Source organism: Macaca fascicularis, chromosome 2, assembly GCF_037993035.2.
Source record: "Macaca fascicularis isolate 582-1 chromosome 2, T2T-MFA8v1.1".
NCBI lineage: Eukaryota > Metazoa > Chordata > Mammalia > Primates > Cercopithecidae > Macaca > Macaca fascicularis.
In genome coordinates, this window is record NC_088376.1 from 57,993,150 (window position 1) to 58,137,328 (window position 144,179).

The 144,179-nt window shown below is 38.0% G+C and overlaps 1 protein-coding gene across 14 annotated transcripts; it reads left to right on the forward strand.

The window, feature by feature from the left end:
- The first annotated feature begins 14,400 nt into the window (after positions 1 to 14,400).
- MME (membrane metalloendopeptidase) lies at positions 14,401 to 119,523 on the forward strand. 14 transcript variants are annotated; one of them, XM_065540095.2, is made up of 25 exons: positions 28,782 to 28,996; positions 29,514 to 29,611; positions 30,654 to 30,700; positions 32,774 to 32,943; positions 33,672 to 33,707; positions 63,828 to 63,989; positions 65,320 to 65,400; positions 65,499 to 65,594; positions 65,707 to 65,825; positions 67,578 to 67,643; positions 76,133 to 76,267; positions 78,224 to 78,325; positions 80,043 to 80,179; positions 80,289 to 80,382; positions 81,504 to 81,632; positions 82,423 to 82,521; positions 85,188 to 85,268; positions 86,597 to 86,700; positions 95,727 to 95,785; positions 102,239 to 102,358; positions 103,840 to 103,973; positions 104,079 to 104,144; positions 107,762 to 107,857; positions 108,192 to 108,268; positions 116,188 to 119,523. In XM_065540095.2, exons 4-25 carry the CDS (start codon positions 32,784 to 32,786, stop codon positions 116,285 to 116,287), a joined length of 2,253 nt encoding a protein of 750 aa, XP_065396167.1. In that variant the 5' UTR covers positions 28,782 to 28,996; positions 29,514 to 29,611; positions 30,654 to 30,700; positions 32,774 to 32,783; the 3' UTR covers positions 116,288 to 119,523. The 14 variants fall into 14 exon arrangements, with proteins under 14 accessions (XP_005546222.1, XP_005546220.1, XP_045242681.1 ...); XM_005546161.5 differs by having other exon boundaries at positions 28,782 to 28,983; XM_065540096.2 differs by having other exon boundaries at positions 28,782 to 28,922.
- Positions 119,524 to 144,179: the final 24,656 nt, after the last annotated feature.

The following is a 144,179-nucleotide window of genomic DNA, read 5'->3' on the forward strand; positions in this document are numbered from 1 at the left end:
TTTTCCCCATTGTCTTGGTGATTAACATTCAGCTCCTTATTACTTATGCAAATTACTGCAGCAGGCTTAAATTTCTCCCCAGAAAATGGGTTTTCCTTTTCTGTTTTATCATCAGGCTGCAAATTTTCCAAACTTTTATGCTCTGCCTTCTGTTGAATACTTTGCTGCTTAGAAATTTCTTCCACCAGGTACTCTAAATCATCTCTCTCAAGTTCAAAGTTCCACAGATCTCTAGGGCAGGAGTGAAATGCCACTAATCTCTTTGCATAGAAAGAGTGACCTTTACTCCAGTTCCCAACAAGTTCATCATTGCCATCTGAGACCACCTCAGCCTAGATTTTGCTGTTGATATTACTATCAGCATTTTGGTTAAAGCCATTCAACAAGTCACTGGGAATTTCCAAACTTTCCCACATTTTCCTGTCTTCCTCTGAGCCCACCAAACAGTTCCAATCTCTGCCCATTACCCACTTCCAAAGTCACTTCTGCATTTTTGGGTATCTTCACAGCAGCACCCGTTCTCTGTGATACCAATTTACTGTTTTAGTCTGTTTTCATGCTGCTTTAAAGACATACTCAAGACTGGGTAATTTATAAAGAAAAAAGGTTTAATTGACACAGTTCTGCATGTCTAGGGAGGCCTCAGAAAACTTACAATCATGACAGAAGATGAAACAGGCACGTCTTACATGGTGGCAGGCGAGATAAGTGAGTATGGAGTGAAGGAGAAGCCCCTTATAAAACCATCAGATTGCTTGAGTACTTATTCACTATGAGAACAACATGAAGATAACTGCCCCAGTTATTCAATTACCTCCCATAGAGTCCTTCCCATGACATGTGGGGATTATGGAAATTACAATTCAAGATGAGATTTGGGTGGGAGCACAGTAAAACCATATCACACTACCAGCCTGGACTGAAAGGGGCACAGATAAGACAAAATAAAGGAAGGCCACCAGATTTGGGATTCTAGCAAGAAATGGGCTGATAGAGCTATTCAGTCGCAAATATTTGCTCATCTTTAAGAGAAAGGAAGAATTACTCTGAGGGCAGAACCACAGATACAAATATAAAGGCCAGAGACAGCAGGGTGACTACCATGGGCCCAGAAAACAGAGGATCAAGTCTCAGAGGATCATTTTCAGGCCTTGAGCTGAATGCAGTTTGTCCTGCCAATTTTTACACTTGCTTGAAACCAATAACCCTTTTATAACTTCCAATTTCTCCCTATGGAAATGAAAATGTTTATCCTATGCCTATCCCAGTGGTCCACAGATGGAGAGGATTGCTAAGAATTGCCAGCAATCACCAGAAGCTGTTCTCCAAAACTGTGAGAGAATAAATTTATGTTGTTGTGTTACCCAGTTTGTGGTAATTTGTTTCAGCAGCCCTAGTACACTAGTACAGTGTAGAATTTACTTTTATTTCTTTGCATTAATTTTCTTATATGATGGATTTCAACTATTGGATTTTTAGGACTATGTGTCCTTCTTTAATCATTTTTATTTTAGTGCTTTTTATGTAGGCTTTATGCCGTTCCTTTTTGCCTTAATTATTTTTCATTTGTTCTATTAAGACCTTCTGTTTGCTCCTAGATAATTTTGGAATATTCTTCCTTTCATGTTACTGAGAGGAATTTTTTAGTCTTCACAGCTTCAATATGAGTATTTTTATATTTCTGATTTAGCATGAAGAGGAAGAGTGAAGTCAGGCTATGGACAATCACAGATAGATTACCTTGCCTGCACACTCTCACATATAATTTTGTTAAAAGCTCACTGTATGAGAAAAATGGCTAGACTGGGTACAGTGGCTCACACCTGCAATCTCAGCACTTTGGGAGGCGGAGGCTGGCGGATCACCGAGGTCAGGAGTTCGAGACCAGCCTGGTCATCATGGCGAAACCCTGTCTCTACAAAAAGTACGAAAATTAGCTGGGCGTAGTGGCTCATCCCTGTAGTCCCAGCTACTCAGAAGGCTAAGGCTGGAGAATCGCTTGAACCCAGGAGGCAGAGGTTGCAGTGAGCCAAGATCATACCATTGCACTCTAGCCTGGGCAACAAGAGTGAAACTCCGTCTCAAAAACAAAAACGAAAGCAAACAAACAAAACAAAACAAAAGGCTAAAGACTTCAGTGAGTACCTCACAAGAGCATATCCAAATGACTGATCAACATATGACTAAAAAACACTGAGTTTCCAGGGTTCTAGAACAATACTAAATGTCATTGATTGTTGGCATAAATTAGTTAACCACCTTGAAAAATTGTTTGGAGCATCTATCTATATGTATGGTAATATATCGTGTGTATGCTCTATGAAGCAGCAATTAAACTTCTAGATGAATACTCAACAGAGGTGTATTTATGTGTTTACAAAAAGACATGTAAAATATGTTCATAGCATTTCCAAACTGAAAGCTGATCAAAGAACTCAACTGTAAAATGAAAAAAAAAAAAAAAAAAAACAAAAACAAACATTGTATGCTCACGCAATGGAATACATACAGTAATAAGAATGGACAAACTAAAACTACACACAGCAATATATTAAATCTCACAAACATAATATTGAGCAAAAAAGAGATTTTAAAAATCTATTGTATTGTCCGGGTGTGGTGGCTCATGCCTGTAATCCCAGCACTTTGGGAGGCCAAGGCAGACAGATCACTTGAGGTCAGGAGTTCAAGACCAGCTTGGCCCAACATGGTGAAACCCCGTCTCTACAAAAATATAAAAATCAGCTAGGCATGATGGCGTGTGCCTGTTATCTCAGCTACTCAGGAGGCTGAGGCAGGAGAATGGCTTGAACCTGGGAGGTGGAGATTGCAGTGAGCCGAGATTGTGCCATTGTACTCTAGCCTGGGTGACAGAGCAAGACTCCATCTCAAAAAAAAAAAAAAAAAAAAAATATATATATATATATATATATATAAAATTCCTCCATTTACATAAATTTCAAAAACAGGCAGAACTAATCTGTGAAATTAAAAGTTAGGATAATGGTTATTCTTGGGAGAGGTGGATAATGACTAGAAAGGAGCCCAAAGAGGTCCCTGAGGCACTAGCCGTGTTCTGTTTCCTGATGTGATTGCTAGTTATGCAGGTGTTTAAACTTTGTGAATATTAATTGAGACGTATACTTATGACTTATTCATTTTTCTAATTGTATGCTATGACTCAACATTATAGGGTTGAATTATAGGGTTTTTGTATTATTTTAAGTTCAGTGCCTTTAATTTACTCCTTCAGGTTAGGCTATTGTTTGTTTGTTTGTTTTTACTTTAACTGCTCTTAGGATGTAGCTCGTTAATTCGCTTACCATCACTCACCAACTGCCACTATCAACCCCATCCCACCCAGTTTTTCTTCTCTGTTTTTAACTACAAATTGTTGGTTCATAGAAAGGGAATTTGAATTCCACCTGCAGCACTCCAAATGCCTCTTCCCTCAGATAATGTTGTTTTATTTCCTCTTCTAGCATCCTTTATACTAGATCTCTGATCAGTTCTAAAGATCAATTGACTTAGATGATTGTCATAATTTTTCAGACTTCTTTACTCAGCTTGCCCCGCCGTAGTGAGCGCTGGTAGATTTGCCAGCCTCTGGTGCATTGGTAGGGAGTGAGTTACAAAATACTCTCAAAGTGTTTGATGTGTTTTCCCCAAGCTGACCAGATATTTCTGGCATTCGTTTTTTTTCGTTCGTTTGTTTGTTTGTTTGTTTGTTTGTTTTCAAATTGTGGTGACTTTAAGAGGGAGGAGAAGAGAGAAGTAAAGGGAATGGAGATCAATGACATTTTTTAGGATCTAATTCATCTCCTCTCCCCATACTGTTTACAGGATGAGTGGAGGAGGAAATCTTCACTATGCCTGTCATATTTTGCTTCTCTTTTCCTGTCTTGCTTATATATCTATATATTTGATTCTTGCTGCCATACTAAATTATTTTTTTGTACATCTTATAGTTGTTGTTTTAAGCTTATTATTTATTTTTGAAGAGAAAGGTCTATGATACAACTTTTTTCCATTATCTTTCCCCAGAAAGCACAGGACAAGTTTCTCTAAGAGCTATTATATATTCTAAGGTATACCAGTGGAGAGTCTATACAAAAACAAACAAACAGCAACAAAAATCGAAACAAAAAAACCCTTGTTTAAACCTCTATAAATAATGATAATAAATGCATACAGTAAGTCAAAAATTTTAATGAACACTCACACGATATTTGACCCAAGGTGTTATATAGTAGAATTCGATCAGTTTGGATCCAGAAGTAAGATGAACATCTCCCTCTCCTCAAAAGACAATTAAGCACTGCGTATTTTCTCCTTGAAGGTAATGACAGTATCTTATCTACTATTCCCTGCCCTAACCTCTACCACTAAGACTGTGGACAAAGTCCAGTTCTAAATAAATATTTGTGACTGAAGAACTTAATGGATGAATAAGAATGTTGTCTTAACAAATAAAATATAAACATAGCATGTTAATGTTAGAAAAAAGAGAAAAACAGAAAACGTGTCTTTACCATTCCTTTACACTTTTTAAAGCAATTTGCTAGCATTGTGCCAAAGAATCAATACGCATTTAACTTAATAATTTAGAAAAAGAAAAACCTAAGGAAAAAATATTAAAAATGCAGCATTGGAATTGAATGTATAATAAAGAAATAAATAAGTTGAGAAAACCATAAACTGACTCTCAAGTTAACAAATAAATAGATTTTAAGCCTCACCAGGAAAGGATTGAAAACTAAAGCTCCACATAGATATATTTGAAAAAGCCTAATAGTTTGCCAATAGTAAATGTAATTTCGTAGTAAAACACCCATTTCCAAAACTACTTCATGAAGGATAAGAATCTGTGAACTTGTCGAAGTATTCTCTCACCCAAGGCACAGGTTCCAAATGATTTCATAACTGAGTTATTTTAAATTCTCAAGGAATAAAAAATTCTTCTTCCTCTTAACTATTTCCAGGTTATAGAAAAAGAAGGATCAGCCAGATGTGGTGGCTCATGCCTGTAATCCCAGCACTGTGGGAGGCCAAGGTGAGAGAGGTCAGGAGTTTGAGACCAGGCTGGCCAACACGGCAAAACCATGTCTTGGTGGTGTATGCCTGTAATCCCAGCTACTCAAGAGGCTGAGGCTGGAGAATCACTTGAAGCCGGCGGGCAGAGGTTTCAGTCAGTGAGCCAAGATCACACCACTGCACTCCAGCTTGGGCTACAAAGCAAAATTCTGTCTCAAAAAAAAAAAAAAAAAAAAAAAAAAAGGATCACTTTTAAGTGCACTTTATAAGGTTAGCATATTGATATCAAAACCTGCCCATAATGACATCAATGATATTTATAAAGAGCTTTCTGTATACCAAGAACATTGTAAGTGTTCTAGAAATATAAATCTATTTATTCCACAAAATACTTACAAGACTGAGCATTTCTCTCATCTTACAGATGAGAAAACTTAGAGAAGTTAAATAACTTCTCCAGGATTCCACAATTAGTAAACAGTGGGACAGAGATGGAAACTAGGTAACTTGCATCGAGGAGATAAGCTATTAGCCACTATTTTGTATGTTTCCCATAGAAAATGGAAACTATAGGCCTATTTCATTTATGAAGGATGATGCCACCATCTGAGATAATTTACTAGAAAGTTTATTTCAAAAGTATGTTAAATGAAAAAAAAGAAAACACATCTAAATCATGATGAAAGTAGGGTTTATTCAAGAAAATTAAAAATAGATTAGTATCATTAGAACTATATAACTCTTAAATTCCCTTTTGAATTTTATGTGGTCTAATTAATCAAAAGATACACACACACACACACGTATGGAACAGAAATTATCATTACTCATAAACAACATAATAAACACACAAATAAAATGAAAAAGAAATTAAACAATATGATAATTTGGTACATGGGTTGCTAAGTAGATTTTGTTGGGCAGGCAACTAAACCCAGAGTCTCAAAGTAGGAGTTGTTAATCAGTTGACTACTCTTTTGAACAATAATAATAAGGGTAGAAGGTGGCCACAAATACTTTACTTGCCACTTAAAATTACTTTGGCCTACTAAGTCATAGATTACTGACTCTAGGAATAGATCTTCATACCTGCCCTTTGGGAGACTGGGAACAAGAATAACATGCTGAGAGGTTGCAGCAAAATTATGATTTCACACCTGTGAGACAGCCACTTTGATCTGCAAATGTCCTCCCTTTGGGCTTGCTGAAAGCTGAAACCCCATTATTAAAGATCCTTCTTACTGGCTGGAAGTTTTCATACTGTGTTAAATGAAATACTTATGGTTAAGATGGTTTACTAACTTTCAAAAGGCATTTCTATCTTAGGACAGGTAATTAAGGGTAAATATATTGGTTTCTCTGGTCCTTAGTTTACTAATTTGTAAAATGCAGCAGTTTGAACAAGATAATTCACATTTTCTTCCAACTCTAACACTTCATGATCCTAGAGTCCTCACAGTCTTCCCTGTAAGTAGGTGCTTACTGTTGAGATGGAGCAGAAGTTCTGAGGCCCTGATGATATCAAGAAGGAGCAAAATGGTGAGAGTGGGGAGGTGTAAGGGCAAGATTCAGGGAGGGTGTCTCACTTTAGGCCGCAATAACAGAATACCATTTCTCACCACAAAGAATTGCCACAATAATTATTTTGTGGCTTCAACAACAAATATTTATTTCTCACAGTTCTGAAGGGTGGAAGTCTGTAATCATAGTGCCAGCATGGTCAGGTTCTGGTGAGGGCCCTTTTTTCCTAGTTATGTTCTCACCTGGATTTTCTTGGTGAGTACCTGCAGAAAGACAAACAGAAAGAGAGCACTTTTGCTCTATTCGCTTTCTCTTCTTATAAGGACACAATCCCATCATGGAGACTCCACCCTCATAACCTCACTTAATTACTTTCGTAAGACCTCACCTCCTAACAATATCCCTTTGGAGTTTTGGTTTCACTGTATTAGTTTTGGGTGGATGCAAACATCAGAGAGCTAAAGACAAATTCTAAATCTTACAGAACTTTGAAGTATATACATTATCAAATGATCATTTGCATGTAACACTTTTAAAAGTGTATCAAGTTAAAAGCAGCTGTATAAATTAAAAATATCAAGCATTCTTTACTCAGCTTTATTCTGGGACAGGAAGTCACAGAGAGGAAAGCTAAGACTTTAACAACCACATTAAAAACTTGTATTTGTTACTGATGTATATAAATAAAATTAATTTTTATAGTGACTTTGTATATCTCAACCTTACTAGATTTACTTATTAATTCTAACAATTTATCTGTATGTAGGTTCTTTTTTTTTTTTTTTTTTTGAGACAGAGTCTTGCTCTGTTGCCCAGGCTGGAGTGAAGTGGCACAATCTTGGCTCACTGCAACCTCTGCCTCATGGGTTCAGGCGAGTCTTGTGACTCAGCCCCCTGAGTAGCTGGGATTATAGGCATCTGCCACACTCCCATTTAACTCTTGTATTTTCAGTAGATAAAGGGTTTTGCCATGTTGGCCAGGCTGGTTTCGAACTCCTGGCTTCAAGTGATCTGTCCACCTCAGCCTCCCAAAGTGCTCGGATTACAGGCATGAGCCACCATGCCAGGCCAGTCATCTACTCTGTATGTTCTTTTACATTTTCTGGGTACATATCATATTATTTGCAAATAACAGCAGTTTTATTTTCTTCTTTCCAAACCCTTTAACATTTTGATTTCTATGTATTGCCTTACCACTCTAGCTAGAATTTCCTATTCAAAGTTGAATAGGAAGGGTACTAAATAGCATCCTTGCCTCATCCTTGCCATTGTAATTCTATTGTTTTATATATTTAATATTAATTTATATGTACCTATCTATTTACCTTTGCACTGTTCTTTCTGAAATTTCACCTGCATTCTTTTTTATCTGCAAGAACACCCTTTAATATTTCTCTTGGTTTGGATCTGTTGGTAACAAATGCTATTTAGTTTATGTTTATCCTTCACAAACATATTTTTTCAAAATTTTGAAGGCTATCTTTTTATTGTCTTTGGACATCATTTTTCCTGTTGGAAATTCAGCTACCAGCCTTATTTTTAGTTCTATGAGTTCAAGATTGTTCTTCCTTCATTACCAGCAAGAGGCAAATGTAATGCTCTGTGTTGAAATATAATATCAAACTAAACTTAGAATTATTTCACATTATTTTACATACAATTTCTAGCATTCAATCAAAACTAACAAGGCATATGAGAATAAGAAAGAACAGAAACAAAACTTTGGGGAAACAATAGGCAATAGAAGCAGGCAAGTATCCAGAAATAATGATATTATTGGAATACATTTTAAAATAATTATGCTTATTATGTTCTGAGACATAAAAGGCAAGCTTGAAAATATTGACACATTGGCCGGGCGCGGTGGCTCAAGCCTGTAATCCCAGTACTTTGGGAGGCCGAGGCGGGTGGATCACGAAGTCAGGAGATCGAGACCATCCTGGCTAACATGGTGAAACCCCGTCTCTACTAAAAATACAAAATAACTAGCCGGGCGTGGTGACGGGCGCCTGTAGTCCCAGCTACTCGGAGGCTGAGGCAGGAGAATGGCGTAAACCCGGGAGGCGGAGCTTGCAGTGAGCCGAGATCGCGCCACTGCACTCCAGCCTGGGTGACACAGCGAGACTCCGTCTCAAAAAAAAAAAAAAAAAAACAAACAAAAAAAGAAAATATTGACACACAATGGAAACTTTAAAAAGGAAAGAACTGGCTGGGTATGGTGTTTTACACCTGTTATCCGAGGCCCACGGATCACAAGGTGAGGAGTTAGAGACCAGCCTGGCCAACATGGTGAAACCCTGTCTCTACTAAAAAAACAAAAATTAGCTGGGAGTGGTGGCACATGCCTGTAATCCCAGATACTCTGAAGGCTGGGGCAGGAGAATCACTTGAACCCAGGAGGCGGAGGTTGCAGTGAGCCACGATCATGCCACTGCACTCCAGCCTGGAACAGAGTGAGACTCTGTCTCAAAAAAAAAAAGAAAGGAAAGAACTAAATCAAAACTAAATATATAATTAATGACTTTATTAATTATATAAATATATGTTATATAAATATATGTTATATATTTATGTTATAGAAATATATAATATAGTTTATATAATATATAATATTATATATTATATAGTTTGTAATGTATGGTATTATTTATATATTATATATCATATGTAATGATATATAATATATATTGTTATATATGATATATAATATATATCATATGTAATTATATATGATATATGATATATGATATATGTCATATGTAATGATATATAATACATATTATGATTATATATTATATATAATATATAATTATTATATAATAATATGCTAATATATAATTATATATAATATGAATGATAATAATATACCTTATATAATTATACAATATGTATATAATCATATATCATATATCATATCATATATCATATCAATCATATCAATTGTATTATATAATCATATAATCAATTATATTATGTATAATATTAGCTATATAATTATATATTATATATTAAGCACTATTTATACTTTATGATATATAATAAATTATATGTAACATTATATATTATTTATATATTATATATTTTGAATATATAATTATATTGAAATTATGTGCTAAAAAATATAAAATTATTCCAAGCCTAGTATGATCTTCCTCCACAGAGGATTTACGTTAGCTTTTTGCTAGTGATGAAAGGCTAATAATCTCGGATTTCCTTAGTTCAATTTTAGGGATATGTACATTTAAGCTGGAATTCCATTTCTAGAAAAGACACGTTGCTTTCACTATACCCTATTCCTTAAGGCATGACCCTTTGGGGTTTTAAGAAAAAGCAATGAGGGACTTACAAGTCCTTTTCCTATTGGAAGGACCTAGGCTTCATTTTTTTCCCTTCTAGTACTGTAAAGCTGTCAAAAGCACTGCTCCTTTTCCAGCTCTCACAAGTCTCTTCAGGAATTGACAGATGACCGTAGAGAAAAAGTGCTCCAAATGGAGGTCTCACCACTTAAGTTTCCTTTTTCTCATGGATCTTGACCTCAGGGTTCATCACTATTTTATCATATCCTTTCTTTTTTAAAAAAATCATATCATATCATATCATTTTTTTTAATCATGTCATATCTTTTATTTATTTTTTTTTTTGCACAGTGGAGTTTTGTCATGAGTTGTGTAGCCCGCTATTACTCTTAAACACTTCTCTTTAATTCAAACTCCTTAGGTCTCGTGGTAATATATATTTTTTAAGTTTTCTCTACAATGATGTGGCTAGATAAAAGTTACTGACAAAGTGATCACAGAAATACCTTATAACTTTTAGCTTAAAAGAAGTCAAAAAAATTTTAAATTATATTTCTATTTCCCAAAGTGTCTTAGTCCATTTTTTGCTGCTATAACAGAATACCACAGACTGAATAATTTATGAGAAAGAGAAATTTACTTTCTCACATTTCTGGAGGCTGGGAAGTCCAAGCTCAGTGTGCTGGCACCTGAGGACCTTCTTGCTGCATCAGAACATGTTGGAGGGGCAAAGATAGAGTGAGAGAGAGAGAGAGAGAGAGGCTGAACTCATCTTTTTATAAGGAACCTACTCCCATGATAACATTAATCCACTCATAAGGGCAGAGCCCACATGGCCTAATCACCTTTCAAAGGTCCCACTTCTTAACATCAGCACACAAGCCTTCCCCACTTAAACTTTGTTAAACTTTGGGAGACATATTCACACCATAGCATCAAGGTATAGATTGTGTAGAAATATTTATTTTTCAGGCATGATAAAATGATTTTTTGTTTATCATATGACTAATTTTCTTATGCTAACTGATTTTAGAAAATTTTTTACCATATCATTGTCTTATAAAGGATGCAATTGTTGACTGGCAAAGGCAACTAAAGCATAAAATAATCTTTAAGAGAAAGTTATTCAGAATCACATTTTATCATATGAAGATCTGCTTCCTGTCAGATGGTTAGAATCTAAGAGTTAAAAGTAAAGTCTTTAGCAACAAAAATGCCTGTATTTGAATTCTAGACTTGTCACTTGTTGGGGCAAATTAATCTCTCCCACCCTTAGTTTCCTCATGTGTAAAATGGAAATAGCAGTAGTATATACTTAATCAGAGATATTTTGGGAAACATTGCTTAGGAATGATTTATTTAGCACAATGCTTGGTATGTAGTAAATATGTTATAAAGAGTATTCTTTATTAGCCATTATACTAGACTGCAATTTCTCAATCTTGGCTCTATTATTGACATTTTGGACTGGACAACTCTTTTCTAGTTGGAGGCAGGGGGTGTCCTGTATATAATATGTCCAAAAGCACCCTGGCTTCTATTCATTAGCTGCCAGTAGCATCCCCTCAATGTGACAATCAAAAATGTCTACAGACATTGCAAAATTTTCCTCTTGAGAACCTCTGTGCCAGACCATTATATATATATAGAATAGTCATCATACTCAAATGGAAAGAATGTTAAATTTGGAATTAAAATACCTCAGTTAATTTTCTAGATATTCCCTTTATTAGTTCTATGAAATTCAGAAAATTCTTTGATAATTCTTCATCTCAGTTTCCCCACTATGCATCTATACCTATATACAGACACATCTCATTTTTTACACTTTGCTTTATTGCACTTCAAGATAGGGCATTTTTTACAAATTGAAAGTTTTTGGCAATCTTGTGTCAGGCAAGTCTATCAGCATCATTTTTCCAACAGCATGTGTTTACTCCATGTCTCTGTGTTAGCAATTTTAGCAATAAAGAATTTCTTAATTAAGATATGTACTTTTTTTTTAGAAATAATGCTGTTGCTCATTTAATAGACCACAGTATAGTATAAACATACTTTTATATACACTAAGAAACCAAAAAAACTGTGTGACTCATTTTATTATAATATTCACTTTATTGCTATGGTCTGAAACTGAGCCTCCAATATCTCTGAGGTATACCTGAATGCATATATAAGCACATATGTTACATAAATGTGAGTGTGTGTGTATATATATATATAGTATATGTAGGTGGTAGTTTTTCTTACACTGAAAAAGATCACAACTAAATAAACAGTAAATAAAAGCTCTATAAACTTTCTCAAAATTTCATTGGCCTGGTAAAGAAAAAAATAAACATTGTCTGTCAACAGATGGCCAATAACCCACACTCCAATTTTGAGTCCTACAGAAACAGAAAATTGGCCATCACATAACCTTTTACAGTTGAATTTTACTAGGAAGTTAGATCCTTGAGTCAGTGGGTAGACAAAAACCATGTAGAGCCAAAATAACCCTTGAAAACTCATTAGGAAGGTGCTAAATTGGAAAGTTGTAACATACCTCTCAGTAATTAAAAATATATATCTAGTGTTCTGTCCCATATTTGAATAGATAGCTGTTTCTTTCAATGAGCACCAGATGAAGGGTTTGGCTCATCCCTAGGGAACAATTTTTTGTTTTTGTTTTAAAAATATATTTAGGGCCGGGAGCAGTGGCCCATGCCTGTAATCCCAGCACTTTGGGAGGCCGAGGCGGGTGGAACACCTGCGGTCAGGAGTTCAAGACCAGCCTGGCCAACACGGCAAAACCTTGTCTCTACTAAAAATGCAAAAATTAGCCAGGCATGGTGGTGGGCACCTGTAATCCCAGCTACTCAGGAGGCTGAGATAGGAGAATCGCTTGAATCCGGGAGGTGGAGTTTGCAGTGAGCTGAGATCATGCTAATACACTTCAGTCTGGGCAACAGAGTGAGACTCTGTCTCAAAAAAATTATACATATATAATATAATATATATATATATATATATATGCACTGTTCTAACCCTCTGATTTGCAAAATATTCAATAATGAAGGCACAAGAGAGGACAGCCATGCAGTCACAAAGGCAGAGATTGGGTGATTCATTAAGTGAGGCTAAGGAAAAAAGGTTTATGTCTCATTTCTCTTGTTGATTCTGAGACATATACGAAATGTGTGAAATAATGAGGAATATAACACACTGTTTGTGTATATGTTATTTATTGAACTGCACATATCATTTCTTATTTAGGTAACTCATTATGTTGATGAGACTCTTCTGAATACTCTTTCACTCCTTCATGCCTGTGAACATGCTGTTACCTTCACTTGGAAAACTTTCCCTTCGGTCTACTTAATGAGCTCCTAGATATGTTATTAATTTTCCAGGGATGCTGCAACAAAGTGCAACTGGTGCTTAAAACAAGAAAAATATATTGCCTTACCATTCCAGAGACTAGAAGTCTGAAATTAAGGTGCTGGCAGAACTGTGCTCTCTCTAAGACTTTCTAAGGGAGAAACCTTCCTTGACTCTTCTGGCTTCCGGTGTTTGTCATCAACCTTTGGCGTCGCTTGACTTGTAAGTGCATCACTCAATCTTTGCTTCTGTTATCACATGGCCATATTCTCCCTGACAGAAATAGTGTCTCTGTTTCTGTGTGTCTTCTCTTCATCTTACAAGGATACCAGTCATACTGCATAGGGGCCAACTTACTCCAGTATGACCTTTTCTTAGATAATTCCATCTGTGACAATCCTGTTTCCAAATTAGATCACATGATTCCAAGAAGGACACGAATTTTGCAAGGACACTATTCAACCCAATAAAGTATCCTTTGGCAGTTTCCTCAAAGACAGTCTCATTTCTGAAGTGTGTGTGTCTGTGTGTGTGTGTGTATGTGTGTGTGTTTTCTTTTAACCTACCACTTTGGACATTCTTTCATCAAGACACATATAGTTGTAGCTACTGTTTCTCTCTCTTCCTCTCTCCCTTACTAGACTAAGACTTAAGAAAAGGCAGCATTCTATTTATCTCTATGTCTTAAGGACCTACCAGAATGGCTAGCATATGTATGTACTTAGTAAACATTTATGAAATAAAATGAATAAATTTCCCTTCCCTGAAGTCCTAAAGACCCTACAGATATGAAGACAAATGGGGACACCTCCCCCAGCAAACCAGCTATAGAAAAGTGGAACAGGATATAGTCACACTCAGCCTTCAACAAATAGCAGCTTATAGTTATCTTTAACTTTTCTTGAAATCTATATGAATAAAGTGAAATTTTGTCTCTTTATCTGCTAGTACATAGCAACAAAAACAGTTGCATAATAGATTCTTAGCAAGCACAAAGGTTAAGTTTTGGATTGCTTAACTTAAAACATGAGTTAGATGACTTACACTCATGTGGAGCCCTGGGAGGTGCCTGAAATAGACAGGCGGTCAGTCACCCTCCAGAGCAGGCCCAGCTGAGGTAAAGCGAGAGGGTGGTGACTAATTAGGAGAAGCATTTCATACATAATATGACACTGTGGTCATAAAAGACAGTGCTTTCAAATACGGGCTCAAGTTGTTGAGATATACACTGATGTTCCAGATTGTTGTAGCTTCTGTGCAGTGGAGCTGCTTCTCACATAGTCAGTTCCATGAACTGCTTTTCAGGGTAAGTAGGACAGGGATTTAATTATTTAAGAAATTCAGGAGTGTTTCGCTATTCACTTAACAGAGCAAAGGGCTGTTAGACTAGGACAATATTCTAGATGTCGTCTAGTCCAATTTTCATTTTATATAGAAGTGAAGCTAAGGTTTACGGTTAAATAAATATTCTACAGTCCAAAAATTAATTTTTAAAGAGCACTTAATGACAGAAAATTAGCATGTTATAGTACTATTTTTTTAAGTATGTAACATTATGACAATCTAATTTTAAAAATGTGTATGAGCTTAGAAAAAGATTGAAAGAATATACAGTAAAAGGAAATAATCATACATGTGAATATGCATGATTATTGTCCTCTTTTTTTTTTTTTTTTTTGAAGTTTCCTGTTTTCCATAAATAAGTAATGAGTTGCTCTAGTTGATTCCAGGGCTGGTTTCCTAAACTTGTTTGCTCACTCTCTCCTTGCCTGCTCATTGCCATCTCCTCAACCCAATGGTGAAGGCACCTCCTAGTAAACCCTAGTTTTCCATGGAGTAAGTATAGTTTGAAAATAATTGGGCTAAACATTAAATAATTTTTCCCCAAATTGAGTCATTTGTATATTACGGTAACAACTTTTGATGAATCTGAATATCAATAGAATATTACTTATCTAATATGTTTTCTATCAATTAACTCATTTCCTTTAACTAAAATACATGGTGTAATGACCTTTTATTCGCTATCACTGGCTGACTGATTGAAGATCTATGTCACTTACTAAAAAAGTAAATACAATGAAAAAATGCAAACAAAAAATCCTAGCTTAGTACTCTCAACTGCTGAAGACTTGAGACTAAGGACTGCTCTCTGTTGAGAAAAGTGATCAACTATTATCACAGAGATGTTACACAAACATAATTTCCAAGTTGAGACTTTTTTCTTTACATAAGAAAATGAATCTAAAGAGAAGTCAAAATAGAATACCATTCTTACAGTGAGATTTATCCTTATATAATAACTCTGTATACCCCTACAACCATCTCACCTACTACCATTAGAACTCATAGCATGTTTTAGAACTCACTTATTTAGAGACTATAGAGGAACCATGAGTAATAAGGCAGAATATTTAGGCTGGATTCATATAATGCATTTTCTGGATGTAGATAATGTTGAAGAAAGCTATGCTTTCCTTGTGCTTGCAAATGATTCTCCCAGAGACTTTATTTGTAGTTATTATTCCAACAATTATTTGGAAGAAAACATGGGCAATTTGAAAAAAAAAAAAAAAAACCTCTCATTCAAAGATAAAATAGAGAGACTTTTGTATGTTTTAAAAATTTATATAACAGAGTTAGCTTTTGCAATTTATTTTCCTTTTTTTTTTTTTTTTTTTTTTTTGAGACTGATTCTTACTCTGTCTGGAGTGCAATGGTATGATCTTGGCTCACTGCAACCTCCTCCTCCTAGGTTCAAGCAATTCTCCTGCCTCAGCCTCCCGAGTAGCTGGAATTACAGGTGCGTGCCACCATGTCTGGCTAATTTTTGTATTTTTAGTTGAGACGGGGTTTCACCGTGTTGGTCAGGCTGGTCTTGAACTCCTGACCTCGTGATCTGCCCACCTCGGCCTCCCAAAGTGTTGAGATAACAGGTGGTCTTGAACTCCTGACTTCATGATCTGCCCACCTCGGCCTCCCAAAGTGCTGGGATTACAGGCGTGAGCCACAGCGCCTGGCCCTTATTTTCCTTTTAAAATACTTTTCAAACACTCACCAAACAAGATATATGGATAACAAATAGATGAAAAGATACTTGACATCATTAGTCATTAAGGAAATGCAAATTAAAACCACGATACACTATCATACACCAATTATAATGGCTAAAACTAAAAAGATTGACTGTACCAAGTGTTAACAAGAATGTGGGGCAAATGGAATGCTTATACAGTACTGGTGTGAAAAATGCTACAACCGCTTTGGAAAATAGTTTGGCAGTCTGTTAAACAGTTAAACTTTACTGTCATATGATTCAGCTATTGCACTCCTAGATATTTACCTAGGAAAAGTGAAAGCATATGTTCCTATAAAGATTTAAAAATGAATTTACGTAGCAACTTTATTTGTAATGGCCCCAAGCTATAAATTATACAAATTTCTATCAACAAGTGAATTGATAAACTAAGGTATATCCATTCAATGGAATACTATTCAATAATAAAAAAGAATGAACTACTGCTACTACATGAATGAATATCAGCATAATTATGCTGAATGTAAAAAGGCAAAAAATAGTATATACTGTGTAATTACATCTATATAAAATTCTAGAAAATGCAAACTAGTATACAAATGGTATACTAACAGAGAGGCAATCAATGGTTGCCTGAGAATAAGAGATAGGTAGGGAAGGACAGCAGAGAGAGATTACCAAGGCACAAAAGTTACTTTTGGAAGGTGATGGATAAATTTATTATCTCAATGGGATGACTCTTTCGTAGGCGTATGCATAATAAATGTCACATTTTATTAAATTATACACTTAAATATGTGCAGTTTATTGTTATGTCAATTATGCATTAATAACTGTTGAAGCCAAAATAATTCCTCCCAAAACTTGAATATTTTAGGCTGGTCTGACACGGTGTCACTGGTGTTACGGTATCAGCCACTTTTTTTTTTTTGTTTCTATACTTTTAACTACATTTCCCATTCTAACAGGCTTAGCACATGTAAAGTAGCACAAGTTTTATTAAATTAGGCTTAGCCGGCATAAAATCTGAAAATACAGAATTTTGCAGTTTCTGAACATCTGAGTGAGTAAAATATTCTGAGTTTCTATTTAATTGACCAGGAAATAACGTGAACAATGAATTGAGATAAAGAAAAGATGAAATAGTGTCTTTCTAAGGATAATGTTCAAAATGTGAGTATAATAATCCAGGAAAAATAAGAGAATAGAATTTCTGCTGGCTAATGTTGGCTTTGGAAATAAAATGTAGGGAAAAGGATTCAGGAGATCCTGTGGAGATCAAAACGCTGACATTTGTAAATTCATTGTTTGTTGGGGAGTAATAAAGGACTCATCAAAGGCCACTGGGATGTGTCAAGCCTAGATGAACTGGAACAAGGCTGAGCCTGTAAAGTATATAAGTTCATGAGAGCATGGGTTTGTGAAGTATTCTACAAATGAAAGGAAAAGTGGGGAATACGTTGGACTAATTGTTGTAGGTTTGGGAGCTGTCTGCCATGAGATCAGAGTTGAAATAATGATATGCATAAAAACAGTCAAGCAAGAATTCCTAGAAAGAGAGAGATGAAAGGACAAGAAAAGATGCTTTATTTAGTAGGCAGATGGAGGACAAAGAGGAGGGAGAGACCTGCACAATGTTGTAGAAGCTAGAAGAACTGAAAGTTCAAGAAATAGATGTATTAAAGATTAAGAAATGTCATCAGGCTAGAAATAATGGAGAAAATTAAAGATGCTTTCAGTGAGAAGGATGAAAGAAATGATCAGCTTGGGGCAACTCAGAGTTAAGAGAGGTTTGTTAAGGCCCAGAATGACTGAGCTCACAAGTGAATGACTTCGAGGGAAGATGAACGTACCAGTAATTGAACAGCACTAACCTGGCCCTTTTTCTCTGAGACAACTTCAAATATTATTATTCATATCATTCCTTGCTATAATATGAAATTGGGCCTTAGCAATTTATTGGTGATATTACAGGAAGAGAAACATTGTACTTTATGGAGAATCCTCCTTACTGTTATTAATACCTATTTAAATAGTGACTGGATAAATTAATATCACTCTGAATTCCTTAGCAGGAAGAAACTCACTGGGTTTCAAATGGGTAAAAAGCAATACCATTAAATTAATGAACTAGGAATAGGCTCCATTACCTTCAGCTATTTTAATACCCTAGTACTCAACAAGAATGTGACTCCCTCACCCTTGTCCCTGTGATGTCGGTTGACGTCAGCAGAAGGACCTTATTGAGAACTACCCCCCTACCCAGCTCCAGAAGCAACAGGAAATGGGCATAACCACAGGGAACAGGAAGAGATTGTTTTCCCTTTGGAATGGAACTGCTGCCTCTACCAATAACCACTAGATAAGGCAGGTGGACAAGGCAAACAGACAACAACTCTCCTGTAAGAATACAGTTAGTGTGATAGAGACAAAAGCAAAACAATCACATTGTTTAATGTTTTTGGAGCTATTTTTCAATTATATACAACATTGTACTAGTCAAATGGGCCCTCTTAATGCTTTTATTTCTTTAATTTTTCTGGCCTAGTTTTAAAATTTGCAGTGCATTAATATGCATTGAATACGCTTTTGTGAAATAACATCCTAAATCATTATAATTGAAAAGATTTCTTACACTAAAAGCATCTTGTAACAAGGAGCAGTTCGTTTCTTTAGGACTTGGCATTGAGATATTTTAAACATTGTAATGAAAGCATACAACAGAAGCCACTATGTACATACATCTGCATAAACAGATCAGGATGAGTTTTTAAAAGTGTTCTTTTTGCTTGGACTTAAAGGATCTAGGTAAATGCAATAATCTGAATTGGTAAGAATCCTTGTGGTAGGAATGACCAGCTGATAAAAAAGATTAAGAATAATGGGGTTCAAGATAAACTTTATCTTTGCAAAAGGATTGGTGTGGTATAAAGCATAAATAAATAAAGCACGGAACATAAAAGTCTAACATTTAGATATTTCTGTTTCACCTGGCACTTTTCCTGGAAGCATTATGGATTCAAGAGAAGTTGGGAATTGATTACATTTGGAATATGATTATTTCAAGTTAAGACACAAACTTTCCCACTCAGGAGTTGCTTAGAAGACGCATTTCTTCTTCTTGCTTGTCCTAGTTTTGATTATTTGGAATCAGCACCTCTGCCAAACATCAGAGTCAGAAAGAACCAGAGATTTAAAGGTTAATCATGCCAAAATTGGACAGCTGTCCCCCTGAGAAAAATCTGGGGTGTTTGGGTTTATTCCTGTGGCTGCTGCTGTGTAGTATTCAATACCCTGCTCTCGCCCCCAGAGTCAGGGCCACAGCTGTCCACAGGAAATGCATCAGAGAGGTCTAATGTGAATGAATCATATGCACATGTTCTTGGTATGTGGTGATAGGTAAACCAAAGGCTCAAAATCAGCCCTCCCTCCAGGTCAGAATTGGTTCCAGGTTTGTGAATGCAAAGTGTCCACACAAGTTGTGCTGTGAAACTACCCTACTTTCCCCTTTCTCTATGTATTGCCAGTAAAGGAATTTTAGTGTGTTGCTGGGATGAAACACATAATCATCTTGGAGACATGAGGGGATGAGCATATCTCTGTAACCGAGCTTAGTCACATCATACGTGTGGCATGTGCAGCATGTCTGGGAGGGACTTTCATGCCCCACTGCATCAGCACATGGAACAGTTTAGAGAGGGAATAGGCCCAATTCCATGTTTGGAAATTTAATTTTCAGTCACTCAGCTATAGTCATTTGAAAAACTGCTTAGTGAGTGACTGTTTTCAAATAATCGTTTGGTAATCATAGGGTATTTTTTCTTGAATGAAATTTGAAGGTATAATATTTCTGAGTCGTATTTGTCCCACCATCACAATTAATTATTGCATTTGGCATGTAACAAATATTTAGATGTTTTACCAAATTGTCAGGAGCAGCAAATATCCCACTGTATGACAGTAATGCTACAATTTCAACATGATGTCCATCATCCTAGCCACAACTCACCACCACCACTATCAGATGTTCCCTATCTCAGTGAAGTGGCAGATCTATCCAGTTGCCTGATACTATAGTAGTCATTCTGGATTCTTTCTTCTTTACCTTCAATATGAAAAAGTCGCTAAGTCCTATGGATTTACCTCAAAAATCTATCCAATTGCCTTAGATCACTTATTTATTTTTAAAACATCTCTCATAAGAATCACTGTCCAAGCCCTTTAACAGATCTCCTTGCCTCCATCCTTTCCCATCCTCTCATTCCCATCAATGCAACATAGGCATTATAACGGACACTCCGACCTTATTGCTCCATTGCACAAAATTCCACCACGCCAAAAAGAGTAAACACTTTTCTATCACATGCAAATCTACTGTAAATGCTTGTTTGCATTTTTCTTACCCACTAAACTGTGGATTCCCTGATTACATAATCATTACATCTTCTGTTTTCTTTGTATCTGTTAATAGTCTACACAGAGTTTTCTTGCTTTTTCATTCAACATTATTTTTCTCATTTGTTTAGCTGCAACTGGTTATTTTGTATTCTGTGTAGTTTAGCTGCAGTTGGTTTGTTTGTTTGGTTGGTTGGTTTGTTGGTTTGTTTAGGGCAGTTGGTTATTTTGTATTCTGTGTAGTATTCTATTTTATGAATGTATTACCATTATCTATCCATTCTCTTATCAATGGACTTTTGTATTGTTTCTACTTTTTTGAAAATTATTATAGACCACACTGCTACAGAATCTTACACATATCTTCAGGTTTTTTTCTGAGACTGTGCACCTAAAGGTAAATTTGTTGGGCTGTAAGTCATGTGTTTCTTTAACAATTCTTGATAATATAAATGTTTTCTAAAATGGTTTACTGAAAGTTTACCAAAGTTTAGTTTTTTAAAAACTATGTTGGCCTATCAAAACTTTTATTAGCCTATAAAATGTAATGTTTAGAGTTATCGTTTCCATGGAAATCAATAGGATCTCTCCCAGAAAAAGTTCATTTTCATGATTTTTAACAAGAATCATGGCCGGGTGCGGTGGCTCAAGCCTGTAATCCCAGCACTTTGGGAGGCCGAGACGGGCGGATCACTAGGTCAGGAGATCGAGACCATCCTGGCGAACACGGTGAAACCCCGTCTCTACTAAAAAATACAAAAAATCAGCCGGGCGAGGCGGCGGGCGCCTGTAGTCCCAGCTACTCGGGAGGCTGAGGCAGGAGAGTGGCGTAAACCCGGGGGGCGGAGCTTGCAGTGAGCTGAGCTCCGGCCACTGCACTCTAGCCCGGGCAACAGAGCCAGACTCCGTCTCAAAAAAAAAAAAAAAAAAAAGAATCATTTGTATTGTTGTGTTTCCTACAAATTGCTAAACTAATCCATTTTCATCACTATCTATTTCCAACAAGGACAACTTTTTCCAAGTTGTGGAATAGCTTGGTCAATGAAAAGTCAACCAAAGGTGCATATCCCAATAGAATCACATAATCTCTGGAGGATCCACTGACCAGGAATCTGCAAACTACAACCAGTCAGCCAAATCCAACAGTGGTCAGTGGCCCCTTTCAGAGCCTAAAAGCTAAAAATAATGTTACATTTTTAAGAACAAACAGACATTAAAATGAAGAATAAATAGAAATGACCACAGCACAGGAGATGCACAGTCTCATGAATTAATAAGTAAATGCCAGCTAGAACTCCAAATAAAACCAAGTCTTATTCACCTGACTTCTTATATACCACTAATAAGAATATCAATTTAGACACTAGTCAGTGCATAAAGTCTACTAAGCCTTGTACCTCACATTAGTTTGCTGTAAATAGAATATTTTAAACAACAGTAGTGGATAATAATAACACACAATGGCAATAATTTTAGAAAAGAGTATGAATTTGTACAATCTGCCAAAAGAGGGAAAAAAAAAAAAAAAACAGTGTCCTTGTAAAGAGCAAAACCAATTATTCGCTGTCTTTTCAGTAGGATTCTGAGCATTGGCTAGCACAAAGGCAGTGAAACTTGCTCTGTATCAAGCCAGATAATAAATATTTTAGGCTCTAAGGATGATTTAGGTCTCTGTTGCATATTCTTTTCTTCCCTTTTTTTTTTACAACCCCTCATTTAGGATATATCTATATATTTATATCAATGCCTGTTTATCTGTCTACCTATAGGACTGTAGATGGGTCTTCTAAGGTTATGTTTTCTCATTTGTTTCTCTTGTAAAAATGCAATTAATTTTTTAATATTCATCTTATATCCAGCAATCATATTACTCTCTTATAAATATGAGTAAAATTTTATAGATTACTTTGATTTTCCAGTATTGATAATCGCACTACATAATTTACCATTATTTAATTAGTTCTGTCTTCTTTTCTATTCACTTCCCTTCATCTCTCCTTCCTTTTCTTCTCTCTCTCTCTCTTTTTCCAACTACACCATCCAGGCCTTCTAACCCAATACTTACTATTGAACTCATATTTAATTTTAATATTGAAAGTAAAAGAAAGCTATCTTTGGTCATTTTTATGTACTACTGCATTCAGTTCACTTTCTTAGGATTTGTTATTTTCTTTTTCTAACTTTCCAAGTTATATGCTCACCTCATTAAATTTTAGCTTTTTCCCTCTAAAATAAAATTATTTAAGGCTACAGATTTTCTGCTATTGATAGATACCTCGATTGACATATATTGTTAAGAAATATTTTTATTGCATTCAGTTATAGGTCTCTTCACTTCAATCATGATTTGCTCTTGCTCTTTATGTGTGTGTGTGTTTTCTTTCTTTCTCTTTCCTTCCTTCCTTCCTTCCTTCCTTCCTTCCTTCCTTCCTTCCTTCCTTCCTTCCTTCCTTCCTCCTTCCCTCCCTCCTTTCTTTCTTTTTTTTTTTTTTTTCCAGAGTCGTACTCTGTGACCCAGGCTGGAGTGCAGTGGTGTGATCTCGGCTCACTGCAATCTCTGCTTCCCTCGTTCAAGTGATTCTCCTGCCTCAGCCTCCCGAGTAGCTAGGATTACAGGCACGTGCCACCACACCCATCAAATTTTTGTATTTTTAGTAGAGGGGGTGGTTTCTCCATGTTGGCCAGGCTGGTCTCAAACTCCTGACCTCAGGTGATCCTCCCGCCTCGGCTTCCCAAAGTGCTGGGAATACAGGCATGAGCTACCACGCCTGGCCAATTTATGCGTTATTTTAAGGTGTTTGTGTGCATTGTTTAACAATTTCTAGATGTATATGTGGTTTTATTTTTATTTAATCATGTTAAGGTCCAAAAATGTCTTATGAAAAGTCTTCAAGATTCACTGAAGCTTATTTAATAGTTTGGCATATAATCAATGTTTATAAATATTTCATAGGTGCTTAAAAAATGTATAGTCTCCAATTCTTAAGTGAAATATTCTATATATTTCTATTGGATTATCTTTTAATATTGTTATCCAGATCTTCTATATCCTTACTGATTTGTGCACTTGATTTATCAAATATTGAGAAAAGTGTATTAAAATCACCCAGTAACATTGGTGATTTTACCCTTTTAATTCTTATATTATTTTTGTAATATATACTTAAAATTTATGCTACTAAATGTAATCAAGCTTAGAATTTTATCATCCTGCTGAATTGATTGCTCTCTTTTTTTGGTAAAATTTTAGTTTTATTACAATCTTGCTATACCAGCAATCCTTCAGTTATATTTGTTTGATGTATTTTTTACATTATTTTACTTTCAACTATTCTATAGCCTTATGTTTTAGATGTGTCTCTTTCAAACAGAAGCAGCTGGATTTTGTTCATTTGTTTGTTTTATGCCAATCTGTCTTCTAACTGGAGAATTTGGTTCAATTATATTCATTGCAATTAATATATTTTGATTTATTTCTAGCATTTTATGTTATACTTCCTATATTTTCTTCTCTAATGCTTTTTCTTTTTCTGTCCTCCTTTAGATTGACTTATGTTTACTTTTGTTTTTTCTTTCTGCAAAACTTGACCTCATGCACTATATTTTTATCTTTTTAGTGGTTATATTAGTACTTTTTACATACATAATTAACCTAATGAAGTCTAAAGTATACAATTAATCAATATCATTATCCTTCTTTCCAACAATGTAAGTAAGGACTTCATTTTATTTATTTAGCCAGTGTCTCACTATGTTGCTCAGGCTGGTCTCAAACTTGGGCTCAAGTGCTTTTCCTGCCTCAGCCTCCTGAGTAGCTAGGACTACAGGTGCACATCATCAGGCTTGATTGAGTAAAGACTTTCGAGTGCTTTAATTGTAATTAAACTCTCCCAACTTACACACCCCTGTTGTCTGGTTTTTTAGTTGATCTTTTTTATCACCATTTTTTAATTTTTGTTAATGTTTGCTTAGATTTATTTATGTTGTTACTATATTCTTTGCTTATCATTCTTTCTCGCATATCAGATCTTCCATAAACTATTACTTTGCTTCATAAATTCATTCTCAAGAAGTTCTTTTGGTTAGAGTCAGTTGTGGTAAGTTTTTCAGTTTTTATTTCGAACAGTCTAGCTGGGACTGCTTTACCATAAATCTTTAACTTGGAAATACTCAGGCTACACAATTAGTATAAATTCTAGCCCTGCATCCATCTGAAGTCTAGCTGAATCATGAATTCTTACAGAAAATTTTTGTTGTAAGTTTACCAGCCTGAATCAGGACTGAAAAAAGCAAATATATTTATGTTTCTTGTGGGAGAGTAGGGGTGAGGAGTGGGAGTTGGGGCTGAGTTTCATTTTTTGTTAGCCCACCTTTTCACTTTACTCTGAACTAGGCTTTGTATGAAGTCCCTCGGCACTTGCAAGTTCTGTTAAAGTGAAAGCTCTCGGTCACTTAAGTCCAGTGAGGCCTCCTGAAATGGATAGATACTACCAGGACATCCATATCCTTCTTGATTTTTTTGTCTGTGTTACAGGAAAGACATCTTGATCCCCCAAAAGAGGGTTCCTGGACCTCTTGCAAGAAAGAATTCAGGATGAATCCGCAAAGTGAAATCAAGTTTATTAGGAAAGTAAAGGAATAAAGAATGGCTACTCTATAGGCAGAGCAGCAGCATAGGCCACTTGACTGAGTATACTTACAGTTATTTCTTCATTGTGTGCCAAACAAGAGGTAGATTATTCATGAGTTTTCAGGGAAAGGGGCAGAGATTTCCTGGAACTGAGGATCCCCTCCCCTTTTTAGACTATGTAGGTTAACTTCTGGATGTTGCTATGGCATATGTAAATGGTCATGGCACTGGTGGTAGTGTCTTTTAGCATGGTAATACATTATAATTCACAAATAATGAGCAGTAAGGACCACCAGTGGTCACTTTCGTGGCCATCTTGGTTTTGGTGGGTTTTGACTGACTTCTTTACAGTATCCTGTTTTATCAGCACCGTCTTTATGACCTATATCTTGTGCCAACCAACCTTCTATCTCATCCTATGACTAAGAATGTCTCACCTCCTGGGAGTTCAGTCCAGCAGGTCTCAGCCTTATTTTACCTAGCCCCTATTCAAGATGAAGTTGCTCTGGTCCAAATGCCTCTGACAGCTCCCTTTGTTTTTGGCTTCTAAGGTTTTCCTTTACTTGCCTCCTGGCTCAATGGTGCGTATAAAAAGGCACTATTGCATTTTGAAAGGACTTAAAAAAACTTCATCAAGCATTTGTGTCACACTGGTGGTTTTTAAGGATCTATTCTGCATATTGCTAGAACCAATGCATTCCATTCTTAATAACTTATGTGTGGTCACCAGGAGGACTACTTTTCCTCCATTCCTGTAAGTAGCCAAACCGAGTGATCTTGGACCAACTCAGTAAGCCTCAGTTTTCTAAATTTACTTACTGTAAATACTTGAAGACTCTTTATTAGATCCCTTAAAAATTTTATCTCAAACTTGCATAAACTTCTGGGAGGAGATTTAGCATTCTTGATTTAAAAACAAACAAACAACAACAAAAATAAAAACCCCTAAGTTTCTAATGAACTTGAATGAAATCAAGATATTGTAAGGCAGGTGTGGGTAGTACAAGCCTGTAATCCAAGCTACTCAAGAGGCTGAGGCTGAAGGATTGCTTGAGCCCAGAGTTAGAGACTAGCCTGGGCAACACAGTAAGACTCTCATCTAAAAACAAAACAAAACAAAACAGAAAGAAAAGAGAAAAAGAAAAAAAGATTTGTTCTGGGAAAACAGTTAACAATCCATACTGTGGACTATCAGCTGAAAGTCAGAGTCTAAAAATAACTTTAAGTAGGCATTTTTTTTTCTTTTGTCATACATTCTAAGTAAATCCTCTCCCCTCCCCCCCGCCCTTTTTTTTTTTCCTTTAAAATGTCCTCACCGCCAGGCATGGTAGCTAACACCCGTAATTCCAGCACTTTGGGAGACCGAGGTGTGCGGATCACTTGAGGCCAGGAGTTCGAGACCAGCCTGGCCAACATGGAGAAACCCCGAAACTAAAAGTACACACACACACACACACACACACACAAAATAAGCTGGGTGTGGTGGTGCGTGCCTGTATTTCCAGCTGCTCAGGAGGCTGAGGCAGGTGAATCGCTTGAACCCAGGAGGCAGAGGTTGCAGTGGGTCCAGATCACACCACTGCACTCCAGCCTGGGCGACAGCGCCAGACTCTGTAGGAAAATAAGTAAATGAATAAATTCCCGTTGAGATGCTTTCCAGGGCGCTAGTCAAGCTCCATATGCTTATTTGTGGGAGTGAAAACACCAATATTTCAGGATTGTTGTGAGGTCTAAGTAGTGTCTGTAAGATGCACAGAGAAAGCGTAAATAGTCGTGAATAGCACTTGTTAGGTCTACACACTCCATTTTTCTCTATATTAATAAAATTATTTAAAGATTGGCTAGCTTTTTGGGGAAATGTATCTCCATTGTATTCCACTTATTAGCATGAACTACCTTTTCTCCTTGCTTTTCAGCTTTCTCTCCTATGAAAAAGATGGAAAATGTTTTAGTACAAGAGGACCCTCTCAAGCAGTAAATCATTTTGATATTAAAAACAGATAATTGCAAACCCAGTTTTACTTCAGTATGAGTTCCGCAGGGGAGTGTGAGTGTGTGTGTGTGTGTGTGTGTGTGTGTGTGTGTCTGTAATTACATGTGATTCAAAAGAGGAAAGGGATCAGTATTAAAGGTACTTGTATACTAGAAGCAAAAAAAAAAAAAAAAAAAGGAAGTTTAGTTCCTCTGAGCTCCTTGTTAATTATAGCTGCTAAAGGTAGCTTTTACAAAGAAACTGCCTTTGTGCCAAAAGTATTTATTTCCTTGTTTGTATTTATCTCTTTGAGGAGGAATCGCTGTGTCTTGAGTGAAAGGGGTGCTCTGCTTGCCTGCATTAAACTGATGAGGGTCCAGGCGCATGATGGATGATTTCAGTAGGTAGAGCAGACACATTTTAGTTTCTTTCTCTCTTTCTCACTCCCCACACTCAACCTCCGATGTACACACGTTACAAGATTCCCTGGAGTCAGGAGGTGGGAGCGGAGAGATTCAGTACAGATCTTGACATCAGAGTACTCTGACCAAGAAAAAGAAAGAAAGAGGGAAGCGAGGTGGAGAAAGCAGGAGCAAGGAAAGAAAGAAGGAAAAGCGGAGGGACAGTAAGAAAAAAGAAAACGAAGGAGGGAGGGAGGGAGGAAATTTAAGTGAAGAAGGAAGGAAGCTTGGATTCAGGGAGGAAAGGGAGCGAGAAAGAGAGCGAAAGAAGAGCGTGAGAAGAGCCAAGCATTACAGTCTCCGGTCCACAGGAGAGAGATGGAGCCCTCATCCGCACTAGAGAATCCCAAAGAGCCAGTGTATTGTTTTCTTGAAAGCCCCGAAGCTAAGCAACTCCGAAAATGTTTAGCAAAGCCCTTTTGGGAATGGTGAGATGAGGGGTGGGGAGGATAGGACATTCTCATTGCCACCGCCCGCCCCCCACCCCCCGTCTCCCCTGCCCCCTCACATGAAGTGACTGGATTTGGGAGACCTAGCGGAAACCTTCAGGTCACCCAGGGAACTGCTCCTCTCGCTGGTCCTGCAGCGGCTAGGCGGGGGGGCGGGTGGCGGGGGGCGGGGGGGCCGTGAGAGCGCCGAGACGCGCGGGGCGCGGAGATGTGCAAGTGGCGAAGCTTGACCGAGCGCAGACTGGAGCAGCCGCCTAACTCCTGGCGCGGGATCTACTGAGAGGTCACGGTGAGTCTCTGCGGGTGCGGGTAGGAGGGATGCCCAGGTGCCTCGACGCCCCCCGGCCCGGGAGGAGGCGGGTCCGGAACCTCCCCCTAGTCCGGCCTCACCCCGGAGCCCGCGCGCCTTGGGCGGATGCACCGACTGAGCGGCGCTCGGCTGGGCTCCCAGCCCGCCACTGCCACCCGGCCCCGCGCGCTCATTGGTCGGGATGTGTCGGCTCAGCAGCCTCCAACTTCTCCCGAATCCCACTGGTGAGTCCCAGGAGAGCGAGCTGAGGGAGAAAGGTCCAAAGGGCGCGAGCGCCCAGGGCGCTGGGAGCCCGTGGGACGGGCACGGGGAGGGCAGAGCCAGCCCAGAGGAGCTGCTGCCGGGAGGTGCGCTGAGCAGGGTCCGCAGCGAAGGTCCGGCGCGATCCGAGCGCCCAGGACCCTGCGGCGGTGGAGGAGGCGTGCCCTGGGAAGGAGCCGCTACTGGGACCTGAAGAGTGAGGGGAGGGAGAGGGGCCCGGAGGTTGACCTGGAGGAGGGCTCTGGAAGTCACGTCAGGTTGGCTCTTCAGGTTCATTTCCATAGTTCCCTGCGGCCTCTGCCTCGGGGAGTTATGTTTGGTTACCGAGATCCGCGCTACCAGATTGCACCGGGGCTGATTTGGGGGCTGGGAATTTGCCATTCTGCTGTACAGACACTGATTTTTTTTTTTTTTTAAAGCAAGGTTTGTTTTCATTATGGTTTCTGTCGGATTTTCTCATTTGTAACTCACTTTTCTATTTTTACTTTTCTTAACCGGAAGATCTTTTCATTATCCCACCTCTTCATCTTGCTTTTAACCTGATTTCCTATTATATAATTTATGCTTAAATCTCACAAGGGTTGGTCGGTGCGGGGTTGGGGTGTCCTTTTGTAGATGAAAGTTTAAGACTTCTTACTTAACTGGTTTCAATCTATTTGTATTGTTTCAAAATAAGGGTAATTGCAACCAAATATCCCTCTTTAGCCTCTTGATCAAGTCGATTCCTCCCCCATATATGATTCGAATTACAATTTTATTAAACTGAAAACTAGTACCTGACTTGCAGCGTCAGCATTGGAAACTGCTTATCGGCAAATCGACTGTATGAAGGCGTGTAACTTCATTCCCTGCCATTTTTGTGGGTTCCAGCACTTTAAAAAATTGGTAATTTCTTGGACTTAACGCTGTGTCTTTGGTTGTAGAGCAGCACTAACCAGGAGAGTAACATGGTTGGCACTTTGTGTCCAGAACTCCGTATTTCAGGCTGGGAAACACCTAATTAATGTCTGGGAAACAAGAAGATGATTTATCCTGAGTACCTCTGTCCTCAGCTTCTGCAGACACAGTCTAAATATGCACACTGTTTCTCCTTCTTCCTGTGCCTCAGTTTCCATAATACAAACTGTAATTGCAAAGCACAGCTTCAGGAACCTGCAGATATAAGTTAATGTTATAATGTGCTATGAAGATGAAAATTGCTTAGCTAAGTCTAAGTCTGTAAGTCTATGAGATTTCCTTTTTAACAAATCAGTTATTCAGGTTTCCTGCTTTGACTATCTGATATAGTTATGCTTATGCTCAACTGGTATAAGAATTGCTGCTTTACATTGCTTTGAAATTCAGCTTACACTTAAAATAGTAATTTATTCTCTTGGTAATGTCGAGCTGAAGTTTGCAGGTTCTTGTTATCTTAAACTTTTTATTTAACACATCTTCAGTTGAAGTGAAATATTTCAAGAATACAGGTATGCTTTTGCATACCCTGCTTTATATGGGACTACAAGCATCAACTTTGTTGTTGTTTTTTTTTTAATTCTTTTGTTCACTTGTCCCCCTTACTCTTCTCTTAAATGGGATTGGGTGCGGTTAAGTTGGATATTCAGGTATCTGGGAGTTAGTCATATGTTCCACAGTGAGATTCCAGATACTGTCCCCTGATTTCTTAAAGAAAAATAGTGAACCTTCCAGAATTAACTGGAAATGAATGACAAAGTTAATTAGGAGATTAAACTTGCATCATTTCTGCCTGCGCTCAATGCTTTTGGAAAAACGCTACTAAGACCAAAAGACTTCCTTTAAGAATTTACAGAGCATTTACAAGAGGGGGAGATGGAGGAACACCTTGTAGATTATTCAAAGATCATATTGTTTTGATGCAGCTTCTCTCACTGTCTTCATTTCTCTGTAACTGTTTCTGCAAACTTAGGTGCTGAACCATTAAGAGCCCAGCTGCTTCAGTACGCAGTCTTAAAGGTAAGGAGAAGCCAAGGGAAAGTAACTTACAGAAACAAATGCTTATCCACTAGCTTTACTACACCACAAGGCATGGAGTTGCCACAGAGCACCTGTAATTTAGCCCTGAGGCTGCCCTGGTTCACCTCTTCACTTTACAGGGACACAGACTGCCATTTCTAAGGAAGAACTAAAAACACAAACAACAAAAAACGTCATTTTGTACCAATAAAACATTTCTCTACATTGCCTTCTGAAATATACAGGGGGAACAATATTCAGGAAAGGGAAATACTTTAGCAAATGTGCTTAATATTCAGATGTTCTTTAGGACAGTCATGAAACATGGGGAGACTGGGAGACTTATTATTGTTTACCTCTCTGTAAGGTGTCCAAAGTATTATTAAATTTGTTCCCATCTTTTCTTTGCCCAACCAATACACTATTAAAATAGGACTACAATCAATGCAATTCCATATCATAACCCCAGGGGTGGTGAGACTAAGCCAGCATGCCTTACATAACCATTAAGTAAGACATTTTAACATTCAGATACATTACATTCCCCTTTTATTGAGCAGACACAGTTTTCATTGTCTAATAAAATATTTTTATTTGATAGTCTGTCCTTGCTTATAGCCTCATGTAATCAAGGGGACAGCATGCTTAAGACTTTGTATCCAGAACCTTAAGGTCTAGTTGTGGTTCGCTTATGAATAATTCACTGGGAAGGGTAATTTCTAGTTTTCTGCTGGGTCTCCCCACCACACTTCAAATGTGAAATATGTTTCTTCTTTCTCCTATGCGTCAGTTTCCACAAAACACACCCTTAGAGAATTGTGCATATTCAACAAAGATCTTTAACTATAAGAGCATTTCTGAGCCGTCCCTGCATCCAGGGACCAAATTCTCAGAGCAGTTTGTATTGAGCTATAAACAGCTAATCTGTCAGTTTAAGATGTTCTTTTATACAGTCATGAAGCAAAATGGAAATTGTGTGTTCTAATCCTTGGAGACGGACTGATAAACTGTCACTAGGCCCCTGATAAAGTTTAATATTTAGGCTTATACCCCCTTAATTTTCCCCCTAAATTTCTACAATAAGATCTAAATTAGCTTTTACTGCATGATAACACAGCTTTATTTTGAACAATGACCGAGTGTGTTCTTTCCAAAGAATATTGACTAGTTGTGTAGTCTTAAACACGTTGTCTGACTTCTCTGTGCCCCAGTTTCCCAATTCTTTATTCTCTTCTGTGGCAGTGTCCACTTTATGGTTTAAAGTTGTTAACACTTCTCCAGTTGAGGTGAAAGATTTTAAGAATACAGGTATGTTTTTGCATACCCTGCTTTACACAGGACTACAAGTATCAACTTGGTAACTTTTTGTATTATTTTGTTTACTTGTCCCCTTTACTCCCCTCTTAAATGGGATTGGGTGTGGTTAAGCTGGATATTCAGGTATCTTTTGGTACAGTGAGTGTCCATTTTCAGAATGTTGTCTAACCAGTTAATAGATACCAGTATCAGTAGTAGTAGTAATTTTGAACTGTAAAAATAAAAGTTGTCTTTATGACTAAAATAAACTACCTCATGTGTTCATTCCTTTTGGTGTTTATCTATATTAATATTTCAAATTATTGCTTAGTCAAAACCTCAAGGTATTAGTCATTGGTTTTTGAGCTTATAAAGGAAGCCACTGGAGCAAGATATAAAATTAACTTTGATGTTAGTCCAGAGTTCAAAAGGGTAAGTTTAAAACTTTCTTAATGGTGGTATAGCAATTATATGCTTATAAACTGCTGAATTAATCCTACTTGAGTATTTAACCAAGTCTTACTGTCTAATTTTGCTGAGATTTTCAGTGATACATCAAAACAAAACAAAACAACAGCAACAAAAAACAAAAAGTTGTGACTGAGACCTGTCAAATTCATTTGACTCTATAATCTTTGCATTCAGCAACAAAATTTTGACTTCTCAACAGCAAAAACATATTTCTATTTTAAAATGACTGAACCTTTTACTTTTATCCAGTCACATTACGCATTTGGACATTTTCTTTTTTATCATTAGCATTTTCATTTTTTGCAGATTTTAGGTGATGGGCAGATCAGAAAGTCAGATGGATATAACTGATATCAACACTCCAAAGCCAAAGAAGAAACAGCGATGGACTCCGCTAGAGATCAGCCTCTCGGTCCTTGTCCTGCTCCTCACCATCATAGCTGTGACAATGATCGCGCTCTATGCAACCTACGATGGTGAGTTACTCCCACACCTGTGCATCCATAAATGCAAAAGAGAAGGAAATCTTCCTCCATGCTTTTACTGTCTATCTAACAAATGTGTTAGGGATAGAGGCACTTAAAGACTGACAAAGAGATTCATTTAAAAAATGTAACATCCGTATGTCAAAACAATTAACTTTGAAGTACAGTGCCTTTTATGTTTGAGCTAAGTTATTAATTGCAAGTATATTTAGTGTGCTCATGCTTACTTATGAGGAATCTCAAATATGGTTTTATTTGATTAAAATATACACAATTTTATGGCCAGCTTTAGTAATAGTCATTAGTCAGTTTTTGTTGTGTCATTGAAATTCTAAAGGGCTTCACAGGAATTTAACAAATTTAATTTGAGTCTTGGAAGTTTTTCAAAACTAGGATTAAAAAAGATTGATTTTTAATGGTTAAAAAAATGATTACCAAGCAAAAACAACTGATTATTTCAATGTAATAGGCCTAGAGCTTAGTTGGTAGAGAAGATATAATAACACATTTTTCTTCATAATCAAAATTTTAAATTTAGATTTTACCTATTTTATTTTCTTATATTTTTTCTAACCACTGGCAATGATATATAATGCTCAGTTTTTAGTTCTTGCTTTAAGAAATTGCTTATTTAATCGACAGTTTTTAAAAGAACAAAAGAAAAACAAATTTAAAAATGTGCGTTGCCAGTATTTATGCATATTCTCTCCTTTTTCTAGATGGTATTTGCAAGTCATCAGATTGCATAAAATCAGGTAAGAAATGGTTTTTACATGTAATAGTTACACAACTGATGTATAATATTGAAAATTAAATGCTAATCTTAGTTTGCTTTGTTTACACTTTTATTCATTATAGATCAATTATTTGTGTGTCTGGCTCTATAATCAAGGGAAATAAAATTATATTTAAGTAATAGATTAATTAACTTGTCTACTGTGAAAAATATGTTACTATTGGCAGCCCTGGGCTGTATATAGCAGGGCAATAGAAAACTATTTCTCTATTTGTATGGAGCTTGCCATGCAGTTGAAGAAAGAAAATGAGCACATATGAAATGGTAAGCATTGTATCATTGTGTTAAATTTCTCAATGCACCTCACTAGGTGGGTGAGAAGAAGGGAGTGAGATGTAGCATGTAAATCTAGATGGAGAAGTTAAAATTTGGGAAGAAACTTCTTTTTTTTTTAGACAGGGTCTCACTCTGTCGCCCAGGCTGGAGTGCAGTGATGTGATCTCAGCTCACTGCAACCTCTGCCTGCCAGGTTCAAGGGATTCTCCTGCTTCAGCCTCCCGAGTAGCTGGGACTACAGGTGCCCACCACCACGCCTGGCTAATTTTTGTATTTTTAGTAGAGACGGGGTTTCACCATATTGGTCAGGCTGGTCTCGAACTCCTGACCTCAGGTGATCTGCCTGCCTCGGCCTCCCAAAATGCTGGGATTACAGGCATGAGCCACTGCAGCCAGCCTTAAATTTGGGAAGAACCTTGAAGTAGGGCTGGAATTTAGATGTGGCAGTGCAGAAGAGGGAATTCCAAACACAACAGAAATAAACTATGTTATTGAGAAGTAGTAAAAATGTACGCTTGATAGAAGGGCACATTGTGGAGAACCTTGAAAATCCATGTTTAGCCTTCATATTGTAATACAGGAGAAACAGATATTTTTGAACAGAGGAGTGACCAGGCCAAAGGTGAACGATGATTCCGGGAATGTGAGGTTGGATGGATTGAGTGAAAAGGAGGGCAGGCAGGTGGGGGCTGCGTCTGTACTCCAAGTGTAAGCTAAAGAGGTTGGCCTGTGGTGAGATAAGAGTGCTATTGAGATAATACAGAGGGAGAATTGGGTGACTTAATAGAACTGACTTGCTAAATAAAATGAATGAGTTGAGAATGATGCCAAGTTTTAAAACCCAAGGGACTGAAGAGAATGGTGGCAGCCCACACAGAAAGAGAGAAGTTATGAGGTGGATGTGGATGTGTTTGGTCTAAGCCATGGGTAACAGCCCCATGAGAATAGACAGCAGGAAGGTAGAGGTGAGGTTCAAGAATTTGGAATATGAATTTGGGATCTGTCAGTTTAAGAGTGATAGTGGAAGCCTTGGGAGTATTTGAGTTCTCAATAGAAGAGAAGAGGTTCAAGGGCTAAACTTAAGACAATATCAGTGATTAGAAGAGAAGAAAAATAAGTCAGAGCAGAAAACAGAGAAGTGTATGGAGCTATATAAATCCCAGCAATTAGAGTGTGGTGAAAATGAAAGTATTTCTTCTTTCATCAAGAAGAAGGAAGGTGGTAGCTGAGGGCAGCACCCTGGGATATGAACATGATGTTTGTGGCCTTTAACAAGAGATTCTAAACCTCCTTTCTAACATCTAAGTGTCTTATAAGAGATAAATAAACTGCCCCAAATAATTTGAACCATTTTCTGCTGGATTTTTTTAAAATTTTATTTATGTATGTTTGTATGTATGTATGTATGTATGTATGTATGTATGTATGTATTTTTTGAGGTAGGGTCTTGCTCTGTCACCCAGGCTGGAGTGTAGTGGTGTGATCACAGCTCACTGTAACTTTGATCTCCTGGGCTCAAGGCATCCTCCCACCTGAGCCTCCTGAGTAGCCGGGACTATAGGCACCTGCCACCATTCCTGGCTACGTTTTTTTTTGTTTTTTTTTTTTTTAAGTTTTTTTGTAGAGACAGGGTCTCTCTATGTTGCCCAGGCTTGGTTTTGAACTCCTGAGATCAAGCAATCCTCCTACTTGTCTTCCCAAAGTGCTGGGATTACAGGCATGAGCCACTGCACCCAGCCTTGGATATTCTTTACATGATTTTTTGTTATTCACTGAATTTTGCAAAAGAATGACGGGAAAATATCTGGCAATTCTAGGTTATAGTCTAATGTCCTGAATCTATGCTCTTTGCTTTTTTTTTTTTTTTTTTGTATTGTTTTTTGATGTTTTTATTTGCTCTGGGTCACAAGTGCAATGGTCAGACGCCCTGAGATGTGATGTGGGGAGTGTGAGGGAAAGTTGATTTAGATGTTAGCCATTTGCTCCTCAACATGGTACGTTTTTCTCAAAAATAAAGTTTCTTTATTCCCCAGGGAAATGACTGCACAGGTACTTTGGCTGGGGGATCTCCGTGGCCATGTGCGAAAGTCAGCATGTGTCCAAGTTGTCAAAGTTAACATTTACTTCCTCCCCGGATCCTCCTATGCTTCCTCTCTCTACCAGCTACCCTATTACATGCTCAGGCTGTCCTGTTTTGGGAAACTTCCACTTACATATTGACTACTGAGGATTAATTCGTCTGTCTGCAATACACTTGACATGTCTGTCTCTTTGGTATCTTAATCTATAGCTCTCTTCTCTCACTATTTTTCTTTTTTCTCTTCTTTTCCTTGAATTTTATTTTCGAAGAAACTGGATTTTTTGACTAGGTAGGCATGTTTTTATAAACGACAACTGATTTTGCCTCAGAGATCTAGGCAGGTTTTTCTTCCCAAGGAGCAATGTGACATTCAGAATCTGGAATCTTAAATGTGACTTAATGTTTAGAGATATGGTTTTTAAATAGTGTTTGGCAAGTCTCAACTCACTAAAATGTATTTAACCTGTATCCTTTAATTGCAGCTTAGAAATCAAACCAAATATATAATACCTTGCAGAATGTATTTTGGCAGAGAAATGTAAACAATAGAAATAACTTCAGTGGGAAACAAGGTTGCTGTATAGCTGTGTATTTTTCTTCATTCTGCTCTGTTGGTTCACAAGCCATTAGAATACTTGTTCACACTGGTAGTTACTGTTCTTCCTAGGACAATGAATAAGATGACACACACCCTCATGGATACACTCTTCATACTCAAACACACACACACACACACACACACACACACACACACACACAGAGTCTTCTGCTGGTTAGGAAATCTTTTCTGCCACAGAAAAATACAACTATTTCTTTTAGAAGTCGTTGCAAATTAGGAAAACCCTAGAGGAAATCTTGGACAAAAGCAAGTATTGAAGAAGAATGACAAGAGTAGAATAGGCCGGGCGCGGTGGCTCAAGCCTGTAATCCCAGCACTTTGGGAGGCCGAGATGGGCAGATCACGAGGTCAGGAGATGGAGACCATCCTGGCTAACACAATGAAACCCCGTCTCTACTAAAAATACAAAAAAAGTTAGCCGGGCGTGGTGGCGGCGCCTGTAGTCCCAGCTACTCGGGAGGCTGAGGCAGGAGAATGGCGGGAACCCGGGAGGCGGAGCTTGCAGTGAGCCGAGATCGCGCCACTGCACTCCAGCCTGGGCGACAGAGCAAGACTCCGCCTCAAAACAAAAACAAAAACAAAAAAAGAGTAGAATAGATGGAAAGAAAAAGAAATAAGAAAAGAGAAGGCTGGGCACGATGGCTCACGCCTGTAATCCCAGCACTTTGGGAGGCTGAGGCGGGCAGATCACCTGAGGTTGGGAGTTCAAGACCAGCCTGACCAACATGGAGAAATCCCATCTCTACTAAAAATACAAAATTAGCCGGCTGTGGTGGTACATGCCTGTAACCAAAGCTATTCAGGAGGCTGAGGCAGGAGAATCACTTGAACCCGGGAGACAGAGGTTGCAGTGAGCCAAGATAGCACCATTGCACCATAGCCTGGGCAACAAGAGTGAAACTCCATTTGAAAAAAAAAAAAAAAAAGAAAGAAATATGAAAAGAGAGATGTTGAAAAAAATATAAAATATCTTACCAGCAAGTCTATAGGTCACTTTAAGAGAGTAGGGGGTTCAAACCTGAGCTCAGAAATTCTTGAGAATGGGAAAACGAAGTATTGACACTCAGGGTGCTTACATTATGTGAAAGATGGCCCCAACTTGAACCTTTCTCCCAGTGGAAAGGAATGTCACAGCAAATGGACTTTTCTCTTTGATCCTTTGAAGTCAAGGAATAGAAGTCAAGCCGTACCAAGACAGAAGTAAAATATTGCAGAAGGCTGATTCAAATCTGTTTGGTGTTACGTATTATAAATCTGAGCATCTAGGATTTAAATATTTATGATGTACATAAAATGATGTTTATGTATACTTTAAATTAACTTCCCTATATGTGTAATGCTTCAGTATAAAAGATTACACCAGACCTAAAGTAAAACAAATACCATTTAAGAAATAACATCTTAAGGCGGAGATCAAAATACTTCAAAGTATTATTCATCACTTATTTACCCTATAAGGTTGTCAAAAACTTAGAGTTATAGAACTTGTATGTGATTTTGCAGACTTTTCCATACAAATCTAAATCCTGAAACTGACTTCCATTGTATTGTAACCTTCCTAACTCAGCTTTCAAGGAATCTTATGCTTTAAATCAGGGTTTCTCAACTCACTATTGATATTTTTGTGCTGGAATTATTCTTTGTTGTGGGTGTTATTCTGTGTATTATAGGATATTTAGCAGCATCCCTGGCCTCTACCAACTAGATGTCCAGTAGCAGTCCTCTCCTAGTTGTGACAACCAAAAAATGTCTCTAGCCATTACTAAATGTTCCCTGCAGGCAGCACAGTCACTTGTGACTGGGTATCCCTGGTTTAAATGGTCTCAAGATGTTATCAATGCTTCCCTCTTAATGGTAGGCAGGATAATGGCCTTTCAAAAATATTCACATCCAATGTCAAACTTAATCACATAGTAGCCTCATTCCTACACTAAAAGGCTGCTACAGGGCCAGCAGCCCCCATGAGTTAGTCATCAGTCCTTCCTGTATTTACCTAATTGTGCTGTTTTTCTTCATGGAGGTTTCAAGGTGTTAATAGGCAAGAAGGCAGAGATGCTTTGTTGCAGCCAGGAAAGGCCAACTGTTGCCAAGATACATCACCTAGGGCATCACCATGATGTGGCCCTTGCAGACATTTGCAAGTTTCATTTCAGTTCAAAGGTCATAGCTCAAAGCACACAAATCTGATCATTAAATCAGCATGTGCGTACAGTAGTCTCCCCCTTATCTGTGGTTTCACTTTCCATGGTTTCAGTTACCCAAGGTCAACTACTGTCCAATATATTAAATAGAAAATTCCAGAAACAGACAACTCATATGTCTTAAATCACGCACCATTCTGAGTAGTGTGATGAAAGTCATGAAGGAGCCTTCTCCATTATTATCATATCAACTGTTGCAAGATGATAGTGTTTGTGTTCAAGTAACCCTATTTTACTTAATGACCCCAAACCATAAGAATAGTGATGCTGGAATAGTGTCATAATTGTTCTATTTTTTATTAATTATTGCTATTAATCTCTATGTCTAATTTATAAATTCAACTATATCATAGGTATGTATATAGAAAAAAATATACCATATATAGGGTTCAGTACTGGTTCAGTCCAGTGTCAGGCATCCACTGAGGTCTTGGGGATCCTCAGAGGATAAGAGGGGGACTGCTGTGCATTATCTCACCATACTGAAAATATCTTTCAAGTAACAGAATGCCACCTCTCCTTGTATTAATAATTAAATAATCATCAAAAATTTTCTTGATACGTGCAGAATTAAAATAAAAGGAGTGGACAGTTCTGAGAGGTGTTTCATCCAGGTCTTCATGTTCCACAAGCCTGTCTGTCAAGGCTGCCATCGACAAATGTGCAGTGTACAACCTGCATGACTACACAGGTGGAGGTGGTCCCACTCTCTCTAGTAAACTGTATCGATCACATCTTAACTTGGCTACTCTGGTCTCTGGATAATTTAGGACCACGCTTCTAACATATGCTTTTGCGGACCCCTCAAATCTCTGTTGTCTTTTTTTTTTTTCTTTTGGAGTCTTGCTTTGTCGTCCAGGCTGGAGTGCAGTGGTGCAATCTTGGCTTGCTGCAACCTTTGCCTCCCGGGTTCAAGCAATTCTCCTCCCTCTGGGATTACAGGCGCGTGCCACCATGCCCGGATTTTTGATTTTTTAGTAGAGATGGGGTTTCACCATGTTGGCCAGGCTGGTCTTGAACTCCTGACCTCAAGTGATCCACCCGCCTTGGCCTCCCAAAGTGCTGGAATTACAGGCATGTTGTCATGTAAGGCAATATATTCAGAGGCTCTGGAAATTGGATGATTTAATGATCAGATTTGTGTGCTTTGAGCTATGACCTTTGAACTGAAATGAAACTTGCAAATGTCTGCAAGGGCCACATCATGGTGATGCCCTAGGTGATGTATCTTGGCAACAGCTGGCCTTTCCTGGCTGCAACAAAGCATCTCTGCCTTCTTGCCTATTAACACCTTGAAACCTCCATGAAGAAAAACAGCACAATTAGGTAAATACAGGAAGGACTGATGGCTAACTCATGGGGGCTGCTGGCCCTGTAGCAGCCTTTTAGTGTAGGAAATGAGGCTACTATGTGATTAAGTTTGAAAAAAATCCTTCGTGGAATAAGAAAGCAGCAGACATCTTAGTATGAAGACCACTGAAGCACACCTTTGTTAATTTAAATGTGGCATGTGACAATTTGTTTTGGGTGGCCTCCCTGGCACAATTCTCGTGAAAATGGTATAGGGATATTACCTTACATTTATCCAGTCAAAATTAGCATCTTTCAATCAAATCCTTTCCAAGAAAGGGAATCAATTATATGATAAATATACAAATGTATAACATGTGTTTTTTACTCTCCAGGGAAATTTTAAGGAAGTAGTACATCATCATTTTTTAATGAATGGTCAAGAAATTGAAAACATACATTAGTTGAATTAAGCAGTTGAAGGGAAAGAAAATTAGCAATGCCTGGTAAGCTAGGTGGTACTCCAAAGATTTATTTTATAGCTACGGAAATTATCTACCTGTAAAGGGGGTGAATACAAACTAGCTTAGGTTGGGGTGAGAACCCTGGTTTGACATTTAACATTTTAGAATAAGAGACATAGAAAGATTCCTCTGTAGTTGAAGGATCCTGCTTTGTCCTACTCATAAGCAAATCCCTGGGGTAGCAAGGTGCTTTCTGGTAAACCTTTGATATAATATGAAGCTCAAGTTGATAAAATAGATTAATTGAAGTAAATTGAAAAATACAGAATTTTAAAAACCGTAAGAAGAATGTTGCACAAGCTTTTGAATCCTGTAAATTTTCATTCTTTAAGACCATTCAGAAAAGGAGATTTTGTCGGGGGCCGGTAGTGACTTGTTTTGATCCTATTTCTGAACTGACTGAAAACTAGAATACATTCTTTCTGTTCAAAACATCTTAGAAGGGCCACATATTAGTCAGCCCTTCTCCAGAGAACAGAACCAATGGTCTATATATATAAAGTCTCAAAATCCAAAGGCCCAAGAACCTGGAGTTCTGATGTCTGAGAACAGGAGAAGGTGGATGTCCCAGTTCCAGAAAAAAACAGAGAATTTCCTCTCCCACTGCCTTTTGTTTTATCTAGGCCTTCAGCAGATTGGATGATGCTCAGCCACAATGGCGGTTGAGTGTGGATCTTCTCTACTCCGTCCACTGATTCAGATGCCACTCTCTTCCATAAACACCTTCACGGATGCACCCAGAAATAATGCTTTAGAAATAATGCTTTATCAGCTATCTGGGTATCTCTTAACCTGGTCAAGCTGACACCTAAAATTAACCACCACAGGCTACAATGAAAAAGATAGTTCCAACTGTGAATGAGGATGTGGAGAAACTGAACCATCACTCATTAATGGTGGGAATGTAAATTTTAGTACACCTGGATCAACATGTTAGAAACATTTTGGAAAACAGTTCGACAGTTTTTACAAAATGTTGAATATATACTTTCCAGACAACCCAGCAATTCTAGTCCTAGGTACTACTTAAAGTAAATGAAAACACGTATCATCACAAGGACTTCTTTGTGATTGTTCCTTACAGCATTATTTATAAAAGCCAAAATATGGAAACATTCCAAATGTGTATAAACAGGTGAATAAACAAAATGCCATATAGCTATGAATTATGATACCACACAGCAATAAAAAGGAGCAAACTACTGTTATGTGCAATGGTATAGATGAACATCAAAAACATGATGCTAAGTGAAATAAGCCAGACACAAACTGCATATTGTAAAATTCAATTTATATGAAATTTCTAGAAGAGGCAATTATAGGGGCAGAAGACAAATATTGATTGCCTGAGGCTGGAGATGAAGCAGGCATTGGCTGCAAATGGGCATAAGGGGACTTCTTGGGGTAATGGAAGTGTTCTAAAATTGGACTGTGACAGATTCTCAGCCTTTTGGCTAAAGATGAAGTGTAAATTGGATTGTGGTGATGGTTGCACAACTATATAAATTTACCGAAAATTAATCAGGTGAACTTTATGGTATACCAATTAATAACACAAAGCTGTTAAAAAAAAAAAAAAGCTGCCAGGCGCGGTGGCTCACGCCTGTAATCCCAGCACTTTGGGAGGCCGAGGCAGGCGGATCACAAGGTCAGGAGATCGAGACCACGGTGAAACCCCGTCTTTACTAAAAATACAAAAAATTAGCCAGGCGCGGTGGCGTGTGCCTACAGTCCCAGCTACTCGGGAGGCTGAGGCAGGAGAATGGCGGGAACCTGGGAGGTGGAGCTTGCAGTGAGCCGAGATCACGCCACTGCACTCCAGCCAGGGGGACAGAGCGAGACTCCGCCTCAAAAAAAAAAAAAAAAAAAAAAAGCAAACAAAAATTTACCTTCATTCTTTCCCCTATCTCGCCAATGTCCATTTTTACATAGTTATCTCATGTTTTGATCTTATGCTTGCTATTGTATGTTGAGTCCATTGAGCTCCATTTTTGCAGTTTAAATGATTATATGTAGTTTTCAATGTCTACTAAATCTTCCCTAAATAAACTCAAGCTTTTTAGTTTAAGTGAACCTCTATTATTTGATTATATTAGCATTATATTGATGAAAAGTCTCTGGAAATAGTAAATCAATTGGGAAGTTAAAAATTATTTCAGGATTAGGAGTTGGAAGCCCTGTTTTTACCCCCTGGGGTTTCATTTACAGAGGAAGTCAAAGACATATATGTCCAGGTGTACCAGCCATCTGGATCAAAGCCAGACCACTTGGTCTACCACAGAGCAGTTAGCAGTTCCTGCTTCTGGAAAAATGTGTTAGTTTTTCACACGGGTGCTGTGAGATGTTTCCCTTTCACCTTAACTGATAGAAAGCCAAGAACCAAGACAGGCGCGGTGGCTTATATCTATAATCCCAGCACTTTGGGAGGCTGAGGCAGGTGACACACGAGGTCAAGAGTTCACGACCAGCCTGGCCAAGATGGTGAAACCCTGTCTCTACTAAAAATACGAAAATTAGTTGGGCGTGGTGGCAGGCGCCTGTAATTCCAGCTACTCGGGAGGCTGAGGCACAAGAATTGCTTGAACCCGGGGGGCGGAGTTTTCAGTGAGCTGAAATCTTGCCACTGCATTCCAGCCTGGGTGACAGAGTGAGACTCTGTCTCAAAAAAAAAGAAAGTCAAGAGCCAAATTTGAATTTAACTTGAAATATAGGACTTCTTTGTATAAACTTGCTTCATCAGCTTTATTCCTGTTCCTCTTTTCTTTCTCATACAATGTATATTAGTTTATTTTATGGATCCCTCTAAAGCCACTTTGAATTATTTTAGGAAGAATGTAGGTTAATAATTAGATGAATAGAATATAAATTCCAGCAACAGATATGTGCAGGAGAAGGGCTGTTAAATTATAAACTTTATTTCAAAGAGATGCAAGTGCTATGAGTAACTGAGGTACAATTTTTAGAAGCTTACTGCTTCTTTTTCCACTAAGCCAACTTTTAGCATGGGAGATCTGGGATGTAAGTTTTGGCCCCATCCTGTGTTATTGGTATGTGATCCTAATTAAGTCAGTTCAGCTTTCTGCATTTCATTTTCGTTATCTGCAAAATTGGAATTAAAAGTGTCTCCTTTTACAGGGAAACAGCAAAGACTAACGACAGCCTATTTCATGTTACACGTCCTTCAGGGAGATACACCATAGGTATAATGCACAGATATGATTCATATAACATCTTAGTTCATGAAAATTACAAATACACTATTTAAAATTTTTTTATTGAGAATCAAATAAAAATCAAATCAAAAGCCAGTATATTTTTAAAAAGGAAGTCGTAGCCAGAGAGAGTGAGAAAGAAAGAGAGAATGCGGTACATTTTACATATTCTCAAATAAAAATGTGTCATCCTTTATTAACATTTTCTTTGATTGCTGTGCTCTGTCTTAGCATGGGGGTGACAGTTCAGGCTTTGAATCAATTAGAGTGAGCACGATCAGAAACGAACACTTGAATCTGTGTTTCCTGTAAAGAAAAACGTACCAACAGGGACACCTTAGTTTGCAAACCTAGCTAATCTGCACTCACCCTTGCCATTACCCCTTTTCTCACCTCTGATTAATCCCTAAAAGTAAATAAGTCAGAGGCCTGCATCAGGAGAATGATTAGATCCTTGGTATTCAATGCGTGGTCCGTGGACCAACAACAGCAGCAGCTGCTGAGAATGTGCAAAAATGCAGAGTCTCAGGCCCCGCCTCAGACCTACTGAATGTGCAGCTGCACTTTCAGTAGCCTCTTCAGGTGATCTGTTTGCACAATAAAGTTGAGAAGCACTGAAGAATCGTGATTTTCATATATGGCTGCTTATTACAATGATTTGGGAAGCTTTTGAAACGTACCCATACTACTAAACTTTCTATTCTTCCTGGGCACACAAAATTTCCATTTCTTCAGTGGAGTAGTTTCTGTTATGTGTTAGGAGGAAAAGCAATTTAAGTAAATGAATAGATGTTAAGGGATATAGGAATTGCCTGGATATTTGCATTTTTTAAAAGAAGGTACATATTGACCAACTGATTGCTTTAACAGGTTCAATTTCAGACTGTGTGCTCAGTGAAGACTTTAAGTTAGAGAGGAGAGACATCGAGCCTGATTTTCTGCTAATCATAGACAAGCTGAACCTGGAATGCCTTCCTAAATTTCCCCAGTGTGATGCAGGCATGATATTTCTGTAGAGACAGTAGAACAACTTTTTCCTCTTCCATTCATTTATTCATTTATCTATTCATTAGTTAATTAATTGTATTTTTTAAATTTTATTTTTCATTGTTTTTTAGAGGCAAGGTCTCCTTGTGTTGCCCAGGCTGACCTCAAGCTCCTGGGCTCGAGCAATCCACACGCCTCAGCCTCCCCAAGCAGCTGGGACTACAGGCACATGCCACCATACCTGGCATCCATTTTTTTTTCCCCACAAAAGCATTAATCAAGCACTTTCTAAATATTCAACACTAGACATTGGAAATATGAACTAAAATACCCCCTGCCCTCAGGAAAATGATAATCTGGTCAGTGTGACAGACATAAACAAAATTACCATATTGTTTGATAAGTGCTATGATGGTGATAAGAAGATTTGTGTGCTACAGGTGCTCTGAGAGAGGAGCACTTAACCAGAGTGGGTCTGGGAGTGGGCAGCTAAAGTGATAGCAATGAGGCCAGGAAAGCAGTCCCACATCACCCACTAAGTTCTGAAGAGCTAGATTGCTCAACCAATGGGAGCAGGGGAGAGCATGTGCATAGGCTGTATGCAAGATGGAGGCAAGAGCTCAGGGAGTTTAGGACCTACTAGTGGTTCATGATGGCTGGGATGTAGAAGCTAGCAAGACATGATACTAGAGAAGTAACCAGGGCCCAGGTCACAAAGGGTCTTATATGCCATGATAAATGGGTTACATTATCTCCTGACGTTTATAGAAAATGAATAAAATTAAAATGCCACAGAGGGCATCTACGGGATTTTAAATAGGGGTGTGGCATTGTCAAGCAAGATTGGCTGCTATCTATCTCACGCCGGGTAAAGTGGAGGCAAAGATTTACCCAAACAAGGGAATAACATTTCAGTGGCCCTGGTGTGTGAGAGAGCTTGGCAAGATTGAGAAACTGAAAGAATATCTGTAAGGCTGTCATAGAGGGTGTGTATGAAGATATGAGAGTGAAGGCAAGAAGAAGTGTTCACTGTTGGCAAAAGAAATAAGCAGGAGTTGAATTTTGTAGTCTGTGTTAAAGTGAATGCACTTCCTTCTAGTAGCCCTGGGAAGTCACAGAAGGAAGGGTTTTAAATGATGCATGACTTTGTCAGAATTATTGAGAAAGATCACTGACTAAAAATAAAGAATGGCTCTGGGCAGGAAATTGGGCTACTGCACTTATTTGGATGAGTATTATGGTTGCCTGGATTTGAATGGCAACAGTTTTTGTTGTTGTCGCTTGCTGTTGTTTGTTTGTTTCGAGACAGGGTCTCACTTTGTCAGCCAGGCTGGAGTTCAGTGGCTCAATCACAGCTCACTGCAGCCTCAGCTTCCCCAGACTCAGGTGATCCTCCCACCTCAGCCTCCTGAGTAGCTAGGATTATAGGCACGCACCACCATACCCCGTAAGTATTGTAATTTTCTGTAGACATGGGGTTTCACCATGTTGCCCAGGCTGAGAAATGGATAGATTTGAGAAGTATTTACTGGGAAGTAGAATTCATAAGGCACAGTGTTTCTGTAAGTAGGTGAGGTTGTGAAGGGGAAGTGAGGAAAAGGTAACTCAAGTTTCTGGCTTGGTAAATCGGGTGATAAGTCAGCCATTCACCAAGCTAGGGAACACTGAAGCAGAGCTTATTGGGTAATAGACTGGGACCAATGCAGTGAAGAGTTCACTTTGAGATAGTTTAAACTTGAGATACTGTACATATTCGATGTGGTAGAGTTCAGGGAAAATAGTGTTGGAAATAAAGATTCAGGGGTTATCAGCATGTGGATGATACAGTTGAGATTTCCTAGGGAGGAAATGGAGAAGAGAACCCATAATTGCATCACATAAAGCAACATTTAAAAATGAGAAGAGGAAGAAACTCCAAAAGAAACTGAGAAGAAGTAATCAGAGAGGTAGAAGGAAAATCAGCAAAGTGTAAAATCACCAAAGCAAATGGAAGAGCAGATGTCAAAAATCAGAGAGTGATCATTGGAATTAAGCACAGCTGAGAGGTTGAGTAGGCTAAATGTTGAAACATAGAGGAAGACATTGAAGATTCAGGTGACGATCAGGTGGAAAATAGATGGATTTTGTCCATGGGGAAGTAAAAGAGGATGTATATCCAGAGAAAAGAATATAGGATAATTCTGAGATAAAGGATGGCCTCCTCCTTCCCCTTTTGTTTAATACTAGGGAGAAAGAAACCAAGATGGCTGAAATGCAAATATGTTTGGAGGCTGGGAGGGACAGGAAGTTGAATGGGTCATGATCCAGTTGTCTCTGTGAAGTAACAAGCAAAAATCTCCCCCTGGGAGTGAGCTGATAGAGAAAGTAAGGAGAGTATGAAGACTGGAAAGGCTCCATGTGAGGAGTGGGCCATGCACACAGAATTGAGGACTCTGTTGAAGTGGAAGGCTATAACATGAAATGGCATTAAACCAGGCAGTTGTGGGGTTTCTCCAGCATCACCGATAATAGCTTCAACAGATATTGTCAGCACTGTTTTAGATGCTGAGGATACCTAGCACCTAAACACAGAGTGAACAACACAATGTCCCTGCTCACAGGAGCTTACAGTAGTAAAGGAGACAGTAAATAAACACACACAGGCATATAAAAACATTATTAGACTAGAATTGGAAGGGAAAAGGAAGGCAGCTGGATCAATTCAGGGTAGGCTCATTTGCAGAGGACAAGGGAATGAAATACTTTGGTGAGATGATGTTTTCAGGGATTGCACCACAGGATGTACTGGATAGAAGATATAAAACAAAGGTAAAGTAAAAACAGAGAGCTGGCCGGGTGCGGTGGCTCACGCCTGTAATCCCAGCACTTTGGGAAGCCAAGGCGGGCGGATCACCAGGTCAGGAGATCAAGACTATCCTGGCTAACATGGTGAAACCCTGTCTCCTAAAAATACAAAAAAATTAGCTGGGTGTGGTGGCACCCGCTTGTAGTCCCAGCTACTCGGGAGGCTGAGGCAGGAGAATCGCTTGAACCCAGGAGGCGGAGGTTGCAATGAGCCAAGATCGCGCCACTGCACTCCAACCTGGGTGGCAGAGTGAGACTCCACCTCAAAAAAAAAAAAAAAAAAGCACAAAGGAACAAGAAAAAATGGATGGGGTGAGAGTTCTCAGTGAAGTTGAAGAGCAGGTGTAGAGGGAATAAAGAAATGAAAAAAAAAAACAAACAAAAAGCACTTCTAAGAATCAGATGATTCTTATTGGAGATGGGGGTTACTCCTGATGAATGTTTCAGAGGTACAATTGTTCTGGGTGATGAGAGCATTAAGTTGTCGTCATGAAAATGTGTGGACCAATGTGAAGTGAAAGTGAAAGTTAGGAGAGTTCAGATGGTCAAGAAATTCTTAAGCTAGAGTGTAGCAGAGGTTGTCCACAGGGTCTCTGATGTTACATATCAAGATGGTAGAACTTATGTGGAAGGACAGACTGCACAAGGTGCCACAGTCTTAAACAAGCAGAGATGAATGCCTCTGGAGTCAGTAGAAGACAGAGATAAAGTAGGTGAGGCTGGGATGATCTGCTGGAAGAAGCCTAAATAAGCAGAGTGGAGAGTAAGGATTTGGCTATCGCACAAAGTTACAGAAAACTAGTTTTGCTTTTCCATGTTGGGACAAGGTGGAGGGATATGCCACCTGATGAGATTAGTTCATATGGGTTAGTATTTTCAGTACATGTGTTGTCATATGTAACTATCACTCAAAAGGGTGAGCAGCAACTAAGAAGAAGAGGTGCTGGAGGGCCACCTGTCTGGCATATAGTGTGGGATTCCATTTGACAGAATTACAAATGAATTCATTTTTACTCGTTTTTATCTTTTCACTATCCTAGATAAAAACTCAAAATGAATCCATGAGTTCTTATCTTAAAACAATATGTTTTGTTTAAACATTTCTCAGCGGTGTAATCTTCTTTTAATCTTCCATTTCTTCAATCCAGAGGAGTTCAACTACAGTGCCTTCACTGTGAAGCTAATGAAAAGGGAGTTGGTCCACTGCATAGACTAGACTAGATGATGGTGAAGTTAAACTGAAGTCACTGAGCAGGTACCCAATAGCCAGCAGTGGATTTGTTTCTCTGCGCTTGATGCTTAAGTAAAAACGAGCAAGCCAAGTATAAAATGGTGGATGTGGCCCAGGCCATATAGTCTAAGGAAGTTTGTTTTGTTAATCAAGGCTTCCCTGAACTTCAAAGAAATTCTTATTTAAGTAACTCCAAATCATTAAAGACTTCTAATAAGATATATTTGAGGATCCGGTAGTTACTTAAAAATACTCCCAGAAAAGAAAGCTTTTGTTACATTCTTTGGCTTAATTTACTGGAGTAATGAAATTAGCTGAATGAAATTAGGATGTTTCTGATACTTCTGCCAGTTTGACACTAAATGAATTATTTTCAAAACACATGTATGTAGGAATTAATGATATTACTAACTTAGAGGCCAAGAAGCAAAATAGTAATAACTGTGTTTGTGACAGAGAAATAATTTTAATAATGTTTGAATGAATCAAATATACAAATAGTACTGTGATACAATATACACACAATCATTAACTCAACTATGCATTACTCAAAGCACTGTAGATAATAGTCTAGCAAGGATCTGACAATATGTTGAGAAGAAATGATGCAAAGGAAATCTTGAAAGTTGCCTTAAAGAAACTCATATCATGCAAATATGGATCTTCTAATAGCTACTATAAAATAGTAGAACTGAGTGCTGTGGCACACACCTGTAGTCCAACTACTCAGGAGGCTGAGGCAGCAGGATCACTGGAGCCCAGGAGTTGGAGATTAGCCTGGGCAACGTAGCAAGACCCCATCTCCAATCAATCAATCAATCAATCAATCAGTCAGTCAAGAAGTTAGTAGCAATGGGTGCTATGAAACTTTTTGATGTAGCTTGGATATTTGTCCTCACCCAAATCTCATGCTGAAATAATCCTCAGTGTTGGAGGTGGAGCCTGTGGGAGGTATTTATTATGGGGGCAGATCCCTAATGACTTGGTGCTGTCTTTGCAATAGTGAATGAGTTTTCATGAGATCTGGTTGCTTATAAGTGTGTGGCACCCTCCACCCACTCTCTTCCTCCCATTCTTGCCATGTGAGATGCCTGCTCCTCCTTCACCTTCTCTCATAGGTAAAAGCTCCCCTGAGGCTTCCCAGAAAGGAGATGCTGGTGTTATGCTTCCTGTACAGCCTGTAGAGCCATGAGCCAATTAAACCTCTTTCCTTTATAAATTACTCAGTCTCCATCATTTCTTTTATAGCATTGCAAGAACAGCCTAATACACTTTGCATGGTGCATATCAACCATGGTAATAAAGTGAAAACAAAGAAGTGGGAAGCTTTGAAAAGTTGACAAATTGGTTGAGCTCCATATGGAACTCCAGCTGTAGGATCAGTCCCATTCCAGGCCCAGTTGCTCTCTGGGGCCAAGGTCAGTAGCTCAAACATTCCACGTCCAGTCAGCCCTACTCCTGGTGATCTGCCTCTGACCCCAGCTCTAGTAAATGGGTTTCTGCCTTTTCCCTTGGGGATCTCACTCCTGGCTCATTCCCCACTTCTGGAAAATTAGTTTCTTTTTTTCTTTTCTGTCTTCTGGGACTGAAATCTAGCTTAGCTCTTAACCTCATGACCTTTTGCCAGACCGTGGAGAACTGAAGTTTCCTTGGATCAACACACACCATCTGCTGGTTATAGCTCCCTCCTCACAGCTGCCTTGGGTGCCCTCCCTGTGTGGCTTCTTTCTGTTGCTTGTAGCTAGGAACTTCTGTTGATGATCCTTTATAGTCTGGCGAAACCAGGATTCAGTCTCACTGGGCTGGTCAAACCACTTCTACCGGAGCCCAGTTTATGTGAATGATGAATGTTTTACATGGAAAAAATGTTTCTTCATTTACTGAGGAAGAAACAGCTTCACTGATTTTGTATGCCAACACAGACAGCCAAGGATCCTGCTTGTCCTTCACCTATCAGCCATCACACCTATTAATTTTCAAAACCTAGGAGGGGGGGAGTTGGTCTTTTGTTTATTTAGTAAAAGAAAATCTAATTATATGTTAAAAGTTGAAAAAACTTTAGGTCCTGCCTATTTGACTTTAAAGTAAGCAATAAAAGTCGTTTTTTATTCGGGGATAGTAGCAGGAAAAAGAAGCTAGTATCAGAATGTTTTAAGATTCTGATACAGTGCATGTGCGGGTTTTACTTTACAAATAGCAGATGGAGATGATTTACTATAAGAAGATGTCATTAATTGAGAATGAAGTATCCTTTTGGAGTGTCCATTATGGACTAGTCATTGTGCTAGGGGTAGGAATTAGAATCCTTTCCGTGGGTGGGGGTATGTTTAAAATTATTGCTTTTGTACTCTATGGATTACCTTGAAATATACTTTGAGTCATTTCTCAAAAATTGTGCATACCATACTGATCTGATAACTCATTGAGCTGTTGCTCTGAGGCTCCATCCCCTCACCTAACCAATGGTCATCCATTTTGCAGTCCACAAGAGCCCCGTCTGAATTCATGGAAAGAACTTGCTCGCACTTGGGCTTGATAAAGCATAAGTCAATTTGGCAGTGCATGTGTTAACAAGATGATTTAGAACTTTGCAACCAGCCAGAACCATAAAGACAGCTTGGAATAAAACTAAAGTTGTTCCCATGAGATGCCCATGATGAGGGCTTCTAAGGCAAGGCTGCTGTTTTCTGCAGCCTCAGCAAGAACGAGGTCTCTTTCCCATGATCATTTCCCTCCCCTTCACTGGGCAGGGTGACAAAGACCAGGCCTCCGCTCCCACCAGTCAACAACAGGCAGGGCCCCCGGCATGCCAAAACTTGAGACCTACCTCTTCCTCCTTTATCCGTTCTTCAGAGGGTAGCCTACCTGTCCACACCTGCAGAGAGTCACTCTGCATGCCAGTCCTCTTTCGGTTGCCTCTTTTGTCAAAAGCGTCACCTACTTTCTCTGCCTAGGACGCAGCTCAGAACCTGACTCAAATATTTGTTGAATGGCCAGATGAATGATTGAATTGCTCCTCTCTCCTCTGCCTTCGACTGGTAACTCCTCCTTCACTCCCAGAGCACCCTATACACTTTACCTATAACTCATAACCCACTTCTTATCAGTTGTTCAGTCTGGTTTTTGTCCACTAAAATGTAAGTTTTGACTGTTTCTATTTTATTCATTATTCTATTTCTAGCACCCAGCTGTGTGTAAGTTATCAATAAATATTGATTGAATAAATATACTCTCAGGTTCCTTATCTTGAAGTCACAAAAGTATTGATGCCTATACAAGGTGACTTGTAAGCACACCTGATACACAAATATAGCTGCAGCAAGGAAACATTTTCAGTCTAGTTAGGTCCTGCTTATGTAAGTCAGATTTCTCAGTTCAATATTTCTGTATCAAGCCTCCTAGGTTTAGCCTCTTTCTGTCTGATCCATCTTCTTTGCTAGCAATAAAGTCAATTACTCTCTTCTCAGTTGTCTAATTCACCTTGCTAATTCTACCCTCCTAAGCTAGAACTAGGTTAATGAGGAAACAGTTTCTGGATGTGTTTCTCTTTCCTACTATTTTTCTGTTTAAGGGAGAATCTCAACGAATTTTCCACTTGGGTAAGCATTTCCAGCTCTCTAGGAGCAAAGTCTCCATCAGTCTGGTTTTTGTTTTCCAACTCTGGTTTGTTCTGAATTCCTCCCTTCTCAATAATTCATTTCTTCTTTCTTTTAACACTCTATGTTCTTCTCTTGAACACCATTGTTTAGCTAAGTGTTGCTGTTCTTCAAAAACCACCATCCTCTAAAACTCCTCTGTCCCTGCTCACTTCATTCATAACACATGAATTCAAATTCCTAGCCAGCTCACGCATACATGCATAAACTCATTTATGGAAGGACATGACAAGTGACTCCTTACCTCTAGGTTAGGAGGAGCTTTACTTATCAACTGACTGAAGTAGGAGCTTTACTTGTCAATGAACACTGAGTAAGTTTGAGAATTGAAAATAAGACCTGAGCATCACAAAACAACCTTTCATATCTAGATATAGTGACCATGGTGGAGTTCACACACATTATAAACGTCTTGTTTAAGATGAAACCCTGCAAGCTCTGTGAGGGCAGGGATTATGTCTGTTTATCACACCATGGTATGTTCAGTTCCTAATAGTGTCAGGTATATAGAGGCTGTCAATATTTGTTGAAATTAAATGAAAAGTTTCAGTCTTTTCATGCTTCACAAGAAGAAAACCTTTTGGAGAAAGCAAATGATTTAACATAATCTTCTGGATCTTCTATGATAGAAAATAGCTATTTACTCAGTAAAAAATATAAACACGTGAAGCCGAACACTGCCTTGTGCCAATCAAATGTTTGGTTTATTAATAGTTACTCAATTTATTAGTGCTCTCTAGACAAGAGCCTTTTTAGAATTTGATATCATTTTAGGCAGCATTCAAGAAGCACCATCGACTCAGCTTGTCCTCTGGCTGTTGTCTTTTTATACCACTCCCTAACCAAAATTGATGCAAAGGCGGGATGCTTTGAGTTACTCTCAGTAATTACATATTATTGAAGTTGGCTGGTTATTCTTGACCAACAGTATGATCCAAAATAACACAATGTTTAAACAGGAGGAACATGGGTGTGGAACCCCAGTGCTGCCTCTTCAGAGATGTCTTCCAGGGTGCAGGGAACTTGGGATCTGCCTGAAGAGTGTTACTAAGGGAACAATGGAGCCTTTTCATGACCTTCTATAGCTTTAGTTTAAAAAAGGAACATTGTCGTCATTTGCTAACATTATAATCAACAGCAGATCTCTGATAACTCATTTTAAGTGATATATTGTATTTAAATTACAGTATAATCCCTAATAGCTTCTTGCCAACAGAGTCTTTCAGGATTCAAAATGCAAATTGCACCTGAAAAAGAAAAATTATTTTTAGACTTATGGCACTTTAACTTAACTGTAACACAGAGTACTTTTTATTATTATTATTAATAGAATGTGTTTCGGTTGCAAATTCTGGAGGAATCCCTACAGGAAAATAATTGCCAGTCCTCCCTTGGCTCTGAGCCATTCATTGAGATGGGCTATGAGATAAGACTGAAGAATTTCACTAATTTCGGGAGTGCCAACTGAAGATTATTATTGTGAATCCATTAGACATGAGATTTCTGCGATTATCTCAATGAGTTCTAAAATCCAGGGCCAAATGAGGTGAAAAAAATTTATACGATTATATACATGTTATAGAGCAATTAAAATTTTAATTGGGTGTCAAGAAAAACAGTGGCTGCTCTATAACTTAATTTGGGTTCTCTCTGCCTCTCTGTAGAGTTTCTGAAAATTTTTAAATGTTATTTGGAGTTAAAGCAGAATGATACTGTGGAAAAAGCATCAGCTTAAAATTAGACCTAGGCTCAGCTTTAGATGAATTCCTTAAATTTGTATTGGTGACCTTGAGTTTGTAACCACCCCATAGCTAGATTTTCTTAAAATAGGAGTAATATGTCCTACTTTATAAAGCAGTTCTAAGGAAGAAAAATGATTAAAACCCAAGGCAGTTTCACATAGTATAAGATCCCAGACGCTGGCCACCAGGCTACTTGAGTTCAAACCACAGCATTATCCTTTGCCAACTATGTGAACTTGGACACAAATTACTTACCCTCAATTTCTATACTTGGAAAATGGGGACACAAATATAGTTACCATACAGGGTTAAAAGAAAACAAACATTAAAGAATGCATTTAAAAAACAACCAGCATGAAGCTGGTACTTGGTGTTTGACGTATGTCAAGTGTTGGCCTCTATTGTTATTATTATTATTACATTTAAGAATCTTTGGCTAAACCTAAATGAAAATCCTATAATTTACATTGTATATTTAAATCTGATAGTGAATTTATCTGATAGCAAGTGGATTCCAGGTTGATTATTCATATGTTTGTGCCTATGTGTGTGTATGCATATTTGTTGTATGTGTAAGACGTATGCATTTAAGATAAATTAGTCACATGTATATATGAAATATAGTTATAAACTAATTACTCCTGAAACTAGAGCAGCAAAAATAGGTCTCGTTACTTGAGAGTACAGCTGTGCAGAGTAAATTTACTACGCTTGGAAACTTCTTTCATATCTGCTTATGTAAGTCTGCGGCTAGTTTCTGAACAGTTGTATAGTGATGGTTTCTTGGTACTCACCAATTAGACAAGCATAAGTCATGACCTTGGCTTTCTTGGAACGTAACCAGTGGTTGACAGGGAGTGTTTGAGTTAAATGATAAACTAGCAGTCCAGATTACACTGAGCATCTGGTATCCCCCACTTTCCATCTTTCTTCAACCAAGGCATCACAAAAGCAATTTGGGGGCAGGGATTTTCATTTAAAAATGAAGAGTGGATTGTGGAAGCATCCTGGGTGTTTGTAATGAAAGCCATTTGGTTTTTATTAGTATTAGAGTCTATGTGCTTGCTAGTTTTCAGTCATTTTCTCTTCAAGAATGGTCCCCCAGATTCCAGTTTTCACATTGCTGCCTTTTGAATGGAATCCTTTGTGACCCGTTGTGATTACATTGCATTTTCCTTGTGTTCTTTTAAAAAGTTCTGACTTCCTCTGAATTTTGGTTGGGGGGATGGTGGGAGGAGGGTGGCAGCAAGGGAATGGGGTCAATTGTACTTTCAGAATGTTGTCAAAAGAGATTTTTAAATTGTCAAAAATTGTCTAGAAGTAATATCAAGCTTAGTGTCTGCTAATAAAGCAAGCATTTACAACAGAAAGTTCGGTCAAAAATGGGTGTCGTAAGGTCTTTACAAAAGAGCATTTGCTCCTGAGTGCCCCAACATTTCTCTGACCTCTGTTGGACACTTCTAGAACAGTTATAAATCGGGCTAATTATAATGATGTTAGGATACTGGTGTTGTGTGTTTGGGGTTAGGAAGCTGAGAGCTTAAGCAATTTGAAGAGAACAAGCTGAAAACAGTTTTGTTCATATATCATTCCCTAAACCTTAATTCAGTGCAGATTAAGAATAATCAATGGGCCGGGCACGGTGGCTCATGCCTGTAATCCCAGCACTTTGGGAGGCCGAGGCAGGCGGATCACGAGGTCAGGAATTTGAGACCAGCCTGGCCAACATGGTGAATCCCCGTCTCCACTAACATACAAAAATTAGCTGGGCGTGGCGGTGGGCGCCTGTAATCCCAGCTACTCGGAAGGCTGAGGCAGGAGAATTGATTGAGGCTGAGGCAGGAGAATTGCTTGAACCTTGGAGGTGGAGGTTGCAGTGAGCCGAGATTGCGCCATTGCACTCCAGCCTAGGCGACAGAGTGAGACTCTGTCTCAAAAAAAAAAAAAAAGAATAGTCAATAGAGGAATTTTGTCACGGCACCAGGGGTATTTACGTGGTATGTATGTTGTAAATAGATGCCTAACCTATTTAAAATGTGGCTAATCTATAGTGACCAAGAGTTTTTAAAATAGAGTAGTAATTGAGAAAGAAATTATTTGTATCTTTTTCCCACTTAGTTTTCTTTCCTGTTTTGGACATTTTTCTAGATGCTTCAAAAAGACCCAAAGAAAAAAGGAATACAAGCACAGTCATTACTCATTATTTGTGGATTCTGTGTTTGCTAACTTGCCTACTGCCTAAAATGTATTTATTACCCCCAAATCACTACTTGTAGCTTTCTCACAGTCATTTACAGACATGCACAGACTGGTGAAAAATCTTTGAGTCTTTCTACACAAATGTACTCAGCTGAGGTTGAACAAGGGAACCATAGACAAGGATCCTTTTTGTAGTCCATTTAGTCAACATTTTTTGCATTTTTGTGCTTTTTGGTGATGATTTCACTGTTAAAATGGTCCACAACCGTAGTGTAGAAGTGCTATCTAGTGTTTTGAAACACAAGAAGGCTGTGACATACCTTACAGAGAAAATACATGCAATGGATAAACATTGTTCAGGCATCAGTTACAGTGCTGTTGGTGTGAGCTAAATGTTAGTGAATCAACGAAATATATTAAATAAGGTGTCTTTGAACAGAAACACACATAAAACAAGGCTATGTATTAATCATCTGTGTGACCAGAAGCTCACAGGAACCTAATCTTGTATTTTCTCCTAGGGTCAATGATTCAGTATTCACTAATTCAGTGTAGTAGTGACTTTATATAGAATAAAACTCATACAAATAACTAGAATAAACCACACTTGTTTTTTAATTCCTGTGAAAAAATTCATATGGGAAACCATCAAAAAACTGCTACATAATGACGAACATTAAAAAAATTAAACCCGGCCAGGCATCCCACCTACTCGGGAGGCTGAGGCGGGAGAATGGCGTGAACCCAGGAGGCGGAGGTTGCACTGAGCATAGATCGCACCACTGCACTCCAGCCTGGGGGACAAAAGTGAGATTTTGTCTCAAAAAAAAAAAAAGAAAAATTAAAGCCATATAAATGTACTACAGCATAAAACTTTATGCTATCTATTTTGTTCATTTGCTGCTTGTGACTATCATATTTATGTCAACTTTCCCCTGTTTTATTGACAATTTTCCCAGGAGCACTTGACAATGTAGAAATTTCTTTAAACCCTCCCCCTTCCCCACCAGAAAACAAGCCTCCAGGGAATGTACATATATAAACATTTAAATAGTTGTTGTGTGTAGTGCCCCAAATACTATTTTCAGTTAACAAACTATTGGTAATGTTGGAAAGCAAGGCATGCACATAAGAAAGGGGAGATCTTGTGGCTTGGAGGCCATTCAAAGGCAGACTTAAGATTGCCTCTTCTTAAGGGAGACATGTAGTGGGGTCCTGTGTAACGAATTTCACCATGTCTAATCATGTCTAGCAGACCAATGGAATGCTGTGCCTCAAGTTTCTTCTGAGAGGCCTATGAGCCTCCTGAGATATCAACAAAAATGTTCCTTGGCCATCAGAAGAGAGAAGTGATTTTGAATATAGTACAGTTTTGCTATTATAATCACTCCAAAACCAGGCCTGTTGGTGCTTGTGGTTCTTCAGAGAGGAGGCCATGGGGGCAAAATTCAAGAGACCTGTTTACCTGTAGGCACAAGAGCCCTGCTCAAGACTTGAGACAATGAAAGATGAGGAAGGGAGGTATTTTCCCTGCATCATCCAGCTTCAGCACCCAGCAGAAAGTGGATCATGGATGGGGACTGGGTAGGAGGCCATGGAGGCTAAAGTCGGTGGAGCAGAGTGGAAGCCTTGGGGTCATGGGCTTATGCATGAGACACATGTGAGGTTCCTTGCAACACTTTGCCCGCCAATTATAAGAGACTGAAGTCACTGCAAAACGTAGATTGCCATGATGTAAGCCAATTTGCATTTGCAGACTGAAAAGGTAAAAGGAAATATTCCTACTTCAAGTAAGTATGGGACTATACTTTTTTGATATTGGATCTGTTGGTCCTCATTTCCATGTTTCTCTATTGTCTAATGTGGTGGTTCCCCCTCACTGCACATTAGACCCACTCTAGAAAATCTTTAAAAAAATGTCTGGACCCACTCCAAAGATTCTGATTAAATTGATCAGGAGTAGATCCTGGGCATCCATGTGTCTAAAAGGCTTCTCAGATCATTCACGTGTTTAGCCAGGGTTGACAAGTACTGCCCTAAAACATGTTGCTGAGATTTTTCACACCCCATTTTCCAGTGTGCTCCAAAGATGACTTACGCAGGAGCCCTGCTACATGTCCACTTCAAAAAGATGCACCCCTGAATGGGCCTTTGAGTGCATCCACCTAGAGTGACCTCCATGCCACTTTCCTGTCTGGTTACTCCACTGTGAAAAATTCATCTGCGGACTCTCCAAGTCCTCATGCTGTACATTGTCCTGCCTTTCTCCCAGCACAAATTGTTGGTGATAAGTCCGACAGTGGGGAGGTTGTGGCTGCAGAGTGGCAGGAAAGAGAGGAAGTAAAGGAGAAGGCAGGACAAAGGAAGAGTAAAAGGGTACTTGGAGTGGAAAGGAGGGCCATGCAAGGCGCTGCTTCTCACATGCTCCCCACCAGCCATCTGCATCCAAAGCAGGGAGGGAAGAGTGTGGGCTCAGAGCCAGACACACTTAAGTGCAAGCCTTGGGGCCCCATAATTTACTAGCAGCTTGATCTTGGAAAAATTACTTAATCTTGTACAACTAAAAAGTGGTGGAGCTCTGGGATTCAAAACTGGTCTGTCTGGCTTAAAAGAGCCCAAACGTTCTTTCCAGTATATGCTACATCTCCCAATCCATACACACACAATAGACTTTTCAGTGAGGAATACAGTAATTAATAACTTCCCAGATGGCAGTTGAACTTGTTTTTAAATTCCTATAGTCAAATAAGTTGGGGGAATGTTACAAGAAGATTAGTTAGAAAGAAAATGGTGTCATTTATTATCAGCTCAAAACATTCAGAATTGTCATTTATAAGAAATAAGCTCATTATTAATAGAAGATTACTTTTCTTGTCTTTGTGTGACCATTTTCTTAAATTAAAAATAAACTTTTTTCCCTTATTGCAAAAGCAATGCATGTTCATCTAATACAAATTGAAAAATAAAGATAAGCAAATAATACAAAATTAAACACACTCTTAATCCCTCTGCCCAGATCTAACTGCTGTAAATATGTTAGTATATATCCTTCTAGATTTTCTGTGCTTTTACACAGATTTTGAAAAATCATAGTATACATTCTTTCACTTTAAACGTCTGGTCAACAACATTCCATGTCAATACATTTGCCTTTACTACATTGTTTTTTTATATCTGCTTATTAAGGTGAATAATTTTGTCTGATTTTAAACCACATTTGTTTACTGAGATGTCAGAGACCCACAGATAAGGAAACATCTGAAGAGCCCAGGTGTGGCTATGTGGAGAGGCTGAGTAATTCAAAACAAAGTACAAAACATAAAAACAATTACAACCAGTTTGACAGTTGTACGTCTGTTTCCTACAGCCTCTACCCACCAGTCTACCGCTGACTTCAAAGAAAAGTCAGCACAGAGGAGGTCCAGAGGATAAGGTGCAAAACGAGAATCAAACCCACGATAAGAGATTAAAGGAAGGTTGATCAAAGACCCAGCATAAAAGTGCTAGCCCATGACTTGACTTGGCCCATGGCCCCAAAATATTCATCAGAACAGAGAGCTCTCTTTGAAGCGATTGGATGCATCCATGCTCAGACAAGCTCTCTGGTCCAAGGGAAATTTAAAGAGTGGCCCTGGAAGGAGTTAGCAGGGTTCCCTCTTCCTCCCTCTGCTCTGCACATCCCTCACAAACCGAACGTTATTTCTTTGGTTTGTTGTGCAGATGCCAGTAGTTCAACTCTACTCTTTGCCTCCTGGGAGATGTGAGAAGTACAGTTGCATTTACAGGATGGAGAATTTGCACTCATGATCAGAGACCTGAAACCTCCAGCCGTCTTTTTTATTCAGAGTGTTTAAGGACAGGTGGTATTTCCAAATAGGCAGTAGGACTTGTTCATGACTCTCCTTGTTCATTCTGCGTGTTCATTACTTGTTCACTACTTTTCTGAGTAGAGTTTATTGCTCTGTGGTGTCGTGACGGAAGCCATTCATTTCCCATGAAAGGGGAAGAAAACAGAAGTGCCCCCTCCTGGAATAACCTTCACAACATTCAGCTTAAATGTTTTTGAGTATCTTAAAAGAGAAGTTATGTATTGCTAAGTGTGTTCTTAGAATGTCTGTAGTTAGCACTTCTTTCAGGCTCTAGTTTTCTGGTTTTTCGCTTTGCGTAATAATCTTCTATGTATTTAGAATCTTTAATTTTCACCTTTCCCATTACCATATTTTTACTTCCTTCAAAGTTCAAGGGAATTGCTTTTTCTCTCTACCTTTTTTAGATCAGTTTCCTAGCCTTTAACTGAGGTGTTAAAGTTGGAGTTCTTACTGGCAAGTCTTGGATTGAGCACAGTGTTAGGCTCTGTGAGAGAGAAAATGCATTTTCTGTTTTCACAGAGCCACAGTCCAGGTGAGGAGATAATGAGTTTGCATGCAAAAAATGAATATGTTGTGAGCTGATACAGACTTTTCTCAGGCCAGTCTTTCATAAAGAAGGAGTACTTGGAATGGGCTTTGAAAATGCCTGAAATTCCAAAATGAAATAATATGAAAGAGTATTTATTAGTACATCTTGGGGCTGGGTAATATGGTCAAAGTTACAGAGGCAGAAAACCATAAGGTGTCTCAGAGAAACTGAATACACTCATTTAACTCTGATGGATGGTTCATCTGAGAAAGTAGCAAAGGAGAAGCTTCATTAGTTCTATTAGTGTTACAATGTGCTATGGAATCTGGATTTTATTATGATTGCAAAATGATGGTGTTGAAAATTTTGGAGTGGAAAATGACATTCTCAAGTATTTTGAGAACATGACTCTGCCTGTGGAGTACAGAATGGACGTGGGTAGGAAGAGGCCTGGAGCCACAACTTGGTCAAAAGTGCACAGAGTCTGAGAGAAAGACTTGAAACAGAATGGAAACAATGGGAAGGATGAAATGGACTCTGGAGGCAGTGAACTGAGAACTGATCTGACCTCTGTGATGAGGTGAGAGGAGGGGAGTGATGGGCTGTAAGAGAAGATGGTAAGAAGACTCATAGATGATTCAGTCACAAATAAACATAATTGCACCCCTACTACCTAGGTGCTAGGTGATACAAAGAGACTAATCACATCAACAAAATGGTTAGGTAGACAGAGTAGGTATTTACAGTGAAAAACTCAAAGTAGTCTCACCTAAACATTGAAGACAGAGTGAGGCAATGAGCTCTCAGGAGTTGGGAGAAATATTCCTTGAAGTTTTGAGTCACAGAAACATCAGGGAAGAGATGGAACATGAGCTGAACATTGAACGAAGGGTAGAATTTGGAAAGAATGACAAGGGCAATCAAAGCTGTAGGATGAGGAGGTTAAAGCAAAGGCACAGGACTAAGAAAACACAAGGATCGTTTTGACACATTGACGAGGTCCGTCTGTTTGGAACAGAGTTTGCGTAAAACACCAAAAGAGGAAAAGGGGAAGAAGGTAGGGTGATCCATTTAATCTGGTAAAGGTTTAGAAACCAAGTGTAAGATTTTATTTTTACTTCTGAGACAGAGTCTTTCTGTCACCTAGGCTGGAGTGCAGTGACGCAATCTTGTTTCACTGCAACCTCCACCCGCTGAGTTCAAGCGATTCTCCTGCTTTAGCCTCCTGAGTAGCTGGGACTACAGGTGTCTGCCACCATGGGCAGACAATTTTTGTATTTTTAGTACAGTTTGGGTTTCACCATGTTGGCCAGGCTGGTATCGAACTCCCAAAGTGCTGGCATTACAGGCATGAGCCACTGTGCCTGGCCAAGAGTTTATAATTTAACCTGGGAAATGTCAAGCCACTGACATTTTTCAGCGAGGTTGTGGCCAGTGTAAAAGAGTCTTTTGGGAAGTTTGGTTTGTGAAAGATGTGTAGAATATATCAAGATGAAGAACTGGGTGACTTCTAGTCAAAAAGGAATGATGATGTAAACCAGTTACCAATCAGAATGAGAGGTATGGAAGAGGGGCAAAGGAATTACCAGTAAACCAAGGGGAAATGGAAATACAGTTTTACCCAAAGTTTCAAACCCAGGAGGCTATGATAGCAATATGCCATATACTAAGGCATAAAAATCATGAGAGGACTGGCTTGGTAACAGTCCTGAGCGTTTTGTATTAAAGAGCTGGGTCCTGAGGTTCCAGCCAGACAAGCAAACATTCTGAAAAGGTGGTTCAAAGTGGGGGCTTGACGCTCAGCTGGAAACCATATTTACCATACCAAGTTTAAAAAATCCACACAATTCAGCAATTGTTCGAAGTTTTTAATTAATTAATTGATTCAGAAAGTGAAATATTCTCCAAAGCTCATCTGAGAGCTCTATTCTCTTGATACAGATGAATTCTCAGTTGCTCTTTTGTTTTCATTCCAAAACAGTTCAACTTGTATGAGACTGAAAGTGGGGAGGGCAGGAGCAGAATTTTCTCTGTTCCAGGTATAGACATTATGGGTATTCGGCCATATTCTCGTCTTCATTGGTAATAATTCCTGTTTCATACATCTTTCTATCAATTGCAGCTCTTAGCAGAGTCAGCGTCTTGATTGTAAATACTCAGTGTTGGTTGATTTGCATTTTCATCATAGTCCTGAAAGATAAAAGTGGACCTAAGAAAAACTAATAAGCTTACAGCGAGTTTTATAATGACAGACTCTATATAAACAAATGCAAATTGGATGTCAAATCTGAATTACAAAATTTATTTGAGCAAGGTCCAGGAAGTAATAACAGTGGCTTCAGATCCTTTCTAAAATGATAAAAATTCATTAACAATCTTCCATGGCTTGGAGTCTCAGAGACGTTCAAAAGTCACAGCACTTTGAAGAGCAGAGTTGGCAACTAAAGTTATCAGAGTGAAGAATGACATACTAACCTCAGGCGCAGGATGGCCAACTCAGAGTAGACCTCTATTCTTTGTTCTTCTGAGATAGGAACTAGCCAGAAAACTTAGTGATTCGGGGGTGGGGTGGGAAGGCTGTGGGACCCAGGGTGGAAGGACCCACACAGTTCAAAATAAAACGAACCAACTATAAGGAAGGAAAAGAGAACTATGCACAGATAATATTCCTCATCCACCTGAATTGACTTATATAAAAAAGAAAACAGAGCATACGACAAATGGATGCAATCAAAAGGGAGCAATAAGCCTTTTTCTCCTTTTAAGCTTCTTAAGAAATGAACCCATCATTTTTATCTAGTGTTTTCTCTGCTCTTGCAGCTGCTCGACTGATCCAAAACATGGATGCCACCGCTGAGCCTTGTGCAGACTTTTTCAAATATGCCTGCGGAGGCTGGTTGAAACGCAATGTCATTCCTGAGACCAGCTCCCGTTACGGCAACTTTGACATTTTAAGAGATGAACTAGAAGTCGTTTTGAAAGGTTAGTAGAGAGTGTGTCTGTGCATCAAAGATTTCTCTCTTAATATGTTCATTTTTTAAATATACAATTGTTAGCCATTACAAGGAATGTCACAGAAGATTAAAAAGTTAATAATCCTTCCAGGATTTGTGTGCCACCACCGAGTCACTTTGGTAGGGGCAGACACCGAAATTAATATGCTGACATCTCTTAGCATTCCTGTTTTCATTTGTAGGTATGCAAATGATAAAGCTGTATCATCCCTAGAGATGGCAGGTTTGGTTTTTGTTTGTTTGTTTGTTTGTTTTTTGAGATGGAATTTTGCTCTTGTCACCCAGGCTGAAGGGCAATGATGCTATTTCGGCTCACTGCCACCTCTGCCTCCCAGGTTTAAGCGATTCTCCTGCCTCAACCTCCCAAGTAACTGAGATTATAGGCACCTGCCATTACACCCAACCAATTTTTGTATTTTTAGTAGAAACGGGGTTTCACCATTTTCGCCAAGCTGTTCTTGAACTCCTGACCTCAGTTGATCCACCAGCCTTGGCCTCCCAAAGTGCTAGGATTACAGGCGTGAGCCACTATACCCAGCCAAGATGGTAGTTTTATGTCATTTTACAGAAGAAAAAAAATTAAATGATTGACGCAGAAACATACTTTTGTAGTCTCCCTACCCAAACCCTGTGTTAAAGTCACTGTAAGATGTTACCAAGATTTGCCTTCCCAGCATAGGTAGATTCTAACCTGGCTAAGACTGTCTCCCTGGGAAGTTAAGAAATCTAGACAAGTCCCTCCTATCCTCTGTTCTGTGTTCTCCCCTCTTCTAGAAGTTATTTTGTAGAAGAACAATTTTTGCTACTTTTTAACGTTGAAACAAGTAGGACAATTCAATTCATTCATTTGGAGCATGAACAGTACAGTCACACAAAGATAATTATTTTCCAGCCTTCAAAAGAACTATTCATACTAAATTCCAAATTCCTCTGTGTTATTGTTTTCTTTTTAATCTCAATTTCAAGAAAAGTAACTGTTACCTATGGCAGAGCAGTATGCATCACAGTTCATAAAAAAAAGATAATCTAGTCAAAAGGACTTTCATCTAAATTGGCTGATTAAACTGACTCCCAGTTATGTGCTAGGACTGATAATCTGGCAAGGGGTTTGGTTTTTCCTATAAGGTTTTGCAACTTGGGTGAGGAAATGAATGTACCTCCAGAAAAGCGAGGTTTTTTTTTTTTCTTTTTAACTGAACTCCCCTTGCCAATGTTAATTACTGCAAATGAACAATTATGCTTGCATAGTGCAAATAAGCAATTATGTTGATGCATTTTATTAAATGTCCTTATTTCAGATGTCCTTCAAGAACCCAAAACTGAAGATATAGTAGCAGTGCAGAAAGCAAAAACATTGTACAGGTCTTGTATAAATGAATGTAAGTGCTCTTCATTTGATTTCGTTAGGAGTATGCATATATTGGTGCCAAACTATGCCTAGATTTCTAACTGAATTTATGTTTGTTGTTTTCAAAAGCTGCTATTGATAGCAGAGGTGGAGAACCTCTTCTGAAACTGTTACCAGATATATATGGGTGGCCAGTAGCAACAGAAAACTGGGAGCAAAAATATGGTAAGGCAATTTTCCTACTTAAAAAAAAAATTTCCACGTAAAATCTATGTTACTATAATATCGTTAATGAACTAAAGCTTCTAAAGATATATTTTATCTTTTATTGCTTTAGGTGCTTCTTGGACAGCTGAAAAAGCTATTGCACAACTGAATTCTAAATATGGGAAAAAAGTTCTTATTAATTTGTTTGTTGGCACTGATGATAAGAATTCTGTGAATCATGTAATTCATGTAAGTTTGTGTGGCAAATAACTAAAGTTACCTTTAAATTGTAATAAAACTCCCACACACATTGTTGTTATTGATATTTAGAAATAATGCTATTTTCAATTGAATTGAATAAGCAAGGAGGTAGTATATTCATGCTCTGTCCCTAGTACCTGGAGTCTCAATTTTGAAAGTATTTTCTTAATGCTGTGTTTTAGACATTCACCTCTTGCTTCTGCTATCTCTGTTTTAGATACCTCTCCCTTCACAAAACAAATGATAAGAAGGGCTCCAGGCCTCTCCTATTCAGAAAAAGTTCCTAATTTCTTTTTATGGTACTTGAAAGGAGCATGCTTTGGTTTATAGAAGTAATGCAGGTCTGGAAACCAAAAAATAATAATTGCTTTCAAAAAGAACATAGAAAAGGGATTTTAAACATAATTTTTTTCCTCACTAAAGAATATCTGTGCTTTTTTCTCAACTAAAGGTAAAAAAAAATGCCTTTCTTTTAAAATGGATTTATTGTATTTTTAAAAATGTAAACAATTTGGTTTAGATATCACCTAAGACTAGATTAATGAATATGTTTGGAATGTACTGAAAAATTTAGAGTTTTTCTTTCCTCCTTTTTTTTTTTTCTTGGTTTCCTGTATAAGGAATTATACCAAAAATTGCAGGTTACCGAATCACCTAATCATATCTGTGTTACTATTGCATAAACCTTTATGGTCATTTGTATTAAAATCATGAAAGGAATTGAACCCAAATCTCCTGCAGGGGACTCTTTCTCTTCTGAAACTTCCTCCTTGCAGGATCACCTTGAGGGCCAGGGCGTGGGGAAGGATCAGGGCCCTTCAGGTGGAGATATCTTCTGGCTCTTTTCATACCAGTTCTTTGGGTTTTGTTTCTTTTGTATTGGTCTAGGCCCTCCACAGCTGCTAGGATTCTCTCTTTAACCCAGAAATGCTCTGTTTCACCTCCACACTCATGTTGCCATGCAGTGAGTAAGAAACACTCTCGCAAAGCTGCAAGTATGCCCAGGTAGCTCTCACTTGTGTATTATAGATGGACCAGACATATTAGCGCAGAACTGAGTTTCATCTTTCATACCCTTAACTGCTATCTGGGTCTACTGAGGTTCTTCTGAGCAGAGCAGCTTTGGGGAGAACCATGGAGAAGTCGCCTCCATTCCCTTAGGGTGGAGAATCTTAAAAAACATTTTCTGGCACAAGTTACATTAGCTAAAAGGCTCTGGAGTTACCTTAGAGGTTTACCACTTCTCCTCCCTTTCTCCCCATCCATCCAAATCAACTTGAAGACTATTAACCCACTCCCTCCAATGAAAGGGGATCCCAACTAAGGGTGGGAGCAGATGAAAATGTTCGCAGGGGAGCACATTAGAATCTCCAGAAGCTGGGAAATCTGTGAATACGTAATTTAGAAATTTCCACGTCCTGGAATCTAACATGTTTTTGTTCACTTGCACCTTCTGCTCTGCATTAAAAATCCCTCCCAGTAAATCTTTTGTTCACTTTCTTTTGTTTTCCTTAAATACCTGCAGCACAATCCTCCAGATTATCTAACTGCCCATTAGTATAACACTTACAAGTAGTGTGGAAACCATTTCCTAACTAGGTATTTACTCAGTGTCTGATGGTTACCCCTATAAACAGCAAAAGTAGGATCTGTCACATACATAGATAGGCATGCTTGTATTTTTCTAACTTTTCTATATTCGCTGAATGATTTATTTTCTTTCATGTATATTTTTTATAGATTGACCAACCTCGACTTGGCCTCCCTTCTAGAGATTACTATGAATGCACTGGAATCTATAAAGAGGTAAAAAGAAAAAGAAAATAACCAAAACCAAACTACAGAACCATCTGGTGTAAACCTATAAGTAACGAACAAGGCCAAAATCAAATTTAGCCCTCTGATATTTTTCATTCATGACAGGGACTTAAAATCACACATAATAGTGAGCTGTCTGTGATAGAATGAACATTCTCAATAGAATGAATGAAGGTATTTTACAAAACTAGGAAACTTGAAATTCCTTATTTGTATCTTGGTTTTTAGTATTTAAAACATATGATCTATTTTGAAAATTAATTTAAAGTATTTTAATCCACCTGTAAACTGCATTATTTAAAAAATGAGCAGATTTATCATGGTCTAGGGTGGTGCTGGTGAGGACCAGAGGGTCAGTGAGAGATACACTATGTAGCATCCTTCTGGAACCATCTGATTTGACTTTCAGAGAACTATGCAGGTAGTGGCATTGGGCTCAGACAAACTTTTGCAGCTACCTTGTGACTCTAACATTGGCCAGGTAGCCAGTGGGCATCATATCCCATAGTGGACGTTCGGATGTTCTGGAGTGCTTTCTTATTGTCTCACAACCTTGTCTCCCTTGGGCTGATGTTCACGTACTCTTTTTTTTTTTTTTTTTTGAGATGGAGTCTTGCTCTGTCCTGTCACCCAGGCTAGAGTGCAGTGGCATGATCTTGGCTCACTGTAGCCTCCGCCTCCCTGGTTCAAGCAATTCTACCAGCCTCAGCCTCCCGATTACCTGGGATTACAGGCGACCGCCACCACACCCAGCTAATTTTTGTATTTTTAGTAGAGACGGGGTTTCACCATCTTGGCCAGTGTGGTCTCAAACTCCTGACCTTGTGATCCACCTGCCTTGGCCTCCCAAAGTGCTGGGATTACAGGTATGGGCCTGGCCCACGTGCTCTTCTCACAGAAGTAAGGAACAACAGGAGACAAAACTAGTAATCTTACACATTATTAGATATTGGGGAAAGGTGTTGGTTCTACAAAGGTTTTTCTTATAATTATTTTGTAGCTCAAAAGTAAATTATCTTTGATGATCCTAATGTCTCACAGTGTAGTGATGTGACTAAAATTACATTTTATTTTAAATTACTAGCTAAATATGATTGGCATTTATTTTGCCTAATTATGAAGTTCAAATAATATGTAATGAATTCACTGTAAGGTATCTTTTTGAATGACTGCACAACACTGAAATGAAGAAAAAGATCTGTTATCAAAGGCCACAATTAATAGCATAGATAAATACATGGGTGTGGGATATTTGGGTTCAGTACAATCTAGTTACTGTGTAGGGTACAGCTACTGGCTTTAAGAGCTATGCAGCTGCTTTCTGTTACAGATTTGAAAGTGATTGAGGAATTTTGGTTCACTCTTGTACATTTTTATCACCATCAACTGGGATGCTTTTCATATTTAGGATTGTGTTCTTATATCAAATTTTTCAAATCCTACAATACATACTCTTTTTTTACATTTTAATATTTCTGGCATTAAGGTATACGTGGCAGTCAATGTATATATTTAAGGCAGTAAAAGTTTTTTTGTTGTTGTTAAGATGTTGTATTCATGCATTTTATACTCAATGCTATCCCATAATCTCAGACAGGTCACAAACTGGCAGTCTTTGGCTCAAATATGATATAGAAGCATTTTTGTTTAACCTGTAGTGTTTTTTTTTTTAAATTTTGAATTACTTGCCAATATTTTACAAAATTGAAAGATTTCATTTGAGAATCCAGATTTCTTAGTAAATCAGTAGAATTTGAGCCCCTAGCTTGCATTCTTATATGGCAGCAATTGGCCAGAGTGGTGTTGTGGTTGCCCCTTTTAGAAAGGGCATTTGTTGGCTGGGCGCGGTGGGTCATGCCTGTAATCCCAGCACTTTGGGAGGCTGAGGTGGGCGGATCACCTGAGGTCGGGAGATCGAGACCAGCCTGACCAACATGGAGAAACCCCATCTCTACTAGAAATACAAAATTAGCCCGGCGTGATGACCCATGCCTGTAATCCCAGCTACTTGGGAACTTGGGAGGCTGAGGCAGGAGAGTCACTTGAACCTAGGAAGTAAAGGTTGCAGTGAGCCAAGATCACACCATTGGACTCCAGCCTGGGCAATAAGAGTGAAACTCCGTCTCAAAAAAAAAAAAAAAAAAAAAGAAAGGGCATTTGTTCCAGGTTTGAACAGTCCTCATCAACATGATTCATTGATTTATATTGACTTCTCAGCTCCTGTAGGCACTTGATTTTGCATATTAGTCTGGCCTTGGCTAAACCACAGCAGTAAAAATACAAATACAGTAGCTCAAACAAAAGAGAAGTTTACTTCTATCTGTCATGCCAGTCCAGAAGTAGACAGGCCGTCTAGATGAGGCAGGAAGCTCTGCTCCATGGGAATGTCTGGGAGCCAGCTTTCTTTGATTTTGTTGCTCTAACATCAGCCTCCTCTGGTGTTTTTCTTAGTCTATTTGGTCAAAGTTGGTTCGCCAGTGCCCTGTTCACATGTCAAGCCACAGGAAAAAGAAAAGAGGGAAGTGGTAGACAAATAGTTAACTTTTATGTAAATGGTGCAAAACTTGCATACTTTCCATTGATTAAAACATTGTCATGTGGCCACAACTAAATATAAAGGAGGCAGGAAAATGTAGTCTTGAGCAGAATGGCCATGTCTGTGCCTTGTTAAAACCTGATTGGCAGAGAGGAAGGTCTTATCATTTAAAAGATGAGAAGCACATATACCAATGTCATTTAGCAGACTCTGCCACAGTTTACATCCACTGATCTAGGAAATACTGTATTTGTGATCAAATAACACAGTGGTGATCAAATCTAGAATCAGTAATATGTTTATAGAGTTTATGGGTGAGAAATCTGAGGCTCAGAAGTTTGCCCTCAACACTCAGCAAAACAGTAGTATAGTGGCAAACTTTGCTCCTTCTGTCTTCTTCATTCTATTACATTATTACAATCTCTTAAGAGTTGGTAGTTCATACTAGTAGAGTTCTTTCAATGAGCAAATGATAGAGGAAACTCACCTGCACTGGCACTTACAGCCCGGAAGTTAGTCTCAGCTTAAATCAGGTGCTCTTCAACAATCTGAATCAGACTAGCAAACACGCACCATGCTTGCTGCCTCGCTCCTCTTCCACAACTATGTACTTTTGGTGACATCCTTCTTTCCTGCTAACCTGAGATCTTAGAATTCTTCTCAAGGCAGTGCTCCAAGCTGTAAGCAATCTCCTTTCAGTGGAAGGGAGTTGCATATAAAATAAAAGCTACATGTCATCCCAGAAATGGGTAATTATCTGAATATTTCTGCACCCTCTCCCTCTTTTTACATCCATTCTTTTGGGCATGGAGGTGAGAGTGTGTGTTGTTACAGTAAGAATTCCAATGTTATCCTTATTTTTCCCATGATATTTTCTACTCTCTCCTAATCCCTACCCCCTGCAATCCCTCAGTTTCCCCTGCATCTCCAGCAAGTTATCAAATAAAAGTTAATTCTAATTTTTCCACTACTCTGCTATCTTTGAAAGATGTCAACCACCTTAAGTATTTCTGTCTTGTGTCTTATTGCTTCATGAACAAAAAATGGTGAGAAGTGTAGAATAACAAGTTTACCTTCAGTAGAGGAGTTATAAATCTGGAAGAAATGTTAATGTCAGTGTATCATTGGGCTTCAATGATTTTCTCCCTTATAGGCTTTTATATATGCTTTTCCCTTTGCCTAGAACTTGCCCCCCCCCCCCCCACACACACACACCCCACCTGCCCACACTCTTTCCTCTAATATAGTTTTCCTGGCAACTAGGTTTCTGTATACTTCTTATTTAATGTCTTTTTTTTTCTATAAAACTGTAAATTAAATGGAAACAATGCTGTTTCTCATTGTCCTTTGCTCTTTTTCTGATACCTACCTCAGTTTCTGGTCCTTAAATACTACAGAATCAGTGAATGAATGATTGAGGGGGAAGACGGCAGGGAAGAGAGGAAACAAAAGAAAGAAGAACCCAATCTTCTGGAAGCCCTTCTTATTTCCTTCCCTTGATTCTGGGAAACATGAGCTTTAGGGCATCAACAGCTAATAGCATACATTTCTTGAGCATTTTACAAACTCTGTGTTCTCTTGCCTTTTTTCAATCCCCAGTTATTTCTTTGCTAAACTCAGTTTGCTGAGGTGTATTTATGCAATCAATGGGTATCATGCACTTGCAATTTACATTATTTTATTGAAGATAACTAAGAGAAGTTTTGAGAATTGGCATAGGGTCACCAACTTTTTTTTGTCAAAGAAAGATGTTTTTAGACCATGGAAGTCTGGCTTCCTTGCACATCGCTTTAGCCTATAATTTTAAAACTTTAGTGTGGGGTCTATCTTCTGCAGATATGCCTCAGAGGCTGAGGATCAGGGAAGGTCACATTCCCTCGTCAGTCAAAAGTACTCTAATCATGGGTCTCCTTAATCAGATTATTAACTCAGCCTGTTTCCCCAGGTCTTCTTTGATCCTTCCTTCCAGGATAACCCAGGTCATCCAGAGGAATCATCTTCCATAATCTTAAAACCGAACTTCTTATCAACTTTGAAAATAGCCCCTATAATTACTAAGACAGATCATTTCACTTTACAGAAATCCCTTTTTTTTTTTTTTTTTTTTGCTTTGGATAACTGCATAATGGAATTTTTGTGTTGTAATATTTGATTATTATTACAATCTAGAAAGGAAAAGTGATATGGAACAGTTGCATCATCTCAGAAAGGGGCCCACATTCACCGTGTCTGCCATTCCTAACAAACTGTTCTCAAAATATTCTCGTCAAGGAGCTTCTTGTGACACATCTTTGTTAAAGAGGTAGAACCTGAGTTCTGAGGTATTCTGATTATCTGAAGAGATTACTTAATGACACACTGCTACCTCAAAGAACAGAGTAGTGAGATTCAAAACAATTCTATTCCTTACAGGGGTACAAATTTCTATGCTAGGAAAACAATACGAAAGAGACACATGGCCCATAAACATAACCATGACCAATCACAAAATTTTTAAATGGAACCAACCAGCCCCCTCATGTGAGAAAGTTCTTATATAGTGATTCACTGAGAGGAATGAGGCCCTTATTTTTTTTAAGGAATCACCCACCTTCAGAAGAACTCGGTATTGGGGGCGAATTGGAATTGGTCTCAAATCTTCCCTTTCTCTACCTTCTTAGCGTATCAAGAGCAATTGTTATCTTACTTTGTTCTCCTTCATAAAGAAATCTGAAGGTTAGGAATCCAAAATATTTGAGCATAATTAGATAATAGATATGTTTATGCTCTGTACTAATGTTTGTCTGAGAAGGAGAAATAAGTGAGGTTAGTGGTTTCCAACCCTAAGGACTACTTTGTGTGTGCCACTTACAGGGCTCTGTGCAGAAATACCTCACACATACACACACTTCAAAAGCCACTATGATTTATTTTACTTGTGTGTTTATACATCAACAAAATATTTCTTTAAGTAGAGTATTTCAGGACTAAAAGAAAAGTGAGAAAACCACTGGGGCTAGAGTTTGAGAGCATAAAGAGGTGGGGAAGGAACTGGAGAGTAGAAGCTACAGGGTATACTGCTGCCGGGCATGGCTAGGGAGGAGAAGCCAGAGTTATAAAGAAGTTTAGAGCCTTCACAAAATCTGGGGTTCATAAAACTGGAGACATTTTAGGGACGAGGATAGAGGACTTGGAACATGGGCATGATGGACTGAAGCCAGAAAGTGATGACCCAGAGTCTGTGCGCCTAGATCAGAAAAGCCAGGAGAAGTCTCCAAATTGTACGTACCTGGGAAAGAGCACAGGCTGAGATTGGCCATCCTGTAGATGAGCAGGTGCAAGCTCGAACGGAGACTTAACAACACGAGATTTTCTTTGTCCACCTACCCAATGTACAAGCTGAGAGAAACTGTTCAGGACTTGAGCTAAGAATAGAAGTTCCGAGGAAATAGGAAGTGAGAGAAACTTAATATATTTACAATTTAACTTCATTGTTTTTTAATTCAACAGATCTTCATTGAGCTTATGCTATGTGACAAATACTTTTCTAGGCAGTAGCGATTCCAAGGAAACGAGGTCCTTGTTCTCATGAAACTCATGTCCTAATGGGAAGAGATAGACAATCAATAACCAAGTAAATAATTTAAGGAAATTAGACAAATCGTGAGTGTTATTAAGAAAATAAATCAAGGTGATAGAATAACAGGTCACTTGGGTAAGGCATGGGTGATTCAATTTGGCTTGCTTAAACCATCTCTGACTGCTGTTTGTAGAATGTGTTTCAATGGAAGCAGAGAGATCAGAGAAGGCCAAATGGTAATTCACGTGAAAGATAATGATGGACTCAGATGGTGGCAAGTCAGGTAGAGAAATCTGAGCAGACCTGAGATAATCTTGTGTAGGTGGCTCTATCATTATAGGGAAACAGTTTGTGTATTTTAAACCGCTCGGCCAATACGTGCCTCGGTGATACGTGGCGGAGCTTGTCTCACTGCATAACACAGCTATGACATGATAAGATGGAGCTTGCAAGGGAAACTGCTGACCTTGCTTTGTCCTTTCTGGGCACCAGGTGACTAATAGTCAGAAGGTTTCACTCAGTTCAGTTATCTGTGTTTAAGAAAACAAAAGGGAGCCTTTAAACATGAGATTTAGTGAATATGACAGAGAATTTTTGAGATCAACTGAACTCAGTTTGTAAAAAGAACTAGAATCAGCCCCCTAAGCATGCAATAAACCTTAGAAGTTATACAAGAAGTTGTACAAACCTTCAGGTTCTTATTAATAACCTGATGAAAGCCGCAAATGGTCCCTATGCTGGTCCGAGTTCGGGTCCTCTTAGGCCCCATGTTCCTCCTGCTCTAGCGTCCTGCTTGACTGGGGACTATTTTTTATTTCCAGTGCCCAGAAATGGCTGCGTGACTATGTTTGCAGTCTGTTGGAGGGAAGCAGGCCTCTGAGGTAGTGAGCATAGTACCCGAAAGTCAGTGTTTCAACCCTTGCTCCACTCTCCCTCCACCCGCTGGTAATCCTCAGCATCTATTATTGCCATCTCTGTGTCCATAAGTACCCAACATTTAGATGTACCTTTGCACTCACAGTGAATATAAGGATGACCCTTTCACTTCTAATTGTTCAGTAAGGATGTAAAATATTCTTAAAACTGTGGAAATGTTAGAGCACATTATAGCACACTTTATAGCCTTTCTTTGTATTTACCCTGCAAACAAGTCTTTGAAGCATAGAAATCTCACCTATCCATAATCACAATTGACTGCTTTACTAAATTTTAAAATGAGGTGGAATTGTAATGTATTTTAGTTGCCAATAGGTAATAATGGCTAATAAATAACAATTGGTTCAAACCTAACGAAAGTGGGACTCTATTTCCTAGTGTTCTTTCACTACGAACTTGAATAAGGCATTTACATGTTCTGTAAAAGGTTAGTTATACAACTATTCTGTAGTTTAGCAAATTAAGATGTATGTGAAGATAAAATATAAAGAATTTGAGTTATTAGAAGAAAACTAATATCTAAATCTATGGTATCTTATAGTGAAAGTTTACAGTAACAGGAGCTATTTATGGAATTAAAACCTACAGGTGTGTATTGGTGGAGCTCCTGACAACACAGCTTCATAAAAAGGAAACTGCTTGACTCAAGGAGACAGATAAAAAGATGTCTGATTTTATTATATGAGTTTATGGTCATTTTTCCATGAATAGTTGAGAAAATGATTATATATGAGCACAGAAAATCTGAGAAAAAGAGATTTGGTAAAGAAATAAATTATGATGACTGGGCACGGTGGCTCATGCCTGTAATCCCAGCGCTTTGGGAGACCGAGGCAGGCGGATCAGAAGATCAAGAGTTTCAGGCCAGCCTGAAATCCTGTCTCTACTGAAAATACAAAAAATTAGCTGGGTGTGGTGTGGTGGGCGCCTGTAATCCCAGCTACTTGGGAGGCTGAGGCATGAGAATCACTTGAACCCTAGAGGTGGAGGTTGCAGTGAGCTGAGATAACGCCACTGCACTCCAGTCTGGGCAACAGTGCGAGACTCCGTCTCAATAAAAAATAAAATTTAAAAAGAAACGTATTATTGTTCATAGAAAAAATTAGTATATGTTATTGCTTATCAAGTGTTTTGCAACTCATTCTAATTAAGGCAAAATAACTTTATTGAAAATTGAAAATTACAAAGTCTCCATAGCTAAGTGGTTATACATTACTTAGTACTTTCAAAGTGATACCTCATTGCTCTCCTTTAAGCTCTAATTCAAAGATATATTGACTGTCTAAGAATCTGTGCAGGTCATTTCTCTAAGTATTTAGAAAAGGATTTTTATTTTACTAAGGTTATCTATTAGCAAAGATTAATATTGAAATGAAAATAAATTTTAAGTACCATGATGAATATTTAGAGCTTCTCCAACAGTTTAGTGCTATTTATTTCTTGCAGGCTTGTACAGCATATGTGGATTTTATGATTTCTGTGGCCAGATTGATTCGTCAGGAAGAAAGATTGCCCATCGATGAAAACCAGCTTGCTTTGGAAATGAATAAAGTTATGGAATTGGAAAAAGAAATTGCCAATGTAAAACGCATTTTTTTTCTGATATACTGAATAATGTCAACCGCTTTTTTTTTCTTTCCCCTCTCTATCATACTTTAAGAGTAAAAGGTACAGCACTTTAACAAAGTAGTAAAAATGCATGGCTTGGTAATAGATCATTGACTTCAAAAGGACCTTTGAAACTAAAGAATTTTATAGTAAACTGGGTTCCTGACATTTAAAAGACACACCAAATTGGACAAATATTAAACTGGAAACACTTAATTGCCTGTTATAAGTGGATTTCATCAGAATTCTACCATTTACAGTCAAACTGTTGTTAGATGCCCTTCAGACTCAGGGCAAATGCAAAGCTGTTTTAGTTTAGATATGTATAGAATGTTACTTTATTTTTAAGTTTAAAGTGATCACAGAGATTGTCTCTATTTCTTTGCTAAGAAGTATTAAACCCCTGAACATAGCCATGTGGCAATGTGATACCACTGAGTTCAAATTGTCAGGCTGCTGAGCTGACAGAGGATAAGACAATAATTTCGCAACAAAGCCCAAGGAGTGTATTCCTGAATTTCTTCTGGCTCTAGGTCAACCCTTGGAGTCTGAGTTGGCACTTTCTTCCCTGATGATTCTTTGATAGGGCACTGCAGTCTCTGAGTATAAACAGCATCCAGGTTATTGATTAAACCCATGGTCAGAGTCAGTCTAGGACCCACAGAGTTCTCTTTGTCATTGCAAACGACAACCTGCATCCCTGACTCCCTATACTTGCCCCTGCCATATAAGCTTATCAGAATCTTGAAGAGTCAAGATCATGGAGGGCAATTTTAGCTTTCCTGGGGCTATATGAAACCAAAAATCTCCTATCAGAACCAGGCTGTTCTTGGAGGGGCCACTGAATGAATGGCATTTGAATGGGTTACATGTGGTTCTGTGTTGGAAACAGACTTGCTAGAGGAGAAATGTTTCCTGCTCTCAGTTTTTGCCACTTACACCTTCCCAGACCATGCTCTCCTTTGACCAGCATCAGCTCTGTAGTTGTTGTGTCTTATCTCAGCATTATGTGTCTATATTTTCAGTCTCGTATTAGACTCTCGTATTAGATTGGTATGAGGCCTTAGCCATTGTTGAATCATTTATGCATCTCTAACAAAATCCAGCATAGTATTGCACATAGGACATGTTCAATAAATAATTGTTTTCATTACACGAATAGGTAAGTGACCTAAAGCGGAAACTGGAGCCATAGTCACTGAGAAATAATTGCAATTTTAAACCTTTACCTTTTGTCTCTTCTCACTTAAAATTGCTTTTCCTTATTTCAGCCACTAGTTGGGGAGTTGTTATTGCAATTTTTTTTAAATTCAGTGAAAGAAATAAAATTGGATGCTGCTGCATGTAGAGCACTAAACTGGTCTGGCAGGGTGGGAGAACGGTCACAAAGGAAGGTCCTTGATGTTGCCACTCTCAGATAACTTGCAACCAAATTGTGCTCTGTACCGGGAATTTTCTGTGTTACTTGCCATAAATTCTTGTAGAAACAGTGGCACCTATTTTTCCTTGCTAAATTTTAACTAGGACACTGAATGGTAACGGTGAAGATGGGAAAAATTTAAGAGAGAAATTGGAGATGACTATATCAAAGAAAGTTAAAATATGAAACATTCACAGACATAACTGAACTGGCCTTTAGCCATAGCTCATAAATATTGCTTATATGGCTTGGCAGTTGTCAAAATGTAGAAAGATTTTTTAAAAATTTTAAACTAGACACCACAGCCAAATCTCAATAATTCTTAATAAATATACTCCAAAAATCTCTTACATTTCACTGTTTTTGAAATGACAAAACGAACTACAAAACCAAGTACAGAATAAGACTTAAATTATGTTATAGCTATCCTATATTTTACCCTCAAATATAGTTATATTTTTCTAAAGAATTCTTAATTCTAAAATAGTGATTAAAAATTAAATCCATAGGCTACGGCTAAACCTGAAGATCGAAATGATCCGATGCTTCTTTATAACAAGATGACATTGGCCCAGCTCCAAAGTAACTTTTCATTAGAGATCAATGGGAAGGTAAGTGGTTTTTTGTGCTCTCTTATTGTGCCATTTTCTAAAGTATAACATTGAAATACTCTTTCTAAAATTCATCAAGTTTTTATTTATTGAAATAAATGGGACTTCAATTCTTTTTTTTTTTTTTGAGACAGGGTCTCGTTCTGTTGCCCAGGCTGGAGTACAGTGACACAATCTTGGCTCACTGCAACCTCCACCTCCTAGGCTCAAGCAATTCTCCTGCCTCAGCCTCCCAAGTAGCTGGGATTACAGGCATGCACCATCACACCTGGCTAATTCCTGTATTTTTAGTAGAGATGAGGTTTGGCCAATCTGGTCTCGAACTCCTGAGCTCAAGTGATCCGCCGGCCACAGCCTCCCAAAGTGTTAGGATTACAGGTGTGAGACACCTCTCTCAGCTGGTAAAATTCCTTTTAAGGCAGCTATACAATACTAGAAACTCCCATAGGAAAGGGTTTGGAAAATACTAAAACTGAACATCTTTCTGAGAGGCCATTATATAGTCATCAGACTTGGACAGTCACACAATAAAAGCACTAGATTTCCTTTTAACTCTGAAAAAGGATAATTTATTCATAGAACTTCTCATGTTCTCATCAAGGCCATCTACAGAGGTGTTCAGAACAATAATTCAGAAATAGAACACAAATAAAAAGAAAATCTCTCTCATAGATTCCATTTATAAACAACAATTGACTTCTTTTTCCTTACCTACTATCCAATAATCTCTTTTTGTGGCTATGCATTTATTCTTGTGTATTAGTTGATGCACACAGCCAAGAAATGAAGCAACATCCATGGGAAAATCTACAAACTACCACATTCAGCGATGACATTCTCTTTGGCACTAATTCTAGTTAACAAGGACTTTTCCAAAGGCATAAATTATTGAGTTAGATTATCTTACATATATTTTTTAATATAATAAGTGTTTAATAAATATGTTTTGAAAGAACGACCTAAATCACCAAAGGAAATGAAGAAAAGTGCATAGCATAGCACCCCATACTCAGTAGGTGATATGTGCCTGTGTTTGTGTGCGTGAAATACAGCCTAAGATATTGATAGTCTTAAACATTATCAATTCTTATTTAGAAAGACAAGATTTCATCTTTTGGCAACTCCAAACTTAGCTTCTGAAGTGTAAACGTGGCATGCCTGTAGAGCCAATATTGATAATTGAAAAGATGCTGTTTTCTTTGACTTCATAACATCACTGTACCACTGCTACAACAGTACGTTTTCATCTGTAATAGAATTTCCACTGAGATGTGTTACTGTGTTTGAATGGTTTATTAATATCCATTTTTAAAAGATAAACACTTTATACATGTTTCCATTTTTGCATCAACCAAAAAAGCTTTATTTTTAAATTTAAATTTAAATTCTATCTTTATTTCTGTATTGGTTAGACAAAGAAGATGACATTAAGCCTAATTTCTAGATATATGTTCCCTAAGCTTAAAGGCTTTGTTTTTACTCTTAAATGGTTGGTTTAATTATTCTATGTAAATAATCATTTAAAGAACTAGTTTTTATTTAAAAACTTATTGAAACAGTTGAGGAAGAATCCCAAGTGAATATCAAACTGATCAATGTGATAATTATGTGATGCAACTGACACCCTTTAATGTCCAACCCTCTAACTATAACTGAATCTTGGAACCAAGAAGAGAAATACACAATTTCTGAATGTTTCATGCCTGCTTTTTTCCAGCCATTCAGCTGGTTAAATTTCACAAATGAAATCATGTCAACTGTGAATATTAGTATTACAAATGAGGAAGATGTGGTTGTTTATGCTCCAGAATATTTAACCAAACTTAAGCCCATTCTTACCAAATATTCTGCCAGGTAGGTATGTCACAGTCCCCGTGTCTTCAAAGTTTGTATTTCATATCACTCTTCAGAAGCTTTGCAGCCTCATCTTTTCTGTTGCTGGGTGGTGGTTTTTTTTATACAGAGATCTTCAAAATTTAATGTCCTGGAGATTCATAATGGATCTTGTAAGCAGCCTCAGCCGAACCTACAAGGAGTCCAGAAATGCTTTCCGCAAGGTGAAGAAAAAAATCTCTCTCTTTTCTTAAGACTTAAAACATAAAGTGATACATGGTTATGAAGGCTTGCCATGTGACACTGCTAGGACATGGTGAACTTTGAAAAGGGACAAAATGCCAAAGTTGGTTATCTTGCACATATTTAGGATATGTTGCCGAGGAAGATAAGTCTTCATGGGCTTCACCATCTTATGATGGTCTATGTGGCACCATGATTGCATTGTCCTGTAAGGAGTCACATTTGGTTATTTAACCAGTTCGTGAAATAATACCATCTTGATTTTTGTTGTTGTTGTTGTTACTGTGTTAAAAGTAATTTCAGGGTTATCTATTTTAATTAACTTGATTTTCAGGTGCTCATTGCACACTGGACATATACACAGATGGACTATATTGATGTGGGCGGTCTATTGAAAGTACCCCTACCTGGAGTTAAATAAGACCTTTTCTTAGCCTATACCTCTGTTATTTAAACCATCACCATTTTGGTACTATGGTGAGGGGAGTAGGCAGTAGAGGTTGAGGAAGGAGAGACTCCAGCAAACATGTTACTTGGAGTCTTGGAAAGAAAATAACATTGATTGATTAAAATTTCCAGTTTTTATCTTCAAAAATAAAATGTAGACATCTTTTTAAATTAAAGAATGCAAAAATGGTATTATGCTGAATCTCCCTTGCTTAGGTTATCCTGTTATTCTTAAATCTATACACATACAGGTTCTCTAAGTCCTCAGAGTTCAGCTAAAAAGTTTAAAAGCAGTAATGTGTTTTCTCACATACCATATTTGCCCCATTAGATTTATTGAATATGACTTCACATTTATGTTTGTACAGTGGTTACAATGTTGTATTTTTTTCTAATGCTTTCTACAATGATATTAACTTGTAATAGCAAAAAGTTCTACTGGGGCATCTACTGAAAATATACCTAGTTTTCAGATCATATATAAGTAAACAATCCATTTGGATTAGATTTCATCATAGGCTAGGAACATGTGCCTTGTGAGGAGAAGTGATGAATATTTCAAGAACTTAGACGAGACATTTGTGAAATGTGTGCTCTTAACGTGCTCCAGACCTTTCCTTCTGGTCAAATGCCATTTCCTTTTCCTCTTCCATAGGCCCTTTATGGTACAACCTCAGAAACAGCAACTTGGAGACGTTGTGCAAACTATGTCAATGGGAATATGGAAAATGCTGTGGGGAGGCTTTATGTGGAAGCAGCATTTGCTGGAGAGAGTAAACACGTGGTAATGTTTTCAGAATGATACATTGTCAGTTATATAGGGCACTATCAGTTTGTTCACATTGATGAGCGATTACAGTTCTCCATCATGTGGCTAAAATTTTATTAATTTAGGCAGAGAACCTCTGAATCATAGTATGCCATTGTTTCCCAATAAATCTTCCCTTGCTTTCCCCAAGAGTCTAGTTATGTTTCTGCTCCTAATACTGTCTAGTCCAAAACCAGCTCACCGTTTTCCAGAGGCAGTGTATTTGGAGTACCCAGTAACATGTTCTATTTATATAGTCATTTATTATAAACTCTTCTATTTTCAAAATTGCCCCCAAATTAGTATTTTCTTAAAAACATAGAAAGTAAAACAGGATTCATTTGGAGTGTAAGAAATGTGCTTTATTTTTCATTGTTAGGAAAATGAAGACCATGGAACTTAATGGTATGGTGAAAGAATTTGTTGAAATGTCACTTTATGCTTAGCTAAACCACTAATGGTAATGATAACCCTAATATTTTATGTTAGTTCTTCCAGTATGATAGTGAAACCATTACATTCTGAAAATGATTTTTACCTTATTGCATATATTAAGACCTATTTAATCAAGAGTGTTGATAATAGCAATATTGCTTTTAAAATATAACGGTCCCATATATTTGTTAGCTTAGGTCACAGTTTGTCTATAAATTTACATTTATTAATATATTAAGTCATACAAAGATAGCATGTAGCTCTATTTTTAAAAATCTGTGTTACAAAGAATGAATTAATGACCTATATTTGTCTTCCGTTCTGATTTGAGGTTGAGGATTTGATTGCACAGATCCGAGAAGTTTTTATTCAGACTTTAGATGATCTCACTTGGATGGATGCTGAGACCAAAAAGAGAGCTGAAGAAAAGGTAAAGAGCAAGCAGCTAACCAGCAAAGAAAAATCTGTATAGGAAAAATTAACTTTAAAAACATTTAGGAAAAAAAATATAATCAAAGATTGCATAAAAACTTGTAAGCTCTTTCAATATGTAATATTTCCCGAAAGAGTTTTTGTGGATAAAGATGTATTTCTACAATTTGAATCTTTTATCTCTGCAACCAATACTCTAGCAAGGTGAAAATGTTAAGTGTCTGTTCAAGCAAATGTAAGGTGGTGCATTATAAGATCTATAATTAAAGAGATGTTGAAGAAGCTTTTTGATAACTATTCCTGCCTGCCCATAAGGTGCAGCTTTTATTGAGACTTTTACTCTCTTGCATAAGAATAAGTCTAAGATTTCTCACGAAATCTTAAGTTTAAATTTACTGTGATCATTTGTCTTTATAATTACATAACAACTAGGGGGAATATGTCCTGTGAAAACTGTGAACATGCTTTATGAGCAACATTCACATGCATCCTGACTAATCTCTGTAGTTAGGGTGGCAGAAAAAGCAGACTCTTTGGATTGATAGAGGAGACCATAATAAATGTATTTTAATAAGATAATCAACCTCTGGTCTAGTTTTCTTTTAGAATTAAATCACATGGAAGGATTATCTTCTTTCAGCTCTCAAAGAGCCCTGAGTGGGTTAGGCCTAGAACCTCAGCCCCCAGTATTGCTATTTTTCCATCACTCTGGCCAGCTCTTCAGACATTCAGGTTGGATTTGCTCCTTTCATGTCACAGCTGTGCATGACATGGTTCTGCTTGGTAAAGCCAGTTGGATTGTTCTGGATCAGCATTTCCAAAGTGGTGTCACAAAATACCGAACATGCAAGTTGTTCCACAAGAGGCTCATGGTCAAAAGAGTTTAGTATACAATTCTCGTAGAAAGGCTTCCCTCATCTCACCCAAGGCTAGGTTACATGCTTCTAGGGCGTGATTTTATCATACTTGGGAGTTAATATTTATTTCACTGCTTATCATTGCTGTTTACAATAAGCTCTTTATGGGTGGGGGTGGGGGAACAGAAAATATTGCATAGCATTATATCCTCAGTCCTTTACAACATACGTGGCCTTTGGAAGACCCTTGAAATATGTTGAGTGAATAAATTGATAAATTAATTTCCCATCTTGGACATTTATAATAACTTAGGATTCTAACCTTATAATCTAACCCATTTTTAATTGTAAGAAGTCCTGCAATAAAGAAACTTGCTTAATGTTTTTGCTACAGTATTTACTCAAAGTAATTGACAATGAATTTTTTTGTGTGTACTAGTTTATACTTTCTGTAGAATTTGTATCCTTTAGCACACTCTTTAAGGAAATGTCTTACAGGAAATAAAGTATCATTGAGTGGGGGCTGGTTTGTCATGACTGATGGCAAACCTACAAGAAAATGGGTTTGGCTTCAGTGACTTCAGTGATACATATGAGGTCTGATCCACTGACTGGGGAAACCCTGGGCTCATGTAACAGATTTATGATAAAACCACATCCATTTGATGGCAAACCATGTAACTCAGAGATACAGGCTAAACTCTTCATGAAAATTTTAACTTAATTAAATTATTTAAGAGTGATATGAAATGGTAGAATCAGAAGTCAAATATCATTGAGAAAACCAAGATAGAAATAAAACAAAAATAGAAATAGCAAGTAGTAAACAAGTGATAATGAAATAATAAAATAAGTAAAGTAAACCATTTTAAAATAATTTAAAATGAACTTTAGAAATAGTGGTAAATAGGCCGGGTGCAGTGGCTCACTGATGTAATCCCAGCACTTTGGGAGGCCAAGGCAGGCAGATTACTTGAGCCCAGGAGTTTCAGACTAGGCTGGGCAATGTGGCAAAATGCTGTCTCTACAAACAGTACAAAAATTATCTGGGCGTGGTGGTGCATATTTGGGAGGCTGAAATGGGAAGATCACTTGAGCCCAGGAGGTAGAGGTTACAGTGAGCCCTGATTGCGCCACTGCACTTCAGCCTGGGCAACAGAGCAAGACCTTGTCTGAAAAGAAAAAAAAAAGAAAGAAAGAAAGATAGTAGTAAATACATGATAAATATGAGCTGGAATAACAAGGAAAACTCTGTTTTCCACTTACCTAATTAATGTCATTTATTGAACTTGAGAAGATAGGTACACTGATTTTGGAGAACAAAGGAGAACATAAAAACTCCAGGAACCAATATTTAGGAATAATATTAGCAGTAAACCTATAAGCCCATGTTTGTTTTCTCAGCCAAATCAATGAGGCAGAAGATAATTATAACCTGCTAGAATGGAAGCTCTAAATATTACTCCTTCTAAAAACTTGTAAAAATAAAAAAGCCTTTGAGAGAAAAAGTTCATAAAACTACAAAATATGTGGAACAATGAGTTTTGTCAGTTTTCATGTTGGTTTTCTTGAGAAAGCTGCAGCCTGTAAGGATAAGGCATTAGAAACTCAATTTCAGACCCAATTTTCCTTTGTTCTTGAATCTCCCAGGAAAGATCCATTGCAAAGTTCTCTGTTTAAGAACGTCAGACACTCGTTTTATGAACAGTATGGATGAAATTATTCAATTGCTAGTCATGGACAGATTATAAGTGTGTATCTGAAAGTTACTTAATCATCTTCACATTCAATATTATAATTTTCATAGGCCTTAGCAATTAAAGAAAGGATCGGCTATCCTGATGACATTGTTTCAAATGATAACAAACTGAATAATGAGTACCTCGAGGTAAGTCTCTATAAAGACTCTGGACTACTGATACTTAGGGCTGATAGTAGTGTCATTTTTAGCTATGGGGTGCCTGAAATTATGTGAAGTAGCCTAAAACCACAGGTCATATTATATAAAGCCTTCAACGCTGGCAACGCTGGTGCCAGAATGATATTTGTTTTAGCCTTTTTGTTTTCATTAGCCAGGACTATATTTGGTTATTGTTCATTTTGTTTCCATATATTCCATTTTAAGAACAGTGAGTAAAATCTGGTGTCCTTTAAAGAGTATCAAGGAAGGGATAGACATCAAGGTGGTGAACAACAGGCAAGCTCCTTATCACGTTTTACACAGGCTTCGAGTTTTCCTCCGCCTTCTAAGTTTTCCTCTACTGGATAAACCAGTTCATGCCTACTATATTTTAAAAACAAAACAAAACAAACCCTGATATTTGAGAACTGAAAACTATTTTGTTCTGCCCTGGTAATGTAACAGCTAAAAGAGCAGAGAGTTGCTTAAAGTCACTACAGTGCTGATTTCAGACTCAACTGAAAGTCCTGTTGCTAACTTTGTGGTCACCACAACTCCATGATACCCTGGTGACAGTGAGGTGATCCTTGCCCAGGTACTGGGATGACAGTAATTCCTCATTCATTGATTACTAGTCTAGCATGGGGATTTGCAAGCCATACTGCCTTCTTCTCTCTTTCCATTTGCAGAAGAAACTTGACTTTCTCTTTTAAATGATCTGGTTACAGTTGGAAGCCCCAGGGGTCCTTATAGCAGGAGTGTAGTGGCTACGAACATAGACTGAAAACCAAGTTCCTTGATTCCAGACCCCAGTTCCACCACTCATTTAAACTTGGGCAAGTGACTAAGTTGTATCTCAGTTTCCTTGACTTTAAAATGGGGATAGGAGCCCTTAGTTCATCGGTATTAAATGAGCATAATATTAGATTCTATTAGTATAACAGAATTGAATGAGTATAATGTATAATTTGAAGAACTTAGAACAGTACTTGGCACATGGTAAGTACTAAAGAAGAATGTATTATCCATATGTATTATGTGAAGATTAATGTCATTAATGTGAGGTTTGTTTGACACTTGATTTCATTTGATTATCGTAAAATAATAGACAGAATTTGTGATTTGGCTGGAGTACTGACTTGTGATATACTAATAGAATTAGGTTAATTGGAACTACATCCTTTTTTGGTAAGTTTTTTAATGCTCTCTGTTAACTTTATTGACTGATATAATTTAAGAAAATCCCTATGTTTTTTAGCAAAAATTTTGAAGATACTGGTTTTAATATTTCTCCCCAAATCTTTTATATAATATAGTTGAACTACAAAGAAGATGAATACTTCGAGAACATAATTCAAAATCTGAAATTCAGCCAAAGTAAACAACTAAAGAAGCTCCGAGAAAAGGTGGACAAAGACGAGTGCGTATATTCTCGTTTCTAATGTGCTCATTTAGAAGCAGGTCTTTCCCTCCTTTCTTTGTTGGATTAAGTGAAAGAGCCTCAGTTAGAAAAATATTAAAAAGTACAAAGTCCTCTTTTTATTGAGAACTTCTAAAAGCATCTAATTATGGTATACTAAAGATATGGGTCAAGAATTTAACCAGATTAAAATACCTTTTTCGTTAAGGTATCCTCAAATTTACATTTCTTTAGTTTCGCCTTATATCATTGCCTGTCAGCTCAATTTTATTTGTGAACAAGATTCTCAAAAACACCTTAGTTTAAGTAAGCCAATTCATAGCTCCTTTGAGCCTTCTCTTAGGCCTTACTCTGTGTCCAGAATTTTCTTCTGCTGACAGCCCCCTTTTTTCTATCAGTCAATCCCACAACTCCATCCCCTTCATAGATAGTTAATGTAAGACTTTTCTAATCCTGTGGTAGTCAAATAGGAGATACCGGGAACAATTCTTATTCATAGTCTTCTTATGCTCTTAATCTCTGCTTGTTAGTGACATCAGTACTTCATAGTATTAGTTTAGAGTTTATTTTTTCTATTAAATAGATATATCTAACATATTTATCAGCATGTGTGTTTATGCCCCTAAACTCCTAGAACCACTTATGTTGACTTTTTCTCCCTAGGCTCCTAGCCCCTAGAGAACAGGGGCTATTCTTTTTGACCATAAAGTCTCAGCATCTAGCATACTGAAGAATCTCAGTTAAAACTAAATTAATGACCTAGTGAGCACGTGAAAAATAAATATACTGACTTGATTTGTGTGGTAACTAACACAATAACATGCCAAAGAGGTGCTTGTTTCATTCATGCATTCATTTATCCTTTCATGCATTTATTAACATTTTGGAACATGAAGTCCAGGTGTCATTGGGTACTAGGAGAATCAAAGGTGAACTTTAATTACATTCTGAGAGCAGAAGATAGACAAGACATAATGTAATAAACAGCACCACCAGGAGAGAAATGTCGTGTCAAGCAAAGTACAAAGTGCTGTGGGCTTATTTGATCATAAGACTGTTCCGTTCTCAGTAAACCAAGTACAGGTTGGACAAAACTACTAATAGAAATGCCAATACATTTCAGTAATAAATCTAACTCAGCTGCTAAAATAAAAATGGTCACATCTGACTGGACCCAGTGGCTCACATCTGTAATCCTAACACTTTGGGAGGTCGAGGCAGGCAGATCATGGGTCAGGAGTTCGAGACCAGCCTGGCCAACATGGCGAAACCCTGTCTCTACTGAAAATACAAAAATTAGCCAGGCATGGTGCCATGCGCCTATAATGCCAGCTACTCGGGAGGCTGGGGCAAGAAAATTGCTCGAACCCAGGAGGTGGAGGTTGCAGTGAGCCAAGATGGCACCACTGCAGTCTAGCCTGAGCCACAGAGAAACACTCCATCTCAAAGAAAAAAAAAAATGGTCACATCCAAACATTTCACTATCATGGCTGGTGAAGATATACAACATCATCTTTAACAAATTCAAGAAATTGAGGAAGTCAAGAAGTCTGCATGTGAGATACCCGAGTTAATCATTTAGCTAAAAGGCCCTCCCTCTGCTTTTATGAGTGGCTGGCGCCTGCAAAGGGCAGGGATTTACTTTTTTTTTTTTTTTAAGATTGAGTCTCACTTTGTCACCCAGGCTAGAGTGCAGTGGCACCATCTCTGCTCACTGCAGCCTCCGCTTCCCAGGTTCAAGTGATTCTCCTGCTCCAGCCTCCCGAGTAGCTGGGATTACAGGCGTACACCACCATGCCCAGCTAATTTTTGTGTTTTTAGTAGAGATAGGGTTTCACCATGTTGGTCAGGCTGGTCTCGAACTCCTGACCTCAGATGATCCACCCGCCTCAGCCTCCTAAAGGGATTTAAATTTTAAAAGCTCTTGCTTCATGTGGTTTCTGATGCCTAGTATGTGTTTCCAAAAAAATCTCAAACATTATGTCTTAAGGATTTAGCGCCAGTTGGTAAAGAATTTTAAACATGTCATTATAACATAGAGATAGTGCTGAATCGGGAATGTAATAGCCTTTGGTTACTTAGTAATATTTCTAAAATATTTACTTCTAGTAACATGAATTTTCATTTAGAGTTCATAGAGCAAACGTAAATCTCTAAAGAAAAAGATGTACAAGAACAAAACAAAATGAGTCTCTTGTTGTTTTTAGACTTGATGTTATTTTGTTAGTTTCTCAGGACAGAACTTTCTGTGATGGAATTGTAATGGGTGTTGCTAGTGTTTGTGAATCATAACTATTGAGCACTGGAGTTAACTTCTTGTAAAGTACAAAGAGGAATCTCATTGCTGCGTCTCTCTTGCTGTTCTGCATCAAAATGAAAGCATACTGACATTGATAGGAGCCAAGTCAATAAATATTTATTGAGCAGCTAGCCTATGCAGAGCACTGTGCTAAACAAAGTAGATGATAAAGAGAACAACATGTTGCCCTTTACTCAGGAGGCTATGCTCTTAAGGGGTAGGTGATTAAAAATTAAATCTGATGAAAGGCAAGGTTTGGTCGGTGCTATTACCAGGAAACAAAGTGCTAGAACAGCACTTTCTTCAAACTACAAACCTTTACTTATTAGTAAAACACAATTTTTCAAACCACAATTAAACTTTTACTTATTAGTAAAATATTCTCTGGAACCAATATATCAGCATTTCCATTAATATTGAGGTGAACACAGAATTCACTAAAAACAAAACAAAAATGATTGGCTCGTTTCTGTCTTCCCCTTGGTTGCTTCAAGCGTGGTGTTTTTTTGTGTTTGTTTTTTTTTTCTAATCTGGTCCAACTGGATGGTGGCACACCTCCGAAATAAGTGGAACCCCTAAAGCTGGAAGCTCAACATCTGTAACTCCATGGTACATGGAGAAAGTTCCTGAAAGGCCAGCACCACCAAAAATGGCAGAGCAGTTGGCACCCTGGGAAGTGACGCTGGAGTTTTGCCACCGCAATGAGTGCCTAACTAATACTCTTTTAGTGTTCCAGTTCTGCCATTCACTACCTGTGGCCTTTTAAAAGCCCTGCAGTTTCCTTATTTATAAAATGAGTAGGCTGTGCTAGGCTGTAGAATGTGTCTAAGGTTCTTTCTGGCACTGAAATTCTGTGGACCTTACTGTGAAGTTTTCATAAGAGCCAGGAAGTTTTCCTCCTTGGATTCTCCACATCAAATGACCCAAGGGAAAAAAAACACAATCTTGAGTAGCAGAGAAATACCTCACTTCTTTCTAAAATATCCCTTCTGATTTTTCCACTTCACCAATGTTTCGAGAACCAGCCTTCTTTCTAACTAAGTTCTGTGTAGTTTAACTTGAATATCAAAGGAAAAATAATTATGCAGAACTTATATGGGTAAATATGATGGCCCAGCAGTGGAAAGTTGAGAGTCTGTCCAAGGTGGGCAGGCAGAGCACCGGACACTTGAGACAAATGACTCTCCATAAATGTAGACAGAGATAATTTGTAAAAAAGATTATTTGACTCAGCAAATGTTAGCCAGAAAGAAGAGATACACTAAACTTGAACAAGTCACTTTAATTTCCCAGGGCAGTATCTGCCATGGCATCCTCATGTTCTACACATGTTGCAACAGATGAAAATTTTAGATTTTTACCTTTTATGCTTCCATTAAGCCAACAGAGTCTTTGCAGATTTTCAGTGTGTTTTGGGGTTGTAAGCAAAATATGTTTTATTGGCAAAAAGATTTCTGCTTTTTAGTCAGCACTTGATGAGGAATTCTGTTTTGTTTTGTTTTGTTTTGTTTTGTTTTCCAGAGGGGGAAGGGGAATTAGAAAAGGAAGCTGAATAATTTAAAGGTTGAAATTTTAGGTAGTTCTTTTTTAAAAACAAAACAAAACAAAAATATCGTCTCCAAACAACACAATTAAAAGTTCCTAAACTTCCATTTAAACTGAAAGAACTTTGCAAAAGAATTCTGATGCATGTATTTCAGGGTCATCTCTTGAAAGGACAACATTCAGCGGTACACAGTTTCTGATAGCCACCACTCTCTACAACGTGCATAGCAACAGTGCCCTCTGCCCTCCTAGAGTCACAGGATGAAATGGGTCAGCACTCCGGGAGTTTGGAGGACCCAGTGATATACCAAGGCCCAAAGAGCTGAGTGCTTACTGTGCTCCCACCACTGGTCTTAGCCCTAGGATTCAATTAACAACAAAACATGGAATATTCCTGCCTTCATGGAATTACCTTCTAATGAGCTAGGTAGACAATAGTCTTATGTCAAGTTATGTAAGTACTGAGGGTTATATAGTGTGGAATAGGTTTCACCTCTTTCCTGGAAGTTCTCAGAATTACTTTAAATCAGGAGAAAAGTCACCAAAGAAAATTCTGACAGAAACGATCCACCCACCAAAGTGTCTCCAAAATTAGGAATCTCTCCGAATTTAGCATACCAAGTGTGTGTGCACATATATGTGCATGTACACATATATAAAGCTAGCAAAGACTAAAAAGATTGTGCCTTGTTGCCAAACAGAACTACACACAAACAACTGGTAACATCTGGGAAAGAAGTAGTAATTTTCCATTACCTTTCATTGAAAGAGAAGTGGCTTCTCCCAGTTTAGTGTCAGAATGAGAGTGCTAGCCTCAGACAGATTCAGGTAAGTCACCGGAGGACTTCAGTTATGTTAGCAACCAGTATGCAGCAATAGAAGTTCTTTGGTCCTACTGTGCTTTTGCCTTTGGGTAAAAAGTTACACTTAGGGATCACTGGAAGAGCCTGTGCTGTGGCGTCAGGGGGTAAGGGGAGTAGACCTGAGTCAGAAGTCCTGCTTTGCCTCCTAACCTCTGAACCTAGATTTTTTCCTTTATAATCTGGTGATAATAACTTCACTTTTGTCTTGCATGGTTGTGTTGTACATTGTGTAATGCTCCTGGCACATAACTTCGGTGCTTATTAAATAGTAACCAGTGTGACATAGTAGTAAGAAATGATCATCTTCGTTTTTAAAGAGGATGGGAAGAAAATGGCATTAATCCCTGTAATGAAATTTTGTATATGGTGCAGATCAACAGCTTAGGAGTAGGAGATTTGATTGGAAGCTGAGTAGGTTCCTATTCTTCTTAGTTTAAATATGATTTTCCCAGTTATATAACGTAGTTTGTAAGTGTATTAGGAAAGAGTTTAATAACCATATTGTGCCTCAGTTTCTATACCTGCAAATATATGGATGATTTGAAAGATGAATAAAAGTATATGGAAAAATTCAAAGTCTTGATGAGAGAATATTGATAAATGTAAAGGATTAGAGTGATTACTGTGATTACAAGATAAGAATTCTTTCCACCCAGGGGACTGGAGGAAGACACAGAAAAACTATCGTATTGCACTGCTGATTTCAAAGGAGTTGCTTTGAGACTACTAAATGCTGAGAAATTGAACACTGGCAGTAAAGGCTCACTAATAATTTTGTTGTTTTCAGTTTTTAAGTTACACGAGAGTGGGTGAAAAAAAATTTATTCTAGGTGCTTTTGCAATCTAGTGGGCTTATTATAACCAAAAGGCTATAGGATCAGTCTGTTGTCTTCTGCTCTCCTTCCCAGCTATAAAAATGATTTCTTCACACTTTCCTCAGCACTCAGTTTCTTCAGGGCAATAAGAGATAGAAGAGAAACACCTGGTTCCTCTGTCAAGTATATTTCAGTTCTATTCCCCACCCACATTGTTAGCTCAGCTTTGAGGGCCGTACTGCTTCTAGTGGCCCCTCTTTGTTTTACTGCCGAATGCCCCCAAACGAGCATAAGCTTACCTGACAAAATTACATCTCATAAATTAAAAATAAGGTTTCTTCCTTCCTGCTTCCCCACTCTTCACTTTATATCACATACATCCCCACATTCGTACACATACAGACCACCAGAGGAAGGATGAGAAATGGGAGAAGAGAGTGGTTCATCTCTCAAGTCTGATACTTCTCTGCGGAGGCTGTTAGTGTTTGACCTCCACACTTTAAAGATATCTTCAGGTAACCTACACTATTATTTTAGGGCAAGAATCACCACCTTTTCACTCTCTCTTTGTGAATTTTCTCTTCTCTGTGCTGCCAGTCAGGGTCACATTTGGGCTGCATTCAAACCAAAAGAATTTAGAGTTTTTGTTACATCACTGTTTAGTTGGCCCTGTTAATTTAACTTTTGTATTAAGATTGAGAGATATTTTGTGATTGATCACAAATATTAGACATTCAGTCTATAGCTGTTATCATCACCTTATTTAAGATATAATGGTCTAATCACAGTACTTCCAGTTCTGATTATTACCAGGGAAAAAATGTCCTGAGCTTTTGGTAATTCCCCAGACTGGTTTGAGGGCACATCAAGAACGATCTCAAAGAAGAAAAGGCAAACCCTATAAGCTAGTGCTATGTAAACCCAACACCATAATTCTAATTTTATTTGAATGTTCAGTGGTCATAAATAGCTACCTATTTTCTTTAAGGTATAATTCACAGTGGACATTTTAATAAGCAAAACTATCCCTGCTGGAAATTTGCAAACATAAATCAAAATGCAATCTTAAAGCCCTTAACATAATGTAACAGAAGAGCAGAAAAGCACTAAAACAAAAGGTATGACATTTAGTTCTACAAAAGCGATAGACACAAGATGGATAATATATAAACTTCATTCATTCATGTCCCACTGTTGTGATCTATTGTCTGAAAAATTAATTTCATGTATCTTGTTCCTCTCCTCCGTAATAACAATTTAAAAACAATTTGGATTGGCACCTTTTCTGTTTCAGTATTAGGATTTCTGACTAGTCCAGAGCCAAAAAATATGCAACTGTTATTTGTAATTACCTATAAAAGCCCATGTAGAATTCACTGTCACTAAACCAGAAGTTTGCAGTTGAGAAGCTGAACCTTAGAACCCCTGGGACCTAGATAGCTGTTAAATTAACTTCTATAGCAATTAAAATTTTAATAGCTATAAGCTGTTTACGTAAAAAATTTGCTGCCATGTTTGCCATGAAAATGTCGGGGACACATGAGAATTACCTTTTTCCAATCATGCAAGGAACAATGTTTCCCCCTAGGAGTAGTAAGAGCACATTTTCCATTTTGACCTTCTTGCCAGACAGCCTAGAATCATATCTGAACCTGAATTACAGTAACTGTCTGAATATATATAAACATAGTCATAATATATTTCCTAATCATGATTTTTGCTTATTTTCTTTTATAATACTTCACAGTCACATAAATTGCAATCTATTTGTTCTACATAGTTTCTGATCTCTCAATTTTAGTCTAATATCCCTGGGTTTACACATACATGCTTTTCTTGTGAGTCACCACAAATTATGTGGGAAGCAAATAGAGTTTAATTAAAATAAATAAAATTATATTGTTGTAATCATCAACGTGCAAGAAATATTAAAATACTGATGACTCGGCTGTCATTAAATTAAGGAGGGCTGATATTATCAGTCCCCCCATCCTGTTTAAAAATGCTTTCTCGATTTAAAACAACAGCAGTAACAAACTAAGGAAGAAACACGTTGATCAATCATTCTTCCCCATCTCCAAGCTTATCTTCTTCCTAAAGAAAAATTCACAGAAATGTTGACTAGATTTTTTTAAAACCCCAAACCCTTTAAATAAAAAAGTCTTAATCAGGTTGTTGTAGACAAAATCCATTCTTTGAATTTATCAGTCAGTTGATATATATTGCCCTCTGCTCCTTATTTTTAAGAGATCAAAATAAAATTCACTTCTGACATCCCAAAATAGTTACTGACATTGTAAGTAAAGTGACATTGTAACTAAAGTCGACTTTGCATAGCTCAACTGGCAGAGCAGGGTTTAGAAACAGTTCTGATGTAACCTCATTGTACTAATTACTGTACACCCCTTCTGTGAGTAGGATAATTGCCATTCTAACAGTTGCCATGAAAGTAGAACAACTGCAGTGAAGCCATTAGATGATGATGTATGACTGCCTTAAATGTATGCATGTGTGCTGACATTTAAGAGGTTATCTGAAGTCAAGCAGTATCCATTTTTCCAATGAGCAAATAACAATACATGTAATAGTCTACTAAGATGAGAAATTTAGTCCTGTTGCACAAAATTTCTTAAGACATGATTATTAATATATAGTCTTCATAACATCTGAACAGAGAGACATGGGAACTTTGGCTCCTATCCTCGTCCCTCAAATTATCATCTGGGAGCCATTTGTTTTCCATTTTCTCATTCAGCCTATAGTTATTTATGCATTTTTCTCATCTCCTCAACTAAGCTAGAGTCTCCTGAAGTCAGGAACTGTATTTTATAAAATCTCTAGGTTCTATACAGAGCCTTAGACATAGTATAGACTGACAGAGAGACCGACAACTCTACTTAAGAATGACCGGGGTTTCGTTTTAAAGTCATACAAAAATGTATCTTTGCTCAATTAGCTGGAATGTTGTATTTTTTGAAGATACTTTTAAAGGGCAATAATCAGAGACATATTACTCTGACACAACTGCTTGAGATATCTTAGTTCCCAAAAAGGTTCTTTGTAAACCAGGAATTAACTATTCTTAATATACTTGAATCTGAAGTTTTAATGACCCACACTTCAGTATTCTGTCAACTGCTCCAGAATGGTTGTCATAGTTACCTAGTATCAGGAACATAAAGCTAAATAAATTTCAGTGCAATGTTACCCCATTGCAATTTCTGAAGTGATACATTTGAATAGGTTTTGCAACATCAGAGGCCTCCAAAAAAATCTATGCAAATAAAACAAAAGATTACAGACTTGAATATATGCTGATGTTTTTCAAGAAATAGAAATGCCTTCAAATGAGCTCTCACCTAGTGAACTAATTTTCATTTGTTGATCATGTTTCAAACAGAAAGTTAAGATTCATCTAGGAATAGTAATATTGCTTTAATTGTGTGAGTGAGTTGAATCAGATAATGCGGTACCATTTGTAATGAGTTCTTATGTTTTCTACAGGTGGATAAGTGGAGCAGCTGTAGTCAATGCATTTTACTCTTCAGGAAGAAATCAGATAGGTAAGGTGTATTCTTAAATGATTATTTAATATTTCTGTATTGTTCCCAACCTGTAGCACATTGTATGACCAATTACAGTACTTCTAAACAAGCACAGCTGAGGCTGAGTTATTGATCTTTTGAATACATTTCTTGAAAGTAAATGCATCCGTGTACCTTTTTTCACTATAATGGGAAAATTCAGATTAGTACAAATCATGTTAAGTAGTTGTGTTTCTTTTACAATATTCCTATTTATATCTAAAATGGTTTATCTTATTTCTAAATATTTTTATTTTATTTCTAAGTACCTTTTAAAAGTCCCTTGAATATATCTATATAAAGTCATATTGACTTTAGGACTCATTAAGCATTAGCTTCTAAAAATGGTTTAAGGTTTCAAGAGCCAACTTTTCACAGATCTAGTCCTCCTGGCAATTCTGTATGCTGCCTCTGTGAGAGATGATCCTATTCTATGTCATCTCCATTCAGGAAGGCTCCAAGGGCTTTAGAGAGTTGGAATCTCAATTATATTAGATTGAATCATATGAAATTGTATTTACCTAGCCACAATTGATCAAAAAAGAAAAAAATTTCATATATTCACTTATAGTATTGTTACAGACATATACTTAGATTAATACATGAATAAATTATCATATATGATGAATAACTGAATGACATAATATGACAAAAATATTTCCTCTTCCTGGGAAGGCCTGGACATCTTTGAACATACATTGGATCACATATGTCACTTATCACATACATTGGCTCATTTTTTTTTCAAGGGGTTTTTAGCATTAGAAAGGTACTCAACTGATTCAGTACTGCCAGAAATATTCTAAACAAATAGTAGAGCAAGCTTCTGCAGGTGCACTCAGTTCTCCAGGTGCACTCAGTCCTGCCCTTCCTTTCTAAACATAGTCTAGAATTAAGAGAGAAGATAACCTCAGCATTATTCTAAACCATTCTTCTTATATCTCAGAGTCTGTTGTAAGCCTCATTTTTATTGAATTCTATTACCAATTAGGTTAGAAATTATAAAAACTCTTACAAGATATTTATCATTGGCTTAAAAAAAACCTTAAAATAAATTGTATATTTTTATGTTAAAGTTTGATTATACCTTTCCCCATTGCTTTCAACTCTAAAAAGAGTTAGGTTAAGAAGTTATCTACATTTTCTTCTAGTATTTTTATGATTTCTATTTTTGGAGTAAAACCTTAATCCACCTGGAATTTACCTTGGTACATGACCCGAAACTGAATTATATAAAGTAACCAGAAAAGATTATTTTGTATAACATATAAACAATAAGTAAGATATATTTACTCAGATTAAAATTACTTAGCTCAAAGTCTAAGCTAATGTTTTCTGGCTAGGGAAATGATTGCCCCAACCCAGACCAGAACCTGCTTAATAATCAACTCATCAGAACCTATGAAGTCAGTCCTTTATAATATATTATTTGAAACCATTCAGATCTTGTTTTAAAATGCCTTTATCTCTAGAGAGTCTTCACTTGAAGCCCTCTTTTTAATATTCAGTAGTTCTGTCAGTGTCTAGTTCATTGGGTCCTGAGCCAAACAGAAGAGTTAACTTTCAATGGAATCCCAAGTCAAAGCAAGGCAACTTAGACCCCTTAGTGCTGCATTAGAGCAGACTAAGGGATGCAGCTTCATTTCAGTCCAGCCCAGGGAGGACCCTGGATCCTGTTGGACCTGGTGCTGATGCATCCTCAGTAGGACCACTCTGGCATGTTCAGTCCTTCAGCCCTTCTCTAGAGTAGGCTCAGGCATTTATGCCAAGACAGGACCTTGTTTGATTCTGAATTACCCCAAGTCCCTGGAGGTGGCTCAAAATTGGCCCACTTCAGAGATTCCCCTATCAGAGAAGAGCTGAAAATATTTTCATTTTGAGTATAATGTCCTGAAACCAAAGAACCATACAGAAAAAGGAAAAGGAAGGTAAAAGTGGCCCAATAGTGGTCTATTTCACGAAATAGACAATAATCCTCTGGCAAATCAAAAATTAGCTATAATAACAATTCTGAATTATATAAAAAAGATCTTTTCCAAGATCCTTAAAATAAGGATCCAATGGAAATATAAAATAAGAAAACTTGTTAACTTCTTTTCATATGCTTGTCTGCTTCTTGAACAGCAAAGAGGAGAAATCCTTGAAATGTACACCTTTTTTCTTTGACAATTTAAATCTTCAAAGTAGGGATTGTCTTACCTAAAAATAGCTGAAGTGTCAAATCTCCATCTTTTTTCTTGATAGGAATGTGTATGTGGTCTGGGTGCGGTGGCTCACGTCTGTAATCCCAGCACGTTGGGAGGGTAAGGTGGGTGGATCACCTGAGGTCAAGAGTTCGAGACCAGCCTGGCCAACATGGTGAAACCCCATCTCCACTAAAAATACAAAAATTAGCCTACTGTGGTGGTGGTTACCTGTAATCCCAGCTACTCAGAAGGCTGAGGCACGAGAATCGCTTGAACCCAAATGCAGAGGTTGCAATGAGCTGAGATCGCACCACTGCACTCCAGCCTGGGTGACAAAGCAAAACTGTGTCTCAAAAAAAAACAAAAAGAAAAGAAAAGAAAAACAAATGTGTATATGAATATAAATACACACATACATACCTATATACATGTCTTCTTCAACACTGTCTTAATGGATTTGGGATAATGTCCATTATAAAATTAGGATTGGTATAGAATAGCATGTGCCACCATAAGTGAGTCCCTCCCTCCACACACACACATAGACAGGCAAATACTCCAAATTAGATTGCATACACTTTCTCATGGGATTGGTCATTTTATGTTGTTATGTTAAAAAAAAAAAAAAAAAAAAAGCACTTGTTTTGTTATATAGAGACTTACTCGTATCAATAATTTCTACTTCTTAATTCAGTTTTCACTATTTTGTTAGAACTCACACATGTAGACTACATTCCAAGTTGTATGCATTCCTACATCTTCATATCAACAAAAAAAGTCAATTTCCAAGAAAGAAGGCAAACTAAAAGTGCTTAATCCACTGTTCCTCTTCCTTGCATGTTTACTTCATGGAGCTCTAGAAGGCCCCCATACCATGACATTAGGAAAGCTGCACTTCAATATTTTGTCATATGGTTCTCTGTAAGTTCTAGGTGCTGCTCAGTCATCATATTAAACCTTAAAATCTCAGTCAAGGAAATGATTGAATGTATTCTCCTTTTCCATTAAAATTGCAGAATCTTTTAAATCATTTTTTTTAATTTCTCAAATATATAAGTTCTTTAGTATGTTCAGCCTGTGTCAAATATAAATACTTTGAGATAGTTAAATGTTCTAAATTGCCTTATTTATTCTTAGGAGCTTTATTTTCAGGCTTGAAAATTAAGACAGTTTCCAAACATAATATTACTCCATTTAATATAAAAAGAATGTTTCGGCTATGCATGGTGGCTCATGCCTGTAATCCCAGTACTTTGGAAAGCTGAGGTGAGCTGATTGCTTGAGCTAAGTAGTTGATACCAGCCTGGGCAACACGGTAAAACCCTGTCTCTACCAAAAACTACAAAAAAAATTAACTGAGCATGGTGGTGCACGCCTGTGGTCTCAGCTACTTGAGAGGCTGAGGTGGGAAGACTTCTTGAGCCTGAAAGGTGGAGGTTGCAGTGAGCCAAGGTCACACCACTGCACTTCAGCCTGGGTGACAGAGTAAAACCCTGTCGCAAAAAAAAAAAAAAAAAAAAGTTTAATTAATTTGCACCAAAAACAATTACTCAATTGCTGCCTTAGGCTTTATATGAAATATTCTAAAATTGAATTGCTAGCAGCCTTCAAAAAATAAAGTTGTGTTGGGGAGCCAAAAAAAAAAAAAAAGGCAGGGGAAAGAGGAGACACAGTCTTTGCTTCATGGCCCAATGACTTATTTAATTAACTAACTTGTTGACAATCGTGAACATAAAAAATGTACAACTAAGCAGTTGGTTATAAACAACAGTTGTGACACCTACTAGGTAACAGCAGTAAGGCTAATGGGGAAAATCCTCCTTACAGAGATTTAGCTGACAAAGTAAAAAAGGAGGTCATAATTAGCAAAGTTGAACTGAAGACTAATATTTAATAAGAACCATAAAAGTCTTATCACTTGCCTGAAGGATGGCATATTGGGGCATGACTAAAGCAGCAGGATCTTTATAGTTAATATTTAGTCTTGATAGCACGTTTCATAACAGCATTTTATATAATGGGTGGATTTTAATCAAAGTACATAGTGTGGGAGATAGCATTCACTTTAAGTTAATAAAGTACTGCACATAATTTTTATACTTTAAGCTAAAAATAATTTCATGGCTCCGTTTAGCTCAGGCTGCTACACGTGAGGTATAACTTTCATCAAAATTCTCTAAGGACAAAAGTACTTTTTTGTTGTTGTGTCATTTGAATGTTATGGCAACTTTCCAAATTTTTGTAGAGGTCTGGAGAGCAATTAAATTGCTCAGATACTTTGAAGTCTTCTCTGTAAATATCTAATATTTATCCCTGAAGCCCATGTGAGGTTATATTGTGTTCAGTACACCTGAAAGATAAAGAAATAACATGTGCTACTCTGTGTTAACTAGATCTTAAAAATCTTGAGGTCAGGGCCCTTCTTTTATATTCTTAATGTCCTGCATAGCAATGACCCAGGGCTTTGCATTTAATAGGTGTTGATACTGAAGGTTTTTTTTTTTTATTACAGAAAATAATGTTTCAGTTATTCAGTGTATACTAGAGTTTTAAGCCATTCAAGATGGAATTACTAAACTATGAACATTTAATTAATTTAATTTTAATTTCTTTCTAAGGTCAAAGATTAATGACCTCTAAATAACATGACCCAAAATTTTATTAAACAGGGGAAGTGTATTCCAAGGGAAGATAATCTCCGTCTTTTATTAGTATTTAAGACATATTATTAGTATATTTCAGGAATAGTGAAATATATTTCATCAGAGTTTATATTATAAGAGGATACGGGATATGATGGAAGTGGAGAGGGGAGAGGACCCTGGAGCCATAGGCCAGAAAGATGTGTTTAGCTAGCGAGCAATGGTAAGCCTTCCAAAGACTTTTAGCAGGAGAGTGATGATGCCCAGATTTGTCTTTAATCTGGTTGCAGGATAGTTTCAGAGAGCAGATTCGATTTAGAATAGATTACAGTTGGGTGAAACAGAAAGTGGGAGACTGATCAGGAAATTCAGTCATCCCTGAAACAAGGAATGAGAGTATGTGTGGACAGTAATAATGACAGGAGGAGATAAAGATGCTCCTGAAAGCCACCTCACCCAGCCTCTGCCTAAGCAGACTTGTAAAAGACTGTAAAAGAAAGGAGGCATCTAAGATAAATAGAAACATTTACTTTTGCTGATAGAGACCCTTCAAGTGCCATTAGCAGAAAAAATACAGAGTGAGGGCCTAGAGGGGAAAATGAATTTGATGTTTGACGCATTAAATATAACACGTTTGTGAGATATCTGAATGGAGGAAGTTAGCAAGTTAATGCAGATGTCAGAGTAGACATATTGAAAACTACTGTTCATTTATTAATTTACTAAACTCTTTAGAACACATTAGTAAGTTAAGGTGATCATTCATTTATTTATCAGTGATTATTCATTGATTCAACACATTTCCTGAGCACTGTTAATGTTCCAGGTACTATTCTAGTTTTAGGTATTGTTCAATTTTAGGCATTTAGATAATGAACTAGAAAAATGTATGAAATTAAAACATAAACAAATGTATGTACAGACACACAAATCTCTGCTCTCCAAGGGCTAATACTTGAGGACCTGGAGTAGGATTGGGGCAGACAGGAAAAGGAAGGACTGCGATCATAAAGAAATAAATAGAATATGAGGTAGTCATAAGTGCCTTGATGAAAATAAGGTAAGGTTATGTGATAGGGTATACTTACAATTGAGGGGCAATGTTTATTTAAGATATTATTGTAGATGGATACAATTTCTTTGATAACATTAAAAATAATACTGGTGTTATTGAGTAACTATTTCTTCCAAGTATTTATAAGGGGGAAAGAACCTTCTAAAAGAAGGTTACTAGTTCCCTTTGCTCCAAACTCCTTAGAGCACAAAACAATCTTAAAAGAGATTGTAAAGTGAATCATGATGATAAATCACAGATTATAGCCCCACTCCAGGGTGAACTCTGTTGTCATCCATAATAAAATGCCTGCATTGGCTTCTATTACAGAAGATTTTTGTATATAACTAAGTGAAACTGACATTGTGAACAGCAGCTTAGCCAGCACAAAGCCAACCCCAAGCCTGCCATCACTTAATAATGCCATGGTGGCATGCACCTGTAGTCCCAGCTACTCAGGAGGCTGAGGAGGGAGGACTGTCTCTAAGAAAATAAAACTTTTTAAAAAATTATGCCACAAATAATCTCTACCTATCTTCTCTCCTTGTAGTCTTCCCAGCCGGCATTCTGCAGCCCCCCTTCTTTAGTGCCCAGCAGTCCAACTCATTGAACTATGGGGGCATCGGCATGGTCATAGGACACGAAATCACCCATGGCTTTGATGACAATGGTAAAGTGCAGTTGACATTTTCCTTTGGCTAAGGCATATGCTCATAAATTTGATTGAGAGTTATTATAATTTATTACTACAAAGCTACATTTATTCAAACATGTATCATTTCTCTAATTTTCACCACACTTTCAATTTTCCCTTTAAATTGTTGCTTAAAGAGATCAAAAAAATTCTCATAGTGAAGTGAGCAATGTGTACTTTACACTCTGGCAGAATGAAGTAAATATTCCTATTGGGAAAATACTATGGTGTTTGTCAGCAGCAGTGATAATGCTTGGTCTTAGTTTCCTGATTGTATATGACGTGTCTTGTCATACTCTTAAAAGACAGGCTGCATGTATACGTCTTAAAATCAGATGTAAAATCAGAAAATATTGTCTCTGCAAGTGCTCATAAGACTCTTAAGCTGCTTTGGGTCAGAGACTTTTTTTTATTTTTTTTCATCTTGTACCTACTACCTAGTTCAAGTCTTTGCAAAAAGGCACTTAAATGCCACCCTAAATGGCAAAATCAATTTAGAGTTTCAATCAAAGCTGAATTCCTGAGAGGAATAAAGACATGAAATAGTAAAGAGGTGATAGTTAAATCTATGACAAATTTCGTTCACAAATGGAAAGAAAGTAGAAAGAGAACAATAAAGAGAAAATAATCCCCATTTTAGAGAGCCAGAGAAAGAAAAAGAGGCAGGAAGGTTAGAATTCTTAAAAAGACTTACTAAGTGTCTATTAACTCAAACTATGCAACAATCTTTACAGGTAGGTTCTGATACTGTTTCTGTTTTCCAAGTGGAAAAAAATAAAAGCACATGAAAGATGTGCCCAAAGATACAAAGATAGGAACTGGTGGAACCAGGAGGTGTGTTCAAGTAGGTTGGCTGCATAGCCCTTTTCTTAATCACTACATCATAGACAAATATGAAAAAGATGGTAATATTAAGTGTCAAAACACGTGATACATATAAATGCAATTGGAGCTCAAAAGGGAGAAACATCGATGTAGTTTATGGTTGGCAGGGAAGCTACAGGAGAAAAAGACTTTTGTGTGTGCTCGAGGTAGAGGCAAACTATGAGCCCACAGTGTCCTATGAAGGGTCCAGGAATATAAAAATGCCAGAATAAAAATGTTGACCATTTAAAAAATCTCAAAATATCAAAGTAAACAGACTTGGGTCAGGTAAAAACCATTCAACAGAACAAGGCATAACTTCAGGAATATTTTGTCTGGCGGCCTCTTCTGAGATATCAAGAGCAAAATGGGTGAAATGTCTGGGTCATTGCTGAGACACATCAGCAAAGAAAGCTCTGGCAGTCCAGGCTTTGCCAACTCTGTGATGAGGAGGGATGACAGTTTCTCTCATTGTCTGCCTAATTTAATGTTCTGTCACACAGCAGTATTTCAGTCCTTGCACTTTGAATTAAAGATATCTTATAATTCTTGTTGCAATGAGTTCCCATTTTACTTAAATAAATATGTTATAGGCAGAAACTTTAACAAAGATGGAGACCTGGTTGACTGGTGGACTCAACAGTCTGCAAGTAACTTTAAAGAGCAATCCCAATGCATGGTGTATCAGTATGGAAACTTTTCCTGGGACCTGGCAGGTGGACAGCACGTATGTCATTAGCATTTTCTTGAAAAGTTTTAGACACGTTCAATCTTAAGTGTATTACTGATGTTTTATTTTAAAAGAATCCTAATAAAGTGTCTTTTTTAACAGCTCAATGGAATTAATACACTGGGAGAAAACATTGCTGATAACGGAGGTATTGGTCAAGCATACAGAGTAAGTAAAAAGATTTTCTTTCCATTTTAGTGATTTAGAGTGTTTCTCATATTTAATAATTCATTTACAACCTTTTGTAAAAAAAGAAACTCATATAATATAAGCAATAAAAGATGAATAGAAAATGGAAAAAAATATGAGGAGAAAGAGTTGTGAATATGCTAACCGTAAGGGTCAATACATTGATGTGACAGAGCTGAACACTTAAGTTTGCAAAGAGCCAAGAAGAAAACATGGAATATTATATCAACTGAAATGAGCAGATAGCAGGTTCACAAAGGAGGCAACATTTTTCTAAGAAATAATATCTGAAATAATTTTTTTTAGAAGAGATGTCCCATAAGAAGGATTATTTCAGGGTCATTGACCAATATAAGAAACAGGACCTTCAGTTTTGTTGCAGGTGAAGTAGCATTTGGGAACAAAAATCAATGTAAACCACAGGCATATTAAACCATAGTTCACATATAATACAGTAAGGGACTGATGTGATATGGTTCCAGCACATGGCCTTGTAGTCAATCACACTATTATACACAGAAGACTATTATCAGTGGAGCATCGCTTAGAATCCCATTTAGCCTTCCATTCATTCTTGCGTTCAATACATATTCATTGAGGCTTAATAGGTTTGGCACTATTCTAAGAGCTGGAGATAATGCAGTGAATGCTTTATAAAAGGTCATTATTTGAGGATCTGAGCAAGGGTTAAAAAAGAATCTAGTAGATGCCATGTGCATAAGAAAAAGCAGGGAATTTCATAAAAGGGTGGAGGAATGATGGTCTAGGAAGCAACAAAGAGGAATGAGGATGATTTTGAGTGTTTTTCTCAACTATGAAGTAGCCCATATGTAGGAGAACGAGCAGCATCTACTTGAGATGTCACAAGGAACAAGTTGTTCCTAGGCTAGAACTAGGCTTCTCTAAGACAAGGATGGATGGAATGATCCGTGGAGAAAATGAGGATTTAGAATCATTTGTTCATTATAGAAATGTTTGGATTAGATGGAGGAGGAGAAAATCGATGGTTGGGTTAGGGAAGGGGAACACCAGAGAAGTGGAGGAAGAGGTGACTGATGGGGCGTGCAATTTGGCAGTGACCAGAGATGATCAGAGTGTGAAGCTTGGAAGATTAAGTCAGCTACAGGTTTCCAAAAGAATAAGTCCAGCCAGTTCCAGGGGCATGGTAGATTGCTGCTGCTTTGAATGCTTAGCAATTTTTTTACTCAATGCCAGACACTTTGCGTTTTATCTTTTTTTTTTTTTTTTTTTTTTTTGGAGATAGAGTCTCATTCTGTTGCCCAGGCTGGAGTGCAGTGGCATGATCTTGGCTCACTGCAACCTCTGCCTCCTGGGTTCAAGCGATTCTCCTGCCTCAGCCTCCCAAATAATTGGGATTACAGGCATGTGCCACCATGCCTGGCTAATTTTTGTATTTGTAGTAGAGATGGGATTTTGCCATGTTGGCCAGGCTGGTCTCAAACTCCTGAACATCAAGCGATCCACCTGCCTTGGCCTCCTAAAGAGCTAGGAATACAGGCATGAGCCACTGTGCCTGACAACATTTTACTTCTTTGGGTGCTGGATGTTCTTTTGTTCCTATACATATTCTCTTGCCCAGGCTGGAGTGCAGTGGTGGGATCTCAGCTCGCTGCAAGCTCCGCCTCCCGGGTTTATGCCATTCTCCTGCCTCAGCCTCCCGAGTAGCTGGGACTACAGGCGCCCGCCACCTTGCCCGGCTAGTTTTTTTTATTTTTAGTAGAGACGGGCTTTCACTGTGTTAGCCAGGATGGTCTCGATCTCCTGACCTCATGATCTGCCCGTCTTGGCCTCCCAAAGTGCTGGGATTACAGGCATGAGCCACTGCACCCGGCCTGTTCCTATACATATTCTTGAGCTTTATTCTAGGATACAGTTAAATTCCTGGAAAATGGTTTGATCCTTTTGGGTCTTGCTTTTGCAATATTTGTTGAGATGGGGGCAGTGTTCAGTCTAGGCACATTATTCTCAACTGCTGAGATAAGAATCTACTGTGTGAATCTTGGGGGTTTCCATTCTTGTCCTGTGTAAGTACCATAAATTGTTATCTCCAGTCCTTTTGGGATATTGTTTTCCTAGCATTGAGTATTTTGCTCACACCCATCTTCAGATCAAGACAAAGCTGAATGCTTGAGGAAAGCCATCTGTAATCTCTGAGGTTCTCTTTTTGTGTTGCTTTCTCCTCTTTAGTAACCTGTTCTTGGTGTCCCTGAACTCTCAGCTCCTTCTCCTCAATTCAAGGAGTCTCCCCAGCTCTGACTGGTTTTCTCCTACGATGTGGCCTGAAAACTCTCAGGACAATAAGCTCAGCAGCAATAGGACTCACTGAGAGTAATGTTTAACATCTCTCAGGGGTCATTCTCCTTTTGCCTGATGTTCAGTGTTACGCAAACCATTATTTTAAATATTTTGTTCGTCATTTAGTTGTTTCAGCAAGAAGTTAAATCCAGTCCCTATCACTCCATCTTGACTGGAAGTGGAAGGCATTGGCACTCAATATTCCCATGGTGATTCTAATACACAGCCAGATTGAGAATCACTGCTATAAAATCCAGCCGAAGTTGGGATGGATAGTACTTCCATGGAGATCCTTACCTAGAGCAAGTACAGAATTGTAACGATGATGCAAATGACAATTGTGGAAATATTTTATTACATTGAAAATATGTAAATTCTTAACATGTAATACCTTGCCCCCTGCTAGATTGCAAGCTCCCTAAGAGCGAGCAGGAGCAAGCCTTTCCCATATCCCCAGCATTGTTAGTTACACAGTAGAGGTTCAGTAAGTCTATGTTGATGGTAAGTGGCAGAAATGAAATATATCTTCTGCTCATCTAGTTGGTCACCTTCCTTTGTATTAAATTGGAAATGACACATCTCAGAACGATTATTATGAATTCCTTTTAAAAGTTTATTTAGTAGAGGAAAACTCATTTTTTTCAGTAGTGCGCATAAATCTTTAAGAATTAAGAGCACTTTTTGATATTCAAATTACCTAAATATTTTCCTTGAAATGTACCTGAGGCTTTGTCCATTTTGTCCTGTCTTCAAAAGATGAGAATAGTTGCATTTTATTGTCCTCAGACTCATAGGAGACTAGGCCTCTAAGGGATCTCAAGAGAACCCTTTGACTTGGCAAGAGTCACTCGAACTTAGTCTGGTGAGTCTATTTTGCTAAGAGAGTGGTAACTAAGTTAAATGTAGCAATTGTAGACCTCCTTGGCAATTCATTTGTCCTGGCTGGTCTTATTCATCAATTTATAAAACAACATTTAGATAAGTTTTTCATCACTTATGTTGGTCATCCATCCATTCAATTGGCATTTATTGATCACCTAACATGTACCAGGCTCTTGTCCTCTACTAATCAGTATCTTGTTCTTTTCAGAGCATTTGTAAATAAATTTGATTTGCCTTTCTAATCCATAAAATAGCTGTAGGTTACCATAACTAAATGTATTATTAGGGTGATTTTAATATAAAATATTAATTACTTGGTGATAAGATCTTTTACATGGGTTTATATCTATAACCTTAGGAATTATAATTATTGTTTTTCTATTTTATCAACTGCCTAGGCCTATCAGAATTATGTTAAAAAGAATGGTGAAGAAAAATTACTTCCTGGACTTGACCTAAATCACAAACAACTATTCTTCTTGAACTTTGCACAGGTATTGTGTCTTTCTTGATTGATAGATATGAAAACCATTCTGAGTTGTAATTTCACAGTAAGTTAGATGTCACATGCTGAATTCTCTTGTTTTAATCAATTGTGGCAGAGCATTTGACTTGATTCACTTTCATTGTTTATAATAGACTGTTGGATCATATTAATGATAAATAACTATGTTCCTGGTTGCCTTTCATTGAACATTATTTGAAGAGAGAATGGTTGAGGAATGCAGAATTCCAATTTAATTTTTCTCCCTCCCCTCAACTTGCTCAAACAAATAATCCTTGATTGAACCTGAGTACATGCTTTGCTTTCCCTATTCCTATCTCTAGGTCTGGTGTGGAACCTATAGGCCAGAGTATGCAGTCAACTCCATTAAAACAGATGTGCACAGTCCAGGCAATTTCAGGTGCGTGGGTATGAACAGCAATCAAGGTGCTCTTATATTGGGTCCATTGCTTCCACATTTGGAATTTAGACTTTTCTAACTCTGATTCTTTTACACTGGGAAATTCAGTGCTTTTTGTTTGTTTGTTTGTTTGTTTGTCTGAGAGTCACAGATAGGATCGAGAGAACACATTAGAGCATTCTACATAAGCATCGCCTTGGCTGCTCTCTTTCTTCGAATCTACGATAATTATAATTCCTTAGAATGTATGAGGCCCAGGGCTTGATCTATTCCAACAAAGATGTCGTCTCAGAACAATGGCTCAATTTAAAGCTAGCACAAAGACATTTCTAAGAGGCTGTGAATGGTTTAGGCCCAGGCCAAATGAGCTCCAAATTGCGAAGAAAAATTTCAACATAAAGGAAAAGTTCCTACTAATTAATTAGAGGTTTTTCAATATGGAATAACATTATTCCCAAAGCTTCAGGAGAGAGTACATTGAAGCAGAGGTCAGAACAGCCCATCAAGGATGTGAGAGAAAAATGCTCTACAGGGTAGAAAATTGTTTGTATATTTAAGTTTTTATTGTTGTTCTGGTTCCAAAGATCCCTCATCGACTATTTTTCATTCGTAACAACAGAAGTGTGTGTGTGTATGTGTGTGTGTGTTTTAAGGGTAAATGGAATGCCAACATTTTGTCAAGGAAATTATTATTTTCTCCGGAGGTAAGGAGATTTTCTTGGCAAGATCTAGAAGAAGTTAAAGTTCTTCCCAAATTAGAAAATCTAAGAGAACAATGATTGAAGAGAGTCCTTCTAACCAACATTTGAATGTTAAATCGCAGATCCTATGTATTTGTTTAAGAACTGAATTCCTAACGCTACCCCTTTCCCATGTGCTAGAACACTTAGTCACTCATTTGCTGATCAACAACGCCTCTCAGGCAAGAAAGTTTAAAAAAAAAAAAAACCTAAAAAATTTGTAGGGTAGTTGGAAAATGGAATTTGAGAACAAAAGAGAACTAATGGGCTAAATTTCAAAAGCTCTACATAAAATGAATGTAAGCATACTGCCCAGATCATTTACTCTTGGGAAAAAAACACATTCAATTATGGAGAAAAACATATTCAGTTATGAAACAATAAAGTAGCTCATTTAAAAATTAAAGAATTTACTCAGCTTGTTAGTATCATCATTGTCATCATCAACATTATCATCATCATCTAGTATTTGCCTTAACATTTCTTTCAATATTCATTCACTCAATAATTGCTTATGGTATGCCTATTATCTCTGTAATCCAGACTAACTTTAGTTCTGCTAAGATATTCAAATTAACTGCTTTATAGGTAATGAGCAACAAAAGTGACTGGATTAATTCCCACTGTGGTTTATTCAAGAAACTTTTAATTTTTTTAAAGTTGTCTTTTTCTTTACTAAAGTGAACTTAAGCTTTGAAGTAAGAAACACTTGAGTTCTAAGCATGGCTTCACTATTTACTAGCGTTAATGTAACCTCTGTGCCTCAGTTTCTTGATATGTAAAATGAGGATTAAATTATCATGAGAGTTGCTAGAGGATTAACGTTAATATAAATGAAGAGCCTATGTTGTGTGTGTGTGTTTGAAAGTTTATACTAGGATTATTTGTAGACAAGAGTTATGAACAGAATAAGAATTCTTATGTATTTTGCAATAGTTCCCTATCAGTCAAGGCCGTTTTGGTGCTCATTTCTTATGTTCTGCACATTTCAGAATGTTAGTAACTGATCAGTGGTTAAGTAAAACATAGATAAGTATATAACTGTTTTCTAGCTCCAATTTTAAACTGAAAACAATATTTTGCTATAAATAAGTTAAATTATGTGTATATTTAAGTTTTTATTGTTGTTCTGGTTCCAAAGATCCCTCATCGACTATTTTTCATTCATAACAATTGTGTGTGTGTGTGTGTGTGTGTGTGTGTGTGTGTGTGTGTGTGTGTGTGTTTTAAGGGTAAATGGAATGCCAACCTTTTGTCAAGGAAATTATTATTTTCTCTGGAGGTAAGGAGATTTTCTTGGCAAAAGATTGAGCTTACATTTAGTTTTGGAAACAGACCATTTCCTGGCTGTACAAAGTAAAATATATTTTTTAAAGAACTTTAAAAACTAATAGATACCGAGTTGCTATTTAAGAATTGTGCTTGGTGGTTATATAGAAATATTTCTGAATTAGATATTTGTAACCTTATATTTAAACAGCCATAGTATTAAAACAAAAAGCAAAATACGCTTGATACAAAGCTGCGTCTATAAAACCGTATTTGCTATGTCTAACCTATCGTTGTTGTAGTCTTCCTGACTAAAGCTTTATTTATGTTCTTTAAAATAAACTTTAGAAGTTAAGGTATAAGAATCTAATTCTAAGGATAGCAGCTAGCATTTATAAGCTCATACAAACCACCATACAACCTAATTTGTCAAGGGTTTGCCCTGCATATCTCCATAAACTAAAACAGATGTCCATAAAAATCTAGGTGAATTTCAGTAATATTATTGTAATACCTGGTATATCTACCATCCTCAGAGAATGAGAGGTTGCAAATTAAGTTTTGATAGGTAAAATTTGTCTCTTTTAAGTATTAACATTTTTATCTTAACAACTGGATTAAAATTTCTTTATTAAAAATATATTTCTGCCTTCCTACCTTAAAACAATATCCTGAAAAAAAAACCTAACCTTTTAAAAAATTTTGATGGTACAGACTACTTTATGATTATTAGTTATGCTTTTACTGTTTATTAATTTATTCTGTGGAGCTATTTATTCTTATATCAATTGTGATGCTTTTTGATTTATTTTGGCTTTTTATTAAGGTTTTTCTGTGCGTTTGTTTCTTTCCTAGTTTTCTTTCCTATTATTGTATTGCCTGCCTTTAGTTCCCTAATTCCTCCATTTTGATTAGCTCAGAAAACATGTGGTTAAAATTAAATGGTATGTAAGCCAAAAACATTTTTCTTTTAGTAGTCTAGAAATTGAATCTGTAATTTAAATATTGACTTCATTTTGGAAATGCAGTTTATGGTTAGCCATCTATCGTCATTTCAGGGAATGGTTATTATAATATTTATATGTAATCTATAAATATGTTTCTAAAATTATTTAGATGTAATTTTCTATGCGATATGTAAGGGTCTGATAATTTTGTAAAGCAAGTCCAAATAGACAAACTGATTTAAGTGCTTAGATTGCTCAACCTTATCTTCCAGTCAGGAAGAAAGGGCACTTTTTAGAACTGACACCACTAGCAAGTAAGAAATGTTTTTCAAAGCTTAATTTTTAATATTTTTGAAGGAATATTTTGTCTAGTGTTTTATATAGACATGTTCAACTAATAAGGCTATTTTGTTCCTTCATAACTCTGTAATTTAGCAGGCTAATAAGCCCTCTTTGAAATTCTTCTGTTTCTTCAATTTCCCTTCAATATTAGCATTGGTTCCTGATATTTTATAGATATCAGTATAGATTTTAGTGAGTTTTGTAGAATTTATATTAGCCCCTCCAATCTTTAGCTGATAACTAGAAATCTATTCCAGCATTAATTTCTTTATGAATGTATAGCAGAACATACACTCATCAATATGACTTTGCTTTGAAAGAACCATAAAAATTAGTTAATGATGAAGATTAGATAGCTTATTCCTGAATGAAACCAGTTAACTTTGTAGCTAAGTCATTCATTTACAAGAATTAACAAAAAGTTGTCCGAGGACCCATTAATTGCACACAGTAATTCAGAAGTCCAGTTGTAGTACACAAGAATAGTCAGATAGTATATAAAGTCCATTCTTGGTCACAATGCCAAATCTCTTAGATGTTTTTAATACAAGTAACTGTTTGCCAAGGGAGAAAACATCAGCAGTACAATAAGTTATTTTATATAATAAAGTAAAAATTTCAAGTAAATCACCTTAAGAAATCATCAATAAAAGCTTTATTATCTTCTGTTAGTAGAAACACAAGTACACAGTTTTATACAGCATGAAATTCATGTACATATCTTCTAATAACAGAAGATAATTCATGTAATACGATCTCACTCTTAGAAAAAAGATGTATTTTATTAATAATGTATTCACTTTTCAAAATAGATTATCTAGGCCTGGTACAGTCGCTCATGCCTGTTAATTCCAGCACTTTGGGAGGTTAATGAGGGAGGATCACTTGAGCTCAGGAGTTCAAGACCAACCTGGGTGACATAGTGGGACCTCATCTCTATTAAAAACAAAAAAATTGCCCAGGCCTGGTGGTACATGCCTGTAGTCCCAGCTACTTGGGAGGCTGAGGCAGGAGGATCACTGGAACTCAGGAGGTCAAGGCTGCAGTGAGTCATGATCGCACCACTGCAGCACGCCAGCCTGAGTGACAGAGGGAGACCCTATCTCAGAAAAAAATAGATGATCTATTCAAAGATTTGATGTCATCAACACCAAACATTAAGAAAGTAAGTGAAGCCCTCGTGTGTTGTTGACCTATTCAGGATCAAATTAAGTAGAGTCTTTGGATGGAGAGAGGATGGGCAGAGTGGGCGTGGAGAGCTGAGTGCACAGCAGGATGAGTGTTTCTGCAGTGCCCACTCTCCGCAGTGTTATCTGAAGACTTTTCTTTGAGGTGTTTTTTTGTTTGTTGTTTTAACTTAATTTTGAGATTTATAAATATAAATCCTAAAAATACTTTTTAAGAAAAATATAAAATTAAGTAGTGGGTTTGGACATTTTTACTGAAGTACTTGTTCCCATATGATTAAATCTAAGACAGAATCCTTTGGGAAAAAATTAATTAAAAAAAAACAAAACTTGCAGCTCTTCCAGTCAATGACTCGTGGCTTACCTGGTCAACCAGGGAGCTTGCTCCCCAGTGTGAGGAATGCCCAGGATGTCAGGATGACTGTCTTTAGCCAGTATCTAGGCATCCTGAATTGGGAAGAAGGTTGCATGAATAAATCAAAGCTCCTCTCTAACATAAAGGATCATTGAGTCCCACAACCTGAAAGACTAAAGACCAATGCAAATTCCTAATTTCTAAGCTCTTTTGATTCCTACACAGTCACTTTTGACTACATTATAGAAGTGAATTTTTTTTGGCTTATGAACAATGGAAATTTATTTCTCACGGTTCTGGAGACTGGAAGTCTAAGATCAGGGTGCCAGCATGATCGGGTTCTGGTGAGGGCCATCTTCTGGTTTGCAAACTGCAGACTTCTCCTTGTACTCTCACATGGTCCAAAGAGTGAATGTGTTTTTCAATATTTCAGATGTAAGAAATTGACATTTTTTTTTAAATCAAGTTAAGCCAAACTCTGAGCTCTTAGACCAAGCTAGGAGATGAGCCATTTACTTTCAGTGACTTTTCAACGTGCTCTTTCAGGGTTATTCTGGAATCTGAAATCATCACACAGACATAGAAATTAGAGAATAGCTTCCATCTTCAGTCCACCATGGTCACTGCTGACATCCATGCAGTCCAAATCCTCCCAGTCAGTGTTTCCATTTCCTTCCAATGCTCATGAGCTCCAAAGCCTTCACTCTTCAGGTCCAGGTTCTCCAACAACCATGCGCCATGCTATCAGAGGGACTCTCAGAGCCATGCTCAGAGCGAGAAGCATCTCCTTGTCATTCACACAACCTGCCTTTACTGGAACTCACCCCATTCTAGGGAAGGCCAATCATCTCCCTGTCAAATGGACTAACATATAAATTCCCCAGCTCCTGGCTCCACTTCACAACCCCAGGAGATTATTTTCATTTTTAAGACTCCTCTAGGGGTCCTAAAAAACAAACAACTAAAAAAGGTTACATCCTCCATGAAAGATAGGGGAGTTGTGGTGGAGAGGAATAGAGAAGTTAGTTGATGCATTGATGCGTGACATATTAGAAAGTCAGACTTACAAAAAATCCACATGGATCTCTATTTTCTGGAATGAGGAAACAGAAAGAAAATGCTTTCTTTCTCTTCCTGTTGGTCCATAATATCAAACAAACGACAGAAACACTAAGTAGTGTTTTTCTTCCTGATGCCCTATTGCTTCTCTACAGGTAATCACTGTGACAAACCAGGTCAAGGTTCATTCATTCAATATGTACTGAGTCCTGTGCTGGACTTTGGGGGCACAGCAGGGAGCAAGACGTACACAGTACAGCATCTTCCCTCAGTATCTGTGGGGGATTGGTTCCCCTCCCTGCAGATACCAAAATTTGTGGATGCTCAACTTCTTGATATAAATGGTGTAGTATTTATATATAACTTATACACCTTCTCCCTCCTGTACTTTGTCACCTCTAGATTACTTATAATACCTAATACAATGTAAATGCTGTGTAAATATTTGTTATACTGTGTTCTTTAGGGATTAATGATAAGGAAAATAAGTCCATATGTGTTCAGTACAGACACAATATTTCCCCCACATATGTTCAGCCACATTTGGTTGAATCCACAGATGTGGAACTCAAGGATACAAAGGCTGTATTTTGCCCTCACAGAAATTAGTCTAGTGGGTGTATCAGGAAGTAAAAAAGGAGAACAAATCATTGTAAATGTGGTAAGTGCTTTGATAGGGATAGTCCCTGCGAGAGGAGTTAGTTTAGATGGCATTCAAAGAAGGGGTCCAAGGAGGGTATATTTAAGCAAAGGCATGAAGGCTGAGGAGTTAGCCAGGTACTGACTGCTGAGCAACTTTCCAGGGAGTGGGACCTGCAGGTAGCAGGAGGCCCTGAAGAAGGACAAGGTTTGGCTGGTCTGAGGAATTGAAGGTAGGTCAGCATAGTTTGAGCCTAAGGAGGAACAGGAAGAGAAATGTACCACGAGGAGGCTAGAGAGGAGACTGGAGCCATCAGGAGGACATTGGAGGCCATGAACAGGAGTGTAAATTTCCTTCAGGTCCATAAAAGGCTTTAAGTAAGAGATTATGGAATCTGATTTAAATTTTAAAGATCATTCTGACTGTGGTGTGGAGAATGGTTGGAGGAGAGAGAAGTGCTAAGATGTACACACGGTAGTACACCTGCCACATAGGGAGAGCTCCGTAAATCAAAATGGACTCATCTGTCACTTGTGCCTAGTCCTTGCACCACTCCAGTCCACTTGTCTCTGGGCACCTCCTCCCAACCCAAGCAAGCATGGTGGGCTGGCCTCAGCAGGAAGAGAAGGGAAGGAGGTGGTTCAGGGTTCAGGGTGGGTGTGAAAACATCACCTCTGCATCAATGTACTGACCCATCTCTCCCCTCAAATGCTGCTAGGTGCAGATAGTGAACTGGACTGTGTTGTTTTTGCCCACTGGGGTCAGAGATAAGAGGAAAGTGGCATTTTGCCAGCCCTTTCCAGTTATTCAGGCTGAATCCAGTTTCTGATATTTAAGGAGCCCTTTTGGAAAAAGGAAAATAATCCTCTATCAAATCAACAAAAAATATCTATTTAAAGTCTATTATGCTTAAGTCATTATGTGAGCCCTTTCAAGACATTTACCGTGAGAGGTCATGATTATATTCTTTGACCAAACTCTTATTATAATACAACTCCAAATAACTGCATTTTCAAATGTGAATTATTCATTTGTTTTACAAACACACATAATGCTTATAAATTACTAACTCTCCATGACAACCTTAAGATGCATGTTCTATTGTGCAGACACCAAGGCACAAAGAAGCTTCATAAGCAGGATTCAAGCCATGTAGTCTGTCTCCCAAATCTGTGCTTTTAACTCCTGTACTTTGTTACCTCTCCATTTAAAAATTCTGTTAATGAGAAGGCACTGACTCGTTGTACCAGGTTATTTTAAGTTTAACTTCAAACTCCAAATTCATTCACTTGACCTGCAGAGGGAAATGCTGCAGGGCTCCAATGTGGTTTGGACATGAGTATCAAATGCTGATGGTGACTTTTTTTGTTTGTTTCAAAGGATTATTGGGACTTTGCAGAACTCTGCAGAGTTTTCAGAAGCCTTTCACTGCCGCAAGAATTCCTACATGAATCCAGAAAAGAAATGCCGGGTTTGGTGATCTTCAAAAGAAGCAGTGCAGCCCTCGGCTAGACTTGCCAACACCACAGAAATGGGGAACTCTCTAACTGAGAGAAAATGGGCCCTAGGGGTCACTGTACTGACTCGGGGGTGATTAACAGAGAGGGGAGCATCACAATACAAATAACATTAGGTTGTTCTAGAAAGGGTGTGGAGGGAGGAAGAGGGTCTGAGGTCTGTCAAGTCAATCACTTCTCACTGTGTAAATAATGCTTAATTTCTAAAGATAATATTACTGTTTATTTCTGTTTCTCATATGGTCTACCAATTTGCTGATGTCCCTAGAAAACAATGCAGAACCTTTGAGGTAGACCAGGATTTCGAATCCAAAGGGAAAAGAAGATGTGGAAGAATACAGTTAGGCACCAGAAGAACAGTAGGTGACACTATAGTTTCAAGCACATTGCCTAACTACTAGTTTTTACTTTTATTTGCAACATTTACAGTCCTTCAAAACCCTTCCAAAGAATTCTTATACACATTGGGGCCTTGGAACTTATACAGTTTTAAACTCATTTTTGCCATACGTCAGTTATTCATTCTGTGATCATTTATTTGAAGCACTCTTAGAGCAAAAAATGAATGTCTAAAATTGTTTTTTGTTGTACCTGCTTTGACTGATACTGAGATTCTTAAGGCTTCCTGCAATTTTCTAAGCAATTTCTTGCTCTCTCTATCTCTCAAAACTTGGTATTTTTAAGAGATTTATATAAATGTAAAAATAATAATTTTTATATTTAATTATTAACTACATTTATGAGTAACTATTATTACAGGTAATCAATGAATATTGAAGTTTCAGCTTAAAATAAATAGTTGTGAACCAGGATCTGTAAAGTGATATGCAGATGAAAATTTGAGACTATTTAAACTTATAAATCATATTGATGAAAAGCTTGAAGCACAAACTTTAGGGTAAAAATTGCCATTGGACAGTTGTCTAGAGATATATATACTTGTGGTTTTCAAATTGGACTTTCAAAACTAAATCTGTCCCTTAGAGTATGTCTGATAAAAGGGCAAATCTGCATCTATGTAGCTCTGCGTCTCCTGTCTTTTCAGGTTTGTCATCAGATGGAAATATTTTGATAATAAATTGAAATTGTGAACTCATTACTCCCTAAGACTTTGTGACAGCTGTCTAACTTTAGAAGTGCATTTCTGAATAGAAATGGACCTTCTAGAATTCTAAGTCATGAAGAGTTCTGGAAAAGAACTGTTTAGTGTTTGATAGGAATTCATCTTTTCAGGCTTCTATTCCTCTCTTGCTGTTCTATTGCCTATTTTAGTTTATTACCAGATTAAGATTTTACAAAAGAGGTGCACTTCCAAAATTCTTACTTTTCCTAACAAAAGACGAAAGCAGGGCTTTTCTATCTAAATAATGAGTATTAGTTCCCTGCCTCTTGAAAAATACCCATTTGCCTTTAAAAAAAAGTTACAGAAATACTATAACATAGGTATGTAAATTGCATAAAGCATAAGTATACAGTTCAATAAACTTAACTTTAACTGAACAATGACCCTGTAGCCAGCACCTGTAAGAAACAGAGCAGTACTAGCACTCTAGAAGCACCTCCTTGTCACTTTATTTCTCCCAGAATGATAACTATCCTGACTTCTAATATTCACTAGCTTTGCCTGGTTTTGTCTTTTATACAGATAGAATCAATCAGTATGTATTCTTTTGTGCCTGGCTTCTTTCTCTCAGCCTTAACATTTGTGAGATTCCTCTGTATTGTTGTGCTGATTGTGGATCTCATTCTCATTGCAGAATAATGTTCTATTGTGGTACTTATTACAATTTGTTCGTCCTATTGTTGATGGGCACTTCAGAACTTTCCAGTTTGGCGCTATTACAAATAGTGCAACTATGAATGTACTGCTTGTTACCATCTTACTTGAGCCTTCAATGGACTTATTTCTTCAAGTCCTTCCAAATAGTATTATAAGCATTGAAATTATAGTTTCAGGCCAACTGTGGATACCCTTACCCTTTCCTCCTTTATCACAACCACCATTATAATGGGTAATTTCAAGTATACTTATATCTATATTTCCTTAAAGTAAATTTAAAACTTACCTAAGTGATATTTGTAGTTGAAGTAATAGGAGCTTCCAGCTCTAATAAAACAGCTATCTCTTAACTTATTTTATTTCCATCATGTCAGAGCAGGTGAAGAGCCAGAAGTGAAGAGTGACTAGTACAAATCATAAAAAGCCACTAGACTCTTCACTGTTAGCTTTTTAAAACATCAGGCTCGCATCCCTATGGAGGAACAACTCTCCGGTGCCTGGATCTCCTCTGTCTATAAATATAAGATTTTCTGGGCCTAAAGGATAGATCAAACTCAAAATAGCAATACCTCCCTATCCCTAACACATCCAGACATCGTGAATTTTACATGGTACTCTTGTTGAATTCTATAGGGCCTTCTGATGTCTTTAAAACACTACCTATTCTTTAGAGTTGTCACATCAGATGAGACATATCTCTAATCCCATCCATAAATCCAGTTCTACTGTGGCTGAGTTCTGGTCAAAGAAAGAAGGTTTAGAAGTTGAGACACAAAGGATTGGGAGCTGATGAAACTCACAAATGACAGTAGGAAGAAGCTCTCGACAATACCTGTTGGGAAGGAGTCTGCCTCCATGCCAGTGTTCGAGTGGGTTGTAGGTGCAAAGTGGAAAGGATGCTGTCCAAAGAAAAGAGTCCTTGTTCCAGCCCTATTCTGCCACTCCTGACAGGGTGACCTTGGGTATTTGCTGTATTCTTTTGGGCCTCTGCTTCTCTCACCTAAAAAACAAGAGAATTAGATTATATCAGTGGTTCTCAGCAAGAGAAGGAGTATGTGTCCAATGCTGCTTTCCCATGAATCTGTCTCCCAGTTATGAATCAGTGGGCAGGATAATCTGAAAACTCCCATTTAAGTGTCTGAGTCGAGTTAGACAAAATTTTAGTCCAAATAACAAGTACCAAAGTTTTATCAAGTTTGGGTCTGTGCTGCTGTTACTGTTAACCATTTAAGTGGGGCAAAACCTTGCTAATTTTCTCAAGCATTTATCATTCCTGTTGCCACAGATGGAGTACTCAAACTAAAAGATATTTGTTACTTTGGAAAGAAGAAAGACTCTATTCTCAAAGTTTGCTAATCAGAAATTTTTATCAGTTTCAAGTCTCAAAAATACAAAATAAAAACAAACATTTTAATACTATTGCTTTTATGCCTAGTCAACTCTGTTCCAAACTGCCAACTCCTATGTAAATCTCTACCCCATTTATGTCTTGAAAAAATATTAAGATTAAATGGAGCTTTTATCTCTGTAATCTTGTACTTCCCGCTAGCTTCAAATTGAATTTTTAGAAAATGAATGATACAAACTTTGTATCCAATATGTCCTTGTTTTCTCCACCCTTTTTCAGAGATCACCATGATTTTCTGATTGGATTTTTTTTCAAAAGTTAAGTGAAATGGCCATCAAATGTTATAGGGAGTCACTAGCATAATCAGATGACTTAGGCAAAAGCCAAAAGTAAGTGTCTTTGTCCACAGTCTCTAGGCTGAAGAAGTTGACCATTTGGTTGGTCAGGTGGAGAGAGGAGTCACATCTGACTGGTGTCAAAGTGGCACATGTTTATCTCATTCTAATCTTTTATCTAACAATGTTTTCTTAACTTCTGCTTCTTTGTATTTTGCATTTCCTCTAAAACAGTGAGAAACACTACTTTCATTTTCAACCTCACAGACAAAATGTTGTGTTTCTGTTTTGCTTGACAAAACAGATCTTCTCAGTTGTACAAAGGAAGTCTGGCAGGAAAATAATCATTGGCTCTTGCCAGAAATAATGATGAGTTTCCAACTTGGGAAGTATAGAAAGACTGGAAAGCCTAATGTTTATGATAAATTTTTATACTCTAGATTTTCCTTCTACTCAGAAACTAACAATTTTGCAGGTATTAGGCATACTAGCATCCCATTTCACTCTTATAAATACACTTGATAGAATCTGCAACCTGACATTTATGCTATATCCAGGAAGACAAATGGAGTCAAGTATCTATATTATCGTTTTACCTTGGTGTAAATCCTTCTTACGTGCTATGAATGCTCTATGTCCTCTGACATACTGGATCAGAGATGTAATGCTAAGACGTATCGCAGCTTTATAATACCAAAGAAATAGGGATTCAAACACTAACTAGGGCTGGGTGCAATGCCTCACACCTGTAATCCTAGCACTTTGGGAGTCTGAAGCAGGAAGATTGCTTGAGCCAAGGAGTTCGAGACTAGCATGGGTAACACAAGGAGACCCTATCTCTACAAAAAGTAAAATACAAAATTAGCCAGGCATAGTGGCACATGCCTGTGGCCCCAGCTACTCAAGAGGCTGAGGTGGAAGGATCACTTAAGCCCAGAAGGTCAAAGCTGTAATGAGCCGTGATTATGCCACTGCACTCCAGCCTAGGCAACAGAGCAATACTGTCTCAAAAAAGAGCCAGAAAACCTAACCAGCAGAAAATACTTAGATGTAGTAAGTGAAAATACAAAAAGGGCACAATGTTGAGTATGCATTATCATATCAACTATGTTAAAATATTATTCCATAGAAAAAGAGTTGGAAGAATATATGCCAAAAATTAACCGGGGCTATCTCTGGGTGGTAGTATTATAAGTGGTTCTTATTTTCCTTTTTTGGTTTTCTACATTTTAAGTTTTTCTGTAATAGGAAAATGTTACTCCTAAAAAGTCATTTTAAAAATGTTATTTGGAAGGAAAAAGAAAAGGAATATGAAAGGGAGGGGAGTGAGGGGGAAATTGACCCAAAAAGAAAAATAAAATTTCCCTGAATAAAAGGGTTGTTCATTTTTTTTTTTTTTTTTTTTTTTTTTTTTTGAGACGAAGTCTCGCTCTGTCGCCCAGGCTGGAGTGCAGTGGCCGGATCTCAGCTCACTGCAAGCTCCGCCTCCCGGGTTTACGCCATTCTCCTGCCTCAGCCTCCCGAGTAGCTGGGACTACAGGCGCCCGCCACCTCGCCCGGCTAGTTTTTTGTATTTTTAGTAGAGACGGGGTTTCACCATGTTGGCCAGGATGGTCTCGATCTCCTGACCTTGTGATCCGCCCGTCTTGGCCTCCCAAAGTGCTGGGATTACAGGCTTGAGCCACCGCGCCCGGCGGTTGTTCATTCTTTAAGGACCTATTCAGTTTGATGTCTCAGGCAACTTAGACCCAAGGAACCTGGTGAAGTAGATTTTGTTCAAGAGCTTGCTGCCCCCAGGACAGGCCAGATCTGTTTATAAAGTAACTTTGACACACACTGTAGAACACAGAATGGAGGAAGTTGCTGGACCTTCCTCTGAGACTTAAAGTGCCTCTGTGAGAACAAAGCATGTAATCTAGAGGAGGTTTTGGGCTTTTTCTAAAAATGCTAAAAGGTTGACTGATCCACCACCTTCTCCCACCTGGTCCTTCACACCTCCCCAACCCGCCCAAAACTCCAGCATTTGCCAAACCCTGACCCAGATGAGGATACAGTGTATGGCTGTGAAACACAAACCAGTAGATTATGCAGTAATTAGATCTAAATGCTTCACCTGGTAGGCACCACGATTCACCTGGTGGTCAGCTGCTAAAATTTAGACGTTGAATAGGGAGGAAACAATGGGATACAGCTAATCCCAGGTGACTCACTGCTTAAATACGCTTAAATTTGATAAGACTTTAGTTGCAAATGTGAAAGTCAAAATCACGCTAAATAAGCCAAAACTCGAGTTTTTTTGACCTGCCTTACCAAATATGGGGTGAGCGTGAGTAACTGGGCCTTCTTTCCCTGTCTATTGTTGCAGACTTGCTTTCTCTAAAGTCAAGTCATGATGGTCAGTCACACTCAGGCTCGGAGATTCTCCATTTCCTCTCCAAGAGAAGGACAGATTTCTTATCACAGTACGCATTTGACAAATCCTAGAGAAAAACCGATCGGCTTATTTTGGAAACATAGCCACCCCTGTGGACAATGCATGAGGAATTGGGGAGGTTGTAGAAATTATAATCTTTCATCTCCTTTGGAGCCAAAGGAGGACAATTTCTCAAAAGAAGAAAAGCACCATTCCAAGAAGAAGAAGAGGAAGAAGAAGCAGCAGAAAAGAAGAAAAAGACATTAAAAACACCAGTAATTACCAGATAATTCTCAAAAGCTTCACAAAACATTTTGGGTTGGATTATATTGTGCATATTACACTTAGAATAAATGTTATCTTTTCATTTTGTTTAATCAAAAAGAAGACATTATACCATTTAGTTAGATTTAATATTTAAGAAAATGAAGTTATTAATAAAGAAGAGTGGGAAGGAAGAGCAATGATACTATTTATTGTGAGCTGGGCACATAATTTAGGTTGTTTGCATAAAGTGTTCATTTAATATAGCTAACCTGTGAGGTTAATGTTAGTACTCCTATTTCTTTCCTTTTTTTTTTTTTTTTTTTTTTTTGAGACGGAATTTTGCTCTTTGCCCCAGGCTGGAGTGCAATAGCAGGATCTCGGCTCACCGCAACCTCCGCCTTCTGGTTTCAAGCGATTCTCCTGCCTCAGCCTCCTGAGTAGCTGGGATTACAGGCGCCCACCACCAAGCCTGGCTAATTTTTGTATTTTTAGTAGAGACATGGTTTCACCATGTTGGCCAGGATGGTCTTGAACTCCTGACCTCGTGATCTCAAAGTTCTGGGATTACAGGCGTGAGCCACTCTGCCCAGCCAGCACCCCCGTTTCATGGATGGTGAATTTAAGTTTCGGAGAGTTTAACTGATATATCCAGATTCACACAGAAAATGACAAGACCAGGGACGAAACCAAGTTATATTGAAGTGCAAAGTCTATGTAAATTTACTATCAAATCTGTACCTCACTATAAAATGCACTTAATCCTATCAAAATCAACTCATTGGCCGGGCACGGTGGCTCACGCCTGTAATCCCAGCACTTTGGGAGGCCAAGGCAGGCGATCACGAGGTCAGGAGAGCGAGACCATCCTGGCTAACACGGTGAAACCCCGTCTCTACTAAAAATACAAAAAATTAACCGGTCATGGTGGTGGGCACCTTTAGTCCCAGCTACTCGGGAGGTTGAGGCAGGAGAATGGCGTGAACCCGGGAGGCAGAGCATGCAGTGAGCCAAGATTGTGCCACCGCACTCCAGCCTGGGTGACAGAGCAAGGCTCCATCTTAAAAAAAAAAAAAAACACACAAAATTAGCCGGGCATGGTGGCCAGCACCTGTAGTCCCAGCTACTCTGGAAGCTGAGGCAGGAGAATGGCGTGAACCCGGGAGGGAGAGCATGCAGTGAGCCAAGATTGTGCCACTGCACTCCAGCCTGGGTGACAGAGCAAGACTCCATTTAAGGAAAAAAAAAAAAATCAACTGATTACTTATAGCTAATAAAAAGTAGTATATTTTTAAGTTTCTTTATTACTTATAGTCTCCTATTTTAAAAGAAATATTAAGTATTTTAAGTAATTATATCAATAAACATTTATTAATCATCTTATATGTTCAAGATACTATATTGGAAACACAAAATTAGGAAAGAAAAGCAAGATAAAGCAATATTGTTTAGCCAGTACTATACTTCTCTACTACATGTGCTCACTTATTCATTGATGAAACATTGAGCATTATTTATGTGTAGTGCACTATACTAGATCCATTAGAAGATAAATGAAAACAATTGTCCTTTTAATATAGTAGAGACACTAAAAATGTACACAAACATATTACACAGCTAAGCATATGGTATGCCAAGAGATATAGAGAAAACAAAATTTGAAAATTGAGAATTTCCTTTCCTATCATGGGGAAAACATCCTGGATGGGATAGAATGTAACTTGCATTTGACAATATGGCTGGGATTTTGGTAATTAAAGCAGAACATAAGGAAATATTTTGGCCTAAGAGTATCTCACATGCAAGATTAGACAACAAAATAGTAAGAACCCCACAATTACTCTGTAGCAGTGCTAACTCTGAAAGAACATAGCAATGGGACCTATGCACTCTGAGTCTGTTGACACAGTTATTCATTATTTCCAGTTGCCTTTTTGATGCCTGTACCAGGAAAAGCCTTCCTTATGTATTTGAACATCTTATGCTACTCTCAAAGTTTATTCATGATCATTCTACTGTGAAAGATGCCTTGAGCATTTCTTGGCATTTTGCTAGAAGCGTGATAGGATAACATTTCATCCTATTCCTGAGAAGGTAGAACTCTCCTTTTATTTCAGCCCTGTTGCTAATTCATTGCACTGAGTAAATAACTAACTTCTCTGCATTTCTATTGTCTCAGAATTAAAATCATAGTTAGGATCAAGGCCTTGTGAAAATCATAAGGCAGACAGGTAGCATTTTGCAAACCACACTTTTTGAGAATGGTGAGAGATATCAGAGTGCACAGGAACTAGAGAACAGTGTTGTGAAACATCTGAATCCAGAGAGAGTCAGACAGACCCAGGGACACAGAAGGTCAAAGCAAAGACCCTCCAAATGTCTATAAGCATTTGACTCCTCAATTTCCTCCTCTGCAAAATGGCCATAATTACTTGCACCTCTTTGGGAACGATACTGTACCGGTTGCCAACGAATTATATTTGCAACTGCATTAAAATTTAAGACCTTTATTCTTACCTCTGACTTTTCCCTGGCATTAATTAAGCTCTATGGATCTGTAAAAATCAGGGCTTTTGGCTAAAAGACCAGGATTTTATTTTTTGTCTTTTTACCATATTATCTTTCATGTTGCTTTCAGGAATCACTTGCTTGATCCCTTTTGAATCATTTTTCTCACTAGACACTCTTGAAACAGAAAAGGGACAAAAAGTGCAATCCTTTAAATAGTAAGAGATTTCTTCAAAAGTTAAAAAAGAGAAAGCAGGAACATACTCAAAACAAAGTTGAAGTGGTTTTTGTTTTCTTTTTTTTTTTTAATTTGAGATGGAGTCTTGCTCTGTCACCCAGGCTGGAGTACAGTGTTGCAATCTTGGCTCACTGCAACCTCTGCCTTCCGGGTTCAAGCAATTCTTCTGCTTCACCCTCAGCTAGGATTACAGATATGCACCATCACACCCGGCTAATTTTTGTATTTTTAGTAGAGACAGGTTTTCACTATGTTGGCCAGGCTGGGTCTCAAACTCCTGACCTCAAGCGATCTGCCCGCCTCGGCCTTCCAAAGTGCTGGGATTACAGGTGTAAGCCAAGCACCTGGTCCAAAATTGAAGTTTTGAGCAAGATGCTAATTTTGGGGAAAACAGTTTATAGCATTATGCAGATATCTTCACTTTGCTCAAAAAATGTCATTGGCCCAGAGACCTTAGGAAAGCCATTTAACTCCTTTGCAACTTAGTTTGCTCAGAAAGGAACTATGAAAATGTAAACACATTTTTGCCATTTAGGTGTGTTGTAGGCAGAGTAATGATCCCCCAAGGATGTTCATGTGCTAATTCCCAAAAGTTATGAATATGTCAGAGTATATTGCAAAGGGGAACTAAAGGTTGCAGATGGAATAAGGTTGCTAATCAGCTGGCATTAAGAAGATGAGAGTAGGCTGGATTATGCAGGTGGATAATAACCCAATGTAATAAGGGTTCTCAAAAGTGGAAGAGGTAAGCAGAAGAGCAAGTCAGAAGTGATGTGATGTGAGGAGGGCTTGACCTGCTCTGGCTGACGTTGAGGATAGAGAAGAAGGGTCACAGGCCAAGGAATAAAGACGGCTTGTAGAGGCTGAAAAAGGCAAGGAAATTGATTCTCTTCTGGACCCCACAGAAAGGACCACAGTCCTTCTGACACCACTGTTTTGGCTCAGTGAGACCACGTCAGATTTCTGACCACGGAACTGTAAGATAAGTTTGTGTTGTTGAGGACCACTAAGTTTACGGTAATTTGTTACAGCAGCTATAGAAAACACATAGTATAAGTAATTATTTGGCAAATAATGCTTCAGAATTATTTAAACATTTTGAAAAGAATTCTAATCTCACATATTCTGGTGGTAAACTATATGCAACTATAAAAATTTTATCTCAAACTACTTACTGTTCTTCACTTAGCTGTTTTTAAATGGTGACTATAGGGATACAACATCAATTTGAGATAACTAGAGATGAGTTGGATTATTTTAAATTAAAATTAGTGGTCATAATTGATTCACTCATTCAAAGACTAAAACATTGGTCTTTATAAAGTAAACATAATTCATCATACAGAGAGGTTAGGTATTTGGCAGTTAACAAGCCTTGCCTATCACCCACCTTTCGTCCCAGCATGCAAACTAATTAACCACTGAGAGGACTTTCCCTGTATAAGCACTAATATGTCAGGAAAATATTTATGGCTTTATCCACTAAGGTAGCTAAAATATAAATTGTTTAGGCAAAGCTTTGAGAAAATAGAAACTCGGGACCATAGAAATACTAATCATAAGGCAGCCTTCAGATTTTACTTCACTTGGCACACTGTATTTTCCTGAAAGTTATTTATATGTATTATTTTTACCTTAGGCAAGCTAATAATGAATTGCTCTGTTCTAAGGAACTTCAGCACTTCAACTTTAAAGAGCATGTCATTAAAAAGATATATATATATATTCCAAGTGCTTAAACATTATGAATAAAGAAGGATGGTCACACTGGCAAGTGTGTGCTGTCCCTGCAACAACATAAAGAACGTTGCTGGTTTTTAAGTGTACGGCATCTGTAAGTTCTATATTTACATTGCTCAGGGCTTCCTCGACCTTTGAGTTCTGCAGATAGCAAAGTACATGAACAAAGCCCAGCCCACAATGTGCCAGAGCCAGCCTCAACAGTTCATGAGAGCTGATTGCTAAATTTTCAGAAATCCCATGAGCTAGTCGATGTCATACTGGTAGCTTGAAATCAGCCAACACTATAAGTCAGGTTTGGTTGGCTTATTTTTCCTGGAGAATCAGCTGTTCAGCATTTGCACTTTACAAAGGCAATTTACAGTCCAGGAAGTGAAACCAGGGTCATCATCTAAAGCCTACACAATATAGGGGACTTCTTATCTTAGTTAGAGTAGACTTGCATATTTGTAGCTTTTCGGACAGATGGCTAAAGTTTTCTTATTCTTACAAAATTGGTATGCTAAAGGAACTTTCCAACAGATGAAAGTCAAGTATCTTGAGGAAGAGGTGCCTTTTTCTACTTCACACAATGGCAATATGTGTGTTAATGCTAACCTGAGGGGTTAACCTAAGTCAGTGCTAAAGACTGAATGTTTATGTCCCCCAAATTCATGTGAAACCTAATTCTTAAAGAGGCAATATTATAAGGTGGCACCTTTGGGAGGTGATTAGATCAAGAGAGTGGAACCTCCATGTTTGAGATGAGTGTCCTTGTAAAAGAGACCCCAGAGAGATCCCTGGCCCTTTCTGCCATGTGAAAAAACAGTGAAAAGACAGCCATCCATGAATCAGGATGAAGGTCCTCACCAGACACTGAATCTACTGGTGCTGTGATCTTGGACTTTCCAGCCTCCAGAACTGTGAGAAATTTCTGTTGTTTCTAAGATACTTAGTCTACAATTTTCTGTAGTAGTAGCATGAACTGACTTAAGATTATCAGAATAAATAGAATATGATATAGGATTCAATAACGATAGAAGTGACGAATTACATTTACCTATGAATATTTGCAAAGTCTTTAGTAAAATGTGTCATTGAGGTAGGTTTTAAAGATGGACAGGTTTTTTTTCCCAAGAGTGAATGGTAGGATGGGAATTCCAAGAGAAGAATACAACCTGAATCAACATTCGCAATTGGGTCAGTTCTTCAAGTCAGTCGGGTTATCCCAAACTAACCAGATAAAAGAGTTATTTTTCAAGGTAGTTCAGAGCCAAACTGGGGGCATCTAGAATTCAAACTAAGAAGTTTTAATTTTGGAAGTGCATTTGAAATTTTAAAGCCATATTTTCTGCCAAAAAGAGGATTGCACTAACATGAAAATAGAGACCTGGTAGACAACACAAGAGCAGACTTCATGTCTGTTTTTTCACCATTGAAACTTCAGGACTTGTTACAGCACCAAGCATATTTTAGCACTCTTTCTTTTTTTCTGTTTGGGAACTAAAAGGTGAGTTTATGCCATTGTCCTTAATGATTTTACCACAAAACACACCTGTTGAAATATCTTCAGCATATCCAACTAAGCCAACCCCCGAACCATCTCTTGAGTCATTTTATAAAACAATTTTTGTATCCTTTCCTCTGATAAAACATCTTGCCAGATTAAAATGCTAAGAAACAAAATTAATGATAAGAACATAATTAGAAAAATTGTTGACAAAAGGCTAGAACACGAGAAACTTGGTTAATAGTATGGTTCTCATTCTGTCACAGAGCTGTGAATCAGCAGTAGCAAATGGTACTCAAAGTGAGATCAAGGCAGAAAAGAAACTGAAGTTGAATTAAATGAGATGCTTTCGTGAAGAGGCCTATTTTATTTCAGCCTCAAGATTGCCTGTTCCTGAATAGAAAGGGTGCTACACTGGCACCCTTCCCTCCTCTGGGTATCCTGGCAAATCAGTGACAGGACACGTGTGGTGGGGCAGTAAGGATAACTGGCTTGAATCTCTACCTAATGAGGACTCAAGCACTAGATGAAACAGATCAAGAGCACTAACTGTGAGGTCCGTATTTATAAAATGATAAACAGAGATGGTAGAGAAAGTGTCACAGTATATGTCAAACAATCTATCTTAACTCGCATCATCACGTAGAGACAAATTCCAGACCCTCTTAAGCTCCTCTCAAATACTTTTGAGTCCTACATGGCCCACACGTAAGTCCCATATCAAACCAAGTTTAGGGCCCTTGACTGCTAAAGAATTCCCTGCTTCCCAGCTCCAGTCTTCTGCAAAGATTTCCTCTGTCAATGCCAATTCCTAATGCAGCAGTTATGCTCCAGTGCCCACAAAGGGGCCTACTGCTGCCAATCTACACCAAAGGGACAGCCACAGCTACCTGTCCCTGGTGATATATCTCTGAGCATGCTGATGCCAGACATTGATGGCATTGTCATCTGACCCAAGGGCACTATCTCTTGTTACTGCCAAAGATGCCAGCATAGAATCTTTCCATTGCATCAACTACTAGATTATTGAAATCTCATGTTCCCACATCTGATGGCTTTTTATGGGGGGAGGGGAATATATCTCTGTCTATCATGTTTCTGTTTGCTGACTTCTTCACGTAGGACTCAAATTTGAACTTATGGTGACATTCCAAGTGACAGACAATGCAGTGAGCTTAGAATCTTTTCCTTCCCAAACCAAACTTTTGAATTTCAACTCACTTCTCTTAGGTTAAATTATCTCCTATGAGGCTCCTCACTTCATTCTAAAATTCCCGCTGAGATGCCTCAGCCCCTAGACAGGGCTGATACTCAGCTGGTACATGCCTAGGTAGGTGTGCCATCTGTCCACAGCTGGCACCTATTCTGATTGACTGGTGTTAAATATTCTGGCTAGTTGCCTATCTCCAGGCCTACCTCAGCCCTAGGGTAAACACAGTGGAGGCTCACAGAATCGTACTTTTAAAAATATCAGAGGAAAATGTTTTCCATGCCTTAGTTTCTTAATACTGAGAAAAATATGATTGCTACATCATATTAAAGGTATTGATTGTTATTTGAGGAGACGTCAGTGCTTCTCACTTACAGATGAATACACTGCAGTATAGTACAGAATATGACAAAACGGATTCCTTCTGATACTGAAGCATGACCTGAAGGTCCCAAAGTGGTTTGTCAGGTAAAAACTACTAATTGTGTCTCAGCATCCATTCTCTCTTTTTTTTTTTTTTCATCACAGAATTCCCCAGTTTTATCTGAGCACATAGCCAACCTGGCTAGAGACTTCATTTTCCAGCCAGGAGTGGACATGTGATTAGAATAGAATATGAGGTGAAGCTATATATACTACCTGGGTCACATCATTTAGAAATGAAGTTACTTGAACTGCAAGGTGCAGTCTGGACTTGACAAATGTGGTGCTGATGAGCCAGCCTCAAGCTGGGATGGTAAAGTAACAAGATAGAAAACACCTGGGTCACTGGTCACTCTCACTGTTGACCTATTCTGGACTGTCGAGAGAGAAATAAACTCCTGTCTTGTATGAGTTTGACTTGTTAACTTTGAGTTTTTTGTTTTTGTTTTTTTGGTGGAGGAGGAATGTCGCTTTGTTACAGCAACGTAGTCTGTGTGCTGACAAATGCAAAGAGCTATCAGTCTCTGGAAGAAGTAAACAAATGTTTAAATATGTGTATAGGAATGACCAGAGAAATGCATGATGGAACTCCAGGGACTGTGTAGTCATCATGGAAATAACATTTATTGGGTAGAAAAACTGTAGGCTTAAACTTTAGATGTTAAATGCTAAAAGTTAGATGCTAAATGACATTCTGGAAATCTACCCAATGCAGGGTTTAAAGACAAAAGAGAATTATGTTACAATCATTTCCTAATGATGTCCTCTGTAGCCACTTCTCTCATATGACCTTCCAGCCAATCATAGCAGAATGAATGAATGAGTTACATTTTTAAAGTTGTTGGATTTGTTGGGGGCAATTAATACTGGCTACTAAAACACACACTCCCAAAATTTAAAAACAAAATAAAAATTTTGTTCTCCCTCACACAAAGTCCTATGCAACTAGGCAGGTTTCCTGGAAGGCTCTTCTCTAACCTGTGACTCCACTATCTGGGCTCCTTCTAGTTTTTTTGTTTTTAAAACAGGATCTCACTCTGTTACCCAGGCTGGAGTGCAGTGGCATGATAACGGCTTACTGCAGCCTCAACACCCACCTAACCCCCAAGTAGCTAGGGCCACAGGCACGTGCCACCACACCTGGGGAATTTTTAATTTTTTCTAGAGATAGTTTTCCCTATGTTACCAAGGCTGGTCTCAAACTCCTGAGCTCAAACAATCCTCCTCCGCTGGCCTCCCAGAGCTCTGGGATTACAGGTGTGAGCCACCATGCCCACCTTCTAGTATTTTTACTTACCATCTTGAAATTATTTTCTTCCCAACATGTCAGTGGAGGGAGGTGGTAGAGAGGGAGCCTGGGGAAGACACAGAGCACATTGAGCCTGAACCTGCAAGCGAGGGCCCAAATTTTCACATGATTTCATTGATCAGAACTAGTCACGTTCAAGACTGGGAAATGCAGAGAGTTCATAAATATTCATAAGTGTTCTGTCTCTTCCACAGCAGTTATTTTGCCTGCTCTAGAAAGCAACATCCTTAAACATTGGTTGTAATTTATTGTCCTTTTAACTGCTGCTCTCTGCACTTCTGCACTGCAGTTCTGTAACTGCTGCTCTCTGCGGTTAAGTACGCCCTTAAGTGTAGTGTCTAACATATGCCAGAGTTAGGAAGGATCCAGAGCAGTCCCCATTCTGCAATGTTGGTCCTAACTTTATGAGAGTTAAGAGATTAAAATTTATTTTCTCATTACATTTGAGATCCTTGGTGAAATGCTAAAATTGCATTCTTAGTTCCAACCCAGAGTTTAGTTGGCCTTATCAAGATATAGCTATAAACTGTTGTATGATGGGCCAGGAGATAGATGTGTGCACTCACTCAGGCTATGTGTCCTTAACTGGCTGAGCAGATTTGGGAGAGTCACCCTCTCTGGACTCCATGTCCTTATCTGGGAGCCAATAAGCCAGCAAAACACTGAAACTAGAGAGGATGGAGTGGAATTAGATGATTCCTGAGGTGTCTGTCCCACCTAACAGTCAGTGGATCTCTAATTTTAAATTTTACATCTTAGAAACCAGGGCTTTTGAAGAGCTTTCTAGTACCTTGTACATTTTTACTTTCAGATGCTCTATCCTATTTCATATTAAACATTGAAATGTATACAGATCCCACATGAAATATGGTTTATGTATAACTATACAAAAGTTTTCATATGTTGGAGCCAACAACCTTTTCAAGTCTAAACTTTTTTACCGATCTTAACACTGTGCCTAGAGGGCTTAATGATACATTAATCCTCCAAAGAACCATTCTACAGATTCTCACAAAATGGGTTTCAGTACAGCTCAGTGTGTTCCACAGTGCAGAACTCCTACGAAATGAAACAGATGTTAAAACACTTTATCCCTAAGAAGCAGTGACCACACAAGTCACTACCCCCTCACTTGGGAAAACAAGAGAGCTGGAACAAGGATTGGCAGAAAGGGCAACCTAATGTGACAAATAGATCCAAAGCTATTTGAGCAATGTGGGCCCACAGCCTGATGGCTCATACACACTCTCAGAACATTATCGTGGAGAAACTGGGTGTGTTTAAAACAGTTTAAAGATCTGAAAGGAAATTTTATATTGTGTGAGAACATTATTTACAGTAGTTGAGCTGCAAGAAAATGGGAAGCAGATACCATAAAAATTGAAAATTGCATGGGTTATTAGCCTAAATGGTCTCTGATCTGAACAAATTCAGCAAGTTGAACACATCCTAGCAAAGTTTAGGCAGCTTGTTCAATCAATATGCCACACTACCCTTTCAGAGAGAATTGTTGCTAACGTTTAGATTGGCTGTATTACCCAGAAGGGCAATCCAGCTGGAGACATTACTGAGGGACTTGTGAAAAGAGCAACACTTCTTCAAAAGGACTTTCTCTCCAGGAACCTTCTGCCTCTGAGCAGAGAACAGGAAAATCATGGCCTGTAAAGCTGCCTCAGCCTAGCCAGGCAAGTACCTGCTTACACTGTTCCCTGCCTAGGATTCTACCTCTTCCCTGATGAGTCATCTTGGGGTCAGTCAGTGCAGATAATCTGAACTGATGAAGACTTTGACAATCCAAGAAATTCTTGTTAATAGGCTTACTGACATGCAGTGTCAAAATAAGATCACATTTGTGGCCATGCAGTCTTCCAAAATGTCTCCCACCACTGGCTAATCTGGTGGCTAACAGGCTTACGTATCACTTAGGTCTTCAAAAGGAAGACAGAGACTACTTCTATCTTGACACTAATAAAACTGGGTATTTATGCAATAAATGCCGGCAAGATACCAGCTTTGTTAAAAAATATAAAACAGACATAATAATCCCTTTGTTTGTCTGAATGCCTGTGGCTTATGAACCTTGAAGAACAAACTTCGAATTACTTGACATTCCCAGTTTTGAACATTATGACTTTTTTTTAACTCTAAGATCACAAATAAACTTGTCATGTAAGGCCAGTATTAAAAATTAGTGAAAAATATTTTAAAACCATGGCTCATTCTGAAATCAACTGCATTTGGCAAGTATCTCACTAATTACAAACTTTTGTAATTTGGAGTTAGGCCAAGCCATTAAGATAGTCTATACAAAACAGTCCAGGCTAATAAAGTAGCCCAAAAGTTAAGATGAACCCAAAATGAGGAGACCAGTTGCCTAACACTTGGTAGGTAATAAAAACTGAAATCAAGTGGTAAGAATAGCCAGAGGAATGGTTGAAGCATGTAAAGATGACTATTTACAGACAACGAAGGAACCCTGCAAAAAAGGGAAAGAATTCAAGTTTCCTGAGCTAATGAAGTCTATTTCAAACAATTCAAGTATAAATCACAGAAAATCTTAGCACCAATACTTAACTTGAATTTGATGGAGGTAGGTAAAAGTAGAAACTCTATGCCCCATTTATAAGTATACATGGAAAAATTGACGATTAAAAATGTAAATAATCTTACCGTTATTTTTTTATTAACAACTTCAAAAGGAAATAAAACAGAATTGGAAGGAAGGAGGTCTGTCCTGAAAAAAAACATGACCTTGAGCAAGTTCTTCAACTTCACATGCTTCCATTTCTCATCTAAATTGAGGGACTGAGACTAGATGATGTCTAAACTCTGTTCCAGCTCTAACCCTGTTTTTCACGAAAACACTTTCGAAGCCTCAGCATACTAAATAAAGGGAGCGATATGTTACTGTGAAGAATAAGAACAAGAGCCTGAGGGGAGCACATGCTTGCTTTATTTCTTACCATTGAATTAGGTCCACCATGCCTAAATTCAATGCTCTCTCCTAATTTCCATAACAGGGCATTGTTACTCATGCCTGCTAAACAACATGGCTGCCTTCAGGATATTGTACAAACTCCCCTACTAATTTTTCAATGTGCTCTGCTTTGAGGTGTATTTTTCATGGGATACCCACAACAAAAACATTTACCTTTGCCTTATCACAATAATCACGGTTTAAGGAGCAAAGTTTTTTTTTTTTTCCTCCATCAGGACCAGTTCTAAGGCATTTAATGAAGTGGGTCCTTGGAGCCTTACCCTCTTTGCCCATAGCTTTGATAGCATCCTTTCCTCAAGTTCCCTACCTTTGGCTTCCCTAGACCTCACATCCAGGAAGCTGCCTGTGGGGGCAGTTCGCCACATACAGAAGCACAGGCTTCCCATGGGAGGAAGAGACAAGCTTTTCAGAGGCAGACACCCACGCCGATCGCAATGCCTGGCACAGGATCGGAGCTTAATAAATACCTAGTAAGCGACTCAAAGCATTTCGGACCTAACAACTCTGACCCCATATTTTCTCAAGACCGCTCACTTATCTAATAAATAGTCCCAACCCTCAAGAGCCATTGGATGTTCATATGTTCATGTGACAATCTCCTAGGTCAGGGGAAAGCATTGGAAAAGGAGCTGCTGAGACCAAATGCCTTTACCCTAAATTCCAGGACTCAGAATAGTAAGTGGAAGAGCAGTTCAGAATTCTTCAGGTTTACAATATATATTTTCCATACTGCAACCTCATCCTTCAGTGACTTATCTTTAAAAATTACAGTGCAGAGATGTAAAATTTTCACTTACTTAAAGTCACTAGTATGGGCAATTTTAAGACTTAATGGACAGAATGAAGAAGAATGGAAAAAGGAGCAGGAGAAAAGGGAAGTCCTTTTTTTGAGCTCTGCGAAATTACAGGTACACTTCTGGGTACTTAGGTAGGGTGCCTCATTTAAGCCTCAAGCGATTAGATCTTCCCTTTACAAAGAAAACGAGGTTTGCTGAAGTTGGTTTGCTCAACAGGATTCCTTAGCCGGAAAAATAGCGGAGCGAGGACTGAAATCTAGCTCTTTTGGTGTTGTTATTGCTATTTATCTCTTTCAAAAAAGCGTTTCCATTTGTGCTTGACTCAGGTATAACATAGCAATCAAAGGAATCACAGTAAATCTGTATTCCCATAGCTCATGAAGCATTCAGTTTCTCTCCACTAGACCTTGTAGTACCCTGTACCTTTGGAGCCTAACTCAACATTCCCGAGAAATTTCTACTTCTTATTCACCTTACTTTACACTATTGCTTGACAATAATATGCAACTGTTATGATTTAAATTGTGTCCTTCCAAAACATGTTGAAGTCCTAACCCACAGTACCTGTGAATGTGACCATGTTTGGAAATAGAATCTTTGCAGATAAGGCGAGGTCATTAGGTAGCCCCTAACCCAGTATAACTCTTGTCTTTATAAGAAGGGGAAATTTGGGGCTGGGCACGGTGGCTCACGCCTGTAATCCTAGCACTTTGGGAGGCCAAGGCGGGTGGATCACGAGGTCAGGAGTTCGAGACCAGCCTAACCAACATGGTGAAATACTGTCTCTACTAAAAAAATATAAAATTAGCCGGGCGTGGTGGTGGGCCCCTGTAATCCCAGCTACTCAGGAGACTGAGGCAGAAGAATCGATTGAACCTGGGAGGTGGAGGTTGCAGTGAGTGGAGATTGCGCCACTGCACTCCAGCCTGGACAACAGAGCAAGACTCTGTCTCAAATAAATAAATAAATAAATAAATAGAAGGGGAAATTTGGACACTAAGACAGTCATGCACGCAGGGAGAATGCCCACATGAAGATGAAGGCAGAGATTGGGAATCCAAGTCAGGAAACACCAAAGACTGTCAGCAAACCACCGGAAGAAGCTAGGTGAGAGGCATGGAACAGATGCTTCCTCACAGCCTTGCCAACACCTTGATCTTGGACTTCTAGCTTCCAGAACCCTGAGATAATTTTCTGTTGTTTAAGCCACCATGTTTGTTGCACAGCAGCCCCAGGAAATTAAGACAGCCATCATTTAGCAAGCACTAAGACATGGGGCAAAAGCAAATAGCTGCAAATCACATAACACAAAATTATTCTGAAAAATAAAAAATTCAGAAGGCAAAAGTAATACAATATTTGATCAATATTTATTCTACTCCGATCACTACTGTATTTAGAAAATGAGGCCATCAGACATAACCAAGTATTTTAATTACATGAATTGCTTACAATATAAAAGCTTTTAGAATAGTAAGTAATGTTAATGCTTCCTAGAACTGTATTTTTCCAAGATTCAAGCCTATGATATTGACAAATGTATTTTTAATTCACAGAGGAAATTGATATTGCTCAGAAACCGAAAGATGTTTAACTAATACAACTCAGTCATAAATTTCAGCTCAGTGCAGGCAGGTCGTGATTCTGATGATCCAAGGAGTGAACAGTGACAGGCTTCATAGATACATTTTCCTAGGACCTTCAGCACTAGCCTCCAACAGCCCAATCCTGGTCATGCTTTCATATGCATTTCTAGTTTGCTTTAAAAAGCACAAAAGGAACAGAATTCAAACAGTATGGAAAATAAGATTGTGTTTTAGTCAACCCAATTCAATTTGTTGGCAAATATTGAACTTTGTGAATTATGTGGAAAATTGCCAGAGACCTGAGATAACTGTTCTTCTACTGTGTATCACATGAAGTTAGTTGGCACCAAGAAAAGAAAGAAAGAACACGATCATAGCTTATACAGATCAGCACATTTTGTAGATATTTTTCATCAGTCATCAAACACCACATTTTTTCTGGCCCCAGCTCATTGGAATACATTATTCAAGAAACTATTTAAAAATTAACTGAGTGACTATTAAATTTTTATTTGTTCAACAAATACTTATTTTCCTTCTAGTGTGGGACAGGCACTGTCCTAGGACACCATGATAAACAGAACTGATACAATTTCTGCCCTTATGAAAACTACCCTTGAGCTCGTGCAAACTTTCGTTTGGTACAAATGGAGTGCTTAGAAATTTAATATTCCCACAAGAAGTTTATGGTGTATTATAATGGCCAGCCCTACATGGATCTCTCAACTGACAATATAATATACAACACAGGATTAATGACCCAATAGTGACATTAATAATTATATCTAAGTTAAGTAAAGAAGATTATTGTTTGAAACAGAAAAATCCTGTTGCTTTCCTGCATGGAACCCCTTTCTTCTAGGAAGTGGCCCATTTCCCATTCAACATCCACGACTAAAGCAGAGGCAGCTATGTTTCAATGTGACCCTGCCCCCAGAACTATACACATCCCCTGCAATTATTGCTGATGTAACATGGATTGTGATAACTGCTAAGACTGAAGTGAAACTCGGAAGCAGCTAAAGTTTTCCTATCCCTTGAAATCTAGAGAAGATTGACATAAATCCCTCTTTTTTTTCCCTGACTCATGAGCACCTGCAGCCTTGACTTTCTGCTCTGTCAACTTCTTATTTTTAACTCTATGCCTTTTTAGTGTATATTTATTTCCACTACTTTTAAACCAAATGTGCCTCTCCAAAATAAATAAAATAACTACGTTTTCACGAGACTGTTGAATGTGTGGCATACTTCACTGAAAGCTTTAGAAATACAGATGGGATGCACAATATAAGGATACAAATGCCCTGTTGTAAGTCTTTAAGCTGCTCTGCCATGTTACTCAATATTTTTGCCCAGTTCCCTCTACTCACTAATTTCTATTCATTTCTCATTCACAACCATTGGACCATTTATTTCATTGCCAGATCTTTTGGTAACATGTTACTTATTTTGGGGATTATGAAGACCTTTTCCCAAACAAAGATGATTTCTTTCATAAGAATAATTCTGTTACCTGGTAATGAGATTTCTTTTTTTTAACTCCACTACAGACTATTTGTCAAGTACTTTAGGAAAATATGAAAAGGAAACAGTCAAGTTGAGAAGGCTTAAGTGAGGAAGCAACAGTGAGTTGGGTTTTCAAGGATTAACAAGCTTCTTCAGGCTCATTAAAAAATGAGACGAGGGGTGTCCTGAGTGGAAGGCAACACATAAGAAAGCACAGAGCAATGTAAGAATACAGAGCAGGGGCCAGGAGCCTTAAGTGATAATTCAGGCATCTCCCAAGTAGAACTCCAGGTCAAATTGAAAAGGTGCTTTGTAGTGAGAGAGGGAGAGCTCTATAAAACGGTCTTGAAAAAAGCATAGATGAATGCATAGAAGGCTTTATTATGGATCCCCAAAAGTTTTTGCTTATCATGAAATGAAGAATCTTCGTTTCAAGATATCAGCTTTAGAACTTTGTATCAATTCAATGACACATGTTAGGTACTTAGTATGTGATAGGCACATTGTTAAGACTCGGTGATACAAGATAAATAAATGCTCTGAAAGCTAATGTACTGGGAAGAATCTAGTGCAAAACTTTCTACCCAGGGTACTAGGAAGGCTATAACACCTGTATCTATAAATGCTTCAAGATATTGATCTCTTCAGTCTTTGGGACAACTAGGAGGAAACTTCAGTAGCCGGAATCTATATCTCTCTCCAGCCACAAGCATACCTTTTCATTGACATCAATGTGCAATGCAAACATCGCATGCTGTGGATACCATTAAGAACCACTGGCAGAGAATTATGATGCCATTGCACAAGTCCAGATGAGCTGAATCAGGCTGCAGCTGTGGTGATGGTGAAGAGCACATGGACTTGGGAGCTACTTATGAGGCAGAATCAACAGATGTTGCTAATTGAGTTCTTGTAGGAGGTAAGGATGAGGGAGAGGACAACGGATTCAGCACGAGAGGTGTTTAGAAGGATGGGTTTCTACAATGTGCCATCCATGAGGGAGGAGTAGAGAAAGGTTTGGAGAATCTCGCTCTGGTAACACCTTCCCGCCCCACACATTTCCCGCCTTGAAGAGTTTAAAACGTGATCAAAAAAATCTAACATTGACTACTTGCTCGGGCCCCCTTCCATGTTGTGGAAGATTTGTACTGTCACTCTGCTCAGTAAAGCCTACAACTTTTTTCTCTGAGTCAAAAAATAAAAATTAAAATAATAAAATGGTTGAACCTGGTTCTCGGGGGAGAGATTTTATAGCCAAGAACTGGTGAGCAATTCTGAATTGCTATCATTCGTTTTCTTTAAACTTTTCCCTTGAAACTCCCTAAAATATGAATTTGACATAGTCTTAGCAGTATCTCAGAAGGGGACATCAGAATTGGGATTCTTATAGGACTTTCAGGTCGAAGCTCAAGTTGTTTAAGGTGAGGGTGGGGTTTTCAAAGTGAGGAACTGATTGGGATTCAGCAAAGTCTGTGACATAATAGTTTAAGATTGATGGGTCCAGCAAGGCAAGGGTCTTAAAGCCAATCTTGATATGTAAACAGTGATAAGCAAGAATTTGCCCAGATGAGCAGACTGTTGTCTCCAATTAGTTGATATGTAGGAATTGCCTGAAACAAATAGAGAAGTTATTTATTGGTTATAGTATCTCTTCCCAAGACAAAATTTTCCCGAAACAAACAACAAAATCATGTTGACTTAGATTGTCTATAGTTTTGTTGTCATAGACAGTCTCAGTTATCACTCTCAACTTTCCAAAAAATGTTGTTTTATGTCTATGCCCAACTAGGATGAAAGTTAGCTACTATGTCTAGTTACCAGAACCTCCCCATCCATCTAAGACAAGAACTCCCTCAAGCAAATCCTGAGTAAACACACACACCTCCACTCCACTCCTGACTGTGAACATGGATTTTTGCAGTAAGGTAATGACTAAGAATGAGTGCTTTGTAAGTGGTGATGTGGATTGAAGACACGAAGGAAATTAAAGACAGCAGAATTTTTTGTTTTGTTTTGTTTTCTTTGAGATGGAGTTTTGCTCTTGTGGTCCAGGCTGGAGTGCAATGGCACAATCTCAGCTCACTGCAGCTTCTGCCTCCCAGGTTCAAGCGATTCTCCTGCCTCAGCCTCCCGAGTAGCTGGGATCACAGATGCCCGCCACCACACCCAGCTAATTTTTGTATTTTTAGTAGAGACGGGGTTTTGCCATGCTAGCCAGGCTGGTCTTGAACTCCTGACCTCAGATGATCCACAGGCTTCGGCCTCCCAAAGTGCTGGGATTACAGGTGCTAAACCACTGTGCCTGGCCAAAGACAGCAGATTTTAAGGGTTGGTCATTTTAACAGGTTGCAAGGCTGCTAGAGAAAATTATATAATACAGACTGCACGGTTCCCAACATCACGTGAGCTCTCAAAGCTATCTGAAATCTTTCTATATTTTCTTAATAGGTTTATTTCTCAATTTCCATGAAAGGAACTTCATGCATTCTCCAGTTTCCTCATAACTCTAAATCAACTATCCCCTTCTACTCCCAGCATATGACCTTGGTTACTATTTCAAAGATAAAAGAGAATCAAGTGGATTTAGACTAAAGTTGAGTTACTGCCATCTAAGTTAAAACTTACTGCCAGATGTGGTGACCCACACCTGTGATCCAAGCACTTTGGGAGGCCAAGGCAGGAGGTTTGCTTGAGTCTAGGAGTTTGAGACCAGCCTGGGTAACACAGTAGACTCCATCTGTATAAAAAGTAAAAACAAATAAAGTAGGTGGGGGGAGGGAGGAGGGATAGCATTAGGAGATATATCTAATGTAAATGATGAGTTACTGGGTGCAGCACATCAACATGGCACATGTATACATATGTAACAAACCTGCACGTTATGCACATGTACCCTAGAACATAAAGTATAATAATAACAAAATAAAAGTAAATAAAATCCCCCCCAAAGTTAAAATGTACAAGTATCTGTGTTTGTCCTTTTCTACTTGTCTCCTATTGAATGGGAGGAGGTAGCATTCCTCCTCCTTTTTCTGAAGCTTGCTCATCTCCTCAAGTGCATTGCTCTATTATTATCTCCACACCTCTATGTATACTCTTTTTCTTCTTAATTGAATCTCTGTCTTCTGGTTATCTTTTGGCCAGTTTGCCACTTCTTTCAATTTCTTCTTCAGCCACCTAATCCTTTGACTATCTTGTAAATACTTGTCCTACTCACAGTTCTGTCCAAAAGTGTCTTTTCTTCTTATTCTCTGTGCTCTTCTTTCATAATCTTCTCTCTATGTATGCCTTGAACTGTCACCTGGGACTCTCAACTTTATGTCATCTGTACAGTTCTCTCTCTAGAGCTCTACTCTATGCATTTGATTATGCATGTTTAATTGGCCATTGTCCTTTCATATGAAACTAAATGTGTCTAAAATGGAACCAGATACTTTTCCCTTGGAATCGGCCTCTCTTCATATCTTTGAGAATGATGCTATCATTCATGCCATTACACCCAGTACCTGGCTGTCTTTTTTACTCCTTTTCTGTCATCAATTCCCATATTCAATCAATCACTAAATTCTGAATTCTATGGATATCTCCTACATGTGTGCATGTCACCATTTCACTGACTCTTCCCTAGTTTAAGCCAGTATTATATGGGTTGCTGCAATCACCTTTCATTATCCATCCTTATCCCTTCTAATGTATTCTACACACGCAGTCCTGCATATAACTCTTAATGTCTCTTTGTTTCTCTTTGATAAGCTGCATAATTCTAACCAGAGTTTATTAGGCATTATTTGATCTATCTTTTCTGAATAATTTATAGCCACATCCTTTTGTGGTGTGTGTGTGGGGGTGTGTGTGTGTGTGTGTGTGTGTGTGTGTGTGTATACCATATATATATACACCATATATATATATATACACCATGGTGTATATATACACACACACACACACACCACATATATAGACATCCAGGACAATGTTATAGCAAACATCCAGTGCAGTTCAGATGGTCAATAATATTTGTTGAATAAATAGTCGCATAATGAAATCCTATATTTTTTGGTCTCTTTAGATGGCTCTACTCTCTGATATTCTCTTACCTTAAAGAAAATCTAGGACAGGTAATCTAGGACAGGTCTAATCCCTCAAAGAAGTTACAGCTCTTTCATCCTAACATGTCTTCCATATTGGTAACTCAACTCAAAGCATTTTCTGTCAAAGGATCTGGCTGATCTCCCAGATATCAATGTTTAAATCAAGGAAAGGTCTAGCTTCTCTCTGTCTTCATTTTTGTCACTGTCATCCCTCAGCAGTTTGTCCCATCCCCTTTCTTTTCTAGTGCTTCTGGGTTTTGTATTTTTTAATTTTTACTTTAATAAAGTTAAATCTGTGCGTCACTTAGAAAATCAAATAGTTTCACAAAACTTGTTAAGAAAAACAGCAATCCCCAGCCCTATAACCTGTTTCCCACACTCCAGAGCAACCACTTACAAAATGTTTAGCTTTCTAAATGGTATGCTTGAACTACTACTTTTTGACATTTTTTTATTATTATTTTACTTTAAGTTCTAGGGTACATGTGCACAATGTGCAGATTTGTTACATATGTATACATGTGCCATCTTGGTGTGCTGCACCCATTAACTCGTCATTTACATTAGGTATATCTCCTAATGCTATTCTTCCCCTCTACCCCCTCCCCACAATAGGACCCGGTGTGTGATGTTCCCCTTCCTGTATCCAAGTGATCTCATTGTTCAATTCCTATCTATGAGTGAGAACATGAGGTATTTGGTTTTCTGTTCTTGCGATAGTTTGCTGAGAATGATGATTTCCAGCTGCATCCATGTCCCTACAAAGGACATAAACTCATCCTTTATTATGGTTGCATAGTTTTCCATGGTGTATATGTGCCACATTTTCTTAATCCAGTCTGTCACTGATGGACATTTGGGTTGGTTCCAAGTCTTTGCTATTGTGAATAGTGTCGCAATAAACATACGTGTGCATGCGTCTTTATAGTAGCATGACTTATAATCCTTTGGGTATATACCCAGTAATGGGATGGTTGGGTCAAATGGTATTGCTAGTTCTAGATCCTTGAGGAATCGCCATACTGTCTTCTACAATGGTTGAACTGGTTTACCGTCCCACCAACAGTGTAAAAGTGTTCCTATTTCTCCACATCCTCTCCAGCACCTGTTGTTTCTTGATTTTTTAATGATTGCCATTCTAACTGGTGTGAGATGGTATCCCATTGTGGTTTTGATCTGCATTTCTCTGATGGCAAGTGATGATGAGCATTTTTTCATGTGTCTGTTGGCTGTAAGAATGTCTTCTTTTGAGAAGTGTCTGTTCATATCCTTTGCCCACTTTTTGATGGGGTTGTTTGTTTTTTTCTTGTAAATTTGATTGAGTTCTTTGTAGGTTCTGGGTATTAGCCCTTTGTCAGATGAGTAGATTGCAAAAATTTTTTCCCATTCTGTAGGTTGCCTGTTCACTCTGATGGTAGTTTCTTTGGTGTGCAGAAGCTCTTTAGTTTAATTAGATCCCATTTGTCAATTTTGGCTTTTGTTGCCATTGCTTTTGGTGTTTTAGACATGAAGTCCTTGCCCATGCCTATGTCCTGAATGGTATTACCTAGGTTTTCTTCTAGGATTTTTATGGTATTAGATCTAACATTTAAGTCTCTAATCCATCTTGAATTAATTTTCATATAAGGAGTAAGGAAAGGATCCAGTTTCAGCTTTCTACTTATGGCTAGCCAATTTTTCCAGCACCATTTATTGAATAGGGAATCCTTTCCCCATTTCTTGTTTTTCTCAGGTTTGTCAAAGTTCAGACAGCTGTAGATGTGTGGTATTATTTCTGAGGGCTCTGTTCTGTTCCATTGGTCTATATCTCTGTTTTGGTA

Excerpts from the sequence above, each read along its gene's own strand:
- MME (XM_005546165.5), top strand. The coding sequence starts at position 32,784 with ATGGGCAGATCAGAAAGTCAGATGGATATAACTGATATCAACACTCCA. Across the intron at positions 95,786-102,238 it reads TTCAGGAAGAAATCAGATAG|TCTTCCCAGCCGGCATTCTG; the intron begins GTAAGGTGTATT and ends CTCTCCTTGTAG. Across the intron at positions 108,269-116,187 it reads CACAGTCCAGGCAATTTCAG|GATTATTGGGACTTTGCAGA; the intron begins GTGCGTGGGTAT and ends TTTGTTTCAAAG.